General features: G+C 41.8%; 6 protein-coding genes across 12 annotated transcripts in view; 2 read left to right on the top strand and 4 right to left on the bottom strand.

The window, feature by feature from the left end:
* The first annotated feature begins 27491 nt into the window (after nucleotides 1–27491).
* si:ch211-212d10.2 (uncharacterized protein LOC557710 homolog) lies at nucleotides 27492–31359 on the top strand. Its single transcript, XM_053430702.1, has 4 exons — nucleotides 27492–27681; nucleotides 28003–28118; nucleotides 29281–29418; nucleotides 29504–31359. Exons 1-3 carry the CDS (start codon nucleotides 27492–27494, stop codon nucleotides 29377–29379), a joined length of 405 nt encoding a protein of 134 aa, XP_053286677.1. The 3' UTR covers nucleotides 29380–29418; nucleotides 29504–31359.
* Nucleotides 31360–31483: 124 nt separating this feature from the next.
* cilp2 (cartilage intermediate layer protein 2) lies at nucleotides 31484–51418 on the bottom strand. Its single transcript, XM_053431535.1, has 9 exons — nucleotides 51200–51418; nucleotides 44249–44326; nucleotides 42651–42920; nucleotides 42254–42436; nucleotides 40727–40882; nucleotides 40320–40637; nucleotides 39852–39960; nucleotides 38889–39046; nucleotides 31484–37541 (listed from the first exon to the last, which is right to left on the bottom strand). The coding sequence occupies exons 1-9, from the start codon at nucleotides 51261–51263 to the stop codon at nucleotides 35128–35130; spliced, it is 3750 nt and encodes a 1249-aa protein (XP_053287510.1). The 5' UTR covers nucleotides 51264–51418; the 3' UTR covers nucleotides 31484–35127.
* A 4150-nt stretch (nucleotides 51419–55568) lies between these two features.
* yjefn3 (YjeF N-terminal domain containing 3) lies at nucleotides 55569–96016 on the bottom strand. Its single transcript, XM_053431086.1, has 6 exons — nucleotides 95949–96016; nucleotides 68951–69059; nucleotides 61944–62054; nucleotides 58057–58170; nucleotides 56433–56583; nucleotides 55569–56189 (listed from the first exon to the last, which is right to left on the bottom strand). The coding sequence occupies exons 1-6, from the start codon at nucleotides 96014–96016 to the stop codon at nucleotides 55993–55995; spliced, it is 750 nt and encodes a 249-aa protein (XP_053287061.1). The 3' UTR covers nucleotides 55569–55992.
* Nucleotides 96017–98534: 2518 nt separating this feature from the next.
* Nucleotides 98535–126128, bottom strand: gatad2ab (GATA zinc finger domain containing 2Ab). Of its 7 annotated transcripts, none has more exons than XR_008339673.1 (12): nucleotides 125970–126128; nucleotides 107991–108299; nucleotides 104300–104423; nucleotides 103839–103970; nucleotides 103564–103635; nucleotides 103267–103383; nucleotides 102939–103139; nucleotides 102546–102795; nucleotides 102033–102430; nucleotides 101712–101937; nucleotides 101212–101383; nucleotides 100982–101122 (listed from the first exon to the last, which is right to left on the bottom strand). XR_008339673.1 is itself a non-coding variant. In XM_053430111.1 (11 exons), exons 1-11 carry the CDS (start codon nucleotides 126125–126127, stop codon nucleotides 100989–100991), a joined length of 2121 nt encoding a protein of 706 aa, XP_053286086.1. In that variant the 5' UTR covers nucleotide 126128; the 3' UTR covers nucleotides 98535–100988. The 7 variants fall into 7 exon arrangements, 5 of the variants coding, with proteins under 5 accessions (XP_053286086.1, XP_053286087.1, XP_053286091.1 ...); XR_008339674.1 differs by having other exon boundaries at nucleotides 100983–101122; nucleotides 101223–101383; XM_053430111.1 differs by lacking the exon at nucleotides 101212–101383 and having other exon boundaries at nucleotides 98535–101122.
* Nucleotides 126129–129170: 3042 nt separating this feature from the next.
* On the bottom strand, nucleotides 129171–139031 carry LOC128448384 (MAU2 chromatid cohesion factor homolog). Its single transcript, XM_053430996.1, has 18 exons — nucleotides 138781–139031; nucleotides 138407–138490; nucleotides 137112–137207; nucleotides 136775–136869; nucleotides 136011–136038; nucleotides 135651–135806; nucleotides 135339–135485; nucleotides 134705–134795; nucleotides 134507–134610; nucleotides 134256–134333; nucleotides 133752–133817; nucleotides 133568–133651; nucleotides 133122–133171; nucleotides 132929–133006; nucleotides 132732–132843; nucleotides 131444–131534; nucleotides 131119–131246; nucleotides 129171–130495 (listed from the first exon to the last, which is right to left on the bottom strand). The coding sequence occupies exons 1-18, from the start codon at nucleotides 139012–139014 to the stop codon at nucleotides 130421–130423; spliced, it is 1797 nt and encodes a 598-aa protein (XP_053286971.1). The 5' UTR covers nucleotides 139015–139031; the 3' UTR covers nucleotides 129171–130420.
* A 1032-nt stretch (nucleotides 139032–140063) lies between these two features.
* The window catches only part of LOC128448624 (mitochondrial coenzyme A transporter SLC25A42), a 7152-nt gene continuing 3036 nt past the window's right edge, over nucleotides 140064–144179 (top strand). Inside the window, exons 1-5 of the mRNA XM_053431363.1 lie at nucleotides 140064–140435; nucleotides 140808–140946; nucleotides 143202–143313; nucleotides 143547–143572; nucleotides 144116–144179. The exon at nucleotides 144116–144179 is cut by the window's right edge and continues 103 nt beyond it. Coding sequence (XP_053287338.1) covers nucleotides 140860–140946; nucleotides 143202–143313; nucleotides 143547–143572; nucleotides 144116–144179 — 289 coding nt within the window. The 5' untranslated portion in view covers nucleotides 140064–140435; nucleotides 140808–140859. The remainder of the gene's footprint in view (nucleotides 140436–140807; nucleotides 140947–143201; nucleotides 143314–143546; nucleotides 143573–144115) is intronic.

The raw sequence follows: 144179 nt of genomic DNA, 5'->3' as shown, positions 1-144179 counted from the left end.
ATTAGTTGAGTGATACAGAAAATCAACACGGAAAATGCATGATGTAGTATTTGTGTGTAGCAGTATATTTTGTTAAGATAGCCATGTCACAATTATTCAACCCCTATATAATATTGTTGTTTTTAAAGCTGTCTGACAGTTTTTTTGTCCTAAAGTTGAGTTGAAACATTTTTAAGCCTTTGGGAACTCTATATTGATCCTTCATTTGCTTCAGCTGTGATGCATATATAAACCCCACCCATGAAGGTATTCAAGGTGAGTTGCAATCATGGGAAAGACAAAGGAGCTTCTACAAAAGCTGAGAGAGGAGATTATTTCATCACACCTGAAAGGCCTTGCGTAGAAGAAGATTTCACCCAAAAATTATATTCCAAGAGACACAATTGGGAACATTATAAGGAAGTTTAAAACTGATGGAGCAGCTTCGAACCTGCCTGGCCGTGGAAGAAAGCCCAACATTTCATCAAGGACCCTCAGCAACTTAGTCAGAACAACTCAGATAAACCCCTGTGTGACTGCAAGACACCTACAGGATGACCTGATGAAGGCTGGTTCAAGTGCGTCAGTGGCAACTATAAGACGTGCACTGAATAAAAAAGGACTTCATGGCCGGCTTCAAGACACACTCAGCTCTTGACCACAAGGAACATCAAAAGTCGACTAGAATATACCAGGAGGAATTTGAATAAGACTACTGAGTTTTGGGTGACACTTCTATGGACTGATGAAACCAAACTGGAACTGTTTGGACGTATGGACCAGCGGTATGTTTGGCGTGTGAAAGGCCAGGCTTACGACCAGAAGAATACCATCCCCACAGTCCAGCATGGAGGTTGGTCAAAGATAATGTTGGGCTGTTTTTCTGTGGAAGGAACTAGCAATCTTTATTGTGTACATGGCATCATAGATTCACAGAAATACCAGGCCATTTTAAAGAGGAATGTGATGCCTTCTGTTGACAAATTAAACCTTGGTGAGACTTTCCCGCAAGACAATGATCCAAAGCAAAACCTCCAAGTCCACCAAAGCTTGGTTGAGAAAAAGATCCTGGAACGTCATGGAGTGGCATTCACAGTCACCAGATTCAAATTTGATTGAAAATCTTTGGTGGGATTTAAAGAAGGCAGTTGCAGCATGGAAGCCATCAAACATCACTGATCTGGAGGCTTTTGCACTTGAAAAATGGGCAAAGATTAATCGAGAGGTGTAAGAAGCTTGTCCGCACTTACCGAAAACATTTTTTAGAAGTTTTAAAAGCTAGAGGATGCGCCACAAAGTACTGAAGCTGGGGGGTTGAATAATACTGCACATGCACATGTGTTGAAAGAGTTACATTTTTCATTTGAACCTCAAAGTTAAGTCAACTTCTGTTGTCAAAATAATTAAAATACGCATCAATAAATATTTTTTGTTGTTTGATGAGTTTTTTTTGTCATTTATTGTCATTATCTGTCATCCACATCACTATAATGTCTATTGAGGTGAGGGGGTTGAATATTTCTGATTGCAACTGTATGTCAGTTCCATACCTCACAATCATCCCACTGCACTGATTCAAGGATTTGTGTGGCTTCCTTCCGAGGAGAAATAAACCAATTTTCTTATCGTTGCTTGTTTTTATAATACTGTCCACCCCTAAAACCATGTAATCGAATTCTCCACGCTCCTTCCCAACAGGTTTTAGTATAAATTCTTCAGTGTGCAAGAGCTGTTAATGTTTCATGAGACAGCACATTGTGACAATAGCCAAAATAAATGTTGGGGTATAATATGTGTTTTTCATAACACCAGTGATTCCCATCATTACTGTTGTGGCCCATCATAGTCTAATCTGTCCGATTGCAGTCTGACAATGAAACTAAACTAATTTAAACACCCATAAAAAAAAATTCCGATCTCTCTTTGCGTTTTGCATTGTTGCTTCATTGTAGAGCTATGTGCATCTGTTTGCCTCGCTCCCTCACTAGGTCTCCCAGGGAGAAATCTGGCCTCTTCATTCTTCTGTTAAAACATCCAGAAATAAAGAAGCTAACATGTCTCAGCAGGCAGGGAGACTGCAGTCTTATCTGTCATTCATCCTCTGTTATGCATTTGGGCGAATTGCATGCTCTATTACACTGTTTGCATTTTTTCAAAAATGGAGTGGTTTCTAATTCTCAAAATATTCAATCACTTATCTGGCATACAAGTGTGGAAATGAAAACATACCTGTTGCTATCCTGTTTATCGATTTTCATGTAAGTGACATTACATGACATTTCCCCCAACCTTTACGTTGAAACTGCGCCGATGGTTGAGACACATATAGTTATTTTGACTAGAGTTTGGCCAAATTGAGTGGACAGCCTTACACTTGCAGACTCACCAACAAGCTGAGGACAGTCTGCATCCACCATTCATGAAGTCGATAAAAGTCCTCAAGTGAACCTGTTGCAGACTTCCAGACAATGTGCTCACGTCTGGCAACCTCAGATTAAGTTTACAGGAGTATGGATTTGATTATAGAAGCAATGCTATGATAATAACAGCCACATGTAAATTAAAATACACTTCACTTTTGATGTATACATTTGTTGATGTAGGAACACTTAACAGGGCACAGAGCAAATGCATTTGCTGAATAATTTGGATTGGTCTGTTTTTAACTACATTGTTGTGACTTAAAAATGTGGTCACGTCATATGTTGGTCTTTTGCCTCAATCCAATGACTTCCCTATGTACTGTAGATGAAGGATGTTATCAATGTCGGTTGCAGAGACTTTCAATTCATGAAAGTATAAAAATTGCAGAATAAAGGGAATTGGAGGTAAGCTAATGGTGCATGCTCAGCTACATGAAGCTCAGAGCTGTAAATGGGAAACTTTTCTGTGCATAGCCACCATCTGATGAACACAGGAAATGTATGAGTGGAGTCTGTGAGGGATCAGTCTGCATAAAGTTACTTTTGATCATTTCAGAGAACCGGTCATCCTCAGTTTTAACATTAAAAGGCCAGGAGTTGCGGGTTTATTCCCCAAAGCAAAGTCAGCAACCTTGCAGACTTAATGTGTGCATGAAGTGCCTGAAAAAGGTAATGAGCGGGACAGTGCTGAACCACGGGGCTTATTGGTATTGCAGGTCTCTGAGGGCAGACATTGGGACCGGGCCCAGGAGCCAGTGGTGGCTTCAGTTTCCTGTCCACTAAACATCAAAGTTCAGTCTGGATTTGCATTTGAAGTGACATAATGACATTATGGCTTTTCATGTTCCACGGCCATAGAGGCCATCAAGTACCAAACAAATAGTGTTATCTTAATTGCTCCTCCTAAGCTTTAAATCATGCTGATATCATATTGGTAAATGCACAATAAGCAGTGGAATGACAATATCTCTAATAACAAGCAGCAAAGCAAGCAGGTAGAAGTGCTTTAAGTTTAGCTGAGACATTTGCTAAGCTAATGAAAACCACACCGGCTGGAGAGCTGATCTTCCCTCCATCCTTGGCCGATGAGTCAGGAGACTTTTTAGGGTGGCTGCTGGGTTGTAGACAAGGCGAGACTAATGATGGATGAGTTTGGGCTCCACTCTCAGTCCAATATCTCATCGGAGCCAGATATTTTTTCTCTGCATCAAACTCTACCCCATGCAAATAGCTACACTGTCCGATACTGCATTGAGAAGTCAAAAGAAATTTATGGACAGTGCAATCCTCCTGTGATCATTTTGGCACCTTCCTAACTGTCTGCAGCTTTGTTTATTAATCCCATCCAGCCTGTTGATTCAAATTTTCCACAATGCATCATTTAGATTTCTGTATTTCTCTTTTTTCCGCTAATGACTCAAATCACTTGGAGCTGATTTAATTAGTTTCACAGTGTGTGCACAGCACGTTTTCTCCCCTCTCAGCGTGCTACAGAGCACCTGAAGGTGATGACTGTCAGGTTTGTCAGTGCCACCTCGAACCCGCAGACCTTCCACCTCACTGCAAAGCTTTTTGGCTGAAGGTCTCTATGATCCATTTCATAAGCTCGGGACCGCACCATGTATAAAGTAATACTTGGCAGCGCCGTTGAAAATAAACACCATTGGTATTTTTCAAGTTAAACCCGCCTGTGTGAGAGGGGGCTGCGTGATTCATGCCTACCTGTGATATTCAGCATGCCAAGATATCCCCAGCTGTGTTTCACTAATGGTTATTTGGGTTTTAATTTGCACTGAAAAAGGGAAAAAGGTTAGCAGCTTAAAAAACTACTTGGTAACACACAAATAGACTAAGTTTTTCTTTCATCAATTGTGTTAATATAACTTGTTAATTTGAATTTGGACAAACTTTATTTATTTATGTGTTACCAATTTAAGTTGGGTTTTCTTTCAAGTTGGTTCAACAAAGTTCTTTTTTTCAGTCTGGGTATTTCCATAGAAAGGGATCCACATGAGAGTGCAGACACTCATCAATATCAACCTCCAAAGTATGTCCCTATTTCACAATGTTAATTAAATTCAAATGCGGATAAAAAAACATAATGTCCTTGCCTAAGGTAATTTATTTAATTTTCCATGTTCAATAGCTATTATTGGGCAGAGGCTAATCAGCCACACTTTAATTAAATTGTTCGTCTACCGTATTTCACTAAGAGTGACTGAAAAAAAAATACAGAAAAAAAATAATGTTCCACTATGTAAAGTAATGAGTAAGAAACAAATAAGCCACAGCACAAAAAATGACCACACTATTACACAAAATGCTTAGATTTCATCCCAAACTGTTGGTATGTTCTGCACAAGTACAACACATGCCTCGTCAGCATTCACACCTAATACATCTACATATCAAGGTTTTAAAGGTCATAAGTGGAAACTTGTGCAGAATGGGTTATATCCTCTCTGTCAGTCTGTTTAAGCTGTTAGCTTAGCGCACATCATATCTGAGATCTCCGTCACTTAGCTCATGTTTCTTTACACTGGCTTTGCCTGCTCTTCAGTGACTTCACTTCAAATTCACTTTTTATGGAATCCAAAATCTGACGAGACCCAGTAGTGCTCTCGCTTCCTGCCCATGACACATTTTCACAGCGTTTCTGATCTATGCTCACGCTGCAGCTTTACATGAGTCCGTTTCTCACAGTCAGGAATCAGAACAAATGGCCCCTGTTATGCATCACTCCAGTCTAGACAGTAACTCACATTACTTACAGGATAAACTGCCAGCAGCATCATTACTGGCACAATAAAGCCTTGGAGACAAAGTGAATAAAAGTTGAGGGAAGACAGATTATTGTGCATGTCTTTGTTTTTTTGAAATTTGCCAATTGGACAACTTTGTAGGTGGCACACAGCTCAACTTCAACAGTACTAGAAAGGAGAGTTTTATACACTGGTGATTATTCTGTGGTGTTGATCTTAGTTGAAGTTAGACAGATAGATTTATATCTATATTTACATCAATTTGATTTATTAGGGCCCGAGCACTGACAGTGGGAGGCCCTATTGAAATTCGAATGATTATTATTATTATTATTATTAATAATATTATTATTCAGGCAAATGAATTGGCTTTTTGAGGTTTTTAACAAGCTCAAATTCTTACCAAAATTTGCAGAAAGTTAGAAAGTAGTGAAAATGTACGTATTCTGGAGGAATTTTCAATGGGCATCGCAAAATGGCTCAATGGTGCCTCCCGAGACCCCCGGAACATGTTCCAGTGACCGATCTTCACAAAAATCGATACACAGGTGTATCATGACCGGACAAACAAAAAAGTCTATATGTTGTTGTGCAATAGAAGGGGGACTCGACGTTGGCTAATTATCAATAATCATGGAATATGATTATTGAAACAATAAAGATTATTTATTAAACAAAATAATTAGATTATTAATTGAAGATGATCAGTAATCAAATAACAATAAAACCATTAATGAGTAAATAAGGAAGTTCAACAATTAAGAATTATTAAATCACTAATTTGAGAATGATAAAGTTTATTGATTAAGAATAATTAAATAATTAATGTAAACTTTAAGAATAATCAATCAATGAATAACAACTACTAATGAAAAACAAGTAATTATCAATTTAGAAAGTACAAGCTATCAATTAATAATGATAAGGTTATCAACCAAGAATAATGAAATAATTAGTCACAACAATAAAATCGTCAATTTAAGAATGCTACTATCTATATTAATACTCGAGAAGGGGCACCACCCTGGTTACAGGGACCAACGAATCAGTCTATAAGTATCAGTCTCATCTGATAAAGTTAAATTAATAATCTCAATAGTTAATATTAGGGATTATATAATAAACGATGAAGGGTTTGAGTTCAAGCACTGGCTATCGTTATCCAACTGTGTTCACATAAATATGCACCAATAATCACAAGATTCGAATACTTTAAGTATAAAAGGGGTTTATTAAAAAGATATAAAAGTCAAAGTTGTTCCAAATGATTCTTCATTTAACACAATCTGCTATCTCCAATACAGTCGCAGCACATTTAGCACAATTGATCACACTGCAATCCTTCTGATAGGGCTGTGTGTGTGTTCGTGTGTGTGTGTGTGTGAGTGGGGGGAAGTGTGTGTGTGTGTGAGAGAGAGAGAGGGAAAGGGGGGTCGATGACTCACGAAGTTTAAGAGGGCCGGCTTAACCCTGGGGGTTTGACTACAAAATTGGTGACGTAATATACACCAGGACTACAACTCAAAATGGCGGAGTCGCCTAAGGAATTTAGAGTCCGAATGGAGGGCGGGCCTCGATGTGTATTGCAATCAATGGTCGAAGGACCACGTAACTTAGAGTCAAGATGGTCAAAGATGGCCGACTTAAACACACGTGGGACAAAGGTCGAGGGAGGACAAAGGGGTTCTTTGTCTTAGCTTAGCTTAGCTTTAGCGCCGAATGGCGTCGAGGTGCGTTCAGGCCCTCCTTGATATCAGAATGACTATATGTAATGCGACTATGTGTGTGTGCGTGGGCGAGGATGTGTATGTCGGCGGATGTGAGAGAATACAATAGAGAGAAAGAGAGAAACATATAGTAACACAGATCGGAGATGATCTTAAAAACGCCGTCAGAGGCGATCACACAGTGAGGCCGGCAATCCAGCTACGTAAGAGGTGTCTTTTAACAGATGCACGTCTTCTGTGAGATCGGCCTGACGGAAACACGAATCAAACAGGAAGCGCCGGCTCGTCACCGCGCGCTTTTCACAATAAGATCGACACGGCGGTCTTTCTATAAAAGCACAATCATATAAAAACACGCTAAGTATTAAACTAGACTCTGCCCAGACATATGTCTCTTACTTCGTGTTGCTTCGCGGGGTTTCGTGCACGACCGGAGTAGCGCGAATCCCGGAAGGAGGAAGTGGATGATGTCCTGGCCTCGGGCCGCTGATCGCGGAGCCGCTGGGGGCGACGGCGAGATTGCGCTGGGCCGAATCGGAGAGGATTCTTCTCGTTCTCCTTGGCAAGGTCTTTGCCCGTCTCGGAGAGAATGCTTCTCGTTCTCCTTGGCAAGGTCTTTGCCCGTCTGCAGGAAGGAACAACCGTCGCCGGATTGTCCGTGGATGGCGGGGAAAGTGTCTCTGTTCTCGGCCAGCGAGTGAGGGGGGAGCTTCTGCCGCGCGCTATTCAGATTAAAAGCTTTAAGTAAAAATAGGAAAAAAATAAGCTTACGATGTACTAAAAAAGGATAAGTTAAGCTTAAACTGGATTAGAAAAAGTAGCTTTAAACTAAAAGTGAAACTACGAAAAGATAAGTTTAAAATAAACTTATGAAAAATCAAACAGCTGTTAAGTTTGTTTCCTTTGTGTCCTGTGAATCACTGAGAACTAAACTGGAGATGCTAGCTCTAATGTGAGTGGAACTGGAAAGAAATATTTTCGGTGTGTTTGCCCTTAAATAGCACCTTAGAGGTAACTCCCGCCTTCTAGCAGGGTTAAGGGTCTTAGGCCAATAGGAAGGTCAGAGTTCAAAATCTGAGGCGCGGCTAGAGACACAGCAGGGGTCATTGACAGTTTCAACTGTAGCCTGCTCCCCCCCGTACTTTAGGCTGGAGTGGAATCTTCCACCAGTCCTCATTTTATGGTTCTCTGTGGCTGTAGGTCCCAACAATGTGCAATTGGAAAAACGCAACAGGAAGCCTGCTATTTCTGAAAAAGTTATTAAAAGATCGATTTCTCTCTCTCAGAATTGGACATTTCCTCAAACCGTGTAAACATTGAGGTACGGCGAAGGTTCATCCTTCGCCAAAGGAGACGATGTTGTCATAACTCCACTGTGCATTGTCCTATCACCACCAAACTTCTGTCCCGTGATCAGAGTCCAAGCCTGAACAGCACTATGTGTCAATATTTCCTCAGTCATTAATAATTTTTTTCAGGCAAAACGATGCAACACTTTAAAATACATGTGCTCGGGCCCACTCAGTACTGCTTTGCAGTCCTAAAAATTTTAGAAATTTTATTTATATTTTTTATTCTGATTAATTTAATATACAATTTTAATTTAGCTATAGTCTTATTTTGAAATGCAGTCCCACTTTTATTTAGTTAATGAGAGAACATTATACATATCTGCAATCATACATACATATTCAGTTCAATGTGACATGACAATAAATATTGTCAAAAAGTTTTTGAACCGTATTGAGTTCATTTGATTTGAAAGTCAGGTAATGAGTACATGCAGTTGCTGATGCAACTACTAGGCTACTCAAATATATATCACACTAAATAGTTAGACATTATGATCTTCCGGACCCTTGCTTCAAGAAATGTTTTCTATTTGGACCTCTTAAAATTTTAGTTGAATACCCCTGATCTGCATGTTAGGGACCATAATGCTTCATGTCATGTAAGCAATGGGCCCTCAGATGTCTGCCCAGAAAATGCTGATTCTGCAGTTTATTTTTAAATGTAGCTGTTTGAGCCTGACCTCAGAGGCATAACACGTGAAGCCCGCGACCGGGAGGGGGAAACATGAGGCGGAACTAATGTTTTGAAGTCGGCATCTCTTTAACAGTCGAACAGTAAACAAATCGTTTTTTTGCCGTAGCCAGGGGTCGGTCACCCACGGCTCTGCAGCGGCTTCCTGTACAGTGTTGTGCATGTCGCGCATATTTTTCGCGAACAGTGAACTCGAGTTCACATTAATTTGTTAAATCGTAGAACGGCAGCAAATGATGAGAGTGCTGGTTGATGAAATGAGAACATTTTAGGCTAGCCCCACATGCTCCCAATGTCTCCCAGTTTGTCAAAATATTGTGAGGCAATACCCCCACAGTTTTGCTGATGCTGTTACAGATGGCTCAAACCAGGCTGGTGGTTATACTTCACTCCTTAATCTAGTGAAAACTTGCATTACAAAAACTTAAACCGTGACGGCAGCTACTGTTAATTATGCGTACGTGTGCGCACGATGGCTTCCTCGATGATGGAGTGTCGGTTGTGCACGTCCTCAGAAATGAACGTTACGCTTACTCAAGATGCAATATGCACTGACTGGTAGGGGCAGTGTAACAGTGTCAATGGGCACAAAAGCAACGACAACTATGGCGTATAGTTTTAAAGACAAGCTTAATGACAAAGTCTGCATTACCTGCATCTGTACAATATGTCATTGCCGCTGTACAGTGACAAATATGCTTGTCAAAATAGCTGACGACAGATCAGTACCATTTTAGAAGTTGACGTGGAAACCTGCAAAAATAAATGGAAATAACAGACCTCTGAAATAATATAACACCACTTAACTAGATAATAACATTTTTAGTTGTTTGTTATGAAACCAATAAAATCATTCGTTTAAATGATGAATATAGCAACTAATATTAATAATGAATTCATATATTTTTGTCAGTTTTTTATTAAAGGCAATTATGGTTCTATGTTGAACCCAATATGGTCTTAAATTTCCTTTAATAAATGCATCTTATCCTTTGATGAATTTTGACTATTGATGACTTCTTGTGTTGTCTTCCTGTAGAATAATCCTCTCTATGAACAAACCTCACTACCTTCTTTTATCATGAGATGAGCAGCTGCGGAGCCGCGGAGCGAGATGCAATCACATAGCATATGAATCGGAGTGAAGCTGCTGGTGATAGCGTCTCTCGACACACCATTGGACGGAACCACAGACCCTTGAAACGAATAGTCACTTGTGATTGGCCGGTATATCTGCTGCTATTGGTCACCGTGGGACATTGCAGTACACACGTGGGTAAACCCCTCCCACACAATATTAATAATACAAATTAGTATATAGTTGTTACTAACAATGTACATATTAATATATATTATTATTTATTAGTAAGGCTTTAGCAAAAGCACTGCAGTTAATGTAGATTATACATTCATTCATGTGATGCTTGATGTTATATGTTGAACATATTTTACAGGGAGAAAACATGAACAAGATATATTTTGAGTCAAAGCTTTATTTACTTACAGCACAAATATTGTACAAACACAACTGGCCTAGCCAGGGAAAAACTCAGATGAAGCTTGAAATGTATCTTTGCAGCCTCTGGGTCATACGTTCTTTGTGGGACTCTGTCCTCCATACTTCTCCTTAATACTGGCTCATAGTGTGTCTTAGTACGTCTAACTGCATCACCATTGGTAGATCCAAAGCAAAAAACAAACAAAACAATTTCTAAACAGTTACTTACATACTTTAAAACCTGTCTCGTGTTGGCATATGATAATTGACTATGATTACAACAAGCCTGGTGACACTGCTGGATATATAATATTTCTCCTCAGATACTCAACCATTACTGACAATAATCCATCATTTCATTGACCTTCAGTTGTGCGACAAAGTGTTTATTCTAATTAATGCTGCAAATACCCTTATCTTGCTAATGTTCTCCTTTACACTTGACATCTATTACACTTCTGTCCATCCTGGGAGACAGATCCCTCACATGTGTCTCCCTCCGAGGTTTCTACGTTCTTTTTACCCTGTTGAAATTTATTTTTAGTCGTTTTTCCTTAATCTTGCTGAGGGTTAAGGGCAGAGGATGTCACACCTTGTTAAAGCCCTATGAAACAAATTGTGATTTGTGAATATGGGCTATACGAATAAAATTTGATTGATTGATTGACTTCAAATACAGTTAAACACTTGCCACCTGTTGTGTTAAGGTGGGACTGGAGTTTAAATCCTGAATTCTATGTTTCATTTTTCAGGCCCTTCACTGAGCCCAAAGAGCTTCTATGGAAATGTCTCCAATGGCGAAAAGGTGAAGACCAGATTGTGACTCTCAGGTCTGTATCCAACCAGGAATTCACAATAAGTGACTTCAAGCAGTGGAAAATGTCGATGATGGCGGCTGGTACGAAAGCTCCAACACCGCAGATGATCGCGAGTAAGGAGAAGTTGGTCAAAATAGCCCTGGATCGCCCCTTCACTCAGGTAGAGTACGACGTTATGGTCGTTGCCATGAGTAAACTCTCATTAGCGAGTGCAGCAAGAAGTCACGGAGATGCCGACATGGTGGAAAGGAAGTTCCTTTTTGGTGGTGCTGCTTCTGCAGCGTCGGGGAGATCTGCTGGCACCAAATGGAAAAGGCAGGTCGAGCACGGCAAAGGGCCTGAGGAGAAGAAAGCTCGTAGAGAGGTGACTCAGCCTGCTCACCCTCCTGCTTCTGCAGCGTCGGGGAGATCTGCTGGCACCAAATGCAAAAGGCAGGACGAGCAGGAAACATCGGAAATGATCGCAAGTAAGAGGAGGAAGTGCATCAAAGAGGCCCTGGATAACGCCTTCACTCAGGATGAGTTCGACTTTTTTGTCGCCCAGAAGAAGAAACGATTCCGAGCAGCACCTTGACCAACTGAGGACGACAGAGCGCGGCCTGGAGATCACATTCCCTCCCATTGTCAAGTCCAGGAGACCTCCCGCTCCTAAAGCACCGACTGACTATTACCACAATATGGACCCTTTCACCCGGAGAAGGACCCCGGCCCATCATGATCACAAGTCGTGTAAAGGAGACGGTCCATAAAGCTGTTTACTCTGAGCTGGACTTGAGGTACGGCTCTGGGTTCCAACCAGAGTCCACCAGCCCGTATGAGGACTGCGCTCCCCCACCATCCTGCCACCACCTCCCAAAAACAAATCCCTCATGCCCGACAGATCATATAATGTGAATGTCATTTAACTATTTCTATATTATAGTATTGGTTTTGTTTATTAATATGTTTGAATGTCACTTGATTTACACTTTAAATAAATGATGTTAATTAACATATCGTTGTGATTCATTCTGTGTGACTCATGCTGGTGATAGTTCACTCTGACAACTGAAAGTTTCCAAAAAGTAATTATTGGTCCCAAAAATCCAATACCAGATGGACTGTACTTCATATGAAGAGCAACGTTATCTTAGTTTATTCAACACTCAAGAGTCTTTATTGTCATATATAGTAAAACAGACAATCCTTCAAAGGGTGGTGCCCCGTCGTCGATAAATAATAATTACAGATTGTATTATTCCTAATTGATAATTTTATTGTTTTTATAAATTGTTTAACTATTCTAAATTGATAACCGTATCGTTTCTAATTAATTATTTTATTATTCTTAATTGATAGCTTTATCATTTTTAATCATTTTAATAAATAACTTATTATTTTAATAATCATATTTCATGATTATGAATAATTAGCCAACGTCAAGTCTACTACTATTGCACAATATTTTGGCCTATCCCACATATCTTCATCGGAAAAAATGCTGAACCTAAAGCAAAGGTCTATCTGGCATGTGGAATGTTAGTGTGCATGTTTACGTGGCATGTTGCCGGTGCTATCAGGACGTGACATCAATTGCTGCAGAAACTGATATCAAGTCTTTGTTGAGTTGTCCTCACCTCAACTCGAACTTATATATCAGCATATAAGGAAACTTTGGTTTGGTAACGTCACACTCCAGAGCACAACAGAACACGGTCACCATGGACGGCTTGCAGCCAGCATCTTTCATGGAACCTTCCTATTCTGAGGAAAGGTTTGAGAGCAGACTTTAAAGTTCATCGAATAGGCTAAGCTGTGAAGATGAAGCAAGGCTAACTCTGTTAAGTGGCACAAAAATGTTAATGTTTAATTGCAAATATATTTCAAACAGTAAAGTATAGTAAATAAAACATTTCTAGGACTGCAAAGCAGCACTGGGCGGGCCCGAGCACATGCATTTGGAAGCGTTGCATGCGTTTAGCCTGAAGAAAATAAATAATGACTGAGGAAATATTGACACATAGAGCTGTTCAGGCTTGGACTCTGATCATGAGACCGAAGTTAGGTGGTGATAGGACAATGCACAGTGGAGTTATGACAACATCGTCCTCTTTGGTGAAGGATGAACCTTCGCCGTACCTCAATGTTTACACGGTTTGAGGAAATGTCCCAATTCTCAGAGGGAGGAAGACGTAACCTTTTCAAGACATAAAGATTCCTTTGATAATAATAATAATACATTTTATTTGTAAGGCACTCTTCATCCGAGAATCTCAGAGTGCCACAGTACATAGTTAAAATCAAAGTCATAAAAAAAAAACTCACCTCAAAGTAAAAACGCCTTCTTGAATAAAAAGGTTTTTAGGCCAGTCTTAAAAGAGTCCAGGGTCTGTGTTGCCCATGGTGCGGAGCTTGGTGTTGGGAACCCGAAGGAGCGAGCTACTTGTAGATCTGAGGGTGCGGGTGGAGGTTTGGGGAGTGATGAGTTCTTGTAGGTAAGGAGGTGCATGTCCATTTATGCATTTATGGGTGAGGAGTAGGACTTTGTAATCAATCCGGGTTGAGACAGTGAGCCAGTGGAGTGACTGGAGAATTGGAGTTACAGTGCCTTGCATAAGTATTCACCCCCTTTGGACTTTTCTACATTTTGTCATGGTATAACCACAGATTAAAATTTATTTCATCGTGAGTTTATGTAATGGACCAACACAAAATAGTGCATCATTTGGAAGTGGGGGGAAATATTACATGGATTTCACAATTATTTACAAATAAAAATCTGAAAAGTGTTGAGTGCATATGTATTCACCCCCTTTCACTGTGAAACCCCTAACAAAGATCTGGTGCGACCAATTGCATTCACAAGTCACATTTGCAAGTCACATAATTAGTAAATAGGGTCCACCTGTCTGCAATTTAGTCTCAGTATAAATACACCTGTTCTGTGACGGACTCAGAGTTTGTTGGAGATCATTACTGAACAAACAGCATCATGAAGACCAAGGAGCTCACCAAACAGGTCAGGGATAAAGTTGTGGAGAAATATGAAGCAGGGTTAGGTTATAAAAAAATATCCAGAGCTTTGAACATCTCTCTGAGCACCATAAAATCCATCATAAGAAAATGGAAAGAATATGGCACAACCGCAAACCTACCAAGAGGAGGCCGTCCACCCAAACTGAAGAGTCGGACAAGGAGAAAATTAATCAGAGAAGCAACCAGGAGGCCCATGGTTACTCTGGAGGAGTTGCAGAGATCCACAGCTGAGGTGGGAGAATCTGTCCACAGGACAACTATTAGTTGTCTACTCCACAAATCTGGCCTTTATGGAAGAGTGGCAAGAAGAAAGCCATTGTTGAAAGGGATCCATAAAAAATCCCGTTTGGAGTTTGCCAGAAGCCATGTGGGAGACACAGCAAACATGTGGAAGAAGGTGCTCTGGTCAGATGAGACCAAAATTGAACTTTTTGGCCTCAATGCAAAACGCTATGTGTGGCGAAAACCCAACACTGCCCATCACCCTGAGCACACCATCCCAACAGTGAAACATGGTGGTGGTAGCATCATGCTGTGGGGATGCTTCTCTTCAGCAGGTACAGGGAAACTGGTCAGAATAGAGGGAAAGATGGATGGAGCCAAATACAGGGAAATCCTTGAAGAAAATCTGATGCAGTCTGCAAAAGACTTGAGACTGGGGCGGAGGTTCATCTTCCAGCAGGACAATGACCCTAAACATACAGCCAGAGCTACAAAGGAATGGTTTGGATTAAAGAATGTTAATGTCTTAAAATGGCCCAGTCAAAGCCCAGACCTCAATCCAATAGAGAATCTATGGCAAGACTTGAAGATTGCGGTTCACAGACGGTCTCCATCCAATCTGACTGAGCTTCATTTTTTTTGCCAAGAAGAATGGACAAACCTTTCCATCTCTAGATGTGCAAAGCTGGTAGAGACATACCCCAAAAGACTTGCAGCTGTAATTGCAGCGAAAGGGGGTTCTACCAAGTATTGACACAGGGGGGTGAATACTTATGCACCCAACAGATGTAAACTTTTTTGTTCTCATTATTGTTTGTGTCACAATAAAATTTATTTTGCACCTCCAAAGTACTATGCATGTTTTGTTGATCAAACGGGAAAAAGTTTATTTAAGTCTATTTGAATTCCAGTTAGTAACAGTACATAATTGGAAAAAGTCCAAGGGGGGTGAATACTTATGCAAGGCACTGTATGTGCTCATATTTATGAACTCTCATCAGGATCCTGGCAGCGCTGTTTTGAATGAATTGCAGTTTTTGGATGTTCTTGCCATTGATCCCAGTGAAAAGTGAATTGCAGTAGTCCAGTCTAGAGGAGATGAATGCGTGGACGAGCTTCTCTGCATCTGACAGGGTTAAAGTGGGGCGCAGTTTGGATATGTTTTTGAGATGATAAAAGGAGGTTTTGCACAGGTGTTTTATATGGTCATTAAAGGTCAGGTGAGGATCAAACCTAACTCCCAGATTAGTGACTGTGGAGGAGAGGGGTATGACCTGACCGTTGAAGGTGAGCTGAGTTATGGAGGATGACTGAACCTGGTGTGGAGTGCCAACAAGGATGGCTTCAGTTTTGCTACTGTTTAACTGGAGAAAGTTGCTGCTCATCCATGTCTTTATCTCCCCAAGACAGGCGGTGAGACATGAAATGGCTGCAGAGGGGTTTGGGGCAGTTTTGATGTAAAACCGTGTGTCGTCAGCATAACAGTGGAAGGACATCCTATGTTTGCTGATGACACGACCGAGGGGGAGCATGTAAATAATGAAGAGGATGGGGCCGAGGACCGACCCTTGCGGAACACCACAGGAGACAGGGAGCAGTCTTCCAACAGTCCAACAGCGTTGTAGAGGCGCTCTAGGAGGAGAGTGTGATCCACTGTGTCAAATGCAGCAGTCAGGTCCAGGAGGATGAGGAGTGAGGGTGATCCTGCATCGGCTGTCATCAGCAGGTCATTCGTAACCCTGAGCAAAGCCGTTTCAGTGCTGTGGGCTGAACGAAATCCTGACTGAAACTTTTCAAACAAGTTGTTATGTTGGAGGTGGTCCTGAAGTTGAGAAGCGACTACCTTCTCTAACACCTTGGATAGGAAGGCAAGGTTGGAGATAGGCCTGTAATTAGCTAGAACCTCCGGGTCCAGGGTGGGTTTCTTGAGAAGGGGACGGATGACAGCAACCTTGAGAGTAGGTGGGACACAGCCAGACTGAAGGGAAAGGTTAACAACCTTGGTGATAAAAGAACTGAGAGTGGGGATATGTAACTTGAGCAGAGCAGTGGGAATGGAGTCCAGGGTACAGGTACAGGATTTCATTTTTTTGAGGATTGCCTCAACATGGCTCTCCTGAACCTCAGCGAGATGTAGAGGAGACTGCACAGTCGTTGATAAGGCGTTGGTGTCAGAGGGAAGCAGAGATGGAGAGCTGGACATCAGAGAGGGAATGGTGTTGACCTTTGATCTAAAAAAGTCAATGAAGCTGTTGCATTGCTCCTCTGTAGCCTCAGTTGAAGAGGGTGGTTGTTGTTTCAGGAGATGGCTTATGGTGGAAAAAAGCTGTTTGGAGTTGCCAGGGTGTTTATTGATTAACCCGGAATAGAACTGTGATCGAGCATCTTTAAGGGAGTTGGAGTAGGCCCTTTGATGCTCACGATAGGCCAGTTTATGGACAGATCTGTGCTGCTTTCGGTCGGAGACCATAACCTAGCCTGCGCTGGTGCTCATTTTCGTCACTGAGAATCTTCATTACTTGACTGACAATGTCTTCATCAGTCACTTGATAGTTCGAGAGGAGTGGTCTCAACTGCTGTCTGATATCCATGTGTTCATGACGTGTCCGACTCCCTCTGCTGCCTTTTTTACAAGTTCGAGTTTAAATCGCATTGAGGTTAGTTTGTATGAAACATTTTATAATAACTTTTGATATGATGTGTTGTTTGAATTTATATATGGAAAAATATTCTAGCTTAACATGCTACAGCCATGCTGAAGCTAATGCTAATGATACTACCTGAGCTCTGGACAGATGCTGTCTGAAGGAACTCAGGCCATCAGCCCATTAGTCCTGGAGAAAACTGGTCCAGCTGCTGAGAACGTTGCTCTAGCTGCCGAGAATGCAACTCTAGCTCCTCAGAATGTTGCTCTAGCTGCTGAGAACGCTGCTATAGCACCTGAGAACATTGATCTAGCTGCTGAAATCACTGCTCTAACTGCTGAGAAAGCTGCTATAACTGCTAATGATGCTGCTTTTACTGCTGAGTGGCTTGCTCAAGCTCGTGGGAACATTGCTCTAGCTGCTGAAATCACTACTCTAACTGCTCAGAAAGTTGCTCTAACTGCTTAGAGCGCTGGTCAAGTTCCTGAGATCGCTGTTCTAATTGCTGAGACCACTGCTCTAATTGCCGAGAAGGTTGTTCTAGTTGATTATAACAGTGGACTAAATGCAAGGAATGATAAACTGAAGAGGCAGCAGAATGTTTTGTGTGCAGCTCTGGCTAAAGAAAATGGTGCAGCCAGAGCTGCTCTGGAAAAACAAAATATTACACTGACAAAGAAGATAAACCCTTCTGCCTTAAAGCTGTTACAGGACACATTCATCTTGGCCTGATCTCAAGATGACACTGAAAGTGGAACAGGAAGCCAGATTCAAACAGAGAGAGGATCTGATAAACCAGATCATAGAGACAGAGAAGTTGTTTATTGAGCAGCTAGAAGGAAAACTGACCAAGCAGAACACTGAGCTTCAGGTACGTTACATCAGATCCTTTTAGATTTGAATTATATGGATTGTATGTTTGTTTCATGTTTAGACTTTGAAGAAGAAAAATGCAGAAACTTATGTTGTCTTTGACTTTTCAGGAACTCGCATTGAAGACCGATGAGAACGAGGCAAAGGTCAAAAAGCAGAGGAAGCAGGAAAAGAAAGAGCAACTGGAGAGAGAGAAGAAGGAGAGAGAAGAACTGAAGAAGACAGATAAGGAGGAGAGAGAAGAACTGAAGAAGACAGAGAAGAAGGAGAAGAAGGAGTGGATTGAACGGAAGAAGAGAGAGAAGGAGGGAGAAAAACTGATGAAGAGAGAGAAGAAGGAGAGAGAGGAGGAGAAGGAGCGAGAAAAACTGATGAAGAGACAGAAGAAAGAAAGATCTCATGCCATCTGCCTAGAGCTCCACCGAACCCTCAGTGCTGTCCTCCTGGTGAAACCTGGATTAGCTCCAGAGATTGCTGCTCTATCTGCTAAGAGTGCTGCTCTAGCTGCTGAGATGGCCACTGTAGCTCCTGACAAGGCTACTCTAGCTGCTGATAACGCTGCTTTAAGTCCTGAAAACACTGCTCTAACTGCTGAGAATGCTGTGCTAGCTGCTAGGAATGTTGCTCTAGCTGCTGAAAACACTGTTCTAACTGCTGAGAAAGCCGCTCTAGCTGCTGAGATCGCTGATCTAACTGCCTGTAACGTTGTTGTAGCTGCTAAGACTGCTGCTCTTGCTGCTGAGAGAGTTGCTCAAGCTGCTGAGATAGCTGCTCTAGATGCTGAGACCGCTGCTCTAGCTGCTGAGATCGGTGCTCAAGCTCCCTCCATCACTTTTCTAGTTCCTGAGATTGCTGCTCTAGCTGCTGAGATCGCTGCTCTCACTGCTGAGAAGGCTGCACTAACTGAAGTAAATAGTTTTCTGGAGAGGCAGCTGGATGTTTTGTTAGCAGCTCGGTCTGAACACAATACTGCAGAAATCGTTGCTCTAACAGAACAAAATATTACACTGACGAAGGAGATGGACTCTGTTACCTTAAAGCTGCGTTGGACCACATTCGACTTGACCCTGAGGGAGAACGCCCTGGAAAAAGTTGGAGCAGGAGATTGAAGATGTGAAGATGATGATGAAAGTGGAACAGGAAGCCAGCTTAAAACAGAGAGAGGATATGATAAACCCGATCAGAGAGACAGAGGAGAAGTTGTTTATTGAGCAGAGGAGGCGCCCATCCAGAGCAGTGGCCTTGATGGGCTGGATCCAAGGTTCCTGATCAACATCCAGCTGCACGGCAAGAGTACAGTCCAGGAGATTGGTGTCGGCCCCAGAGTAAATAAAGACTGAGACTGTTTTAGTCTGTCATTTGCAGAAGCAGGCCCAAGAGCTGGGCGTGGAGAAGGGGCTGAGACTGTCATGCCCTCTGCCTCATCTGCCTCCTAGTCTCTCTCTTTCTCTCTCTCTCTTGGTGTGTGTGTAGGTGACGTCACTAATACCAGATGAGCGCCTGGTGGGCTGGAGTTGGGGCCTTGATTGACCAGCTGCCTTTAAAAGCTCCACTCCTGCTCTCAGTCTGCGCCGGACTATAGACTAAGTTCAAGTTAGTTGTAGCAGCCAAGATATTGTAGAATTCAAGATTCCGAAACGTCCTGTTCGTCCCTGTCTGACTTCCTCTGTCTCCCTGCCCAGGACCAGCAGCTGGACATTGCCCCGACTTCAGCCTCTGCCTGCCTGCCTGCCTGCCTGCCTGCCTACCTGCCTACCTGCCTACCTGCCTTACTTTACTGTGTTATTGGATTTCCAATAAACTATTTTAACGTTACTTCTGCCTCAGCCCCTGTCTCTGTCTCTGTGTCCAAAGCCTGGCCTTAACAGTATAGTCCGGCCACAATGGACTTGGCAGAGCAAGCTGAGGCCCTCAGACGGGCAATGGCTCTCCAAGGAGCACAGCTGGGCTACCACGACGAGGCTCTGCATAGCATCCGAGATAAAGTGGATCAGATCACCACCGCCCTGTCCGCTTTTATCGTCCGGCTGGACTCGGCTCCTGCCCACGCCGCTCAGGTCCCTGCTCCTGTTCAACAAGCCCCCCCAGCCACCCAACCTGCCACTGTTGCGGGCACTGCTGCCTTCGAAGCCCGGATTCCCCCACCAGCTAAGTACTCCGGTGATCCCAACACCTGTCGCCAGTTTCTCAACCAATGCCAGGTAGCCTTTAATGCACAGCCCATTAGATTTGCTAGTGATAATGCTAGAATCGCTTACTTGGTTAATTTACTCGAGGGCCGTCCACTCGGCTTTTATAATGCCCTCTTCAAGCAACACTCCCCGCTGGCGGTGTCTGCCGAGGCCTTCGCTACAGAGCTCAAGCGGATTTCCGATCACCCGATACAGGGCCAGCAAGCCAGGCAGCGGCTTTCGAAGATCCGTCAGGGACAACTGACCATCCAGGAGTTTGTGATTCACTTCCAAAGTTGATCACCGCGTTCCAAAATGGCTTAAACCAGGACATTTGAAGGGAGATTGAGGGAGGGAAGACGAGGCAATTCAACTCGCCATTAAAACCGGCGACCAACTCCTCCTGTGGCGTGCTGACTCCGCTTGTTCCCCGGATTACTGTCGCTCTGAACAGCTGACTTCCCTCGGGGCCCGCCGAGAAATGCCGGAGATTTCCTAACCAGAGCCAATGCAAATATTAGGGCTGCAACTAACAATTATTTTGGTAATCGATTAGTTTATCGACAATTTTTTTCGATTAATCGACTAATCTAACGATTATTTGCCATAGCAAATTGAAATAATGACTCAAAATGTTGGAATTTGAACTTGAAATGTATTTCAGTAACAAGTTGTGTAAACATCATAATAAATAAAAAAATTGTAATACAAATTAAAGTGCAAATGTGCTTTTAAAAGAAGAGAGAAATAAAGTTCTAAAAGTAACTTAAAATAGCAATCAAGCCTCTGCAAGTGCAAAATAACTCAAATAACTGACATTCAAATTCCAAAAGTAAAAAAGTAATTGCAAGTAAGGGTTTGAAAGTAATTCAAAATGACTTCAGGGGAACACACAATTATACGGCAGGGGTCTTATATCTGCCTCGGACCGGAAGCGAGGGATTTGGTTTGTTTACTAAACGGTCCGCTCCTTAAAACTACAGGCACTATGCGAGGGGAGTTGCTACGTTTAAAAAGACAACAAATTACTAACTTAAATAACAAAACACATACTTGAACTTAAAGAAAAAAATAAACCCAACCCAAATTATAAATGAAACAATATGCATAAACTGGCAGGTTTAGCAGACAGTTACAGGTACTCAAGTGTGTGCACATGCACACACATAAGCAAATACCCTGACACTCCCCCTTTTAAAGCACCCCAACCATTAAAATTGATTGTTTTGGCCAAAAGACACATTAGATATTGAATGAGGCAAATCATGTTTTCATCTGACAATGAGTTAAGCAGGAGTCTCTATTTAGTAAAATCACTGTACAAAAATCAAACCTGGCAACATGAATCAAACAAACCAGCCTTTTGATGAGAATCCCTTCAGAAATAGTTTCACCTCTGCTTAACATTTCCTCCTTTCCTCACCCAATGTTCTCTCTATAATAAGATTAACTTTCAAAAGATCCCATAATCCATCAATGACATTAGCTACCGAATCCCATCCTGCCAGCAAGTCAAAATACATTACCGATTAAATATGGGATAGATTAGTCTGGCCTTGAGCCTGCCATGTGGAGATTGCATGGTACACTGTCAGGGTCCCCTTCATTACACACTTCTCTTTGGTGATGAGAAATGAACACAGTGTTTGGTGGCAGCATTGTGGCTCACTGGCTGACCATTTCGGTCTCGTCTCGGGCCATCTTCCCCACACTTGCCATCTGTCTTGGTTTCATCTAGCTCTCGAAACAGCGTCACTCACTAATTGCTGTGTCAGAGATGATGCTCGACATCCCTTCCCAGCAAGGAGTGTCAGTGAGGGAGTCAAGCAACCGTGCAATTGCTAACGATCTGTCGATAATACGTTGTACACTGTCTATAAAAACATAAACTAAGTATTAGTCAGCTGGCTGTTCCCCAACAGACTTTATTGAAGTCCAAAAAACAATATTGTAAATTGTGTACTGAGCTGACCTTGACTTTTGTATGTAGGTTTGGTAATTGGTCCTGAATCATTTTTTATCTGAGAAAAAGAAATGTGCATGTACATGGTGTATTGGGGCATAGCTTCAACAAAAGGGCCAATCAGTTTAATAAATACAATAAGTATAAATTGTGATTGTGACCACATGATTATTAATTATTTTTCAATCAATGCAACATTAAGGTTATATTGTATTTATTAGTAAGTTTGGGCCAATATTGGATGTGTTAGTATTAGAGCTGTGAAAAATAACGCGTTAACGCGTTATGATTAAATTACAGGATTAATTCTTTTTTTTTTTTTGCGCATTTAACGCATGCGCAGAAGGACCTTCCAATTCCGCCGCCTCTGCACTAGTCCCAGCTCTAATGCAGTCACGCCGGGTTCACACCGGACGCGGAAGCGACGCCGAAGCGAGGCGTGAGCGCTAATCCCTAGCGCGCCGGCGCTTGGCGGTTCACACCGGGCGCGGTAGCGACGCCGAAGCGCCGCTGTTATCAGCCGGCGGTAAAAACGGCATTTAATAATTTTTTTCAAGCATATACTTACTTGTTGCTCCAAAATTAACTGCATCAGCGTCCCAACATGTGTCATTTTTAGTGCTGTCTTTATACAACATGTTCCGAGGATCATACACCTCTGTACTTCTCCACTTCAATTATTATTTTAATCCATGTTGACGAACTTCTCCGCTGTTTGCCCCGTTAAATGTCGGGTGTCGAGGGTAAATTACGTATTCTCCACTCAAGCCTATGTGGAGAATACGTAGCCCCCCCCTCCCCCCTCTCTCTCTCTCTCTCTCTTTATCTTTGACTGCTTGTGTGGCTGTAGTGGGCAGAGGGGGACATTTAATAATGTGGTCGGTAAAAGTGGTAAAATTAAAACTCCAAGACAACAGAACGTGAATACAAAGTATGGGATGCATATTTGATCATTTACATCATATAAAATATGTCATCTATATCGTTTAAAATCATTTTTCAGTGTGTTTCCTGTCGCGATATGCTCGCATCAAGCGGAAAAAATAGACTCGACGCCGAAACGATCGCTTCACGGCGCTAGGCAGCCGCGGCACAACGCTACGCTTCAGCCTCCGGTGTGTTCAGCGCTGCGGTTTAACATGGGAGTGGATGGGAGCCAGAGGATTGGCGCTGCGCCTACGCCTCGCTTCGGCGTCGCTTCCGCGTCCGGTGTGAACCCGGCGTAATGCAGTCAGACGGCAGCTGCCATTCAAACAAACAAACAACATGGATAATTCTGATGAACCTGAGGACCTTCTGGACGGGAAGATCGTGTTCCAAAAAAACAAAGATCGAACATTCAGTAAAACCAAGGTGATATGCACACTTTGCGAGAAGACGTTATCGTTTCACCGTAGCAATACCCGCCTAACCACTGCAACGCGAAGCATGTGTTGGTCGGCGAGGGGCGTTCAAGTGGAATGCGCCAAACCAGACTCACTCGCCGGACACATTGTGCAAAAGAAGCGGTCAGCTTTACTGTCAGAGAATTTGAACAAGTTAGTTTGCCTCACCAACTGGCTAAAGACCGAGTAGCTAAGAGGGCCTTTAGAGGCATTAGATTGTATCATGGTGTGGTTAATGGTTGTGTGACAAAAAATATAAAAAATGTCAACCATCCTATGGCTAAGAAGCTCAAATAATTTCTGTTTAATTTTAAAAAAAAAGTTTTATTCAACCACACAATGGCTAAGGAACCCGAATTCTGTTTAGGATGAAGATTATATTAATGTTCCATATGGAAAAGCAATGATAACTGCTGAAGAACTGCTGAGTTGCAGCACAAAAGAAAAGTTAAATGTCATAAATCTTGTTTTCACAAAAATATTCCGAAAAAATCGGTAATGTGATTAATCATGATTAATCCATAGAAACCTGTGATTAATTTGATTAAAAATTTTAATCATTTCACAGCCCTATTTAGTATAGTTTCAGAGAAGTACTGTCATCCTTTAATATTTTTTCAGTGGTGCCTGTGTCGGTTAGGACAGACAGATTTAAGATTTTCAATCCATTATTTTACTTTGGAATCATTTGGATTGGTTTCTAAGAAAAGGACAAATCAGTGATTTGAATCACTGAATATAATATCATACAATAGACCCTACATTCATCCTCCATGAAATGATCTAGCAAACAATGAAAGCCTGAATACCAACTCAAATGATGTGAAATCTACTACTAAAGTAAAAGACTTACTTACACTGTTCACTATGGGACCATCAGACAAGGAAAACTCACATTGGTCATTTACCAAGGATGAGGCCTGCACCATGCGGCCAGCCAGCTGTGTCTGTTCAGAGGGAGCCAGGTAAGCTAGCTTCCTCTGTAGCTTCTGTGGGTGGAGCCACAGGAGGAAGAAGTAGACCAGAAAAGGAAAGGAGGGGACGTAGGAGGGGATTTTCAACAGTTGGATTTTAAACTTGTTTATATATATATATATATATATATATATATATATATATATATATATATGTATTTTTTAAATTAATTTATTGATTTATTTTTATGTTTGCACTGTCTTTCTTTTTACAGTGACAATAAAGGCTTTCTGTTCTATTCTATTCATACAATGTGGAATCATTTTCTGACTAATATAAACTTTATAAATGGGCTTATTTATAGAGCACCAAAAGCCGAATATGCCCCGACATATGTGGGCCTTTTTTGGCAAGCATACGGTCCTCCAGGTGAGGTGTAATCTGGATGTGAACCTAAAGTGGCCTATGGGGTAAATGATAAATATGGCCCAAATAACACAAAACTAATTCAGGCAACCTTTGGCCTCGTTGGTTGACATGGGTATTGCTCTGGCCTACTTGTGGACTAGATGAAGCAAACAGAAGCGGACTGCCCAAGTCCCATCATTCCACACAGTATGTGGGCCGGATATGGGAAGTGGACCAAATCTGGGCCAAAACAATTTAGCTATTTGGCTTTACAAGTAAATACAAACTTGAGATTGTTTGTCTAGCCCTATGAAAAATGTTTATTTCCAATGTTTTTTAGGTTTGTTGGTTTGTTGTTGCTTTGACCAATCATCTCAAATGCAAAAAAATGTGAAGATACCTTCCCAAGGAATAATACAGACAACTTTGTTTATAGTCTGTCTATTGAGTCAGAGATGGAGAAAGACACTGGTGAAAATAAGACTCGCATGGTCAATATCTTGTTCAAGCTAAACTGACAGTTGGAGGTGCTGATCGATGATAGATCTTTTGGTGTTTGGTTTTATTTTATCAACCTTGGATTTAGTTTTTTGCAGTGAGAGACAACATCACACGGTTGACTTGCAGGCTCGACATCTTAAATGCTGGCAGAGACATAGAGTTCACAAACACTTTGTAACAATATTGAGAAACTGCACGGTGGAAAAAAACTGCAGGCTGACGACATGCAGCCAAATACCTGTCTGGAGCACAGAGTAGGACGGAGTTGCCACGAGAGAACAATAACAGGCTTTATAACTGATAATTGAGAAATGGCTTTGAACTATTCTCACAGTCCATAGAAAAGTAATCTTCCCCATTTACCACAAAGGTTGGGAACAAGTCTAGTACTCTGCATTTTTAAGTGTTTTCAATAAACGCAGCAGGCCACCCAGATGGCCTGCAGAGAGTGGGTTTGTTTGCAAAGCTGGATTGTTATAAAATAAAACCATTAGCTAATGTCGCAGGATGACTCTGATCAAAGAACAGGAAGTCTGGGCCCATTTATATTTAAATGTGTATTTATGGTGGGCAGAGTCCACACCAGAGTCAAGAACAGGACCTTTTTTGCATGGACCCATTCCCTGGAATAATCTCCACGTTATATCTAGACCCGCCCAAAACCCTTAACAAATGACCCACAACCCAACCCATTAGGCAATTTATAAACAAAAATGCTAAACACAGTAGCCGTTTTCAGAAATGAACTCTGGAGGATTACTGCAGAATTGGGTTCCGGTCTTTCTCTGGAGTTTGTCTTTCACACATGAACCAGAGAATCTCTGCTCAGATGTGTTGACAACAGCAGGGAAATCTCCGGAGTGGTGCAGCATGCACGAGACAGGACATAACGTATAAAGTCTGCTCCAGAGATCACATGTGTTTGTTTACGACAACAGCGACACCCGCATCGACCCTAATCATCACCATCATGGCAACGCAATTTCATCCTGAGACATTTGCATTCCTTTTTAAAATTATACTTGCATCTGTTGCACGTTAGGAGCATCATCAATACACCCACTTGCTCCTGGTGAATGCTCCAGAGGATGTCGTGCTGTGTTCTCACAGGAGCTAATTTGAACATTCTCCAGAGTTTTTACCTGTGGGCTGGCCAGAGACTGTTCGCAGACAGTCCCGGGGCTCTCACTCTGACATTAAGCCCCTCAGGAGAATTTCAGGAGGATCTCCTGAGTTCGGTGCATGTCTGAAAGCAGCTTATAATGGAACACAACCCAGATTCTCCACACTCAGTTCCAGATGCTCACTCTTGGGGGCATCTTTGCCTCCCCAGGTGCAGGGCATCATTCAGAGCCATTTACCAGGTGAACAAAGTCTTATGGGACAATTCTGTGCTTCATCTAGAGAAAGGCACATAGAAAACACACTCACTCTTAAATGCCTATATATCTGCCATGTGAATTGTTTATTTGGTATAACCTTTGTTATTTAACTGAACAGCTCATTTATTACATTTTATTGTTTTAGTGGATGTTTGTCAGTGCATGTCTGTATCTTGTTGTTCGGCCTTTTAATTGCCCTAAACTAAAAAGCCCTAGGGATTAGTGAATAATAATAATAAATTGTATTGTATTGTGCTGTGTGTGTAGTTCTCACTCGATGCGTGTGTTTAATAAACCTGTACATTTACAATAATATATTATTAGCTATTACTTAACCTATTTGCATTGGTCTGGTTTCCACATTAAGTGTTGGACACTGATCACAAACAGTAAGTTGCTGATTATTATTTTTTTTCATACAAGCTGAATATTTGCATGTGCAGACAATAAACCCCTGCTATCATCTGTTAAGTGAGTAGTATCTGTGCTGCTGGTTTTTGATCAGTGACAAACAAGCATCCACATGTGCAGCAGCTGGAGCAGAGCAGCCACTAGCGCGCCGCTGCCTCATTGTGACGATGCCGCGGATCGGCGAGGCTGCAGCGGCTGGGTGGAGGCGGTCAGTCCGCTCAGCTGACGGTGATACCGGGCGGCCTGCTGGTTAGTATGGAACATCTGCACCGAGCGATCTGCCACGTGTGTCTGCACCGGCGGAAAAAAAGACTAGAGAACTAGAGAAGCAGCTCGTTCCTCCTTTCCTCATGGCGTCTGGCTGCGGGGAGGAGGAGGGGACCGCGGAGGCCGTCTCATGGAGACTCATCGGCCCGGCCTCGGAGCTCTCCAAGAAGCGCTGCCGTCTCATGTACTCCCCCCTCGGCCGTGACTCTGACGTGGGCCTGTTCTGTGTGAAGGGGGAGTTCTTCGCCATGGATGCTCGCTGCTCACACTCCGGTAAAGAGACAACACACAACACTCGCCCGCATTAACCCTTTATGTGAATTACAGCCTAAATCAGCTCTGTAAATAGGAAAGATTGTTGAATGTGCCGTTTGAGAGGAAACAGCGCCAACTACATGCCTGCAGCTCTACCTACATCTAAATGTGACTTTGTTTTCTGATGCTCTTCACCAAGAATGGAAAATGAAAAACAGGTGCATCTGTTTCACACCATGTTATATGCCAGACTCATAATCACATTTTGTTCCTATAGCGGAGACAGACAGCAGAAGTCATTTATTCTGAAAAACCCTATGACTTCCTGTCTCCCACCAGGTGGTCCTCTGTGTGACGGGGACATCGAGGAGGCTGACGGGGTCCTGCAGGTTTTCTGTCCGTGGCATGACTACGACTTTGACCTCAGGACTGGCAAGTCAGGCACCTCCTTACAGGTCAGTGATGAAACAAGTCCTTCATGCTTCCTGTTGTTCATTATATATTATGCTGATGGGAAACAATACAAAAACAATATAATTATACAATAATTTCTCAAATTGGGATCAATAAAGTACATCTTTCACATACAAAATCCGAATCAGCTTTATTGGTCAAGTGTGTGTGCACATATACAGTGAATTTAATTCCAGTTTACTAATGGTCTTAATGTACTTACATAGTAAATGAACATTCAGTGAAAATTAGGTTAAAAATAGATACAAAAATAAGCAATAGACAATATGTAAAAAACAATGGATAAGATTTGTGGGGGAAAAAAGACGATATATACAAAGTTTGATGAATGAGAAATGAATACACCATGACTCTAGTATGAAATAATCCACTCCTCTGTATTTTTACACTGTAAAAGTAGTGCAACAAGTAGAGTAATACGTATTACTGTGTGATGTGCACACATGTTATTCACTTTTACTTATTTATACATGATAAAGGCTGCACTTGTGAATATGTGTATATATATATACATACATCACTGACACGGTGCTACTGATTAACTGGTGAAGTGTTCAGATAGTTCATATAGTGTACTTTTTTATATATATCAGTGAAAAACTTATGAGACTTAAATGACGGTGTTTAAATATGTGCCACACCTTTAAGATAAAAAGCAAAGTGTGAACCCACGAGGCTTCAGTTACTGACTGCAGCTGGAGTTCATGTGAACAATCAGCCGCATCATCCACTTTTATCAACTGTTGGAAGTTCTACAGATTGAACTCATTCAGAGTAAAGATTATGTTCTCCCCCTTCACTCTGTCAAACGTGTTTTTCTTCTCCTCCTCTCTTCTGATGAGTGAATCAATGAACAACCAAAACAAGAGCTTTTCTTTCCATAAACATCTCCTCCTCTTTTCAGGATAATCATTTTCAGGATCTGTTGTGATTCTTTTGCGTACATCTAAGATGAAATTTAAAAACAAATATTCGGATGTCAGAGTTTTCACTAGAGGATTTATTATTTTTCTTAAACTTAGATGCAACACAAGTTGACTTGTACTCTTACACACGAAGGTGCTGTCATGCTTCCACAGAAGCTCGAGGCGTGCATTTCTTTTCCAGCTCCCAGCTCCTCTGTCTTTGTTTTGACTGTTTCAGCAACAAGTGTATGAAGTCAAACTGGAGGACGGCAACGTGTACGTGAAACACGCCAGTCCTCTCTCCCTGCTGCCTTTCCCCGCAGATCCCAAAAGCTAAACAACCTCAGCCGCAGCTGCTTCATCCTTCAGACCATCGGTAAGACCGCTGCTATTTTTAAAGGCTTGTTCCACAAACCCAAGCCATCCGAAACATTCCTGAGCCTTATCTGTCATTTTCTCAGAACCGCTTCTGCTTTGATTGCCGTGAACTCAGGACGCTATCGGCGAGACTGTCTGAAGAGGACATGACTTCATTCAATAGTCTCAAGAGTTTTCGTTACTGGATTTTCCAGGTATAGTCTCATCACAGACACTGAGCGTGAGGGGCAGTGACCTCACCACTCACCTTGAAAACAAACAGTCACAAAAATGAAACATAAATACACAACATTTGACTTTTCTCCACAGATGTTATTGAACCACCATATTTTATAATTGGCTGAATAAAAAAACGATTTGTCTCACTTAATTATTTCCTACATTTTTTAAAGGCTTTTTGACAAGGATATTATTTCACCGATACAAATATTACAGTATGAATATATTTATATGTTATATGTCACAATTGTGCGAGCAATCACGTGTTTAGTTGAAACCCACTCATCTTGCAGAGAGATTTTGAAAGCAGTTGATCTCAGTTCTCAAACTCTCTACTTGTCCAAAATCTTTGCAAAATCATACTTGCAAAGTGATACATTTCCATGCAGCCAGAAATGAAGCATTTTCTTTTATCTGTGTTATTAGATGCAAAGGGAGTCAGTACAATACACAGTATGCATACAGTCTGTTGTTATGTAAATGCAATTGAAAAAAACAATATGAACGAAATACAAAGTAGAGCAATAAAATCTGATGAATGCGGTGTTGATGTCTTAAAAAGATGTGCAGATGCAAATGATCACTGTGTTATGTGTTACAAAGGTAGGAGCTGTAAATATTGGAATATATAAACATAATTTGCAATGGAGGAATTTGTATGTAACTCTGAAATAATATAACAACATTTTCTTTCCACTTCTACCAAACTCAACCGTCACTCGTTCATACTGGGTTTGGTCAAACCTCACAGACACAGTCCCTGGGCTGAGTTGGGGCCTTTGGATACATTTCGAAATTTATTCCACTGACGTCTTGCAACAGCAGCTCTTTCAGAATTCGAGTTGTTTAACCCAAATAGAGTTCCAGCAAGTCAAACACACATGAAGGGCACAGCAATTATGCCTGGTAGCAGCTCCGGTGTTAAGATGTCTCCATCAGCCATTTCCCTCCACGTCTGGCCCGTTCACAGACAGGTTTGTCTGTTACTGACGCAATGGGATTTAGAAGAAACGGTTAGCGAGGCGCCAGAGGAAGGTTCATGACCTGAAATGCACCATTGCCTCGAGAGAAATGTGTTTTTCTAGCTTGATGTGTGTGTCTGTGGGCACTGATGCGAGTGTGTTTTCGTTATTCCTCCGTGGTGAGAACAGTCACTCACTATGTTTTTTTGTCAGGAACACTGAGCCCAGTCGAGAAGGTGTCAGTGTGGCGCGACACTCGTTTTCCTCCCTGTCATGTTCCCTGCTGTGCATTTTTATTACAATAATAACTCAGCTGCCTGAAAATGTGCTGCAGAGGTCTTGGTGTGCATTATAACTCATCACCTGGAGGGCGAAGGGAATACACGCTGGAGATGCAACTATTTTCATTATCAGTAGAAGGACAAAGTAAGTACTGTGCAGGATTCTGCAAAAGCCAGGAGAATTACGTATATACATTTTGACATAACAATCCATACGTGTCACTGAGGAAACCAGCATTCATGTCAGACTTTTACTAAATGTTTCCATAATTATTTTCACATGTACAGATAATTTTGATATGTTTCTTCCTTGTTACTTGTGTGAACTATGTATCTTGCCAGTATGTCAAAAAAATATCTGCAGACTATATACACCAACAACTGTGGCACATTTGATCAGTGGACACAAGACTGTGTTCATTGTGTTCTGTTTTTATGTATTATTTAAAATCACAAATTAAATTATTCTGTTATCAACATTGTAATGTATTTATTATAAAAAAAGACTGATTATTTTTTCTTCAGCAAAGTGAAACTGTAAATGTTATGAGTTTTCAGTGTTTGCGGAGTACATAATACACAAAGAGAAAGAATATGAATCTAAGCTTTACACAAAATCATTTATTTACACTTTCTTGCACCATTATAGTAGATTTCATACAATACACAATGTACATTTTAAAACTGAATGCAGAGACAGAAACCAAGAGTTCAGCATCACCATGCGATAGTTAAGTGTTAACAGAGGATCGTCAAGTGTGTGTTGATGTAATTCTTTAACTGGAGCACAGTGGTAAATATACACCTCTCTTCTTATACTCTTCTTATACTTATATAATGGAAAGTGGAGGAGAAGTTCAAGGACTGACCTACAAAATAAGTTAGGATCTCCCTGAGACCTGCTGGACTGTACTGAGGAGAAAATGGGTGAACCTGTTCATGATGATGTGGATCAAGAGATTTGTGCTTTTCTGCACTTGAGAGGAAGAGTGCTGTTAACAGCATGTGCACCCACTGAGATTCTGTATTTTTAGGAAGAAATCAACTTCAGAACAAAATTCACTGAAAGTGCCAATTGTCAAGCAACACTATAGCCCTGTGTATAATATATTCATTAAAATTAAACCCTCCTTCACTTCCTTCCAAAGAATTAGTATGAGAAGATTGATAGTACTCTCGTGTCTGCACATGTCTCCAGTCCTCATGTTAGGCTAAGCCAACCATCTGTTGACTGTAGCTTCACATTTCCCGTACAAGCATGAGATCGGTCACTGATCTCATCTAACTTTCAACATTTTTGAAATATGCCTATTTGCGAGAGAGCTAAATGAAATATAACATGTTATGATTAATATTCCCACAGAGGTTTGATGAGATAAACCTTTTTCTTTCCATTAAAAAAAGGAATCTGTGCGGTGTGTTGTATTCACTGGATTCAGGATGAAACCTCTTTTATTGACATTTGAAGACTTTGGAAACTTTTTTTTTCTTAAATCATTAAACCAAACATCGCCGAGGTTCTTTAATCTTCCTTTGAAGTTCTCCAGAAGACAAAGTAACTGTTTGGAGAGTCCTGCTTACTTTCCCATCCAAAGCCTCACATAATGGTTTACACAGCCTATTATTGTTACCTTGTCCTTCAAACTCCCCTGATAACTTCACCTCATGAATAAGCCAGTTCTCCTGTCAAAGCATTCACCTCCAAAAACCTGCATTCTTCCATGTGCAACAACTTTGGAAGCCTGAGATTCTGTATGTGATGCTCGGTGAGGCCAAATAACAGCTAATATTGTTCCCTTCCTTTCTTCCTTGAATACGACACTAACCCTGAAAATGATTAAATCCATCCCAAGATAATCTCGCTCTTGATGTCTTTGGTCTTACATTTCCTTCAGTTGCTCTACAGCTGTTCGGCCTTCCCAGCTGACCTCACACACCACTGCATTTTTTATAGGACTTATCTCTTCCCACACCTGGATTTCATCATCGTCTTTATTTTGGATGAAAGGAACTGCTCAGCCTGTGGACGGCCCACGGGCCTATGATTAGAGGGTCAGTGATAATCGTCAAGGTATCACAAGCTGTCACTCAGTATTTTTCAGATTATTGTCCTGGTTGGTTTTCAATTAGATTACCTCACATTTGCAAAATGTAACACGTAAAAAAGCGGGTGCCTGCTATGCATATAAATTCATTCAAGCTTAAATGATGAGGCTGGAAACACAAACTGTACTGGGCTGGATGCCAGTTCATATGTTTGACCATAATCCTCCCAGGCCCTCCATATTGTTGATTACTTTACTTCATCCTTTGTTTCCTTGAATTCAAAATGTTTGGCTGTTTTTGGAAGTCAGGGGCGAACTGTTAAATGAGTTCCCAAGAGAATATGTAATATATTTTCTAATTAACAGTAGGCTTATATTTACTCATCAGCCTCTCTGGCTTCTCTATGGACCGTGCGCCCTCTTATTTGGCTTTGGATTAGTTCAGCTTGAAGAGCTTCTCCCATGGGTCTGCAGGAGCCCATTTAGCAGATAAACAAGTTTGGAGCCTTCCTATTATTGACTTTAATTTGAATACCCAGTTATTCTTCTAGTCAAATAACAAATATGCAAAAATGTTATGCTTTGAATTTATTGATATTGTTGGTTAAACTTTCTTTCCATGAACTTCTTTAGCACAGCACTTATTAATTATCACTTTCATGTGTGACTGTGGGTTGTGTTGATGAGACGAAGGCTCCACTGAGAGTTTTAACTCCCAATAACAAGCTTGCCCTGTGAAGTTGAAAAGATTACTGCGGCGTACAAACTGTACAAACAACTGTCTCATGCAGCAAAGCATGAAAAGGTTAATAGATTCTATGTAGCTCAGAAAATGGAAGAATGATTACATAGCAGTTAATTCTATTTGCTGAAAGAAAATCACTCAAAGTGAGTCCTGTGCAAGATCTCTTACAAACATCTTACCCACACTATATCTGCTGCATGTACTGAAGGAGCTGTTTCAGTCACCAGCAGCATTTGTCATGTACTATGCTAGTTTGTTACATGCTGATTTTTTTAAATTATACTACATAGTTATTGCACTTCATGATATAAATGCAGCTCACAGACACTTTACCCAACAACAGAAAAAGTCAAGTAAGACCCTGAATGATTCAAGATTAGACACTGGGAAATATATTGCTTTAAGAAACTAATTGTTTAGTGATGTGCTAATTTGGAATGTGCAGAGGACAAAGGGAAAATAGGTCATACCGTTGCAATTAATTATCCAGATTTTATGCTGCTACTAGTCAGATCCATGCTTGTTTTGGCCAAGGCCTTGGTCTTGCACATTCTAAGTAGGTGTGTAGGGACATTTGGCTGAATCACAGTTGGCAATGTAACATGCTAATGAAAAACATAAAGAAGCATGTCTGAAAAAATCCTCTGTTCCCAGGGTGGCAAGCCTCGCTCCACTGTCTCCCTCTAATTTGGTGGAGAGAGTGACCTAGTTTAAAGAGGAAGGAAAAAGTGTCTGGTGCAGACAACTGGACCTCATGGTTTTTACATTCTGATCTTGACAAAAAGTATGTGTTCAATGGAAAGTGCTGGCCAACTATGAAGTGTTTGGGGCCTGGCGTAGTACTTAACATTTTCTGAAGGTTTGGTTTAAACCAGAGTGTTAAGAGACATCAGCAAAAACACCCACCATGGGAAAAGTGGAAGGCCACAAATTAGGGCTAGAAAAGTTACATTCTTGACTGTCAGTTTGGTCTATTCTTTCATAGAATTAGACCAAAGCCAATTAAATAAATGTCAGTCACCGTTTTACATATACACAAATGATGTGTCTTTTAGAACAGAAGTAAGAAATGAATATATCAATCCCTTCAAGTATACGACTAAAGAATATCTTAAATCATACTTGATGATTTTGCTGAATTACTATCTCTCTTGCTATTTTGATTTTTTAATAATCAAGAGGGAGTTTCATACTCGACAACTATTACTTCTACTATTGACTTGATGCCACCATATCAGTCTCAGCTGAATACCTATAAATGAGAAGGAAGTGCAATATCCTGATTTACATATCATCAGTTGTTTGTTTGTTTCAGCATAAAAAGATGTGTTTATGCTGAAAAAATGCTGATGTTATACGAATCAGTTTACAGAGAGAACACATGATTCATTCTGATATTACTGTCACTGTAAATATCCATCAAATTATTTTATCAAACCCGACCTCTTGGCACCTCTACTGGCGCTGCTGTGTGCGCATGGGCATTCTCCTCCTGCTTGTGGAGCTAAATCTGCGTCCCTGGGTTCCCATCCGCTGCTCTGAAGGATAGGCCACCACCTGGGTGGATGATCTCTGCACCTGTAGACCCTCCGACTCCCTCATGTCCCTTGCCATTTGAGACAGTGTCTGACCCGGATTGGTCTGCAGGCGCTGGAAGAGGCTCTCCCTGTTAATTTTCCTCTCAGGGCAGCTGAAGGTCAGCGCCACTCCAGAGTCCGTCTTCATCTCCCTGGAGAAACCATCTGAGGTGCCGTCGAAGCAGCGCCCAATAGCGATCTCCTTGGCCACCCTGGGATTCTGGTCTGTGACTGTGTAGATCCCATAGTTGTGTCCCAGAGGATCAACAGGAGCGAGCATGGTGAAAGCATGGGAGTCGTTGTTTTGAGCGACTGGTGAATGTTTGATGAGATACTCTTGTATGAGGTTGTTGGTGCTAATCCTGCGACAGTTACCTTGTGGAAGGAGCTTTATGAGGGATCTGTCCACCTCAGCTTGATCAAACAACATGCCGCTGCATTTGAACTCCACACAGGCTGCAGAGGTGTTGGCCTCTCGCATGTCCCGGGTGCTGCGAATGTCTCTAATACCGTAGAGTTTGCCCTTGGTTTCTCTGTGCGTCCCTCCCAGGTTCTGTGACCTGACCATCACTTCCTTCTGTCCATGGATCTTAACCTTGATGTAGCAGGCTCTGAACTCCTGGGGATTTGGCCACCAGGAAAGGTAGTCTCCAGTCCAGGTTGTCAAATCATTCTCTTCAAAAGGAACAACGTTGTATTCGTACTTGTCCTTTTCCACTCTGAAGAATCGGAAGTGATTCGCATCCACAGGGGAATTTTCACAACCTAATAAATTCTTGTATGGATATATTGGCCCGTTGGTCTCATCAAAATTGTTTTGATTAGGCTTTGCCAAGTTGATTTTGAAGGATGTTTTCTTCAGAGCTGGATCCTCATGGTCTGAACGCTGGTAGTCTATTTTATCCAGATATGGCTGAGACACTCCGATGATGTTTGGATTCATCTTGGGGGAGGAGGGAGCTGCCTCGAGTTCTTCCCCACCCATCATCGCAGTAACATATGCTGTGTAGGCATCAGGCCTCTGGGCGTCACAGAAAGCTGGTAAACAGGCCCCGTTAGATCCAGTTATGACACTGTCAAAGCGGCCCCATGCCCTAGGATTAGATGAATATCCAGGCTTAGGCTCTAGGTTTATCAAAGTAATCACAACACCTTCCAGCTGTTCAGTCGGAAGAAACTTATCACTCATGTAGGCCCGCACTTTCACATAGCAGCGTCTGTTTTCAGGCACATCTAAGTTGAAGAGTCTACGTTCTCGGATCTCCATGTTGCCTATCAGGAACGTGCGCTCCTCTCGTTTGCTGCGCCCATGACCACCAGTAGTTTGGGTGTACGAAAAGTCGCTCTCCTCCTCCCAGACTCCCGTGTCTGGGTTTAAAGACCACAGTTTCATTTTGGAAATATGCTCCTGCATTTTGACATGCTGTGTGTCCAGGAGGACTTGAACTGCTCCAGTTCCGAGTACTTCCTTGTTGGTTTCATCTCTGAAGTCCACAGCGAACATGCCATAGGTCCTCAAAGGGAGCATGTCCCCCTCATCGTCCACAAAGTTCAGATCGCCGGGTGCCGCAGCAGCAGTAGTGATGTTTCGAGGGTCGATGAATGTGACGCTGGCTTTTACAGTCCCCTCATAGATGTCTCCATTGTCCTTATGAAAGGAATTGGGAGGAATCACCAGCTGTCCTATGGGGTCTTCCCCTTGAATTTCTCCTAGGTTTATAGAGTTGGTCTCCCCTGCATTGATATCAATCGGTATCTTCTTTCTCATTACCTTCACATTATGGTAGATTGATCCACCTTTCTTATCCAAGATAAATACCTTAGGGGTGTCAAGAAACTTCTCACTGGGGTCAACAAAATTTACCACTAATCTCTGTGTATCAGGGGTAATCTGTAGTGTGAAGCCTCCTTGATATCCAGTGGTGCCCACCCTCTCTTTGCCGATAAAGATGTGTCCAAAGCGCAGAGGCTCATCGTTGTCAGCTGTGACTACTCTGCCTCGAACTAGCACAGTTGGCTGCAAGCACTTCTGACAGCCACACTGTGTCACAGCCCGGATCGGGAGGCTGTAGCTCCCACAGTCGATGATTCGACTGTCCATATTTTGGGCCCCGCAGCAGAATCCGGCAGCATCTCTGCAGCGTGTATCAAAGTCTAGAGAGCCAGCACATTTGTTGTGGGGGCAGCGGCCAGCATTGTAGAGCCTGGAGTCAGTCCCAGGTTGAACACAGTCCCCCGGCAGTCGAATGAGGTGCATCTCGGGGGTGGAATTGCATGCTGGCGTTCCTTTTTCTGTGAGTTAAATGATACATAACATCAGGCTAGTGTTAATATGATACATACCAAATATTTTATATATAGATTGGTTATCCGATATACATGAAAAATCCACAAATGACTGTTGTGAGTGGTCACTTTGCCACAGGTTTGCTAATAAAAACAGACGAGCTGTGTTGAAGACAAAGCTTTACATTTCTTAGTAAGCCCCCCATCTTCCCAGTACATAGATAATGGCAGTCACATGGAGCAGTTTTGTGCATATGAAATATCATTACAATGCTGATGGCTTTACCGATAAAGTTTTCCATCTTTTGATGAATAAATTGTGTGAATCAAGACAAATTTCTCTTCTGTTCTCTTCTGTTTAATGTAAACTGATACACAAAGTATATGTGGTGATGAGGTGAGACATTTTGTAATCCTGAGACACAGGTGTTGTCCTGCAGTATAGTCTCTGCTGCCATAATCACCATATGTGCAGAGTTGATTACTCTAACATTCCTACACAAAAACACAATTTGTTATTTGGTGTCATAGCCAACCAGCATCTGGAGGATATATGCAACGTGCAACCTTTCCACACGGATGTGAAAGCGGTGGAAAACTTCTTTTATAATTCGAATTCTTAGAATAAACCTCAACACTGGGTATTCAAGAGAAATTGGGTGTATGGTTTCAGTGTCCAGAGCAATCCTGCACAATTTAGAATCCTTGTTTGGACAGACCATAGCTTCAGCCATTGTAAACAGCATGAAAACATTCTCCTCCATGTCCTGCCTGAAGTTTTTCTTTTCCAATTTTCTTTGCTTGTAATGTGTTTTCTTTTCCCCAATCTATTAACTGACTTTTCTCTCCGCCTCAGTTGTGGGACACTGTGGTTTTGTCTGAATCCTCTTAATGCATGGACATGGTTCACGGTTGACTTAGTTGAAGCTCAGCGCTGACATTCCTCTTAAAGACTGGTTTCAATCTCAGAGGTAGCTGCTCTTTATACGGTGAAATGAATTGCGGTTGCTAGCTATTTGTCAGCGGTTTCACTTGAATCTGTGTAGAACTTTGGCTCAATACGTCATTGTCAAATCCACGGGGATAGCAGCCATCCGAATCTATAATCCCTTTGTGCTGCTCGCTGTCATCATAGTAAATAATTTTCTCTCTTGGCTGACTATGATGAATTACATCACTGTGACATTTACTACAAGGGTGTTTTTGTATATTTTTGAACTTAGTTTAGAGCATGAGCATAAGTCGTCTCAGCTGCCGCGAAACCAGCAGATTGTTGTGGTAGATCCTTTCCTGCACTTTGCATCTTCCACTTTCTGTTAGGTCTCTAAAGAAGAAGTGCTAGATTTGACATACCAATCACAGTGAGGGAGGCTGGAGTGGACTTGATGCTGCCTGCAGCGCTGCTGGTTTTACAGTAATACTGTCCCGACTGCTGCATCCTCAGGTCTCGCAGCACAAGGTCCTCCTCGTACTTGTACACCTTCCTGTCCAGCAAAGTCCCGTTGTGGTACCTTGGAAATCATTGACATTAAAGAAAAATAATATGTTATAGAATTCGTAGATATGTACATCGATATATACAAAAAAAGAAGAAATGTATGTATTTTACACAACCTGTATTTAGAAATGTAATATATTCAAATTGTTTTAATATTGTAGTTTCATATTTATTACCAATAAACCAGATAACAAGCTTTAATGTGAAAGGGGGTTACTCTATCAACTGTTCTCCTTTACTTTACAGAGCAATCAAAGTATAAATACAGCACATCTCTTCATAAATTCAGGAATATAAATTTATTGCCATATCAAAAAAGTTAATTTGAATTTGTCATCCCTCGTAAATACATATGAAACACATAGTAAATTCTGATCCCTTAGAAACAATAAAATTATAAATCCAAAAGCCAATTATTTAATGAATAAGACCAATGATAAAATGAATTAAACTAACATAAAAAATGAATTCACCTTAAATTTATAAAATGTATTTCCAGTCACACCAGGCAGCTTTCAGGAAAAGGCTTCGATAGATCGAAATAGCCAAAGGGAGTCAGCTACTAAAGCAAAGTAGTAAGATAAAGTAAAATATTCAGAGCAGCTAGAGAGACAGCTGTTTTCCTGGACTTCCTGGACACCAAAACAGAGTTTCAAGTAACTGCTTTAATAATAAAAAAAAAAAATTATGTCTGAATGAGGGAGTTTTATTTTATATTTCTTCTCATACAAATTCCACCATATGGTGAAGCGATCTCTCTGATTCCAGCTAAGTCTGAGCTGTGATGAATAATGTGCCGACCAAGTTATTCATCTCACCAGTAGTATTTGTCAGGTAGTGGGGATCCTGTTGCCTTGCAGCAAAACATCACCCGTCCTCCCTCGTAACGCACTTTGTCCTCTGGGTGCTTCACAATGTACGGCTTCTCTGTGGAAAGCAGAAACGGAGCGAACCCTCAAGACCTCATTGTGACAGCTCCAGAGGAATGGGGCCTCATAAAACTCAGTCAAACATTACAATTTATTGTCACATGGTCTCTGCTTACCAGAAAATGATTTTAAAAGCAGCACAGGTCTATATTTATTTGGTTTCCATGCAACGTTTCATGTGATCCAGACAGGGTGAATCTTAAAATAGGCCAAAATGTTTATTTTATGGTTTTATCAATTTAGTTCTAAGATTCACCAGCTGTCTGGAATCCTAATAATAAGAATTTGAATCTGAATCAAATTAAATCAAAACCATTTTCATACAATAATAGCTCATCCAATAATAAACCAACATACCAGCTGATTTAAGGACTGCCCGGACCTGAGATAACCCTGTGGTGTTACTGATGGTGGAGATGGTGATCGGAACAAACTTCTCCTTGCTGATGGCGATCAAGGTGGAGCTGGAGGAGCAGACTCCTTCCAGCTTGAATTGACCTTTGGTGTCAGTGCGAGCGAGGACAGCCTTGGGCTGGCTGGCAAGTGCCACGTACACTCCTGCCACAGGGGCACCTGTCACAGTGTGGACTTCTCCATGTAGCACGTGGCCGGCGCACACACAGCGGCTGCAGTCTTCGCTGGGACGACCGCCGGTGCACACAAGCTGACATTTGGCTGTTGGTAGAAAAATCAGATGTGAGCATAAAGGGATAAACACACCATCAAAAGAAATGAACACATTTGTATAGTGCACTACATCCAACCTGGGCATGGACTCTTCCCGCATTTCTGTGCATCGACAGGCCGTCCAGTACACTGCACCGTCACCGAGCTCCTGTCACAGGTCCTCCTCCTGATCCTGCGACCTCCACCACAGGTAACGGAACACGACCCCCACCGACCCCAAGGACTCCACTTGGCTGATCACACAGAGAAGTGGAGCCATTTTGAAATGAAAAACGTAATACAAACTAGAAATGTGTGTTGCATTTGTGACGCTTCTTTTCATTAGTTCAATCAAACTTTACAAAGAGTTATCTAATCAGGGTTGTGTCTTGTGCATGGGCCAACCGGGTAGACAAGACAATACACGAGTTATCAAATGATGCAATTATACAGAATCAAGACCACTTGAACCAATGGATACAAAGTCTTGTTAGTGGGAAAGTTTTGCTCTGTGGAAAATGGTTCATATGCTTTTTTGTTTGAATCAAGTACAGATTTTCATGGAACAGTCCGAGATGTGACAATGACAGAAAAAAGGTTTAAAAGTTTCCAGTTTAAATTCAGCTCTGTATTTTATACAAGTAAGGACATTTAATTCAAAAAGGCCAAAGTGCAACTAGATTTCTTATATACAGCTGTATATAGTTAAGAAAATATTGGCCTCTAAAGGAATCACTCATATGGGAGGTCAGAGGTCGTGTACAGAGCAGTGACCTGTGAGGAGTTTAACGCTTGTGATGGTAAATTCAAATCACTTGTTCCTTTCGAATGTTTTGTCCAATTCAAAGATGAAATCACCATTTAACTAGACCATGGTTTTCGTGAACACATTATCACCGGTTCGGGAGTTCCTTTAGTCTCAAGCTGTTATATATTCGGTTTGATGCAACAAACTCTGGCTCAGAAAACAACTGTCTGCAGCAGAGTTGTTGGATTCAATCCTGTGGCTTGTTTCAGATTATTTTGCAGTCTTTTCATTAACTTTTAATGAAGAACTAACACACTGAATGTTCTGGCTGACTCTCATTATTTAGTGATTACTGAGAAGAGCTCCAGCTAAAAGCTAATGTTTGTTGTCAGTTCAGTTTGAAGATTTGGCGCTTTAATGTCACAAAGCTGCAAAGATACTCACAGATGTGGGAGCTTGAACCTTCATTCTTTGTAAGGCTCCCCTTACTGACCATGGCACCCAGTTGCTAGTTCTCTCCTCCAAGGAGGTTATGTTTTGTCAGTTTGTTTGAAAAACTATTGGGCAGTTTACAATGAAGCTGAAGGAAAGAGGCGGTTTAGGTCGGGAAAGACGTTTATTATTATTAAATATCTTTAACATTCTAAGTTAAGGGGTTCTTTGATATTTTCCCTGATTTCTCTGAGATTAAATCATGGATCTTGATGGAGAATAAAATGTTTCGGGGACTGATATTTATAAATGTTTTTAACTTAAAAATCTAGTGAATTTGAATGTGGTTTCATAAGGGGACTTCAGGCCAGAGCAGAGGTATGCACTGTGCATCATGTAACCTATACAAAACTTTGATGAATACGGCTCTGGTAAATCCTCTCACCTGTACATGGAGGGGTGGAGCACTCCTGCCTCTCTGAATGATACCCCTGACACGCCGGCACCAACAGGAGAGGCATGGGCTGAGCACTGATACATTTCCTCTGGCGGACCTGGATTCCTACATCATTACAAGCCGTAGTGGAACAGGGACCCCACTCACTCCAGTTGGTCCAATAGCTCTGCACTGAACACAAACATGAAAGAACAAGAGTGTGACACCCTGAGCAAACCTGACATCAGGACGAGGATATAAATAAGCAAGTCATTCAACATGACAGGGAGTAAAAAGCTTTAAACATTTATCTCTGTTGATTTCTCCCTTTCAAGCTTTAAAAGTGTGTATTAATGTGTGTAAGGTGACATGCTGTGCAGCCCTGAGCTGCTGTAATCCCAGCTACCTGGGGGGCACTGAAAGCGGACATGGTAGTTGGAGCAGATGCGGCCTTGTGGCTGTTCTTTGTTGATGCACCAGAAGCCCTTCTCCAGACTGGAGTGCACCACCTCCCCGGTGTCTGCCGCTGCCACCCAGTCCGTGGTGCGAGCCTCCATGGCCATGGGCCGTGCACAGACCCTCTCTCTGTAGTAGAAGCGAATCGCCTCCAGACGCTCGTAGTCTCCATTTCCTCCAGGATGGTCGATGTTGAACCAAGACGTCCACTCAGTCACGCCTGGAGACACATCGAAGGAAGACATGGATCCAAACCAAAAGAATAGAATGCAAACCAGAAAAAATCGGACCAAAAACAATTGAGCTCATGATCCAGGAATATTGAAGGTGTGTGTGAGGTGGGTTAACATGGAGGGGAGACATGGGTCAGAACCAAGAGAGAGGGAGCAGGAGAAAAACAGCGGGGATGGGTTATGACCTTTAAAAGGAGGTCTGGTACTGCCATTTGAATCTGACTTTAAATGCCCCCGAGAGCTTTGCATGTCCAGGTTCTTTCCGAACCTCCGGGCTTGACTGATGAGGCATATCGTCTAGTCATCTAAACTGCCTCATGTTCTGAAACCTGAGTATTTCCTCAGGAGAAATATGAGTAATTAAAAATAAAAGGAAGGCTTTTACAACGTAGAGAGGGATTATCTTTCATTCACAGGGTAATGCATTACCTCACTCTAATGATTAAAGTCCTTTGGTGAGCCGCGGGAGACGAGGAAGGGGTCATGTGCTGCAGACGGCTTTTGTTTCCATCAAGAAAAAATTGTTAAGTCATCCAAACCTTGTGCTTTTCAAGACAAGACACTTATTTTTCTTTAGTTTTTTCCTGTGGATGTAACAAAAGGCTACACAAGAGGATCACCCAGACACACAGACAAATCTCTGCAGTTAAATCTCAGAACCACAATAAATAATATACTTACTCAGACAAAACTGAGACACAGATGTCCCCCACAACACCTCTCATCTACATATTGATCTATATCATTATTTTGTTCTTAAAGCGACAAAGCTGGGTACTTCGGGGAATAGAGTTAACAGGCAGTATTGTGTTGTCATGGCGACAGCTGAGTTCTACAACTGGATCTCTGTTTGTTTGGTCGATATTTATTGACCTTTTTTTAATTTCACTGAATTCACTCTGTCTTCGATGGGCCAATGGATGTCAGACAATGATTGCGGACTGGACACGGATTCTGGAAACAACATTTTTTACGAAATCTGAATGAATATTTGCAGTGGACATCAGAGTTGTTGATTGCCACATCTGGAAATGGGAAATGTCCAACACACTGAATCTAAAAGTAGCTTGTGTGTTTTTTTTTTAGTTAGGACTCCAAAGAAAAGTACAATTCTTGATGCTAAGCATTTGGATGCTTGTTTTAAGTGTTTTAACTGCCTCCACGAGCTCTGCTGCACCACCACCACCACTACATGTTTATGTACAGGTCAAAGTATGGTGTTCTGAGAACACTGCCATAGACATCATGCAGAATCTGTGCCACTAGTCTCAATCACCCTCTTTTGTTTGTGTATCATCACAGCAGGATGCAGTACCTGCTGTCTGTGAATCAGTGAATGGGTTGAAGGCCACTCTCCGACTCCGGTCCGACTGACTCCTGCTCCTCACTGCTCCTGCAAACAGGAAAGAGCCGTTGTGTTTCCATCCATGCATTTATTCATTTCTCCCGTCATGCTCTCGGAGGCTCTACAGTGTTTCAGTACCAAAAAACACATTATTATCCACTTGGTGTTAGGTACACCAAGCTACTGCAGTCCAACACAATAGTCCTGTGATCAATCCCCCCTCCATGTCACATACTTAAGTCTAATTTAACTTTAACTGAGTGATATGCTTTACAGTGTGTGTGTGTGTGTGTGTGTGTGTGTGTGTTTGTCTGTGTGTGTGTGTGTGTGTGTGTGTGTGTGTGTGTGTGTGTGTGTGTCTTTACGTTAGAGAGAGTGAGAGAGAAACATAATTCGAAATGCTATAAAGCTTATGAATCCAGTATTTGTATTGTTCACACACATTCAGAGATGCAGTCGGAGCAGGTTTTACTTCACAGCCAGAAAAGCTCCTCTAATCATATACTTTGACTTCACTTTTTACTTTGTATTCTGTTCATTTGTCATTTTAGAAACAGGCTTTCTGTCCTCTTTGTGAGCTGAGTGCATCTTAACTTCTGGTGAAAGGCAAAAAGTAGATTGTGACTTCTTCTTTACTCTCACCCCCCCCCACCTCACTCATCCTCCTCTGTCTGCTCCTCATCTGTCTCTCGCTGTGGATTGGTCTCACGGCTCCTCCCGCCTCAGCAGTGTACCCCCCCCCCCCCCTTTTCATTAAAACTCAAGAAAATCTTCTCCATCCATTATCTCCGCCGTGCCTGTTGTCATGTGTCTTCTCATTCATCCTTCAGCTTGTTGTCGCCTCCTTGTCCTCCTCCTCCCGTCCTCCCTTCTCCTCTTGATCCATCAACAAGCAGCTGCTGCTGAGGATGCTAATCAAATGCCAGCTGAGACAAATCAGTGCATGCAGAGTCATCTGTTACGCGGCGGCCACGCCACAAACACACACACACACACACACACACACACACACACACACACACACACACACACACACTCTCTCTCTCTCTTTCTGTTTCCTTTTGAAACGTTATGGTATGATTATAATATACACATCCTGTGCACACACATACAAACACACGGTCATGTTCCCATGACTTCAGAGGACATTGCATTGACTTACATTGATTTCCCTTCCTATAATCTTAACCCCAGTTGTTACATGTCCATCCATAACCTTAACCTAAACTTAACCGTAGCCTAAACCAAAACCTAAACTTAAACCCGACCTTAAAAAGTATCTTCACCTACGATGTACGTAATGGGGATTTGATTTTTGTCCCCATAGGAAAGGCAAGTTCCAATAACAGATTTATGTGCGCACAACATGAGTAATACCTCCACCCCCCACACCCCACACCCTTACACACACATGGAGTTTTAGCAATTTTCTTTTTAATGGTATAATTATACCATATACACATTACATGCACACACACACACATATGCCTGTTTCTTACACACATGTGCTGCTCACACAACAACATAACAGGAGAGTAAGATGAAAGGAAATGTTGTCTTATTGGAAAGAGACTGATACTCAATCTGGCATTGATCATAAATTTGTCCGTGTGATTTATTGAAGACGAACCGTGACATGTTCTCCCCTCATGCTGAGGAGTCATGATTCATTTTCCAACGGTGCAAATTTTTTATGCTTTCAAAAACGTCAGTTGTTTGCTTGACATTTTAGTTTCACTTGGCCGGCAAGGGGAAAGAAATAAATGTGAAGTAGCCGATGCAGCTTCAGTGTGTGTGTGTGTGTGTGCCTTTGTGGTCATGTGCATGTGTAATAAGTGCAAACCCCAGCACTTTTGGAGAGACACTGCTGAGTTCATATGAGCGGAGGCTCCCAGCGCAGAGGGCCAGTATCAATCTCAGTCCACGCTGGTTTTATTGCTCACTTTAAGGCTTTATTGTCATGCCAGCACATTTCTTTTCAACCCCAAATGGTTTTTGATAGATTTAGAAACTAAGCACGGTAGCTCAATGGAACAAAAGCACTACTGTCCAACAATATATTACATAATGTGGACAGTCAGCTCACCCTCATGGTTGTTTTGGTTTTTATGCACCTGGCTTTAAAGAACCACTGGCCGGCTTCCATACTGAGTAGGTCTTGCTGATACCACAGATTGGCTGGATAAACAGAAGCAAAGACTTTTGCAGAGCAGATGTGGCTCCGCGTGCAGGTTTACTTTAGTAAATCAATCAACCTGATATTCCACGACTTTCCTTTAGTCTGCTGAATTCTGTCTGTGCTGATTACATGTTAAATCCAATTCAAAGAGGGATTTCTCGACAACTGGAAAAATGTTTCTGTCAATATGACATTAATTTGGGGATTTCACCACAACAGTTTATGGTCTAGATTAGTCTGAGCATAGTGTAGAGACTTATCTTATTTTAGAGCATGTGCACAGAGAAGGGAAATAGCCAAGCTTTTTGTTTCAGTTGATTAACACTGAGTTCCAAAACTGTGGTTAATCAATTACATCCTTACAAGTGCAGTCCCTTATTTTCAATGAAATCACAATGCTCTTTTTTCTGTTACGCAACATTTCCTCATCACTCACACCAAAACAAAGGGAATTCACTGCAGAGCAAATTTCGCTGGTGATTATCATTTCAAGATGTCCGATAAAGAAACCGAAATAGTAAGCGATTCTTAGGGGTTTTATGAGGTGACTAATGGTTTATAAAGTTAAAAGGAGGAAACCAAGATTAGCTGCAGCAGGAGGTGAATGCCAGGGCAGGGACCTTGTTTGTGTCAGGTTTGAACTGCACGGCCAAACTCCGGCGGCAACATCTCTCAGAGCTTATTGTGCATGTGAGCGGCATGTTAACACTTTATGAATTTTAAAAGCCAGGATTTTGTTGGGGTCAGCCGCTTCATGTGGCCGGTATGTTAGTGGAACTACCTCATCAGGTTTTTCAAGCCAGAGGGAGCAAGGATAGAACTTGTGATTTCCTCTTCAGTGTTGAAAATCCACTCTGACTTTTCTCACTGGAACAATATATCTTGTTTGTCCTTGCTCCTCCGCTCTGTGTGGGTTGGGCTGTTTGCTTTGCTCTCAGAAATCTCTTTTACGTTTTACAGCGAAAGTAATAGAAGCAAGAAACAACAAAATAAATCACGGGCCCTCACCCTGAAAAAAAAATGTGTTCCTTTCAAAACCCTTAAAGTTAGGGTTGGTAATCCTGAACCCCCCCCAATGGTTACTTTGGTCGAAGATACTGCTCAAAACACATTAGGCACACTGCCAAGTCTATCTAAAGATAACCAAATTGAAAGCACTGTCATATCATGAAACATATTTTTTTGATAGTTATGTGTAACTAATTAAAGAAGTGAAAATGAGATCATCGTGGTTTTGAAAGATTTTTGAAGATCAAAATTACAACTCTCTGAACAAGACAATCAACATGGCTGCAAAACGTTAGGGAAAGATCAATGATACATATGTAAAACCAACTGTTGGTAAAAGAAACAGTAGTCTTCTGTTAAAGTCCACATTTTTGTTGACCCTTTTCTCTTCGATCTATTCTCTCGGTTTCCTCTTTCCTCCTGTAATAACATAAGTTGCTTCAGTTCTGCTTCAGTTCACCCTTGATATGAACTCTGCCATGTGACCATTTATTATAAACCTCAGCCAGCCTCATAAACCATAGACAACCAGGCAACATAGCTGCATCCCAGTGGCACCAGGATATTAGGGAAGTCTTGCACCTGCCGGCTGGTTAACATCTAGTTCCACATATAGACACACTTTAAGCACCTACTTTCCACACCATGTAAATAACATGCCTGACACATAGCAACTGGATTACTTATCATCCTGCATTGTGTATCTCCACGCACCCTTAACCTGTGTCGTGACAACTGCAAGTCTTACTTTGGCGGACTATAGCTTTGAATTAGCGATTTACGTCACAGTGGTTGGTTCTGAAATTCATCCAGTGTACTTATAGCCAGGATACCCAAGGCCAAAACTTTCTATTAATACTCAACGGTGCCGTGGCAAAGTACAGCCTCTCCTTCACTTTCTTAGTGGGGATTTTCCATCTTTGCCAGAATCGAATGAAAAAGCTGCCCAAAGCGAGGAAGACGGAGGAAAATGCAGAACTTTATGACGTTGCACCCCGAATGGTTTCAGTTAGCCCAGAGGTATGGATGTGCCAGATTCATGTTGGCAGAGGGACCAGGCTTTGAAAAAAAAAAGGTCTGGATCCTGTTTATTATATTGCAGAATCTTAAGATGAAGGTGAATATGTAAAAACACCAACGACCCTGTTATGTACCTATTCTACAAAGTCAAGCTCAGAGGCTGCGCTATAGAAGCATCTACTTAAAACCATGATCAGTAGTGTGTGCTGATGTCACAGTCGTCTAGACCTGTTTTTTAGCTCAACTGGAGGATTCATGGATACCAGTGTATGTATTTGTGTTTAAGGGGCCTGCTGTGTATGTGATGATCTTTTTGCCATGTCACATGGAAGCTGTTTATGTGTTTGGCCACCTCCTTCTCTAAGGTGTTTGTGGTTACAGAGTCGTCTGCTCTTTCTCTCCGAATCCATCTCTGTCTTTTCCTCAACAGTTCTTATTGTCAAAAGCCCAAGTCCGAATCCCGAAACATCTGCGGCACATTAAAATCAGCAGAATTTGTCCCCGACATTAACTAATGATGCAATTCAACCCTTATGATTTAGAGATTTACAGAGATGTAACAAAGGTTTCCTGTTTTGTGGGTATTTCTGCCTAAAAACACAATTGGCCGGCATGGAGTTTCCCCATTAAATATATGTGGAGGTTAAAGTCTGCACCTGTGCAAAAGTACAGAGCCAGACGCTTGAAATAGTTCATATGAAATCAGCTGATTAGTTAAAAAAACATATGCTTGTACAAATATCAGAGAATAGTAAAGAAATGCTTGTAGGTTGTAATTGATGGGAATCTAAGGCATCACAATGGATCCAGGGATCCATTGTGATGCCTGTCTCGGTCATTAAACTTAGCTGGCCAGACCACTCTGTGTTTTGTAGCAGACAGTGGTCAACATCTGGACAAGTAGCCTCTAAGTCTTGATCACAACAGTCCACCAGCTGCTCACATACGCCACCTAGCTTTGGCTGAAATTTACGCAACGAGAGACAGTTGGAAATCGGTGTAAAGGTTCAACAGGGTTGGGTCGGGTTAAACAGTCCTGTTACAGTAACCTTAGAAAAACCGACGTGGATCCAAAGCAAAGAGGTGGTAGAGCCCCAGTGTTACAGTGGGGATTCAGCAGCAGCTGCCGCCCTCACGTAGGAAAAACAGCTCGTAAATCTGTGAGCGCTGAGGTGTGTGCAGAGAGTGACAGAAAACAAGTCGAGGAGGGAATGTTTGATGGAGTGGCGCAAAGAGAAATAGGTGGAAAGATGTGAAGGAGGGAGTTTGACGGAGCGAGGCTGAGACAGACGGGAGAAAGGTGGGGAAAGTATTTGTGGAGAACTATCAGAGGGAGATCAAGATTGGAAACAAAAGGCGAGCAGATGAGGACAAATGGACAGATGAAGATGTACAGTCATCACGTTAGTGGTGGAGGGGACGCAGTGAGAACTGGGGGGAAGCTGGTCAGGTTATATCGTTTTACCTGCGCCTTTTATCGCTCTTTTTATTCCATTTTCTCCTTCATCCAAACACAACAGGTGACGAAATGAGTCACTTGTTTTGTAGCTATTGCCTGTTGTTGCCAAGGCGACTGGGTTTATATCTGTGCCGGCCTCTGTTGCTGCGTCGAAGGGTGAAACCGGGACAAAGTGGAACACCTCACTGCAACACGTGAACGTACTGCAGCAGGGGCGACGCTTAAAGCATAACATTTTACAACCAACTCCAAGGTTGGCGTTCCCTCGTGACTGGAGCACAGTGGTGTCTTATAGCGAGAGTCATTCTGAATCACCATTTGCACATTTACCGTCACTTTCCTCGCCCAATAATATAGCGATCTGCAACTTGCACAACGAAAAACCCTCTGCAGGACATTTACGACTGAGTTCACACTCTTTGTCTTTTATGAACTGCCAGCTCCTTCTCTTTTAATGGGGAGCAGCTGCATGGCAGACAGAAGGTGACAGGTTTGGGGGAAAAGAAGTGCTGCTACCGGCGGGGTTCACCTCACGAGCTTTCGAAGGATGATAAGAGTGATTGGAGGGAGGAGTTGGAAATTGTAAAAACCAGGATGTCAGCTTCGAATCATGTGTGTACGAAGCTGAGAGTGAAAATAGGGAATTACGTTTATAAATCCTTAAATCGTCCAGGTCATAAAAATCTGGTTTTTTCTACAGCTACAAAAGCAGGCCTTCTGTTTTCTGATAACAGCAGCATCTCTACTGCAGCTTGACAGTATGGAAACAAAGTGTGAGCCACCTTCTTCTTGTTCTGTCATCAGCAGAGCAAACCCTGCTCTCTGAGAGAGAGCAGGGTTTTCATATGTGTGTGTGTGTGTGTGTGTGTGTGTGTGTGTGTGTGTTTGTTCACTCCTGTTAACCTCCTCTTCACCTCATCTTCACCACGTGCTGCTGATTAACTCGGTGGTGAAACGTGCTGGTGACTTAACATCAGATATTAGGAGCCACGGAGGCGGTCTATAACATTGCACACACAAACCTCACTTGTGAGCTCACCACCGGTCCTGCTATCACCCTGTCCCTGTGGAAATGCCGTCAACTCTGCAGGTCTGTCACTGCACACACTGACAGTCTGTGATCACCGAAAGTGACAAGAAGCATGGAAACTCTGTGCAACTCAACATACCAACATTTTTTTTACAGCGCTTTCCTGCGATTGTGCTGTTCTGACTCTCACATTTGAAAATTTATAAAAGAAACAATCAGGCTTACCTTGGCCCAGAGCCGCAGAAGCCAGGACGCACAGCAGGAGCGCCACCTTCTTCAATTCCAACATGGTGCCCCACTATCAGCTGCAGGTGCCTTCTTTTTGTTTTTCTACACCACTGACATAAACTCAAAAAAGAGAGAAAAGAAACAACTTGTTGATTCTCCAGTGAGCGTCTCAGGTGCGAGTGATGCTGCCGGTCGCCGCCGATCCTCCTCCTGTGAGTTGAGTTGCTGAGTTGGAGCTCAGGCGTTTTTAAAAAGAAGGGGCAATCGGGAGCGTGCACCAATCCAGCCCCTCTGCTCTCACCATTGGTCAGTGAAATGTAACATCTGTGTCCCCCATATCATCTTCCCAAAAAAGGTGAGGGTATGGTGGGGGTAGGGAGGGAGAGAGACACTCACACAGAGGAGGAGGGAGGGAATGTGTGAGAGAGAGTGTGTGTGTGTGTGTGTGTGTATGAGAGGGTGTGTTGTTGCTCAAAATAAGAAGGTTTTTTCCTCTTTTTCCAGCCAAGGTTTCACAAGTTCAGTCTTTTGTGTGATTATATTTTGACTTTTCTTTACTGTGTATAGTTATATTCATTCATAGGTGTGTTTGTGTGTGTGTGTGTGTGTGTGTGTGTGTGTGTGTGTGTGTGTCTGTGTGTAGCCCATTTAATTTCTATGTTTTATTACCTTACTTCTCCTGTTTTCAAACCATTCAAATTATAGGAAAATAGTTTGAAACCAGGTTTTTTTCTTGTCAGTCATGATTCCAGCTCTTGATTCTATATCAAATAAAAGAAGTCCCTTCTAATGGTCCCCTGTAAAATATTGTGTCCTTCACTGCCCCCGTCTGTCTCCCGCTCTGTATCGGACTCTCTAACAAACACAGCACAGTGCCAGATGCTGCTCTCTCCCTGGTTTCGACTTCTGGTTCAGTTTTGTAACTCTCCAACAGTCTCTGATTGCAAGCCGGTGTGCGCTGCCAAAGAGTGGAAGTGGCGTCATAGGGCATGCCATTCACTAAAAACTCCTCCGAACGCAGACACAAGACGCACTTATGAAGTGTATGGTACTCAGGTTTATTTGCAACATGTAAATTGATGCTATTTATTAAAGAGGCTCGTAAATTCCTTGGTAATTGAAAGAAGGTTATGTGCATCCAAGCCTTTTATAAATCCCTCCAGACTGGAAATAAAAAAGGTGTTAAACAGCAACTTATCAAGGAATTTATCTTTAAAATAATTAAAGTCTTGAAAAAGATTTAGTTCTTCATTACCTGACAGTATTTAAGTACCATCTTAAGGTACCTCTACTTTACTTGAGTATTCCAATTTAAAGTGACTCTTTTTCCACCTATCCATTATATATAGTAATAGTGGTAGAGTGGCACACAGTAGAGCGCCTACCTCCACCAAGGCCAAACAGTCCCCTAAAACAGTCCCCTCAAATTAAATCAAGCGGTACCAAATGTCCCACTCTTACAGCTGTCAGTTGCCTAAATGTGCCTGATATTTTTCATCAAGATCCTTGAATTATTCCCTAGAAACACTGTGAAAATGTTGGGAAAACGCCCTATCTTCAAATCTTTAAGAAAGTGAGAAATAAATCCTGGATCCTGGATCCTGGATCCTTATTGCATCCTACCTCAAGTTTCATGGAAATCCATTCAATTGTTTTTGTGTTATCTTGCTTACGAACAAACAAATCAACCAACAAACAGGGACAAAAACACAATCTCCTCGTTAAATATTCTAATTTTTACACCAATACATTTTTATGACAGCAATTGTTTCTGGTTATATTTCAGATAAAGATTTTACTTTATTAAAACTTACATAAGCTACAATACAACACATATGTTTCCGCCTCATTGACTTGTTAGCGCCTACACAACAGTAACATCTGTTCCCTTTGTTACGTTTCCCATCTCTTGATGTTGCTTACACCAAAGAGGGAACTTTACAGTGAGCCTCTCATATTATTCTGTTTAAGTACATTTAAAAAATATATTTCACTAAAGGGGCATTACAAAATTAGACTTATTTCTTAAAAGAGATTTGAGGAGCTGAACTTTTCTTTATTGTTGAGTTAATCACCTAAAAAAAGACTCTGGTCCTCACCTTAGTACTGAACCAATCTCCAACTAGCTACAATAGCAAAACGCTCCTCACACATTGATGCATCAGTATCTAATAATCTTAGAACTCATTATAGTATATATGTCAAATCATTTTTCATTTTGAAACTTTAAATACGTTTTGCGGATAATGTTTCTGTACTTTTACTTAAGTAGGATGTGGTGCTTGTACATATAAAGGAGTACTTTTGCATTATTGTAACTGAGTTCTTCTTCACATCTGTCATTATTAAAGATCACAAGCAGCTTCAACAATATGAAAGCTACTGAAGATGATACATAATCATGCAATCAGTATTTTGGATAAGAAAACTACGAGACCTGCTATTTTCTCAAAGAACCTACATAAGTCTAATTTTATTAAAATGTCTAATAATAACCAGCTGATAAGATCCTTAAATGCCCACATAACCAGGCTGCTATACGAGTAAGCTGGAAACATGGCAAGTAAATAACCAGATGTGTTTGATGAAAGATGTACAATATGAAACATGAAATGATTATTATTTTAAAATCTGTATCTGTCACGATCAAAAGCCATGGAATCTTTTGAGTCACACTGAGAGACAGTGCCCTGAAAATCACTCAAACCTGAGCTTTTGTGCGTTGCTCAATCAAAGCAGTGGATAAATCCTCCTGCCTTACTTCTGTTCACACTGAATCCTTTCACCGCATTTCTTCTCTGTGTAAGAATATCTCTCACTGGATATTAAAACAAGTGCAGCTGTCAGTTGTGATTGTTCTATTCTTCGGGCCACCGACGACTCCGGAGCTCATTTCCCAGCCGCTCTCACGAGAAGCACAAGTGACAGAGTGGTGACAAGTCGTTGTTTCCTGACGGGGGATTGGACAGGCATGAAAGACAGGGCCATTGAGCGTTCAGACATATTTCTACAACCCTCGTCAGCTCTCCTCTGGAAGATTTACTGCCGCAGAGCGAAAGAAAGGATTGACATTCCTTTTCACTGACTTTCTACGCCCACTCTCACGTGTGCACACATACACACACACACACACACACACACACACACACACACATACGCACACACTCACCAGGCATTACTGCATTAGTATCCAGAAGAAGCTCCTGTGTATCATTTAAATGACCTCATCCATAAACAGCACAGCAGCCTCTCTTAGTCATTCTCATTGGAGCCTGAAACTCTAAACTCAACAATGAGAGACCCCCCTCTACAGCCTGTCACCTGGTTATGACTTTCATTACCAAATCAAGTCCAAATGGGAAACAAACGTAACAGTGTGCACCAATCTGACAAATACAACTCTAATCGCAGATGATGTGAACACAACGCAGCCTGGTCACCTGTTGACCAGTGGCCCCATTTAAAAACAGCAGTTTTTAGGATAATCTGTACTCCAGTGTTGAAAATCCAAAACGTTATTTAAAATAAAGAATATTATTTATCGGAACATGTGCATGAGTGGTGGTCGCAGATCATAAAACATAATAAGATAAACTTGACAGATGGTTAGTCCTATTCAATTACTGTATTTTACCTGTCGTCTGAATTTAGATAATAAATGTAATATATAGACTGTATTTTTCATAGACTTCTTTCCACAAATGCAGCCAAAGTATCCACAGTACAAACTCTGCCAGCTTGTGCATTTGGAGTCCGAGTCTGCTCAGTAGCAATCAGGGGATGGAGCCACAGTGTCGAGGTCCTGCTGATATGTGCATTCAACCAATCATGTGTCAGTTTCAGCCGTCAATCAGGACGTATCACCACGTTCGTCATCAAATCATCAAATAACTGATACAAAAAAATGTATCCTTGAAGAATGAGCAGTGTGATGAGAACCACTTAAAATTATCAAAAATGATAACTATCTTTGTCAAAAATGTATTTGACGTGTACTTTTTAGTTGGGTCCATGTCCCACCTGCTAACATGGAGGAGGTGGAGTTTCTGACTATACTAGAGCCAACCACCAGGAAGTGTTTAAGATGTTTTGGCTGGACTTTGGGGGAGACATCATCTTTATTTTAAGACACTTTATGGCCATATTGGTAATGCTGTGCTAAAATACAGCAGATTGATGCAGCTTTAACTGAAAGAAAATAAAACACACACAACTTAAGTTTTCTTTAAGTTTAACTGTTTTTTTATTGGACAACGAGAACTGGACCTTTTGTACCAGCAATTGAAGTAACTGAAACAATAGTAATGTGCAGGTGGACCAATCAAAACAATAACACGTGAACAGAACATTTGGATTCTGCGACCTACGCCCACTCCGCTCAGCAGCACATTTTAGTAGAAAGTTTCACGTAGCAACAGAAAAAGCATCAGAACATGAAAAGTCAAAAAGAAAGTGCTGAAAATAAAGTTCCATTTCTTGGCGTCATAAAAAAAGTTATCTTTGCTTGCTGAGACTGTGTCTGTCTTTTGCAAAGTAATCATAAAACAGTGTAATGCTACAGCTTTTACAAGTTACCACAAAAACTCCTCGTGCCATTCCCCTAAAAAGACATGACTCAAACCACAGGTTCTCAATAGTATCCCTCTACTGCAGCTCGACAGCACATGTAGCCCGTTTCACAAAACTGAGATGGCAACATTAATCTATAAAATACAAAACAAGAGAATTGATTAACTGTACTTTTATCTCTTTTTTTTTGTTTTAGCTGTGGCCCCACTGGATCCCATGTGTTACAACTCTATGAGACAGTCTGTGCCGGGGTAGACTGGGAGGTTTAGCTCGTATTTTTTCTGGATGTCATAGGGCAGGAAGCGTCCGGCCAAGAAATGCTTCCCCGTGAAATTCATGGCACACTTCTTTGGAGCTGTAAGCGAGATGAGAACGTCCGGGTTAATCCCGTCCTGACTCGGTTCTTCTATATCCCAACCTGTGAGAGACGGGACGAAAAGAGACGTTGATGAAAAAGAGCTTAGGGATCATTTTCTGCCTGCTCAGAATCAGCAGGTAGTGTATTTACGGTATGATAAACTCACACCGAGCAGACTGTAGAATGTATCTCCCCGTGTACCTCCAAACTCAAGTCTGGGAGCCAACGCTCCTGGGCAGCTGCCTGAAGGCTCATTTATCATGTGTTTCCAGCCTGAAAGCGAACGTTTGCATGAACACCTACCTGAAGGCATATCCACACTGGCAATGGGGATCTTCACTTGCTTCAGGGTGACCAGAATACCAGAGTAGGGCTCCTTAATGTTGGCCCAGTCTGACTCCGGGCCCAGCATGGCATCGATCACTAGGTTGTAGGCATCGTTTATGAGCTGCACCTGAACACAACACACATCAGTATGAACAGTTTATTCCAGTTTGCTTTTCTCAGAGACTAAGGAAAAGCATGGCCTCACCAATATAGTCTGAGGCCATACTGAATGAAACTATCTTTATTGTTCCTGCAATTGTCACTTTTTACATTTATCATATTTTTCTGAAGGAATCTTATACAGTTCTGCTGTGAAGAAAAATTTGACCAATTTAAGAAGAATTATCAAACATAAAGTGGTGTTCAGTGCTGCTATTGTTGAGTTGGCAACAAGCAATCTCATATCAATTTAAATCAATATATGGACACTCAGAAGCACAAGTATATGTTAAACTGTAGTGGTTCAGACTTCAGCTGAACAGTGGACCCCCACCCCCCTGACTCAGGAGATCTGAGGAAACAGCTTTTTGTGATATGAACTTTGCTAGAACTGAAATGCTAACCAGGAGCATGAAGCTAAACCAGCTTCCCTGCTGTACCTGCCTGATGTTTGAGCTCCTTTAACAACCAATGAAGCACAACAGGATTCGCTGATCTAGCAAATCTGTCACGGGTCAGAGAGTTCAAATCCCAAAGTCACGTTGTACTTTACTCATAAATGAGCCACTGGATTAAAGTAGCTGCAATGAGCGTGACAAGGTGAAACCAATGGCTGGACAAGTATCATAAGATTCTGAAGATACTAATCTTGAACTCCGGGTTGTGCTTCACTTTTCTATCATATATTATGTCAATAAAGCTGACTTGTCTCCAGCTGACTTTACCAAATCTAATGGTCAAGTTCCAAAGTTAGACTTTCTCCTGTGCAAGCTTTCTTTGTGTTGCTATGTTGAGTCATAGTAACACAAAGACTAAACACACTGTAACATTGAAAAAATTCCCACTTTCTTTCACTATCACTGCAAACTACTAAATCTTTGTATTAACTGTGGCTGATGGTTTTTGCAGAGAAAGAGGATTTGGATTGTGTCCGAAATGTTTTACTGGAATCCCATTAGGATCTGTTTTCACAGCCACTTTGGAGAGGAAGACTTTTTACAGGGGCCACTAACTCTTTCATTGTTTTACTGTTATAAGCTTCTTCTTTTTTTAAGTGAAGCTAGCCTTTAACGGCACAGAAAAGAAAACACTATTTTTCCAGACTTTTCCCCAAAAGTTGGCTTTATTAAATACTGGTGAGATTATAGGCCTATAATTATTGATTCAAATTTAAATCATATGAAATATGGATGAACTGCCCAAATATCAATTTCCTATTTTTCAGGGGCCACAACCTGAAACGTTTAGGAGCAACTGGTCTGAACAAGATTCAACAATTTAGTCAAAAGCCACACAAAATCGAAACAAATTGCTCAACAACACACACTTGAAAAGTATGTTTTCAGTATCACAATAAAACTGCACTCCATGTACAGACACAACTGAGGTCCATGCTTGTAAAATATGTTGAAATCAGTTATTGTGTAAAAGTGCTGCCGACCTCTGTGGGGAGGTAGGAGAGGAACGGGATGTCCATCTTTTCACACTGAACCGTGAAATCCTGGTGTAGACTGTGAGAGGAGCGTTTGGGGTGGTAGATGGTGGGCTCATACTCCTACATGGGACGAGGCCACAGGAAATAATGGGGGGGGGGGGGGGGGGGGGGGAGAAAAGTTAGCACAACATCTACACAGCCAAAGTTTTAAGGAATCGTCGACATAATTGAGTGTGAATGATGCATCGCTGGACATTTACTACATGTGGTTCACGACAAGTGAAAAATACCGTTAACAAGTGATCAGCAGTTGTGTTTTTTTTTCTACAGTCTGTTCCCTGAATGAATACTTCCTTTATAAACCGAGTAGAGTAGAAATCCAGACACCTGCAGTCTGAAGAGTCTGTGATGCTCAGCAGGAAGCAGCTGTGACCTCACTCATAAAAACCTGGGTCCGGTGTCACTGTCAGTGTGTGTGTGTGTGTGTGTGTGTGTGTGTTTGTGTGTTTGCATGTTAAAAAATCCTTCCATCACAATACACTGAAGATGAACTGAATCATGTCTGTTGTGCTCATTTCTTTTCATACAAAGGCTTTTGCTCTAAATGATGCACAACATGTTGCTATCGACTACTAGCAGAGTAACTCCGGCTCATTATTTGTGGAAAGTTACTTTTCTGTTGAATTGCAAGTGAAGTAGATTTGCTGGAGTAGGCCTTCTGTACTTGAATTAAAAAAACACAGGTACTTTATACTTCACAACGTAGTATTAGAGCCACTTGAAGGGGAGAAACAATCGGATATTTCTTGAATAAAACAACAATATTAGAAGCATAAAGATCTCATAATACAGGAAGAATTTGTATTTTTAAGAGAATGAAGTTCATTTTAAGCTAAGTGTCATTTTAAAGAATTCTGTTTCAGTTACAATGAGGAAAGTAGAGCATCTTTAGAAGTTACACTTGAGTATATATACGTTTCATAAGTAATAAAATACACACATCAGTACATCAGCATCACATTATCAGAAGTATCAGAACTGTGAAAAGAGTGGGTGAGAAACTGACTATTCTGAAGAAAGAACCACATGAGGAGGAGGAAATGCTTGGTCATGGTCTCTCTAGTTACATCTGCGGGATATTTACAGGTCTTCATTGTTTCTCAAACAATGAAATTGGTTCAAGATTCAAAAAATGTTTTCCATCTTTATTCTCGTAATACTATGACTTTCTTTTCTAATTCAATTTTGACTTCATTCTTGAAATATCAGATTTATTTTCTTCTTTTATACGGCCCTATAAGGTATCCATCATTATACTTCAAGCATATTAAATTTCAAATTCTTCATACTCAATTATATTTATTAATCAATACATTATAGCACTGTAGCTTTAAGTGAGTGACTTGTACTTGTAATTCAACAAGTTTGATCTTGTATCTGTACTTTTCTTCAAGTAAAAGTATTCGAAAGATTACATGTTCATGAGAAGCACAACCTTTGCTGACATCTCAGGGATAATTTCTCAGAATCTGGGTAATCAAAACTAAAACACTATGTGGCTCAATACCCATTGAGATAATATGTTATATGTGGTAATATGTTTATATCTAATTCAAAAGGGATCAAATATTTTGTATTAACATCTGGTCAATGTTTGAGTCTCTAGTTGTAGCCAACTAACAAACATGGAATAATAAAAAGAGATCTGTCAGGTCAAACCGAGCACGGCCTCCTTCGGTGTCCCAAACCAATCAACCTCCACAGCGAGGATCCCCTGACATCACCGAGCTGGCAGAGCGAAAAACAATCTACTGTGTGTGTGTGTGTGTGTGCATGTGTGTGTGTATACATGCGTGTGTCCGTCCCTGGGGGTTTGCCCTTGACCTCATCAGCAGCGAAACCATCAAGCTGTGTGAAACTAAGAGCTCCCCATGCCTGTCAGTATCACTGAGCCCGAACAGAAATGAGCCTTGAGACACAAACAAGCAGAGGGCACAGACGGGGTCTTTCTCCAGTTAATGCTCACAGACAGCAAGGTCACACCTCCTCTCTCCGAGGGACGGTGGTGGTGTTTTGTCGGATCCTGATGTCGCACACAGCTCATTAGGAATGAAGGGATGAGGTCTGAAGGACAATTAAGTCTTTGACCAATGAAAAACTTTCAATTCAGCATCTTAATGTTAATGTTAATTCTGGGACTGCACCACAAACCAGCTAATGTGTAAACTGGGCACAGTGTATATATTCTGGTGACACTGTTAAACTTCTATTCTATACAGATGTTTATAATTCCTTACAAATGCATGTTTACCTATTTATTACCTTTACTGACATCTTTTTTTATTTGACTCTTTGCTGCTGCAGCACAGCACATTTCTCCGTTATAGGACTAATAAAGGATTATCTGATCTATATTAATTGAGCATCCTTTAAATTTGGTTGTTTTACTGTCTTCTGCCTCCAGTCTGTTTGAGACAGATTGTTAAGATATACAACAAGCTGAGAAGTCACATCGGGACCAATGTGCACTGGACTTAGATTTTTGTATTGATCCAACTTTAGCTCTGATCAAAGAGTATCTGAGTTGTCCGGTGAATGCACCATTTTGTTTTTCCGTATATACCGAACACTGGAACTAATCACAGAGTTATGACAGACTCCTACACGACCTGACTTTGAGAACATGAACATCTTGTAGTGACGTGAGAAGAAAGTTGGCCTGGTCGCCTGCAAAGGATCATATGCTCTGTCTGATCACATTCACAGCTCTGCATCAGGGGCTCAATGCCATGTGTGTGTATGTGTTTGCAAGTGGCTGTGTGTTTGTGTGTATGCGAATGTTTGTGTCTGACGTGTACACATGCATGTCTCCTTGCTGACAGGGATCACGTCGCGCCATGAAAAACAAACACCAGCTCCACCGTCCAAAGTGAGTGCTGGAGTTCCTTAAAGTAGGAGCAGACTCACACTTGTGAGGTCCCAGTCGGTCAATTGTAGTGTTTGGTCAAACATTATAACAAAGTAAAAAGTAATAAAATAGCAGACAAAACACATAAATGATACCTTTTAATAGAGGGAATCAGCGCCCAGCTTCTTAAAGCTGTTCAGGCCAAGTAACTGAGAAGCCCCTTATTCATTTCACAAATGGCAGATTAAAATATATCACTCTCATAGCCTGTCCGCTGACCTCATCCTCGGCCTTAAGAGGGAAACAGACCGAGTGGGGGATAGACTCCACAGAGAGCCATCAGCCTGCCTAAACAAAGTCTGTCTAACATGGTTTCAATCAGAGCTGTAAATGCTCCGTAAATCCAGCATGTCAGACATATACAGCAAAGAGTATGGATGCATTCCTCTATAAATCAAAGATCACAAAAACACATATCCATTATTTCCTTTCCAATAAAGTCGTGGACTGCGGGGGCAGGCAGACGTGCACTCGAATGAACTGCACTGTGTAAAGAAAAGACAGTCTGTGATGTGTTTGGAGAGGATGGGTCCTGCCTCCAAAAACAAATTGTCAGTGTGTGGCCTGCGAGGGAAACATCGTGGTCATGACATCATATCGTGGCTGCCGCGCGTAAGACGCAGACGGCTTTTAACGAGAGTAACAAAGGCATGATGTCATGGCTGTCTGAGTGGCCTCGCACTGAGGCTAATGGGATAACGTCTCTCAGCAGTTTACAGGAGCAGAAATGAAACTGTGTAAAACCTGTCTTGGGGATCCTGTGTTAGTCCTGTTTATTCCATTGTGATATAATCCATATAATGACTGTGGGAGCACCGGACTGTAATGGATAATTTGTTGTGTCATTAAATCCATTTAGTCTGCTGGAAATCTGGTCTTGTATGATCAGCTGCACTAACGCATGTCTGTACAGTTGTTTACTTACAAATATGCGCAGGTGTCGGGCGCACACCAGCCCAATGGAGCCATTCTGATCGGGACCACAGATCACCAGCACTGTTGGCTGCTTCTTCGCTAGAGAGCTGAGAGGGTAGGCCTGGTGGAGAGAGGACACGAGAGGCAAAGAAAGGGTTAGAGACGAGCTGATGACTGGGCGGATGGAAAGATGTTAGACAAAGAGATAGAAGAGATCTACAGAGAAGAAAAATAGAAAGGGTTAGTGAGACAAAAACAAGAGGACGATCGATGGTCATCAGTGTTCATTGTGATCCCTCGGACTCCAGGCCTCTTATTCATGGCAGGTCATCCTATCTGTGCCTCGGCCTCTGCATCGTGTTCAGAGTGCCTTCCTGCAGCATGCCGCACATGCCAGACAAGGGTGGAAATGGAACCAGCTCCATTGTCTATGAGAAAAAGCCCAATCTTATTAAAATAACCCTGGCAGCATAGGGAGAAAATACCAGTGTCCTTTGCCATGGGATGCTTCCATGTATACGCTACACTTTCCGTCTCTGCCCTGGCTGCAGCGGATTGCTGGCTCCTGCCTCGTCTGCTGGCCACACGTTTCCTTGTAAATCACCCTGGGCCTTCTGAAACAAGGCAGATATATATAGACCTGCGCAACTGTCAACCTGAGAAGACCCTGAACAGAAGTGCGTGTGTGTGTGTCTGTATGTGTTACGTTTTTTTAAAGGTCGTAGCATAATTTCCTGAACCAGAAATAGAACTTGAACCATTTAGGTTTACATTGACGTCAGGAAAACCTGTCTAATTAGAGCCCAATAAATGTTTGTCGGAACACGAGTCGCAAGAGAAAATAGCCTAATCTCAGTCGTAACAGCAGTTTACAGTAACACTTAAGATTACAGCCCACAAATTAAAGTGACACTATTTTCTAAGTATGAGAATGTAAAAAAAAAAAAGGATATTTTTTTAACAAAACAATAAGTTTAAAATTGGCATACTGTTTTATTAGGAGTTTACATATTCACTTATATAACAATGTCGTTGTGGTTGATCAAAAGAATATAATGTTGTGCACCTTTGAATATATACATAAAGTTAAAATGTTTTTTATGCATTTTAAAGGCTTATTTTAGTGATTTGTCAAGATAACATCTCTGTTATTACTTAGGCTAGTAGTCATAATAGTAATGATTATAATAATAATAATAACTTTATTTGAATAGTTTCTTTTCAAAACAGTCGTAACAAAGTGCTTCACAAAGAGGTCAACTAAAATATAAAAGGCAACAAGAAATTTACAAAATACAACATCATTTAAAATTATTGGGAAAAGAAAAGCTTAAAAGAAACATAATAGCTAACAACAAGTAAAATCCATTTAGTAAAAGTGGGTTTTGAGATATGATGGAACTAAACACAACTAAAAAAAATGTTGTATTGTATTTGAAAGGGTAATTACAAGTATTGTAACAAAGTACATGTATGAGGTCTTTGCCCTGTTATTACAAGACTTTTCGTCCCCTTCAACTAATATATTGCAATTTCTTTACATTATAAGTTGCAGGCTGTCAGGCAACTTTTACATAATTCCAATTGAGCTGCTTAATTCACTGTTGTTAATTCTTGGTCCCCTGAGCCTGAATTAGGCCGAAAATTCCTCCACTGCACATAAAGCCCATTAACATCCACTCCCACTAATGTATTCACGGCAGGAGAAAGTTCATATGGAGAAATAGGCCATTCTCCAATTCGGATAATTGGATATAACAAGACTCAAAGTGCATTAACCAGAGCGATGGATCCAGGAGGAGCGACAGCGGCTGTTATCTCCCATCATAACAGCTCAGCTGAGAAATCATCACACGGACTCAATGGGCCACGGGGCTGATGGTAATACCAGGAAAAAGGAGCGGGGAGCGATGGAGAGGGAACAAGAGACAGGAGGTATAGAAACTAAAAGTGTACAACAGTAAATCAGGACAGGCGTTACTTTTCATATCTGATGAGACAGAGGCTTTTGTGACTTTCACACTGTGTAACCTGATCTTAATGATATAACCTCTCAGTGGCACTCACTGCAAATATGTACTCTGTGTGCTAACTTGGAGGGAAATGCTAACTCATCCATATTCAGTATGGGTTTCATCGACTAAAACAAAATATCAGGAGGTTGAACAAACAGAGGTAGCAGACCTGAGCAGCACAAATCTATTTATTTATGTTAACAAGGGACCAAATAGCTGTGTAGTGTGAAAAGGTTTATTCAGACCTCTAACTATTGTCCAACATGCAGCAGCAAGAAGCTATTTTCATCTAATATCCTTCATTAAACCCACCATGAGTTAGTCAAATGGAAGTGGTTTTCCTCAGGAGGTGGAGGAAACCAAATGGGAGCTAAAAGTAGAGTAAATATTAGACTTTAAATCATCTGGTGGACACAAATACAACTCCTGATGAATTTTACCACCGCTCCAAGTCTGCTGGATCCGTTCATGTGCATCAGCATACGATAACTCACATTACCCCTAGGATTAATTATTGCATGTCTGTGGTATCTGTGTTGCTGAAGGTGCTGCTGGGTTTGTTTTGTAAAGGGAAATACTGGCAGGAGGACTGCAGGGTCAATCTTCACACAAATAAGGAATTTCACGACTTCTTTAATCACCATTTTAAAAAACAACTTTCAAGTTGACCTGATGCCTGGTGCTTTTGGATGTGTTACACCCTAATGCTGATAGCATGGCCGAAACAAAAGACAGTTGTATGGATTTATTTCTATATTTTTCTATATTTTTGGGCCATTTCACCTTTACTGATGGGACAGTAACCATGAGATGGGGAGAGAGAGTGGGGAAGATATGCAGCAAAGGGCCAGGTCAGAACCAAACCTGCAGCCACTGAGGACTCAAGCCTCCATCTGCAGGGGGCCATCTCTACCAAGTGAGCCGGTCGTCTAGATTTTCAACAGTGATGATCACTAAATCTCTTTCTTATATCAAGTAACTATCTTAACAGAAGTCAATCCATCCATTATCTAGACTGCATGGCCGTTGAGGGTCGCGCTGGGAGCTGGAGCCAGGCGGCACATCCTTGAGAGGTCGACAGCACATAACAGGACCAACATGAAGAGACAAACAACCATTCACACTACAGTCAATTCAGAGTTGCTTCTTAACCCAACCCCAATCTACATGTCTTTAGACGCTGTAGGAAGCCCAAGTACCTGGAGAAAACTCACATAGACACGGGATAAACAAGTCTATGATACACTTGAATCCAAAATTGTGTGAATTTTTTTACATCAAGTTCAAACTGCATTGACAGCAGACGTTACCACAGTATTGTTTAAGAAAAACGATTTTTCAAAACTCTGTTTGGAAATTGCTCAGATGGTTTCCAGTGTTTGAGATATTTATGATATTTCTGATGTGTCTGCGATCTCTACAAGTGCAGCCAGATGGTTTGTTGCATCTGTTGAGCAGGTTTGTGATTTGTGCTTGCTACTTTTCGTCGGCTCTCCTGCGAAACTTGGTACATCTTGGTTTAGTGTATATATAGTTATATTATAAAACATTACATAAGTGCATCAGGAACAATACTGTTAAACCTAATCCAACTAGAAGAGAGGAACCAGGAGGGTAGGGTCAAGGGCAGAGCAGTGCTGGGACTGACCACAACCACACACACACACACACACACACACGCCTGAAAAATATGCCTCGCTTGATTGCAATACGGTCTCTCAGGGATCTCCGCTTTGATGTAAATGGTAAAGACACATGTGCGTTCACTTTCAATCAACCTGAAACACATACTGATCCTGAAAAAACATTATCAGGGCCCTAAAAACACAAATATACTTCCATATGCAGACAAACAGGGCCTTTAATAGGACACTAGGAGACCAACCTGAAGTCCGGGGGCTCCTGTAAACTATTGGCTAATTTATTGCCGTGTGGTAACAAAAACTTCTTCTGTCTCCACTAAGGTGATGAAAAGCGTCAGACTGATACAGAAACACACACACAGTCTGGGCCTGATGGCTGTGGCTGCTGGAACAGTAAAGGGATTACTTACAGAAAACCTAAAACCAATCTGGCAACCCGAGGTGTAGGTGAGTGTGCGTGAGTGAGCACATGCTCGTTTGTGCGGTGTACTTGGAGGCCAGCAGCAGCAGGCCTGTCGTGAAATCAATGAAATCAGACTGTCTGCGTCTCCTTCTACTGTAATTTTCCTTAAATAGCAGTGATGTCATGTAAGTGGTAGCGTGCTGCTGGCGGCTGTGGGCAGCAGAGATCCACAGCGTCCAGGGCCGTGTTTGTCTAGTAAGGCTACGCTGCTGGGGCTGCTGGTGGAGGGCCCGGCATGGTGCCAGCATGGGGCTGATGATAATAGAGGGGAAGTGGATGTGGTGGGTTTAATCACATACTCACACACAAAGTCTCTGCTTCTGACTGCTGCTGCACACTGCCCGTCTAAGCTTCTACCTCTCTTTGTTTCTTTTTCATGTTCCTCATTTTTCATCTCACTATTGTATTTGTTTTGTTTGTCTGTCGCAGCCCAACAGTGTACTTACTTTCTTTGGTTGAAATTTATTTTTGCTTTATTAAACATTCATAAACCCAATCACCAAAGGTGAAATAATTCAAACCAAAGCAATTGAAATCAGAAAAAAATAAATCGGCTCTGTCAAGCATTAATACAATAATGAATATGTCACACTAGTGCAACAAGCTGTAACCATGACAAAGATACATTTGGTTTGATATTTACATTTAAAGCAAGAGTTACTTTTGCTGTTCTGTTTTGGTCTCCACCAACAATCTGGCTTTTTGGCCACTAAATGTTCAATTTAGCTAATCGCTAACTTTGCTGTTTGGTTGAGCAGTCGCCTGCTACAGCTGGAGTTTGGTGAGGGTTGACAAAGACCAAAACAATGAGCTAAAGTGGTTCAAATACTCAACTATTCAATGTGGGTGATACAAGCACCACCTTTCACAATAAACATTGGGTATTGAGTAATACATCTTTAAAGAGAGCAGGTCATTATTGTATATTAGATCGATATGATGCATGTGCAAAAGATCTATTTATACATATAGAGCAATAGTTTCTCCCTTCTGGCTCAGTTTTGGTCTCCACCAAACCCTGTGGGAAATATCTGTGGGAACTTTCACATTACACATACTCGACTGGTCAATTGTTAATTAAAAATATAGATTAATCTAGCTTTAAAAAGAGCCAGTCAATCAATTATGACACAAATCAATGAGAATTTCCTCAGTCTACTCTTCAGAATCGTATTGGATTTTACATTGATGTTTGCCTCTGGTGTTGGAAATATTATTATAATATCGTACATGGTAAAAAACAACTTTCTTATATTTATTTAAATAATGTCTCAATATGGCCCTTTGTCTTTCTAAAACTGTTAAAGGTGTCTCGTCTATCGGTTGTTACCACCGTCACTTATTTCAGTGGTTTCTGTAACACGTGTGTTTCTGCTTCTGTATGTTTCTCTGTGTCTTTGTCTCCTTCCCCCTCTTCCTGACAGCAACGCCAGGTTTCATGTGTCTTGCAGCTCAGACTCTTATTCATCACGGCCCGCTGAAGAGTCCACTAAGGAAACCAGTGTGGCATGAAACCAAGCCAGTGGTCTGGTCAAAGGGAGCCACATGTGTTCCTAACAGCCCTCATACAGACAGGCAGACACACACACACACACACTCGCCCTCCCTCTCTCTCTTTCTTGGCTCACCCCAGTCCAGATCGCAGCAGCAGAATATAAACTGCGTCCACACCAGAGAAGATGGAGCTGTGGTTCTGGTTCTCGGTGTGGTTCAGGACTGGGAGTGCAGACTGAGCTCAGGTGTTCTGCCCCGAGGCGAGCCGCTCAAATATTTGGAGGTAAATGTCACAGAAAATAAGAACATTTCCTCCTCATAATAATCAGACACTTTGGATGGAAGTTCATGCAAATTAGGGAAAAGTGTAAGTGGCAGCAGCTGTGACTTTTTGCCCTCCTCTAACAATCCAGCAGTCAAAACCGGATCACTGTTGTTTTTCACATTATCTCTGACACAGACTGTGCAGCGGCTTTTCTATAAAACAATAAAGAAAATCTGATGAAATTTGCGACCTCTATGAAACAGTATGCTAACACCGTTAGGGCTATTTAACTGATTTGGTTGGCTGAGGCCTCAGTTTAATTTTATGTGACTGGAGCTTGCGACAGTGCATCTGTGCTGGATTGTTTTATTTGGTAATAAATGTCACAATTAGTGAAAGGAAAATAATAAAATCTGTGTGTAGTGCTGGGCTTTGCTCTAATTTGCAAATACGAAGACAGAGCAGCACAGACGTCAGGGTAAAACTGTTCTCATGACAAACTGCTGTGGCTCGGGGGTTAGAGCGGTCGTCCTCAAACCAAAAGGTCGGCATGCTGAAGTGTCCTTGGGCAAGACACTGAACCCCACATGGCCCCTTCTCATAAGTGCTGCACATAGATGCACTTTATGAATGGTAAAAATGGCCTTTACCATTTACCAGAACATATGATCAAAAATGAAAAATAAATTGGAAATGCTGGTGTGACGGTAGTGGTCAGATAAACACACACAAAAGTACATAAAAACACACGCACATCAGTGTGAATAGCAGCCACTGTTCAGTGGTTAGTGCTGCTGGTTCAATGGACCAAAGATAATAGCTTTAAAAGCACAACAGCATATTAAAAGCATTGGTTCATTGCACATTAAAACCAAACTGCTTGGCCTGTATAAACACGAATGCTTTATCAACCTTCATTTATAGAGATGGTACGTGATTGGGTCCGCCCCTGACCACATCACTAGAGATGGATGGAAATTATGAATGACTCAAAATATCGAAGGAAAAAAAGTAGTTGGGCTTGAGCCGTCTTCTCCTTCACTTACCTCAGGGAAATGAAACGAGGGTAAAATGGAAACTGAGAAGCAAAGACAGATGGACTGACATTTTCTGGAGATGTGGAAGCTGTGTACTGACCTTGGTGATGGCGATGGCGCACGCTTGTCCCCAGATCTCGATCAGCTGCTGTTGTCCAAACCTGTAGTCCCTCACCAGCTCTGTCTCGATAGCTGCCGCCTCCTCTTTGCTGTGGGACACAGAGCAGCAGGGTGAGAAAGAGATGCAACGTGTTTGTTCATCGTTAGCATCCAAACAAACACTCTGAGCCTCGTGCATGATTCATTATCTGCAATGTCTGTGTACTTTGCTTTCATTGGATCTTTTCACTCTTTTTGGTTTACATTCATTAACTTCCATATCAACCAACACTGTTATAACAATGTCATAAAACAAACCCAGACACACTCTCTATGTGTATAAATTGTGATTGGATTATATTATGTACATTTTTATTAATTTTTTCTATTCCCTATTTTTCGTATGGTTTTGTTTGAGTATATTGTTACAATGTATCATCTGGTTTATCATGTGCCTGATAGTTTGCTGCTGTGATAGAGGAGTTTCCCTCCATCCAGCCATCCATGTAGCACTGCTGTATGCTACACCTTTCTATCTCACAACATTCACACAAAGCAATCACTTTGGGGGTGAGTGTCTTGCCCGACAACACTTTGGACAAGCGGACTGGAGGAGCCAGGGATCGAACCACCGTGGATGACCTCATGAGCCACAGCTGTCTTATTCATATTGAAAATATTCCTAATGCAATGAGCAGTGTTACATCTCTGCTGAATGCAAGATAGTCTTTTTTATTTGCTTGTTAGTTTTGTTACATTAAGGAAGTTTACCGTTAACATTTATACTTAATTTTTAACAAATTGTCAATGATGAAACTGTAGTTTTATAGTATTAATTACTTGTTTTTCCACCTCTGGTCTGTTTAATTGGTTTGCCCTGCCAATATATATTTCCCAACTGTTTGTCATTAGTAAGGTCAGTTCCGTGTTGAGGTCTAAGCTCCTCTGTTGCCGTTTATTTTTATGTATTTTCAGTTTTGTTCCATTTGTGGATTCATTTCAGGGCCTAGTTTGGTTGATAATCACTTTGTGTATTGTTTCTTCTCATTTCGGGAGTAAATGAAAAACAGTTTTTAAATCCAAAACCCTGATTCTGGTGTTTCTCTGCTACATCTATAAAGCAGCAGGCCAACACTACCACGGGCATTTACAAAGGGACTTTCTGTTTTTACATGACACATAATTTGTCTGTTTACATACGGTGTCAAACGCTCATTATAGATGATCGGCTGAAGTTACAAGTGCGGCCGGAAGGTTTTTAAGAGACACATGCATGAGTCAAGGTCTTCTCATAACAAACCTTAACAGCGTCTGGGAAATGTGGCCATGAAACTCAACAGTACAATTACACATTTGTGTGTGTGTGTGAAGTACAGTTGAAGGAAACAACCTAAAGTTTATGTACAAGTTCGGACATTATTTACAAACAGTTTATATGTGTGTTCAAATATCCTTCCAAACCGATCCCCAGAGGTGTGTGTCTGTGTGTGAATGTGTGTGATGGATGCAGTTAGCCTCACAAAGCAGTGGGCAGGAGACATTGCACAGTGCTGTCGCCTGTTAGTCAGAATGTAAAGAGCAGGAAGAGGCTGAGGGGGAAATCCACCCTGCGTACCCTCATCTTTTAACATTCTGAAATATCCCTATTACTCTACAGACACCTGGTGGTCGTCCTCTGTACTGCATGACCTGAACCCTGAAATTGCCACTTTCAAATTGTCTTCATTATTGTGCTGTGCTGCTTAATTACTCCAGAGTCATTCGAGTGAGATGGATATTTGTGTCAAACTTATTAAAAATCATTTTTTCAGAGTGCTGCTGAACAATAAGGGCAAATGGAAGGAGGATCAATGGACAAAATCAATGTTGTGCTTTTAATCAGCACCGACTCAACAGGGTCACTCCATCTCAGAGAAGTTCAAGGGCTGTGTGCGTGTGTGTGCGTGTGTGTGTGTGCACTGATCCTGATGGTAAATTGAACCTCCTTAAACAGAAGATTCATATTATTCCATAGTTAAACATGTACATAATCAGAGCACAGAATAGCTCCACAGCAGATTATTTTTTAAATGGATTTGCAGTGAGGTCAGCACTTGCAGTATACTTATGCACACAACCATCATTGTAACTGTAATAAAATAATTTCAGCTTTCATGCAGTGCAAAAATAATAACGCTGGCCAAGGCTGTTGCGTCATAACTATTGTGCAGCTTCATCCATTTTCCAGGAAGACAAATCACTGTTGCTGTTCTGTTTGTGCAGAACAATTACAGTGAAGGACTGTATCTGAATATCTATATAATGTGGCCTTGCTCTTGTGTGTGTGCGCGTGTGTGTGTGCGTGTGCAGGCAAGCCAGTGTTTCTAAGTGGGGCTCCTGGCATTTACCTGAGCCAGTGGTGCGACAGCAGCTGTCACCCACAGCTCACCTCAGGGAAGTTTCCTGAGTCGGTGTGACAAGTTGATCTTTGGAAAGTTCACCTCGGTCCACAGGGTTCGCTCTGTGTTCCGCTGCACCCATTAGCACCAGAGCTTCTTGCCGTTTTCCCTGAGCTGAATTGATTCTACAACAGGACTGGGAATTGAATTTGTCTGCCTTTAAGGGTCGGCGGAGAAAAGCCCGCCGATCGATGTGTTGTTATTTTTGGGTGGAGAACCTAGGAGCAGTGCTGCTACTTGAACAGGCCACTACTATTCATCCTTAACCTTGCTGACCGTACAAAGTGCTGTGGGTGTTCCGGCTTTAGCCAGGCGGTGCAGCCACAAGGGAGCAGCACAGTGTTCAGGATGGAAGACGGCTGACACACACTGCATGTGTGTTTTTTCTTTCACCATTTACCATGTCTGATCCTGCTGATAACAATCTTTATCAGGCATTTATTTACTTGAAGCTACTGAAGGACACTGGATACCTTAATATAACCTATTATTCCATTTAAATGTGCAAGTAGCTTCTGAGGCTAAAGGAAAGTGGGCAAGCAGCTATATGTCACCCAGACCTAGATTTAAGAAAACTAAACTAGCACACAGGCTTTATTCTCACACACGCACACGCACACACACACACACACACACACACACACACACACACACACACACTGGAGATGCTGCTGACCCCATTTTAGTTTGAAAGTAAGGTGCATAATTCTTTACTGGACAGGCAGAAACAGAGACGTTTGAAAACGATGCTGTAAATAACTGCTTGCTTTTGGGGTCTTTCTGGTCATCGGTGTAGAGCTCAACATGGATAATAAATTGCAAACGTTGACCCTGTTGTCTTTGCTAACAGCTATTTTACAATGATGTAACTGCTTACATGCGTGGGGGAAGAGTAAATACTCAGTGGCATGCCCAGTGTGCACGAGTGGTCACGTGATATGCGTTGTCAGGCATGTTAAGTGTGGACAGGGATTCAAACTGATAACAGACCCAAAACATGTGGACAGAGATGTTTTAGTTTGAAGATGCCATTTAACAGGTTCTTCTCCATATCCCTTCTTTCCACCGAGTTTCATAGTAATGCAGTAATTTTTGCATAATCTTGTTCACAAACCAACAACTGAAATGACGGGTGAAAACATAATCTCCCTGGTGGAGGTAATGAGCTCTTATGAGTAGTTGCTTCTGTTGCACCAGTCATGCAGCAGCCTGCGGCCTCTCCCCACTGGGAGAGATGATTTCCCCGAACGCTGGGGTGTGATGTGCTCCTGCAATATGTCATATTCATTGTAGCACTGCTCAACTGTGATCACAAGCTGCTTAATGAGTCTGTTTACTTTACACATGAGATAACGTAAAATGAAACTTTAATGGCCCCTGTGGGGAAATTGCCACACTGCAGCAGTACAAGACAGACGCATGTACTGCAAAAATAATAATGATTTTAGAAGTGATCGAATGGTGGAGGGGTCATAAAAACACAGAAATGAAAAATGATGTCGAGCAATCACAAAGTTATCCTTCATAATACCTTCTTATTGTTTCTGCAAAGTCTAAGCATATTAGTTGTTAAAAAAAACATAATTAAAAAAATGTAGCTATAGAGCTGTAAATGGAGAATCCGACATATTACACAATCCAGCACAACAGCACTACGACAGATCAGCACACAAACACGCCCATGTAATGCCGACCTTTATAACACGTTACTTTATATATTCTGAAGCTGTGAAGTGTCCTTGTATCATGAGAGATGAGAACTCCACCTGTTATCAGTAGTGCTGCTGTTTTCTAGCTCTGAAAGACTGAAATAGCCACATTTCACCACCCCCTCCCTCTCTGTTTGCCTAATTTCCACCTTTCCAGGAGGATCTGCTGGTGAGATATGGAGCCGAGCTGAAATAACCTAATGTCTTTTACGATCCAGATTTAAATGCAATAAAAAATCACAGAAAACTCACCTTTTTTTTTTTTTTTGCTCCCTTTCCTACAAGTTTAACGGAACAATTCTATGACACTTTTATTTCATTAGGGACGTTCTTTCAATGTTCTTTAAATATTTGAATCTGATTTATCCACGGTGCCGCCCCTGTCTTATCTACCTACTCCAGATATCCTGTTGGGTAATTAACTGAATTGTACCCACCACAGTAAAAGGCCAGGTGCAGTGGGAACTGTCGTGGTGTGTTTAAGAGCAGGTAATAATTAGTCCGACTTCTGCTGTGGAGGGGACAGAAAGAATGGAAACACTGTTATTAGGTTCCATCTTCCCTCCTCTCCTCCACTGTCTGTCCACCTCCTGCTGCATTAACGTAGCCCTCAACTACCTCTGAAGTATCCTTCAGGCCTTTTTAAACACTAATAAGCAGCGCAACAAAGGGCATCTTGATAACAGGGAAACTGTGACATTTCCATAGAATTTAACGTCGTCTTTGTTGCTGTCTATCACAGTGAATTGAAAATGGGGCCTAAATATATCTTTCCATGCACATATATATATATATAAATATATATTTATTTAAATATCTACTTGAAATGTTTTGTGTTTGTTACAGCTGCTGTTCTACTGAATAGCCACAAGCATCAGTGGAAACTCAAATCCTCAGCATGACTCAACATCTCAGGAATAGACTTAGAATAATATCTCGTTTGATGTATGTCACAGCTATATGTATACGTCTGCTCTTAATTCAGGCTAATAATATCATTTAAAAATTGTATAAGATTCTCATGATGACAAATGGGATATTGTATTGAACCCTGGTAAATATCGAAGAAGCTTCTGCACTGTGATGCTGAAATGGCTTGACTTGAATGTGCATCACATTCTGAAGACCCCGCAGTTATCTCCACGCTGATTTTCCCTTTCAGTCACACACCTTGTTCTCATTTGATCCCCAACTCGTTCTCCCTGGTTTGCCCTTATTCATTTTGGTCCTCCGTCTTCCTCTGCCTCTCTCGACCTCGTTTTTTCTCCATCCTCTGCCTCTGCTCTGCTTCACACTTCACTGAGCCAGGGTGACGGCAGATGGAGGGGTGACAGTAAAAGATGCGTGCAGAGAGAAAGAGAAAGAGAGAGAACAGAGGCCGAGAGAGAACATGGGAGATGACTCACCCTGGCTGATGTAATTTGTTTTGTGGGTTTTACATCAATACCTGAAGAATGCCTTTAGAGGAAAATTGCAGAATGCAACTATAGAGGTGAGGCTGCAGACCTGTCATCACTACCCTGCAATAATCTCATTATAAACACGCAGCCTCGTTCCAGCTAAAAGGTTTTGGTGGTAATATTGGCATCATGCTGATGGACAGTCGTGGTTATGTTCTCCGCAGCATTACAGCATGCACTATGTTGCTGGCAGAATGGATCCCCTGCTATCTAACCAGATTATCTGTGGGTTTTTCCCAGGTGTGGTTGTGCATCTAATTGTGTGTAATAGTGTCATATCAGGACACCTTTCATCATCAGGTAAGCCTCCTGGAGGGGGCCCCTAGGAAGTCCTGCAGCCTCCAGCTAGGAGACCATGTTACAGGGAATAATGGGGGGGGGGGGGGCTGGGTGGTTCGTCCTCATTCAGTAAAATGAGATTAAAATAGAAAAGGACATTTATAAAGGCTTCAGTGGGAACACCATAAGAGAGGGGTGCATCCGGGGAGCGGTTTTCTGAAACCAAATACTCGCAATAACATGAAAAAGCACTATTTCTGTCTGTGAAAGATAAAAGTACAATAACTCAAACACAACAAATAAGAAACAGATGGTTACATGAACTTAGCTCAATAACCAATGAGCCACAGAGATTTTTGTCTGAGTGTATGAGTGTGTAAGTGGGTATGTGTGTATCTGTCTAGACTTTCTAGTGTATAGTTTATATGATGGGTTTTTGATGTACCTGGCTAAATGAGACAGATTTTATTTAAAGTTATATATTTGCAAACACAAAACACAAATCATGTCTGCAGATTAAAATGTGTCCTTTAAGGCACATTCACATGATTGACCCTGGTACTTTTGTGCATTAATGTGCATTCTCTCATTGGAAATAGAATTGAGACAAGTGAGTGGGGCTCACTACAACTGCTATGGAGTCAAATAAGTATCATTAACATTATGACCTTTGGAAAATGTTCATAAATGTTTTCACAGCTTGCAGTTATATGAGATATCACCTTGAGTGAGCAAATAAACATTTGTAAAATTGTAACAGAAAACTAAATCTCATAAATTCAAGTTTTTTATTTTATTTTCTCAGTTATCTTCTGACCACAGACAAAGAGACGACTGCACCTGACCCTGGACCAACCATTGACACCGCCGCTCTACCTGATCAAGCAAATTGTCAGTTATCTATGTTTTTATTGTTATGATTCTACTTATGTTACTAAAATATAATTCTCATACACACTTTATTATATTTATAGGCTTTTCTTAATAATAATATTCATCTGGCTTTATACTGTATTACTCTTTGGTTCCATACTTTTTCTACTATACTATGTTTCATTTGTTATACTGCTTTAACATCTAAACATGCATCCTACTCTATCTTATAAATGTCTTTGTCTGTTATTATGAATTGTTTGTATTTGCCAATTTTGTTAATTTTTCTCAATGAGTGAGCAACGTGTTGATTGGTTAGTCAGAACAGTGTAAATACATTGTTAAACATATTCCTGCACAAATGTTTCTTACACATGCACAAAATATTTCTTTAGTGGCAAATATTTAAAACATGCATTCAGATATTTTTTTTACGTGCAAAAAAAGGTGGTGTAGAACTGCAGGCTGTGAAATTATCTGTGGACACACAAACTCAAAATATGAATCACTGTTACTCAAAGTCCCTTGTTTAGATTTTTAGAAGCCATAAGATACATAGTGTTTTTCAGGGAGGGGCAGGGGCTGCAGCAGTGGGAGTGTGTCATAAACAGCCTCAGCTGGCAGATAGGAGCTGCTCCTCCATATGGTCCCTTTCTAACTGCCCAGTATGAACCCCTTCATACTGCTCAATTCTTATCCAATCAGGATGCATGATTCACTTTGTTTCATGTCTCCTTTGGTAATAATTTAGCCCTGGCTATACGTAATTTGTGTGTGTGTGTGTGTGCATGTGTCTGTGTGTGTATGTGAGACACAGAGGGACACAATCACATCCATACGACGTCTTCACCGGCATCATTCGTTCAAATCCGGCTTAATCAGTTTATCTGTCTGCTCGTGTTCCTCATATCCGGTACAACGAGACGGACATTCTTTAGATGATGTGAATCAGTGGCTCCTGCGTTTTGCTCTCATAACTCATGGTGTCACAGAGCAGCCATGCACCTGTGGACATGAAAACATGGATGGATTATTTTGAGCCGAAAGCCACAGGTGCTGGCAGGCTCATGTAAGTGCTTTATTTCCTCTGTGTGAGTGTCCTCAAGATGCTAATGTCCATCCGTGAATCAGCTTTACTTCTCCCTCATATTTAGATGTCATGTGGCTGTTATCTAGATGGAGGAGCATCCATCCAGACACACACACACACACACACACACACACATACACATACACATGCATATATAGCACACGCAAATGCATGCAATCAGAAATATATACACACCCCCACTTGACCACAGGTTGCAACACCCTGTGGCCTCCTGAGTGCTCCTTAATCCTTCCACTTTATCCAGAATAGCCACCTCCGCCTCGGCTTTAAACCCTGCACCCCCGCTCTGAGGCCAGGGGCCATCAGCATCACAAATTGCATATTGTCACATCCGATTCCTTTTCACTGTCGCTGGGTCTCGTCCTCTAGGTACTGGAGATGGAGCACAGTGGCTAACACGATCACACGAACTATCAAAATCCTTTCAATCATATCTTTTGATTAGAGCTTCAATTCCATACTGTTTATTTTATTGAGTTTAGATGGGAAAAGGTTGACCTCATTTCTCTCACAAGAGTGTCCCTTATGCACATCCCTGGTGCCATAGCAACAAAGTTGCAATAATAATCATCATAAATAAATTGTTCACTAGGTCTTGTGTCAAAGGAAAAGGAGACTTGCATTCAGTAGCTCACCATAGAAATACATTTCAACATCGACCAGATCAGCAGTCACATTTTCACAGACAATTCCTACATCGATATGGACACATGCTGAGACACTACTGGATGTGGTTTGGGGATTGGATTTGCAGTGCTTTTTAAATCAATTCATAATGAGATTGTTGTCCCATGTCTGAACGAGGCTTTTGACTTCTTTTCTTCAATTATTATGGCAATTTTCCCTATCATGAAAGTATAAAGTATAATCAATATGTTGAATGACAACGTGTGAAGAGAAAGTTGTCGTTGTGATGAAACTGCAGAAAAATATTATCCAACTCTCTAGTTCCTCTCGGCGCTACAGAGTATTTCAGTGTGTTTCTTTGTGCTAACAGTTTAGCTATAGAGTCCAGACAGATAGTTAGTCATACTAATAATAGCTTGAATTTATATAATACCTGTCAAAAGACCCAAGGATGCTTTACATGTGTCAGTGGGGACAAAAAGAAGAGAAAAGAAGAGAAAGTAATTTGCACAGAAAAGGACAGAAATAAACAGCACTACTGGCAGGGTGGAGCACTAACTCAGGCCAAAGGCCTTAGTGAGCAGGTGGTGTTTGAACAGTTTTTTAAAGATGTCCAGAGATGCAGCATTGCGGATTTGGCGGGGAGAGAGTTCCAGAGGCGGGGGGGGCTGCGACACAGAGGGCTCTGTCTCCAAAGGATCTCAGCTTGGTGTTGGGGATGGAGGAGGTCAGTTAGATATGGTGGGGCTAGGGCATGGAGGGATTTATAGTTGATGCAGGCTTTGATGGGGAGCCAGTGAGATGAATGAGGGTCGTGGTGATGTGCTGCCAGAGTTAAGTGAAGGTGAGAACCCTGGCGAGGTGTTCTGCACATACTGAAGTCTGTCTCCATTACAGTTATCCAGGCGGCAGGTAATGAAGGCATGAATGAGGGTTTCTGCCACGGAGTCGGGGAGTGAAGGCCGGAGCCTGGAGATGTGTTTTAGATTTAAGAAGGCGAATCGGTGACAGGATTTGATGTGGGATTGGCAAGAAAGGGGGCGGAGTCAGGAATGACACACAGGTTGGGGACCTCGGGGGATGGAGCAGCAGTCAGTGACCAGGAGGAGATCTCCAACCACAACCATGAGCTCAGTCTTCTTACTGTTAAGTGTATGGCTAGCTGGTGAACATAGTGGAAGATTAAGTAGCCAAAGAGACAGATATTTCTCTCAGGAGCTGGTGGAGATCATAAAATAAAGGTATATGTCTTTTACATATACCTTAATAACTATTGCAGCTGATATTGCATCATATTGGCTGGACAACAAATTCACCAAATCAACTCAACAGCTGTTAATACAACATTTAAGAATGTCCTTAAGTCCCTAAGAAAAACTGTTATTACAGGTGAAACAATGTTTTCTATTGGCTACTTTCCCTACACAGCCATCAATTTCATAGCACGCCTTGAACCGGGGAGGAACTTCCTTTTCACCCAATAGTGACGACTTCATGTGTTAAAGCATTCAAGCACAAGTACAAGGACACAATCCCTCAACTAATACCCACAAATATTGCCAGATGTGTTTGTTACAGGCACCAGCTCTTGCACCATTCTCTCATTCTCCACAAGTTCCACAACGTCTGCTCAGTGGTTAAACTTTCATTTTAACCACTGAGGTAATCCCGGACACATAAATCTGGCCAAATGCAATCAGATGTTAGTATACTAAAATAGAAAAACGCACAGAGCCACGGTTGTTGTGCCAGCTGGAGCTGAGAGAGGCATGGAGGTGTCGAGGAAGCGGTCCCCACCATGCAGCGATCATCATGAGTACTGGCTGTTCGAGCCAACAATCAAATGGTATCTTCCCCATCTTCTCCGGCAGCTCGGAGCGTTCCCCTACATGATTGAATAATGGGTCTTGGATTTTTTTGCGAGGCTAAGATGCAGCGTAGACTCGGATTGAAAAAAAATATAACTCCCTTATCATTCTATAAGATTGCGATGAAAATGAAAAATTTGTAAGCAGAGGCAAAGACAGCGAGGTCTATTATGACACCCTAATGAAAGCAAGTGAAGGATAGACAGGGAAGGTGGAGAGGCAGAGGACAAGGGAGCAGCGGAGAAAGTGACAGGGCATAATTAGATCTGCTGCCACCGGCATGACTGAGACAAGGGAGGAAGACTAATACAACCCTGCCACGACCAGGGCGCTCTTCCTCCAGCCCTCTCCGCTGGATGTGGCTAAATAAATACTTTACTCCCAGTGCATAATGCTTTAATGTGGCAGCATGAGACAATGTTTAATCAGTGTCAGTGATCTTATCATTATGTGGCTAATGTTGACATCAAATTGATAGAACCACTGAAACCGACCAGTGGTGAGCAACATTCTGTTTGTGGTTATTCAGATGGGTCTATAATCTCATGAGGCCTCTGTCTATGGCATTTACACCCATTTGGCTCCAGATGTCACGGCTGGTTAGCTGCAGGAAACGGGGAGTCAGAGTGGGGGAAGCATAGAAGGAGGACAAAAATAGAGCAGGAAAGGATATAGCAAGACAGAAGAGGACACGAGTCCACATATTTACACATATGTACACACTGCTACATAGGGAGATATGAGGACTATTGTAGATTTAATAACGTTAATAACTGCTTGTTCACAAATGTAATGCGACCAATTTTTTAAGTAAAAGCAGTGAAATTCTCAATAATGATATCTTATAATGTGAAGTGCAGCTAAAATCAATTCATTGAATTCTAACATGCTGCATCCTGCCGTTCACACTATATTTATATTTTTACACCTTAATGGAAATATATCTTGGCAAAGTCTCTCCCGATTTCTTTGCACCCCAGTACGATGACAATAGAGAACTTGAATCTTGAATCAAACTCAAAACTTGTTGGTAAGGGTGTTGCATTTTGGGTAATGTAGGTACACGATTTTTCGAGAAGGAATTATTTGTGCAATAAAAAGAAGACGCATATCCCTATCAAAGGGCTGCATCTTTGGATCATATGATTGCATTAATCTGACCTTTACTTGACTAGTTTTACTGCAATGTGACTGTGACCTTTATTTTTCTTTATTGGTTCATTTGACCTCTTTCAAACAGAGGCTGAACCTTGAGTGGATGCCACTCTTGCTCCTACACTGCCAGCTCCTTCTTCGGGGGCGGGGGGGCATCAGGGCAGGTTCAGCTGAAAAATGAAGGATTCACAAAGAGGCCTACAGGTCTCACATTATTCTGTCAGTTCTGACAGTGATCACAGAGTGAGGATTTTGTTGTATTCTGTTCTATTTAATGCTCAAGACAGAAAAAACATATGATTACTGCTTAACAACTCAAACTATGGGCCCCCAAATTGAGCAATACAGCCGATGAATCCATACATTCAGAATTATTTTTATGAAATGTGTCTGTTGCGGATGGAAGTCCAGCAAAGCATGTAGCCTTGTTTCATCTTTGGATACAAAAGACAACTGATCCAACTAATCTCCTCTTCCTGCTTGCACTTTTTATGGATTGTATTATTATTTTGTAGCATCGCCAATAAAAAAGCAAGATGAGAGAATCCCCGAGCAAAGCCAGGGGAGGACAAAAGGAACACATCTTCTGCAGCTGAAAACTCTTCACTTTTCTTTGAACTCCCCACTCATAAATTGTTCAATCTCTTCCTGCCTAATCATCCAATGATGGAAACAGAAAACACTCAGATCGGAAAGAGTCGGGAGCACCTCAGTGAGCTGTCAAAGCCTCAATCCCTCAATAGTGCCATCTCTCAATTTCTCCCGCCCTCGTGTTTAGCCAAAAGCCTTCACACCATGCAAGAATTGGTTTCTGACACAGCAGCAGACCCACACAAATGCACCTGCACGTACACACACACACACAGACACGCACAATGCACAGGCTGTGTATAATTGATGAGCACAGCGGTAGCGGGAATCATGAGAGGACCAGAGAGCCATCACATTGAAATTGGCATTCGGCCGACCTTTCGCAGCCATGCCGCCATGTGTGTATGCATGCGAATGTGTGTGTGTGCGTGGGCACTTGTGTGTGGGAGTGTTTACGACCCATAGGTGGCAGGGGGGATGTTTGAGAGCTGTAAAGACACGGAGGATAGTGGCAGAGATGATGAAGAGAGTATTCTTCAGGGGTCCTTTGAGCGAAAACAACAATGATGTTGGGAGAGATGAAAATAATGCTGAGACGTGAGACAGGAGTCGCCTCTAATGAGAACGGAGCAGCAGCAATATCAACCTGAACAAAACAGGAGAGACCGGCCTCGCAGGATCGGAGGGATGTGAGTCAATCGCTCAAACATGAACCTCTCCTCCGGTGGCATTTCACATGAGCAATTAGTGGCAGGATGTTGTGTTATTCACACGTAATCACCTCACGCATGCAACAGCTTCACGACTCCACAAATGCATATTAAATTCTAGCTGCCACTCAAACTTGGTCCTGGCTCCAGACTGGCCGTTGGCGTCGTCCCTCGCTAAAAGGCGAGCGTGTCTTTTAAAGGTCTGCATGTGCGCTCACAGGCCCGGCTGTAATGTATGCACATGTGGCATTTCCCATACATTAGGAACAGAATGTCATACAAGCTGTGCAGCCCGGGGAGCCTAGCGGGGCGTGCTGGGTGAGATTTGGTGGATTTCTGTGTGCCTGTGCGCATGTGTCTGTGTGAGTCCCTAAACAAGGTGCTCAGGTTTAAACGGAAGAGAGTTGAATCAATCTTCATCACCTCCCTCTTTATTGGTTGGTAAAAGAGCAACAGCAGGGCTGGGGGGGGGGGGGGGTTCAGATGTTACATGGAGGAGGAACCTTCATGCAAAGCCAGCTTCTGTCACTGCTGCAATCAGCCTCATCAACTCACACTGCTTTGAATCACTAGAACCATCTGGCAGATATTAGTCTCTGGTTACTCATAAAAAGTGAACGTATAACATTAGCTTTATTAGTCCACTTGGACTCTATGCAGTCAGTGTAGCTGATGCATTATGATAGGAACCATTATCTCTGGTATCTAATCTCGAGCATCCCATGGAAGAAAGATAAATCAACAGGAACTTAATTCAACTGTCCCCACTTAACAAACTACACGCTGCATGTTGACTTATTCTTCGATGGGCACATGTTCAGGTTTGGACTACTCACGTCAAGGTGTTTCTCAATTGTCCTTATCCATCCTAACCCTCGAGTCCTGGGCTGTTTTGTTTCTGTTTTTGAATTTTTTACTTTGACATTGTTTATCATCATATTGGTCCCAAAAACCACACAAGTCACATCACATGATTTGATCAGGCCTGTGTGACTGCAGACTCCAGAGGGTTAAATGATCAATGCAACAACCATGAGATGCCAGATTTCAGCTTTTTGTGCAAAATGTTCATCATGATAGAGAACGATGGACCGAGAGATGAGGGATAACCGATTGTGATCTGGCAACCGTCCACTTCCACCTGCATGAAGCTTGGCTTCACAGCTGCAGCCTGGCAGCAGTAGTGGTGGAGTCTGTGATACGAGGCCATGAAATTGAACCAGAGAGTATTTATTGTTAAAAAATATGCACAAAATCAATATCAGTTTATATTAGGCATAAATTCAAGTGGGCAAGTGTAAGCTTGGTTAGTTCAGGAGAAAATGCTTCTAAAGTTAATGAAGACATCAGATCCTTTGGGAAGTAGAGACGTGTAGCTGAGCTCAGCAAAATAAGGAGAGCAATACAAAGATCTCTCCAGTGTGAAATTAGCTGAATGAGAAATATTTACTAATTAATGAATCCCTCAATTGTTTATGAGTGGATCAAGAGTAGAGTTCTTGCTGCATCTGGGTCATTAAGACATGAGCATTATTAAGTGAATTAACATAAGCTCATCCTTTTGATCTGTTTTTTAAGGCAACATTTTATTCTGAAAATCCTGAGCAATACAGACAGGTGAGCCGCCGTCTCTCGCGTTCTGTCCTCAAACTCTTGAGTTGTGTTGCACAAATGAGAGAAGGACAGATCTAAAGCATCTCCAGTGAGGAGTCACAGTGGCTCCCAGCAGATGGTTCATCAGAGGGGAGAACTGTGATAAAAGCCCAGTTTTAGTCAGTTTAGACATGTCAGCCAACACAGTCAACTGAAGTCAAGTTTCAGTTTCTGGTGCACATATATATATATTTGTGAAGGAAAGAGATGGAAAACAAGTTCACAGATTATTTTAGATATCTGACAAAAAAATGCCTCAACCATAGATACAAAATAAAATCGAAACCCTTGCATTCTTGTATTTGAGACACCAGGTGATACTCAATGAGCTTAAGTCAGAATAAACTGGAACAAGAGTGTGTTCTAGCAAAATAAGAAGATTTTATTTACAATGCGTTATATAAAAGAATTCTCTCTATTCAACTATATCGCAGTAAAGGAGGCCTAAATATAGGCCACACTGATGGAGGGATGGGGGGCAAATTGCCCAACTCAACCCCCAAAATGAAACAGTTTTCACTTTAGGGAAGGCTGGCATTGAGTAAAACAAAAAGGTGAGATGGTCACAAAATATGTTGCCACATTATCACTGAACTACCACTACCCACACAAAAATGTCAAAGAATTGGATCAGGAGAAACAGTGCTTGGCTCATCTAATAGAAGAAGCACATTAATATTCAGGAAAAACGTTTTACCAAAAAATATGTAATGTAAAAATAAATATTGCTCCTTGCAAAACTGGAAGTCATTTCGTTCCACACGTTTATTCATTGAGCTATATTACGATTGATTAATTATGTTTTTAAGGGATTACGTGAATAAACAGACACACAACAACAAATAATTCCAGTTCATTAAGTTGATTTATGAACATAACACAAAGTGTGACAACAAAGGTTTGTTGAGGTTGCGTAGAGTTTACTCACACAAACATGACAAAATTATGAAAATAAATTAAACAGAAAAATGGTTAACATTTGATAGATTGTCACAGTTTCTGTAAATTCTTTAATAAACCCCATCAGGCAAACAAACAAAGAGGAGACAAAACTGGGACCAAAGACACTCTTTGAAATAAAATGGTGAAAAAGAAAGGCAAAGTTTAATTACAATAAGTGAGCAACAAATTCCATCTACTGTGTGTAGACACAGTTTGAATTTGTCACAGTAAAGACTATGTCTGCAGACTGGTAAATCAGTGGGAGCGGGTGGAGCTATTTGCATTAATATGCTAATGTATGTTCAGGATTATGTTTGTACCGTGTGTGTGTGTGTGTGTGTGTGTGTGTGTATGTGTGTGTGTGTGTGTGTGTGTGCGTGTGTCCGTGTGCGTGCGTCCGTGTGTGTGTGTGTGTGAGGACCCTTTTTTAGCATAGCCCTGTGACGAGGACATTTTTGGAGAATGCAGACATATTTACTCTTCTTCAAGGTGTGTTTTAGGGTTAAGACTTGAATTGAGGTATGAATAAGCTTTAGGGTTAGGGTTAGGGTTAGGGTATGCAGTCAGGGGCATGGAAATGCATTATTTAAGTGAGTGTCCCTACAAAGACAGAGCAGAAGGGTTAGGGTTAGGCTTCGGGTTAGAGCAATGGGTGGTTTAGTGTGTCCTTAATTTGGCTCCAAACTTTGACAAGTGCCTGGTCTCACTGATTTGTCCAACAGCCTCCACCTCACTGCTGGTGGATGTGAGTTGCACAGTAATAGTAGTAGAGGTATGTGATTGCTGGTCATTGAGAACTTGACCCATTACCTAATATACCCATCCATCCTCACAGTGTGTTTGAGAGATGGACACAGGGCCTGCTTGTGGTACTGTGCGTGGTCCAAGTGATTTGAACAGTTTGGGCATTTCCCAAGAGTGCCGCATCTTACCAAGAGTCCCAGCCTGGTGTTGTGCTGGGTTAACAGCACTGTGGCTCCACTGGTTTTGCTCTATTGAAGCCACTAGAAGCTGTAACGCTCTCAGCGTGGTCCATGCTACAACCCACACAACCTCCTCTGCTGGGGAATGCAAACCACAGCAGTGGATGAGTGCCCACTCGTGTAAGCCCAGGTGTCGTCCTTGCAGGAGTTTTCGTTGCCTTGTGGACAAACCGACATCGATGCACAGGAAGGACGACCAACCAATCTGGGCCGTGACTCTTTCAATGTAAACCGTTTACAGTCTGACGAGTTTCTTTTATGGCACTTGTCAAATGTTTATCCTCAGATAACACAAACAGGGATACTCTTTGTAGAGGTTTTAGGTCCAGACGGCATTTTGGTTAATCTCCTTTAACTGCTATTAGCATATATGTGTTTCGCGTCATGTGCTCTTCACATGGGCGGTTTTCCTGCAGGGAGCCAAATCCTGCTCAAACTAGAAAGAGGAACCAGAAAGCTTCCAGCCCCAGAGTCTTGTCCACAGACCATCGTTCAATGTCAGAAAGATGTGTGTTCTATTTAACAAGCACTTGTGATTAGACCTGGGGCAGATGGTTACACATGGAAACCCTAGTTCTATGAGTGCAAGCACAATCCTCCAAACTTCACCGTACCGTGAAGTCGAACTGAGAAGTTGAATTACCGAGGCTCGGTATGACAACCATATACAGGCAGTACTCCGGGAACCTGTTGTGAAGTGAAAACTAACTGTACGTCTGTAGGGGAGAGCAGGGTAATGTGGGACATCGGGTGATGTGAAACACCCCCTGTATCTAGGCAACGGAACACATTTGTGGTCATGTGAGTATTATGTTTTCAAGCCCCTCCCATTCCCCCCTTGCCATGAAGGTGAAGTTGGTGCTGGTGCTGTGGAAAGTATGTTTTTTCACAAAAATGTGTTTTTTGCATGTAAAAGTAAATGTTCTTGCTTTGAACTGTTGTGTCAAAACAAATTGAATCAGGTAGAAAAACTTATGGCATACATGTTGATGAACTTCCAACATATAAAACCATGTGATTGATGCTAGCTGAAGATTAGCCTGAATTGATAAGAGATGTTGTTTTTCTAAAATTGTGGCTTCGGGGTAAAGTGGGACAGTGTCTCACTTTACCCCACCATGAAGCACAAGTTAAGTTTAGTCTTAAACATATTTTAGTGTTATATTAGATTATATATGTTTTATTTTTAATGTTATAAACATTGTAGAAAAGCCATCATGCCAAGAAACTAAACCAGGAAGACAACCTGGGGCCAAACACCCCTCACAGAGATGGAGAGTGCAGCCGCTGAGGTCATGCAAGGGATAGAAATATTGATAAGACAACCCTCAAAAGATTCATAAAGAAAAAAGAGAAAGGGGAAGTAAAATCAGTAGCCTGGGGTGCAGTAGCTGAGGCAAAGAGAATATTCACAGATGAGATGGAGGAGGAGCTTGCCAAACACTTGAAACAACTAGCTGACCAGTTCCATGGCCTTGCTCCAGTTAAGTGCCGTGAACTGGCATTTGAATACGCAGAGAAAAACAATATCCCTGTCCCTGTGCAGGTAAGCTAGGGTGTGCAAGAGATCACAATGAATCATAATAATCATAAATGTGCTTAATTGACCAATCCCCATGATTCTGTTACTAGTCCGATATTAGTGGTTGTCAATCTAGCTGTCATCTAGCTACCCCGTAGCCGGGGTAAAGTGGGACACAAGACCACTTTTTTAAAACAATCATATTTTCCCTGCCCTTTGTCCTGAAGACATCCTGATCATTTCCATTGCTAGAAAACATCCTGAATTAATGGGAAATGTGTAAATTTTACTGATATATCAGTTTAGCTCGCCTAGAGGGGGGCAAATGTAAAAAATGTCCCACATTACCCCGCTCTCCCCTACTTCCTGCTCGTGGAGAAATGTTTTCCTTTTTTTGTCAGGTTCTCTTCCTCCTCAGTCATTTTCTAAAGCCCAACAATACTTATGTCTCGGTTGTGTTGCATGAAAAGCCTCCTGAGACGCATGTGGACAAATATAGTTCCACCCACTCTGTGTCTTATAATTATTGCCAACATTTACTAATGACAGTGGAGCCGACATGAATCCAGAAAAACTGCAGAAGCTTATTATCATAAATAATGATCAAATAGTGGGAGCATAGAAATCCCATTTTCTGTTGTCGGAGGAACACAAAGTGAACATAAATTGATTTTACCTCACAGAGCAGGAGAGTTCTATAAAAACAAAAGCCGAGCTCATGTCAGTCTTTCAGTGTCTCTGCATCTCTCAATCTCTCTCCGGCCCATATTCCTCTTCTCCCCGGGGTCTTGATCTGCTCTCTCCACGTAAACATTTAGTTGATTGCCTGTTGATTCATCTGTCTGGCTCTCCAGGTTGCTGTCTTTCTCACCACATGCCTCTCTCAGCATCACCATTAACCCGCTGGCTCGCAGGCCACCGGGGAGTCTAGCCTCAGCAGCCCTCCATCACAGCATCCAGGAGAAAAGAATTGCCCAGCATTTCGACTGGATGTCTCATTACAGGTGCCAGAAAGAGGACTGGAACACAGACCTGGGCTGAGAGGCGTTGCTAGGCAAGGATAAACCAAAAGTGTCTCAACGAATCCTTTTGTCGTTAGAAAACTAAATAATTGCAGTGTGTAATTATGGGGTGTTCTTCTGTCCTGAGTCATAATCAGCCTTTGCGAAGGAAAACAAATAATGGTTTCCTGTGAGCACGTTATTTAATCAATACATAACACTGGCATGAAGCTAATTCATTTTGCACATCATTGTTCGCCCAGTGTTTTCTTGAGTTTCAGAAAGGCATCTTTAATTAACTTTATATAATCCACCAGAAAGCAGGGTGGACACTGTAAACAACAACAACAACAACAACGCAGCTATATGAACAAGAAAAGATGAGGCATTTGCATAATCAGAATTCTGCTACGGTGTTCCTCCGAGGAGACACAAAACAGAACCACAATCAGGACTCAACAGAGCAAGACACGTGAACCCAATTACTGAAAAGTGGGAGAGCATCGCTGCCTGCAAGCACACAGCGACACAACTGACACACACACACACACACACACAGGAAGACATATTCAAGCGGAGACACAAAGACACAGGGGGGAAAAGGGACATCAGCGCATTAAAATTTATATTATAAGTGTCCAATCCTTGCTGTTTCTTGTGTCTCTCCCTGTCTTTCTGCCAATTCAATTTCATTTTCAATCATGTTCTACTGGGGCCGAGGCAATTTTAACACTAACACACTCCCTCGCAAAAAAAAAGATATTGTGATGAAAACCTATGCAGTGAACCCAGATTCAACCTGCGTCCCCATCACCTGTGAGCCTGTCTCGGTCACGCAGGCAGCATCTCTCGCTGGGTTATGGCCGAGGTTGGTTTCTATGGCAGCTGCCGCAAAAGTAATGGGAGGGACAAGTGGCGGCGGCTGACAGAAGAGTGAACTAGTTCTAAGACACACCCTCCCTCCCTCCCCCCCTGGATCTTATAATCAGGTTACTGGTCCTCACCCACGGACAGTTTTTTCAACCTCCTCTCATCGCTCTATTTTGGTCTCTCAGCATCTTCCTCTCCCTCTCTCTGAATGGATTTTTTCCAGCAGGGACCACATGCGGCCAGATGCTATCCGGCATCGCTCCCACTCTGTCGCCATGAGAACATTTCTCCTTATATTCACAATCCTTGGAACAGCCCTGACCCCTGTACGTTTAAAGGGGAGGAAATTAAAGGTGGAGAGCTTTGGTGTAAAAAGGAGACGCAAGGTCCATCATGTGAGAAAGATGATGTCTACTGTGTCATACTACACTGGGAATGTTTGTGTCACTGAAGAATCCATGTGAAGAGTGAAAATCCGACACCACTGGAAATACTGAGATTTGAAGTAGACACTGTTCAAGAGTCTCCTCTTTCCACCTTGCTCTAGCGATGTCGTCATGATCGAGTGGGAGGAGACCCCACGGGCAACTTCAGCTTCTGAAACATCAGAGCACATACTAACAAGAGGTCAAAGCTGTTTTCAGACATGAGGTAAAAGTGAAGAACGTAGCAGGAGATTGAATTATGAGACTATAGCCAAGTGTTTCCCTTAATTGTATGTTATTGTGTTTACTTTTACCATTTGGAACAATGTGTTGAAAAAGAACAGGGGTTAGACTAACACTAAACCATTCAGTGTGTTTGGAGTGACACCTTTTAAGCCGTGCTTCCACTGAGGAGCTAATGAGCACTTCCTGCTAATAGCAGGTTGTTGATAACAATAAACTGCAAAAATATTTAAATGAACCAGTATCTAGTAGAGCAGACTATCTGTCTGTCAAATTTTGGAAGAACATTGACTCGTTCCAAGTTAAATGTTTTCCTCACAGTTTGTTCAAACTAAGTGGTGAAGAAGAAATGGGAAAGGTTTTATTTCTCTGTTTCCCAGACAGCTTTCCACAAGTTGTGCAACATGTTTCTGATTTTGTTACTTCTTTACGCTCCACTATATTCCAGACAAAATAGAGAGGCAACCAAAAACCTATAGAACTGCGGTGGTTATAAAACCTGCACACAATATCAGTTCATCATATTACCAGCGAGATATACCGGAAGGGTTATGGGGAATGGAAAAAATGAAAGGCAATATGAAATGGTATAACTGCAAATCATTCTGAAAGTATGTGGTGATGGATTGGTTTGATGGAGATTAAATTCCTGGATATGTCTTAATACAAAGTCTACTCATGCTCCGTTTGAAAGATTGAAGGCCTGCCTGTCACTTTATTCTCAGAATAAATGAATTTTAAAGCCGCCATCACCGTTGAATTTTCTGTCACTGTGCTCGAGGACTTGATGAATCAATCCTGTCACTGTTCAAGCCACTGAGACGTAAATGCTTGTGCACGTGTAAAGTGCACAGTCACGGTTTGGGAACGAAGCCAGTAGCCAATCAACGGAATCAATTCCTCAAATCCGGCAGCAGTTTCAATCAATAATGCAAAACAAGGCCAGAGCTCATAGGGAAACTAATTTAACTCAGAGGTGTGACATCATTTTCTAATATATACATATTACTGTGTACACCAGATTTTGTATGATTGTGTACGTCTTCAGCGTCTGGTTTAAATCATAATACACACACACACATCCACACACTCTCTTATCCTGGAGGAGCCTGTGTTTTACACTGCTAAGGTTTAAAGAAATATCCATGGAGCCACCTCAAGTGTTCTTCTTCAATTCTCCCCCTGGTTATTGTTATGGAAAGAGACGCACAAATGCAATTCACAACACCAATTTTTTTAAAACCCTCTACTAGCAACCAGCCCCATCATCTACACCTGTGATCTACACACACACTAACACACACACACACACACAAACATTCATACACACACACACAACCTCTTATAATCCCTCTCTCTCTTCTTTCCTTTGGTCTCTGATTCCTGTCAGCTGTCCAAGCGCAGCACGGTAAACAAAATACTTCAACAAAAGCCCTCACACAATGACAATGTGTCCTGTCCGCGCGCATTCGGTCGCACATATTTTATCATCTCAGAATGTAAACAAACACACACACGCTCGTCCCACACATGCACAGACGCTCACACATTTACACATGCTACGATTTAGTGAATCCGATTTATTATGTCTCAATAAATAAAAGTTCGACTTCCAGAAGGCTGCTTCGAGAAAAAAGGCTTTTGCACGCGGCCTTATGTTCCTCACTAAGTTCATTGCCGATATTTTATAAACAAATACCATTATGAGCACACACAACAATTAACAGAGCAGAAAGAGACAGAAAGTATCTCTGGAACATTATTAGAATATGAAAAGATCCCATTTAAATAGCATGAGCTTGATCCGCAGGAGTTAATTAAAGCACAGTTGGGACCTGCCAAATGGAATAATGGTGTGTTCCTAATAATAACGCCGTGCTCTGTTTCACTCAGACAAATTAAAGTCCCCCTGTCAGCACTGAGCGTTTTGAGGACTTTCATAGCTTTGGAAAGAGACTGAAGGAAAACAACGGCTCAGGCACACCACGACACATTTAAGAGTGTCGGCAAACAGAAAGGCAGGGCAGAGCTGGGGAGTTTATGTCTTTTTTATGTGTGTGTATGCTGAAGAATGAAATAGTTGTTGTGCAGTACAACATGTTAAATGGCTGAAGTGAGCAGTAGAAACATCCAATAATCTGCTGCAGCTCCCACATTGAAGGACGTACACAGGCTCTTTGGAGCCACACTATGGGAACGTTGTCGGTGAGTCAATCCCCCGATTTGACAGAAACATGTCATTCACGGTTCCCTGAGGAAGACTCCTCTAATTTGGCGATCCACTTTTCCTTCAGAGCCTCCAGGAAGCTGAACAATCCTACAGCCTCCACAAGGATGGTTGGATTTTGTTATAGTTGCTTACTTGACTCTGTGTCATACAACATGGAAATGACACCATTGCCGATGTGTGTCATCCTACCTCAACTACCATCTTCTCAATTTTAAGAATATCTGGTGGTCCCTCCTCTTCCTCTACGTAGCCAGTATAGTGACTCTCCATAGTTTTATGTTCAACTGTTGACAATTTTGAGTGCACCATCCGGGTGCACTGCATATTATCATCATTCTTGTCACTGTGAATGCACCTATGCACTAAAACAACAAGTAGCAAGTGGGAGTATGGAAGTTTGCAAATAGAGAAACAGAAGCTGTATGTCTTGGTTTGTGTTTGTGTGAATTTCTATAGTTTCTATTTCTTTAATCCTGCAACAATCATAAACACGACATACATCAAATGTTTACATCCTTACAGGCGCAGAGAAAATGACTCAAACACTTTTTTTTGGGGCCGATGAGCTCATCATATCGTCGTCCACATTAAGGTCCCTGTAGTTAAGTAGGGGTTGGTGAATGAGTGGGTGTTTTCGGACACAGCCTCAGCCTCACTGAAGACTCTTAGCTCCTATTACCATCTTCTACTATCTCACAATCTAACCCCCCATACCTTAAGTTAGGTACTCACAGCAATCAAATCATTTTGTGTGAATGCACTTAGGTTGTTTGGTTACATCTGTGATCATGTTATCTCACACTTTACCTTCTCACAGGGCTGCTTAAGAGGCAAAGGCTAGAAATGGCAGACAAATGGAAGATGCTATAATTCCCCTGGTAGCAGGCATCAGTCGTCGTCCTGCCTCCCTTTCACCCTCCCTCTCCTCCTCACGCTCCCCTCTCAAACGCTGTAATGGAGAATTCTTAACAGCTAATCGGATTTACATGAAGGAGGGAAATTATGTACACACAGTGCACTGGCAGCACATCATCGCTCGCCTCTTTTCTCCCTCTTTGCATCCATCCCGGTCATTACATTTAGACCCATAAATGCCTGAGCTGTCACACAAGCAAATGGAACTGCCAACATGGGAATAGGTTAAGGGGAATCCGAGACGAGGGACGCAGGCCAAAGGAATAACAATAATCCCAATATGCAACGGTGGGGGAGACGTGGAGGCAAATCAGATCGAGTCAGAGGAAAATATCTCAGACCCCCAGGAGTGGTGGACTAAAGGGGGGAAAGGTGGACCAAAGAGCCGGAACAGAGGAGAGGCAGAAGAGCATCCTACCACCCAGTTTATGCTCAGGTTTGAACAAATGCGGCGTACTGTGCCGGCAGATGTGACACCATTTGTTGAGTCACTCCGAAAGGAAAAGATGCCCCTGAGTTTCTACACCCAGAGCGGCTCAGAAAACATTCAGGCTTTCGTGGTCAGACGTTTGCAGGTGTTTCCCCCGCGGCAGTAAAGGACAGCAGTATTTTCTGTTATTCTAAAGGAGGAGGAAGAAAACGCAGATACAACCAAACAAACTTGCAGTGGTGCGATGTAGACAAGGGGGGGGGGGGGGGTACCCTTTTGGAAACAGAGGTAGAAGGACTTTATTCACCTGAATAATTCATACAGTTTCCCCTTCTGCATTTTGCTCCTCCTAACTTTCAGACAGTGCACAGGCAAAGACCGTTCCAAGTCCGAGGCCAAGTCATCACCAGCTCAGAACAAGTGGTGCCTCGTCTCAGCTGCATTTGAACCCAGGGTGAGAAGCCTCGGTGCAGTGTGGGGAAATTCATTTTTCGTTCCAGGAGTGAATTCAATTTATTTTTCTCTTTATTTGAGTGATATCGGGCGTGTGCGTGTTCAATCTATAACTCCACAGCGGTGCGCAAGCTGAGTGGTGCTCTGCATGAATTTGAATCTTTAAAAGCCACTTTAAAACAGCAGGAGCGTCACACATTGACATTTGCGTGCATTAACCTGATGGGTTTCTGTCGCTCACATTGTCTATATAATTATAACAGATCAATAAAAAGCTCTATCTGGCCTCACATTGACCTTTGTTTTACATAAGTAATAAAGCATCAACTCCCAGACGCTAATTACATCCTTTTTTCCCATTGTTCTTAAACGCCTCACCAAGTGTTTGCCTCAACAGGTTGCTATGACATCAGATTGTACAGGCTACTGTACCTATACAACATTTTGTAATAATAGAACACAGGATAAATTGTGTGAAGTACATACACATAAATTCATCCATTTGCATACGTATATCCTGATGCTGACACACATGGAGGGGGATGTAAGTGCAGGCAACACAAAGGGTGTTATTACTGATTGATTGAGATTATTGACTATAGATGTAATGCACAGGTACACACATTGACTGACATGGCAATAACACGGTAGAAGTGGAATAGAAAGATGTCTGGAGCCGAGAGCCGCAAAATCAGTGAGTGTGATGAGCCACGTCACACACATGAGTCACTGGGGAGGTTCTGTGTTTTCTGTATGAAGACGTCTTTAGGCAGCGCGCACACACACACATACTGTAAAATAAACCTGGTGCTCACACAGGGATTTTCTATCTCGTGATCAACAGAATAGGAAGATAACTATCCTCCGATTTGGAGTTGAGTTTTTTCCTCCTGACTGACAACACACCCAATTACCAGCGGAGTCAGCAGAGACAAAAACACCACGGCCACAAAGCATCCAGGCCTCCACACTCTAATCCTGTCACCACACTGCAGAGTAACACTATTAACTGGGTTGGTATTGCACCGCTGTCATGTGGCGATCACACCATTAACCATCTGGGAGATAGCCAAAATGTCACCATGGTTACAGATTCCTTTATACATATGATCTATGTTTACATTCCCCTCTCTCGTTGTCAAAACCTGGTACCTATATATATACATTACTGACAATGTGTTCACCGAGTAGAGGGAGTGATGCTACTGACGGATAATTTGTCTTTGAGCTTTAAGATGCAGAGCGATCCACTGAGGTCACGTAGACTCACACCTTCATCACAGGCAGATTATTATTTTTAGATTTTTCAAACTTACAGTCTTTAGATCTGTCACTGCAACCATTGACATTACTTGAGGCTGTTTTTTTTCTTTTCTTGTGTAAAATCAGTCAAACTATAGAGTGGTAGGCAAATTCACATTTAGTTTTGAGCTATATATTTATATATCAATTAGATTTGTTTGGTTATACAGCAAATGCATCAGCAAATTCCGACTGTGGTAAAAACTTTAAAAAAAACGTACCGACTGTTAATTTTACTTTGTATTTGAGCTTTAATGCTGTCCAATTGTTTCCCTATTTAATTTCTTTCTATTGTTGGGCCACACATGTAAATCTGTTACTGTTAATAAAGTTTGTTATTATAATCCATACAAAAATGACCAAAACCTTTTTTGAGCATCTTTCTTGAATGACTGTAGAACACCTTGTTACTCGAGCTGTATCTTTTTGTGTCAAAAGTTTGATGGTGACGACTGTTTAGTGAGTATGTGGCTGTGCGGTTTGTGTGTTCGTATCAGAGGAATACAATAAAACTATTTCCCTGTGTTTGGGTTCAATGAATGTTCAGCAGCACACGGACACGTTATAAATACATCCCTCTGTTTCTTTCTCGTATCTAAAGATTTCACTGTGAGGCTAAACCTGGCCCTACAGACGCAGCCAGGGGGCACAAACACAATAACCTTCAGTGGCATAACAAACCTGATCATTCATCCACAAAGATACTGAATCTCTCGGCTGGTCCTATGTGGCCTGATATTGCTAAATGAAACACGAACTCCAAACTCAATAACAGCTCATGAGTGTAATGCAATTTGAGGCTTCAGTGGAGTGGAAGGGGAATAATTAAGAAGATCGAAGACCGGCAAAGCAAATGAGATGTTCCTGGTGTGGACCGACATATTTCTGCAGGCATCATTACAATCATCTTCATTATCATCACATGTATTAGTGAAGTCTCTCGTTATTCCCTCTGACCTCGTCATCAGTTAAAGTTTGCTCGGACTCCAGCAGTCTGCTCGGATTCAGAGTTCTGTCCGCTGCTGCACAACTGGACCTGGATGTCCCTCCTCTCTAACTCTGCCCGCCACTCTTTCACTCTTTCTGCACAAGTGCATCGATTTGGAAGCAATCTGCTCAAACTGCGCGGAGCACAAACAGCATGGAGCTGGAGAGAGAGGCAGCGGTGAGAGGATGGCAGAGATGCAGCGGACGTGGGCAGGTGCCTACCTGAGGTAACGCAGGGGTTCTATGGTCTCAGCCTCTGCCTCGGCCGAGCTGTGGTTCATCTTGTCCATCTTGTCTGAGCAAACGTGAGAAAGGATGAGCTGTGGGTCGCTTCGGAGAAAACACTTCCGTTGCTTCTCTCTGCCTCTGCCTCTCTATTTCTCTCTCTTCCTGGGAATACACTGAGAATGTAAATGGGCTGTGGCTTCTGATTGGTCCAGACACGGGGAGATAATTACTGGCTGCTCCACACTGAATCTTGCCTCTGTCTCACTGTATCTCTGTCTCACTGTATATCTGCCTCTCTGCCTCTCTTCTCCCCTGTGGCCCCAGCTCTGTCTCTGATAAAACCAGCTGGCTCTCTGGATCAGCTGAGCTCGCCGGGGAAAAGACAGCCAATTAAGAATCAGGAGGCACCGTGCACGCCGGCCGATTGGCTCAGGCAGCCGCGAATCTCAGCCGTTCAGTCATCCAGGGCTGCAACCCCCCCCCCCCCCCCCCCCCCCCCCCCCCCCCCCCCCCCCCCCCCTATACCACCCACCTGCCTTCCCTCCGATTCACACAGACACACACACTCACACACATCCCTCGGTATGAGAAGGATCCCCTTGATGTAGAAAGTAGAGCAGGCATCCGAGTGAGGAAACACTTGACTCCTCAGTGAAATCCCCATCGATGTGTGTGTGGAGCCCGTTACCGGCAACCCTATAAAGCTGCAGCACAAATGATGGATGATGTGAAAGGGTCCACACAAAGGAAACGGGATCACCGTGATTTGACTGGATCGGTTTTAATTATTGCATCATGCACATAAGCTTCAACGAGAGAGAGAGAGAGAGAGAGAGAGAGAGAGAGAGAGAGAGAGAGAGAGAGAGAGAGAGAGAGAGAGAGAGAGAGAGAGAGACTGTTACATATAGAAAATGAAAGAGAAATAAACCATGACAACTCGTAACAGCTCCGCCAACAGACGTAGTTTTTGTATCACACGTTGGAGGGTCAGTTATTGTCTTTCTACCAGGTTACAGAATTTAACCTGTTGGGAGGATGGAATTCCTGTGAGGACAACAGCAGAAAAACACAGCTGCAATGTAATGCTGGTGTACTCTGCCACCTAGGAATTAGATAGTGCCATTACAGTGTACAGCCAGTCATTGCTGAGAGGCTGTGAAAAAGCCATTAACAAAATGAGATAATCAGGAAAATTAGTTTTAGGACAGAGGCCTGACGAAGATGTTGACTCCAATACAAAACCAATAATTATACAATTTGGAAGAATTATAAATTCAAAGAATCCCTGAGAGAATCCCTGAGAGCAAATGGCAGAGATATGGGATGGAACTGACTGTGAGGGTTGTGTGTTGTTTTAAGACCGACTTGAAAACAACCCATGAGTTTTGTACAGAATCTCTAGAGGCTCTGAGGGTTTGGATCGACTGAAGAGCAAGGAATCTCTCGATCCAGGAGATTTAAAGATTAACTATTAGAGAAACATTGATAGTATTGGTCCTGATAGTTATTTCACTTGCTTTTTGTTTTAACACACTCTTAATGTAACCTGCAGAAAGGAACATCACCTTTTATTGTCACATCAAACAATAAAAGGTGAGCAGACATCTCCTCCTACTGTATAACACTGTTTATTGTCATCACTCAGTAAAACTGCACTAATGGTTGTTGCAAGTTACTGTGAATATCTTTCAGTCATGATTACATTGTAGATACAACTGCTTTTTTAATGTACATCTTATTTTTTAATTGGTCCCATTAGCTGTTCTCGCGTGGCTTTTGGTGTGTTTTCTTGTTGGGTGGTAAGCAACAAACAAACTACTGAAAGGATTTCCACTAAACTTGGGGAAACGATGGAACATTGGTCTGGGAAGAACCCATTAAATGTTGGTGCAGATCCGTTCAAAGGGGCAGGATCCTGGAATATACCTTGTCACCTTTGTTGACATTGCGATACAGAGCAGTTTTTCAGCATTTTCTTAAATTTCTCAGTGAATAATTTGGGGATTTTGATGAGAAAAATCAGGCATAGTTCAGAGACAGGTTTCTATGACTGTGTAAGGCAGTTCAGAAGAATAATCCAGATTTTAAACAATGTTTTCATACAAGTGTAGTCTGTTCTCAGCCACTATACGGCACTAAATTAATTTCCGTGAGAGGCGGAGATGATGCTGATAGATATGCAGATTTAGTTAATCTTCAAAAGTTTAACAACTTTATTTGTATAGCTCTTATCCAAACAAGGTAACAAAGTGCTTCAGAAACTACATGGCAAAAAAACTGATGAAGTATTTAAATTTCCATAAAATGTTTAGCGCAGGAGCAGCTGTGTAACCATCTTGTTAAAGCTCTGTCAGACTGATTGTTATAATGAAAATATTAAGAGGTAAAGACTCAGAATAAATCGCCATCTGCAATATCCGGCACTCACTGTCATTCTACATCCTTTTTTGAATTGATGCTTCTTATTTTTTCTGCTTTACCACATTGAACATCCACATTGCGGGACAAAGGGATATCCTGTAACAGGTCAGATACCAATGAAATGTCACGACACAATAAACAGGCGAACCAGTTCCGAAAGAGGGGTTAAAATTAGTTTTATTATTATTTGATAGAGCAGGGGGGAAAAAATTAAAAAACATATTCTCATACATAGTTTTCATTTCCATTTGGGCTACACTGGCTTTTAGCAGTAGTTCGACCCAAAACATACGGAATGGTGATATTGTCGTCAAACAGCAGCAGCAGCAGGCAGTAGTCAGGACAGCACAGGGTTACACTTAGCAGGGCACAAAATGACGGGCTCATACCACTTTGCATCCAGAGGACGCTGGCTGCTACCTTCTGCCTGTCAGGAATGTACAGACAACCTGGAAGATTTCAAATGCTACGTTGTTTTTTTGAAGCAATTTCATCTTTGTTTGCTAGTTTCCATCATATTTATTGTGAGATGCGCCGTCCTAAATGAAACCCATGTGTGCAGTGATGATAAACTCCCAATGATGCTCGTTTACCTAATGACACATACTCTTACAATGTCACATTAGACGGTCACAGAACGGATCAGTTAGGAAATCAAGAGTGAGACAAACAGGGCAGCAGGACTCCAGCTCTGTAATTACACAGTGATGAGATAACAATGAGCACTCTGTCAATGTGAAGAGGATACAAGACAGATACAGGGTGTTGAAGGGTGGTCAGCTGATGTCAGTTTATTTGTTTGTCGTTTTAAACATAGCGCTTACCAAACATCCAGATTTGTATTCGACCCTTTTTTCACTGCTTAAATTAAATATATCAATATTTTACTTTACTATTTTTAATTTAGTGACACTTTGCAATAGGGGACACATGAACACATCTCCATGGATTAAAGAGACTGGACCACCCTGACCCCCGCTCAATGCAATTAAAGATGACAGCACATGGTTAGGAAAGAACTTAACTCCATGAGCGATGTGGGGACATATTGTATATCACTAGCTTATCCTGTGCTGCTGCAACCTGATACAAACGCACTATAGCTCATGTGAAAGGCATAGTTAGCTCAATTCAACCTTAGGACCGGACATAAATCATACACACCTTAATGTTAAAGACTAAAGAGACGTTCATGTCATGTGTTGCTATAGGGGTTGTTGCATACTACATTCTGAAAGCTGTCCAGCTTCTCATAAACCATTCGTAGGCTGAGTGGGAGCCACTGGACACAGAAAACAAATGGTTTTATGTGGAGATCCATTCAAACTTAGGGCATATATCTTTACTAACATGACCCTATAAATAAACCCAGAGACAGTTTGTCTATAGAAGAAAAAAATAATGCACCACAACCTATGACTAAAAGCAAAAACAATGTCAAAAATACGACATTCCTTACACCCCCCCTCCAGATTAGCATGATTTCATGTTTATATCTAGAGAGGGTTCAGATAAACTAGAGACCTTCTAGCAGAAGGGATTCCATTTGGGCTCCACTAGTTCTTTGGAAGGTTTTTTTTTTTTTTTCTGTTTAACAATATTCAAGAAGAGTCCTCCTAACATATGCTCCCCGTTTTTACATGAGTGAGTGAAACCTTAAACATTATTCTTCCTCGTCTTAGAAAAAACAAAGTATTTAAAAGTAGGCCACAACATGGAACCCAGCAGATGTAAAACCACCTCTACAGTAACATTAGCCTGTAAATTCAGACCTCGACAAGAGGCCCCTTTCCAAAGTATCAGGGAGCACAATATTCAATATTCCAAACACAGTATATGACTCACAGAAGAACGACAAAATCCTAATATTCAGCCATACAAAATAATCCAACACGCATCAACTTCTCTACTATACATGGCGTAGGTTAGAGAGAAGAGGCAGTCTGTGTGCAGATAGATTCTTTTTTTACAGTCCTTTTTTGTTTTATTCGTTTTTGCAAAGCTGAAGCATTTATTCTGTGAATGATCCTTGAAGCTCAACCACAATCCCTGTGATGAGGACTTCGGTGAAGTTCTGTTTGACCACCACATGGGCCTGAGTCTGACGGGCTCAGACTGGAGGGGCAGGACCTAAGGCGAGTTTTTTTATTGAGTATGAGAGGGATTGTTATTCTTTCCCTGCCTAATCCGGAGGCAGGGCAGCTCAGGGATTGTGTGGCAACTTCCACTTGGTACAACCGTGAGGGTCAACCGATATACAAGGAGGGTGAGGCGACATCACCCGAGAAGTTTGGAAAATTGTACACGCCAGTGTTTCATCCAGCCTTCAGGAAGGTATGCAAAATTCAGTTTGACAATCTCCTTGTATCCCAGAATCCTGAGCTGCTGCAGCACAACTCCTATTTGGGAAGCAGGACTAGGGTATGAAAGATGGCGGCAGAAGGATCTGAGGAGATTGAGGAAACACCTCCATCCCATAGAAAAGAGGCTGTTTATCCGCTGCACCATTTGGCCAGAGGCATAGAAGTCCATAGAAAGGATTAGAATGATAATGAGAATGGCTGTTATTGATATTAAAAAGATAATAGTTATGAGAAAAAGAGTAAGATTGCATTATTTCCATGTGTTGTTTGCTTGGGAGATAGAACGGGAGGGAATCATGTCCAGCAGGTACTCTCGCTGACGCTCCACAGCAGAGGTGGTCTTATGAGCAGACAAGCTGGGGTTCACATAGGCCATGGACATACCTGTAAGGAAACAAACACATCAGTTGTTAATGTACAGGATATACATATATATATATATATACAATATATATTAGACAGCAAGATATTACCAGCTGCTTACAGACATGCACTGAACTCCAGACTTTCTCCTGAAACTATAAGGAGGGGCTGTATGGGAGAACGCAAATGTCCTAATCAGCTGATGTTCCTCTGCCAAGTACCCAGTAAAAACTCTGGATGATGTCCGAGTGAGCCCACATGAGTAACCGCTTTACATGGATACTATAAGGAAATATGACAATATGTTTACCCAGGTAAGAAGAAGGCAGAGAGAAAGAAAAAAGCGGCATTATGTGAGATGAGTGAAAAAGGAAAAGTATTATACCCACTACCAGTAAAACTGCATCTTTTGGGATGGAATTACTTAGTACACAAAAAAGTGAAAAACTCTAAAGGAATACTAAACAAAAGGCTTATCCTGGGAACATGGAAAGACAGAAGGAAGAGTAAGAGCATCAGAGAGACATTCACCCCAGAAGAGAGTTATTACCCCAAAGAGGAGCAGAAAAAGAGATCCAACCGGTCTGACCTCATCTCATCGTTTATATACCTGTGTTGCCCATGTTCTGCTTCCTCCAGGCAGCCACGTTGGCCTGGTGACTGCTGCTGCTGCCGGCGCTGACCTTTGCCCCCTGCTGCAGCAGACGTGCTGCAGCATGCTTACCTGGCCTGCTTCCCAGTGCTGCTGACACAGAGTTGTGCAGCTGAGAGGAGTTGAATGAGTGGACCACGCCACGAGACCTCACCGCAGCCTGGATGCTGTGTGACAGCTGATTCTGTACAAGAGACAAAGAGAAGCACTGTGATTGAATGTGGAAAAAAATTACTTAAACCACAGTGTTGGTTCACGAGAGTGAAAGTCCATGCTAACCTGCTTAATGGTGGAGTGGTGGGCAGACACTGGTCTGTGCTGCATGGCAGCCCTGACCTGCTTGTATTGCTGGGAAACCAGCACCTCACTCTTGGACATCGAAGAGGAGGATGAGGTGTTTTTAGAGTGAGAGGAGGAAGAAGAAGAGGCTGCCTGCTGCAGGATACGCTGTTCAATCTCCTGCTCCTGTTGGAGTGCTTTAACAAAGGCTGCCTTCAGACGAGTGGTGTGCTCAGCCTTTAAGGCCTTCTTCTGATTAGATGACATGCATTGGTCACACAGGATGGTTCCAGCCTTCTCTTTTCTCCAGCGGGAGGTAAAGTCCGTCTTACACTGGGCACAGGTGTATGGCTCTTTGGGAATGGAGATGGCCATTGCAGCAGCAGGGCCCAGATTGCCTGTGTAATAAAGAGCTTTTTTAGACTTTATGTACACAATGACACTCAAATACAAATACACCCACCCCTGTACTACAACATTCCTAAAGTAGCCAGAGTGTGAAGATCTACTCACCCCTGCCGTGCATCTCCAGAAGTTTTTGCACCACCTCTTCTAACCCCAATAAGTAGATGAACTCATTATTCGCTGCTGAAGGCAGGAAGTTAAACTCTGGGGCAGGAGGTTTGGGTGGAGGAATTTCCAGAAGAGTCTTCTCCAGCTGTTTACGCAGAGCGAGCTTGGCAGCCGCCTGTCGGCTGGCTGGTGAGTCATTGATGTTCGAGTTAGGGGACATTGAAGAGTTCTTGAGGCTGGTTGGAGAGGCCTGGATACAAACAATAAAGTCAAAGTCAGGAATGACACACTGGGATGTTCTTCTTATGGCTGACCAAAAGAAAGTAGTAGTATGAAAAAAGGGTCCAGCATGTGTATAATCGCTTTACATATAATAATTATTAGTGTCCTAACCTGAGGGATGTTTACCATGATATTGCTGTTGGCCACATTAGCCACCCGTATGAGTCCCTGCTGAATGATCCTCTGGCCCTGGACCTGGACATTGGGCACAGAAGCCCTCGGTGCCAGCAAGAGTGGAGGGGGGCCTGAGCCGCTGTGCTGATGCTGATGCTGACGTAGATTGGCTATCTGTTGCGGAGTAACTGCAATAGGCTGAGAACAGCAGACAAACAGAAGAAGTCATTAGACATGAGACCCAACAGCTGAGAGGAACATGAAAAGTGACTGAACTTAATGAGGTTTGTTTCTGAAAGGTGAGAATATGGTGTGAGACACTAACCTGGGCTCCTCTGACCAGAGGTGGCATGACAATCTGAGAGTTGTGTTTGGACGGGACATGTTGCCCACCCCTCACTAATGGAGGAGGGATCACCGTGCCAGAGCTGCGACCTGTCATCTGATAATACAAGTAGAAAATAACAAACATTTAATTTAACATTCTTTAAAACTGAATTTAAATTAATTTATAAATAGTTGGCTGCGCTCCGCTGTATAATGTACAACATGGCCATGTGAATTCACAACATGCTTCTCTAAAACACTAGTGGTGGTAGGGGGCTCTAAGTGTTATAACTACCTGGAGGGGTCCTTTGCTTGATGTGATGCTTCCTCTAACCAAAGGAGGAGGAGTGGCTACTGAGCCAGTCGCCTAGAAGTAACAGGGTATAGAGTTTGTGTTTTAAGCCGTTTGTGTTTAAAGATACAAATAAGCTGAAATGTTTGATGGAGTATAAGAGGTGCGTGGTCTAATCTAACCTAAAAAGCAAACTAACAAATGCATCAGGGTAGAATCTATTGACTCTAGCTAGATAAAATAAAAAAACAAAAAATAAAACAGAACACATTCTTTACCTTCTGCACATTGCTCTCCTTCTGGATCTGGCTCTGTCGCAGTTTCTTAAGCAGCACTAGTTTGGCCTCTTGGAGTCTCAGTTCTTCCTGCAGTGTTTTGATGATGCGCTCCCTCTCTTCTGGAGAACTCTTCTGCATAGACCATTACAGAAATAAAATACTTAGGGGACGAACAGGGCAATTTTATTGTAGTTATTTTCATGTTTTAAATAACTATTTCTCAGATAGGGATAACAAGGATGACTAAGGTGGTTTATAACAGATTAAGTCAGTATATTTACCAGAATCAATTAAAAACTAAGTTGGTATAAGTAGTAATAATACAACTAATAAAAAAATTTGCTTTCAAGTTTACTATTGAAATAGATGCTCCTTTCTTTTGATAATGAAGTGATAAAGATTTTTTAAGCCTGTGGACAAAACAAGTTTTCTACGAAGAAGATACAATTCTGTTTCCCCACCATCAGTTTATCTGTGTCAGTCTTTGTGAAGCAGTGTCCGTTCATGAGAGGACTGGATGGCTCGTTGTCCGATAACACAATCACATCATCAGGTGACGGTGGCTGCCGCTCTTTCTTTATGTCACTGAGGGGAGACGACACAAGATAATATTGATTAATTGTGGATGAATGATCCAATTATATTTCAGCAAAGAATGTTGAGGGTTAAAGGCAGAGCTATGAGCCAAATTGGGATTTGTGCATATAGGCAATTACAAATCAAATTGATTGCTTGAAAATATGAAGATTCTATTACATTTCAGTCTAGAACACTGTGTTCACTATCAGCTGCAACCAACTGTAGTTGTGTCTAGCGTCCAATAGATGGCGATATACAATAATGATTTTATCTTGTGTCCTAGAGCACATTTGGGACACAAGACAAGAACCAAGAGATCAATAAGGGTGTAATGGCGACTGAGGGAGATCACAACAAGCCATTATCTATAGAGAAAGGTAACATCGACAGATCTCCTGCTTGCTCATAAAAAACACACATAGCAGAATCAGCCACAAACAACATGCAAACAAATGTCATTTTAAATGCATAGTCTTTTTCTTTACAGTAGGATCTGGTTTAGGGCGTTTGATAAAACGATCCGCTGCTTTTTCTGAGGACTAGCGAGAACAAAGACCACTAGCCATGTACTAAATATGAATCAACCTGGAAAGGGGTGGAGATAAGAAGTCTGGGTTGGGGGCAAAGTTGCAGCGTGGGAACAATGTCGTAAAATAAAATCTGCCTCTATCACAGCAGGAATCCTGTCCGGTCTTGAGAGTTGGTCCATTTGAATATAATAGCAAGAACTGGTAGAGGCTGATGTAAGGCAGTGGTCGTGTAAGGGGTTTGCATCATAACCTGGGGTTATGCATGGGAAGTTATATAATTGTTCAGGCTTTGTCGTGTGAGCGGCTAAACATCTTGGAGATCAGGCCCAGTTTACCACACAGAGAGGGCCTCACCCCTCCCCTACCTCTGTGGTGAGGCCTGTGGCCTAGCAGGATCGGCACAGCCTGGGCCTCGGCTCTCTCCTCCCTCCCAGCTGCCGACACCAGAGTCACAAGCTGAGAGAAGCGGAGGTCCGCTGGAGACACTCGAGCGGGTGACAGTGAGGGGGGAGGGGAATACATGGCCAGGAGCCAACCTATTGTGTACACTCTCTCTCACTCAGTCACTCACTCAGTAACTACTTCACACACCCCACCCCCATCCTTACTTGTTCATCTTTTATATTCCAACTCAACCTGACTCAGTTCTTTACACTCTTCCTCTTGCACGCTCCAGTCTTCAGACACTTTTCCCTGCTATCGACTTTCACACAACAGCTGTCTAACAGACACTGCTCGCTCAGTTCAACAAGGTCATCTATGTAACAATAACCATGTCATTATACTTGCATTTATAAGACAAGATTTTCAGCAGCCTAAACGTTCTCAACACGAAGCACAACAAACAGTGCGTCCTAACATAACTTTGTCCAGTTATCAAGAAATCAACAAACCACGTATACACATTATACTGCTGCATCCTGGAATGTAAGATTCTGGAAAATTTACATCCAAATCCCCCCAAAAAAAATGACATCCTGATACTTTCAGAACACTGCTATTCTGAGAACACTCCAGCAGTCTTCCTCCACAGCACTGTTTACATTCACCATATCATAAACCACGTCAGACACCACGATCATTCGAGGGGAATTGAGAGCTTCATTATCTGTCACAAAAGTGCAATGGGGAACCCGTGCTTTGACCTGGCCTCTGATAGCATGACATGGACTACCTTGTGGTGGTTGCTACTAGTCTATTGAGAACAGCTTACACAAGCATCGCATCACACACCAGCTTGGTTATGTAAGGTCCAGTGTTTCTGCATGCCTTGGCTTCCCCCGATCATGGCTTCACACTGACCCCACAATGGGACTTACTGAATCAGATGTTGTTAGGTGCAGTGGGTGACTGTTAAAAATGCAACACATGAAGGGGCCACTTTAAACTATTGAAGGGTCTTAAAACTAAGGAAATACATAGACTATAAATAGACCTGGCAAAGATCGGTTTCAATGTTTACATTCTGCTGAAAATATGAACATAGCAAGGCTGGGCGTTGTGGCCAAAAATATTCATAGATTATTATCACAATCAAGTTCTGAACTTAATTTCTTTCAAGTTTAAATATTTAATTTTAGTCTTTAAGTTTTTTTTTATTATCACAAATCTGAGGGAGAACATTCTAAACAATTATGTGTTTTGTTCCTGTCGGTGGTTGCACAGGCATATTGATATAGCTTTTTAATACAATTATATTGTGATAGTTAGTCATCATTGCCTCAACTAGCCCTACCACACAGCATGTGAAAACTATTGAAGGATGAAAGGGAATACCACTTATTTTATACATGCTCCCATTGAAGACGTTCCGTCTGCTCAGTCTTATCAATAAGTTTGTCACCTTGCACTGAGTAAGCACACCAAAACATGCTGAGGGTTAAACAGGGGCCAAAGGTGAAACTTCAGTGAACGTCTTATATACCGAACCAAAGGCAGAGCCAACACATCCCAGCTTCAGCTGAATCACCTCTCTTGTCCACTTTAACTGCCATCACATCACTGTGTGTTTATCGCTCTACCAAACACGTCACATGACATGAGGCATTTCTCTGTGTGGTCATGTGACACACCCACAACCCCTCCTGGCCCCTCCTTCCTCCAACAACTCCTTCCAATGTGGAAACCATGGCAACGGCCAGTTGGAACCAGTTTGTGACACATAGCCTTCATTTTGTGTGAAGTGAGAGGCAGAGTTCAGGTGCTGCTGTGGGAGAAAATGGAGCCCAGGCCTCCGGAGCCTCAAACTTTTTTAAATGAGGGCAGGCTGCTGAAAACCACACAAGCTACTTCCTGTCAGACCATTTGCTGGTGCAAACTTTGTGAGAAACCAGAAACTCCCATAGACAGATCTCTGTGCACAACCGCAAACTGTGCAAGCCTTTACTAAATCCAAGGCCAGCAGTACATAAAACAATCCTCGACAAGTTCTCAAACTGACTCACATACTAGATCACACATCACGTCCCTTAAACTCAGATGATTAACATCAATGAGGCACAACCATTCCAGAAGCACAGCAGTAAACCTCTATATCTTCTTGTCTCACAGTCACAAACATGTTTGTAAAGAACTTATAGTGCATTTTGTTCAGCTGGAAATATTGTGCAATATAGAGGCCCGTTCAGGGCTCTAGACTGACTTTATAAATTGGTCACACTGGTGCACCTAAAGAATTTCCCTGTGCCTTTTGGCAGCACAATAATGCATCTATAATACTTTTTCTGGACAGTTCACATATATACTGGTGATTTATCGACTGAGGCTGGTATCACCACTGACTTCCAAAATTTCATATATTTTTGGATGCACTCTGGAGCCTTGCCAGTATACAGGAATAGATGGTTTAAGGCAGAAATGTTTATAGTATTCCTTTCAATGTTTCTCATAGACCAATAGGTTTGACATTATCATGTAAACTGAACAATATATTCCTTATGAATCTCGCAGCCCCGGTCCATGAACGCCATAAAGCACCGCTCATATTACATCACACACAAAAACATTCAGCAGCCAAACCACACTAAACTTTTCTTTCTCTAACCTTTTGGATGTACTCATGTCGACGGGCTCGTCTCTGGTCTGCACTTCCACCTTGATGGTGGCCTTCACTTCTCCAGCCTTCAGGATACTGGTTGCTACCTTTGCAGCCTGATCACTCTTTAGCTTGACACCTTCGGCTCCAGATCCCACCAGGTCCGGGGAAGACCCATCTGAGTCTTCCCCGTCCAGCTTCACTCTTTTGCCGTCCATGTCCCCGAGGGGCCCAGTAGGGCTTCCATGGTCCTTCTCCAGAGCCCGCTTCTGGCTGCGTGTTAGACGCACAGCCTCCTCTGACATGGCTTCTCTCACCCTGAGGAGACAGAGGACAAACGGTTACAAACTGCCTACATTCAGTAACAAGACATATCACGTAGGTGCAAAAGGTCTCCAGGGCAACATAGAATTATTATCAATGGGAAATTTTCTACATCTGTGAGCATATACAAAGAAACGTTCAAACTGAAATATATTTTGTATCGTTTCATCAGAGTGTACCCCACATCTCTGCTCTACACTACTGTACAGATGTTGCATTGTTCCAAAATGTCTGGAGAGCAGCACATGTAGTTTGTTTTTAACATAAAGTGGCTGAATCATGTTAATTAAGAAACATATGCCATCATTTTCCATTACCAGTACCTAACTAACGGAGGATTTCCTGAAATATGATGTGGAAATAGATATGATTAGCACACGTCTAATGAGAGAGTAGAAGTCCTTGAACACCGGTGTGAAATAAAATATTCCATTAAGTTGCCTTGGCTGAGGTTTGATCAGGTGGAGCAGAGAATACAAAAACCTGCGACACTCCCAATGCAATTCAAAATTGATATGATAGAAGTTGACAACAGCAGGTGTAAGCCCTACAGTGATAACTGAGTTGAGAAGCTGCCCTTGTCGTAAGTTGCTTTCAGCCGCGCACTCCGTTGGTGTGAACGTGTGATAGGCTCCTCAGTTTCAGCCTCTTTTCTCTACCTGTCCTTCTAGTATAAAGTCCATTTAAATTTAGGACAATTCGATGTGTGAACCCAGCAGTGGATTCACCTTAGCAATTGGGGGGCTGATGCCGCTTCTAACAGGCGATGGACACATGTATTTACATGACAAATTTAGTAGTGATGGTCTTCAGATTAAAAATGCAGAACCCCCAACATGTTTGATAAATATTATAAACAGTTCATTTTTGTATTGAAGCATTAATTGATACAATTATGAAAATGTCTATCAATCCAAAGCAATAAAAAGTGCTTGTTTTGTCTGCTCAACAGTCCAAAACAAAAAAGACATTTAAGTTATGGTCTCCTATGACAAAGGAAAGCACTAAAACCTCATTACCGTATCCTAAGATTCAGTAAGTAAAAGTAGAGGTTTAAACCCTGGAGGGACAGTGGCAGAAGGGAGGGAGAGAAGGACAGTGAAGGCCACAGAACATTCAAAAACATGTCTACCAGGCAACAGGGGGGCAGACATATCAATGACATGTTGACTACTGTGGTTCTCAAGTCACTGACAAACATAACTAGTCTGTCATCCAGAGCCCACCTATAGTTTGACACTTTTTACAATTATGTGTAAAATGTAGATAAGACACAAGCATCCTTGACATTCTACAAGATGTTAAGCTGAGATGCTTGCATTAACTCAATCAATCACATCCAAAACAACTACAACAACACAGTACAAAACACTGAATTCTGTGCTAGTTGAGGAAAGGATTCACCCTGCTCTAGTACACAAGGCCAAATGTGCCCTGCTGTACCATCCCTGGAAACAAAGGCTATCTATCTGCCAGAAATGAAAGTCTGTGTGTGGGTGACTGTGTGCATGCCCATACACCACACACAGTGCTTGAGAAACCATACTTTACCCTGTGAAACTGTACAAATGGTGGCTGCATATTGCTTAACTGCAACAGCGTGGTGGCGAACCGTGTCATGAATAAAATGACTAATCCCTTTGAGACAACGCAGTGCCAGATGTGCGCGTCACTAGGACGGCTGTGGTTGCCAGTTCCAGGTCTAGAGATGTAACTACCTTTGCGCCGGAGGAGATGGATGTCATCTTCAATCCAATGTTTAATACCTTAGATTGGCTGCTGCTAAGAAATACAGGGGGAAACCCAAATAAAATTGTTGTCTCTGCATATGTTGTGGTGTTAATTATTTTAGATTCACTTGAGACCTCACTGGCCCTGCAGCCACAAAATGAAAACAACTTTTCCCCACGATTTAGTAATATAGCAACCCTATATAATATGGCACGTACATTTTGGGGATGCTGTGATTCTCTTTATAAATGATATCGTTGCTGAAATTACCCATTATTGCACAAACCAAACAGCATCTTAAATAGTGTGGCAGTCAACAAAGATGGCAAGGAGGGGATCAGTAAATCAAATGCAATTTTCTAAGCACTGTGGAATCATTTGATGGCAGCCATGGCCCAGGGAGGTCACTTCGCTTGTATAGACTGCTTTCTATATATTTTGAATGACTCACTGAACGATTTGTGCAAGACTAGTAGCTGACTGTAATGTTGAGTGCTGTAGCAGGCAAACTTAGTAAGCTCAGTAGAGTAATTAGCTTTAAACAGCTGAAACAGAGAAGCCAATGGCTGACACAGACCTGCAATACGTGATTTAAGCAGCCTATACTACAGTGGATAATAGAGTTGATCATTTCAGTATTTTCAGATTTTAGCATTATTATTACCCAATAAAATATAAACAGCCCAGCAGGTCACTTTAGGTGCTAAGCTCAACAGGCTACATATCTAGGTAGCCACGGCACATCAATGTAGAGTTTCATAGCGCTAACGTTAGACCTCTACATGAGATTACAAAGCACAATAGACTACTTTGGGTTAGGGTTGAGCAGATGACAGCAGTTCTTAATTTTGATACATCTTTGACACATTTACATACATCTCTCATATGGAAATCTATGTCGTTCTTTGTGAAGGTCAACCATTCACTAACGTAATGTATTGGGATTTTTAATACACGACAAACAATTATCTTCTGGTTCATACAATTCAACCTAGCTGCGGCTAGGGGCCAGAGCACTCTTGTCACTTTCAGACTTTGAGTCAATGGCTCTGAACAATGAAATCACATTAGCTATATAGTAAATAAGCCCCTCCTTTCACAGAGGTAGAATGTTTATCCAATCAGCTCTCTGCGTGTTGTCTTCAGGCTTAGATTTGGTCACCTTCAAATCTGAATGAGGACCCCTTCGAAGTCTCACTACACATTTACATCAGGCCTCTGCTGAGTGACCTATGGTCACTCTGTTGCAGACAGTAAGATAGCCCCTGCTGTGAAAACCCTTTTGTTTCAGCAGCAGGCTCAGGAGTCTCCAACCAATACACATCAGAACAGAGGATTTCACCAGTCTAACTGCAGAAAACATCTTAGGATATAACATTCTATATATGTACACTTGTCATTCTTTCATTAAACTTATCTAAATACAAAATGTCCCAGCACAGTGGACAGACCTGTGATTGGTCAATCCCTTTGCCATGCATAAACTTCTTCTTGAAACGTCATCACCATTAGTGAAGCCGCACCACTCACACAAGAGGGCACCTTCATTATATGAGAGTCTATCTGTACATAGCCATCAAACACAGGAATCTATGCTATTAAGTGTGACACCTGAGAAGGGTACAGGGCAGAAGACGCTAAGCATTAATACTTCAAGCCACCAGAAGCTGAGGTAGTATTGCACTCAGATACTGTTGTTGAGATGATTGGTGATGACAGGAGGAGGCATGGGAACAAGCAAGTAAAACAAACCTAAAAGCATCAAGGGAAATTCACGATGAGGAAAAAGCTAATCTCTCTCTCCATCTTAGTTGAGTCAGTCAAATTTAAGTCATATCCGATATGTGGATCTCTGGTTTTGACAACTAGGATGCCTTATCTGTCATCTTTTCCTAAAAACCAATTGGATTGCCAGACAATCAACTGCCAAATGATCCTGAATAAATCAGTGTCAGTTGCCTTCCTGGCATTTTCATTGTGCCCCTGGCTCCATCCAATGTGTAAACCCAAGTGAAACTGACACTAGTATCTTGCTAACAAGTTGGACTTGTCCATCATCAAGTGCAGCAAGAGATTCCTAGAGGGAAGTGGTACCCCACATTGCTCAGCCTGGGTCGCTGCGTCTTAGAGTGGCATTCAGTTCAAGGATCGGTTTTGCCCATTGTCCGCGATCCTTGATCAGTACACCTCTCAAGTATCCATTACCGACCATCAACCCTGCCGTGCCTGCTCACATTACAGCCGCTTGACTTCCACTACACAAAAAGCCCTCTCACTATGAAGGACAGGCTCCGATTACAGGAACCTATAAAATGATGACTTATCTTGAAATCAGGTTTTAAAATTATCTGCTCCCAGATCAGTAACTACAAGTTCATGCCTGCTGAGAATCTACTCGGAATCTGCAACAACTCAAGCCCACCAGAGCACAGAACGGGGTGAATTTTTACATTACACACATCTGTAGTGATTTGGGGAAATCAAGCAATAAGCACCTGTGTGAGAGACAGGGCAACACAAAATCGGTGCCGCTTCAGTAACTGCAACAGGCTCGGACAAGAACAAGAGAAATACTAGTCAGGGTTTCTCCTGGTGAAAGATCGTGTAGTGTGTGACCCTATGTAGCCATTCTCGTGTAGCTTTAACTCACAAAAACTGCACAACTCAAAACGACTCCCAATCACAAGAATCATTTAGTGTGAACTATGCTGTGACCTGCCGACTTTGAGGTTGTGTAGTGTGAAGTCGTCTTTAAGGCCGAATTATAGTCGGGTTGCACGCACGCACGCAAGACACGCAACACGCCCCTTTCGTGCCCTCTGCGGGCTTGCGTGCGTCCGCCAATTTTTCTAACTACACGACAAAGCGACGCGAGCCTCACGCAGCCCGCAAGGCTTGTGATTGGTCTGCTTACTACATCCCGTCCGGAGTCTAGTTTCCGGTTTCATGCCCCACAATACGCGGATATCACGGAAGATTTAGAAGAACGAATATGGACCAAATAGAAGAGCACTTGGCAGAAGAGATCCGAAAGTATGACCACTTGTATAACCCGTCACTGACTGGCCGATTTGTCCGCCAGAAATAGGCTATGAGGAGCCGGAGTGGCGATGTAAATAAACAGTCGACGAAGAAGAAGACGTTTCTTCTTTGAAAAAAAACGTTACTCCGCCTAGGGTTCTGGCGGTGAATTGCGTTGCAACACGCGCAGCATGTTGGAGAAGTATAAACCAAAACGAGTCCGTCGATGCAGCTGCGTGGCCTTCCGCGGTTGCAGTCGCAGGACTATAATTCAGCCTTTAGGCATTCGTTAACAGCACAGGTGATTGTCTGGCACCACACACACCAAATGCCCCCATCGTTAACAACACCACTTAAGCTACTTTCAGACATCTGCGTGCAAATTAAGGAAGAATGGCTACGGAGTTTACCAACAGTTTGCCTTTCACACATGAACAATGCAGCGGGAGACTCTCTGCATAGACTTGTTCACAACAGCAACGAATTTCATTATTCAAGCGAGTGGTGGGGCAGGCGGATGCAGCAGGCAGAGTCAGGAAGTAACGCATTAGCCTCGTTGAAGAAATCCTGTGATTTCTTAACACACAGACACCGTCATCAGTTCTTATCACCACAAACTTTCTTGACATCTTCAATGGTGTTGTCTATGTGTATGGCTACACTGAGATATATTTGATGTCCATCTTTCCATCTATCTGGTAAAAGCGCTCGCGGTGAATCCAGCGGGGGATCCCCTACCGTGTTCACACATCAGATTCTCATGAATTTCTACAAACTTTATACTAGGAGGCCAGGTGGATGAAGCCAACAGAAACTGCTGAGACCCCCACTCGGACATTTGTGTTGACACATGCACCTCCTCCGGGGAAAAGACGGAGGATCTGTGGAGTTCAGTGCATGTCTGAAAGCAGCCTTTGTTATCAGGTTAGGAGTCATTACTGTGCCCCTCTCTTTACTAAAAATAATAAAACCGACTACCACCATTAGACTGGGAGGGCAGACCGGTTATGCCTACGCACAATTTATATCTTCAAGATGTCCATTGTGATGCTGGCAAAATACATCATCATGCAAGCAGCTGATGATCACATTAATGCCATATAAAAGCTCACAACCATATGAATGTGATATATAAGCCAATAGACAATGTATATCACTGTACCTGAGCTTGAAAGTAGAGACCCATTAACACTGATTTTCGCAGTCAATACTGATAACGACATACTGTGTTCAAACTTTTGAACTACACATTATTCGTTTTCTTGACTACAAATTAGGGATGGGCATAATTAATCGACGATCGATTATTGATCATTAAAAATTTCGTCGACGACATTATTTTTTCATCGACAAAAAAACTGGATTTCGTTATGTGGCAGGAGGTCGGAATATCCGAGTTGCCTTGAACGCAGCACAGTGAGGATGTTAGCAGCTGGAGGAAGTAGCCCGGAGCTAGCTCCACTGCTCGGCTTGATGTCCGCACACGGACCAGGAAGGGGACCAGGACAGACCCGGGTCTTGGTGAGGGGTTCAGGGAGTGAGGACGTGACAACAACCGGATTGAGAGGTCGAGAACCGTCAAATCCAGCTAGCTCTCAGCAGCTAGCTGCTGCTCTCTCCTGCGGCTAGCTGCTCTTTCAGCGGGGCTTAAGAGTACAGCAGCGCATATTTTCAAGTGTAACCAGTGAACGGAACACGTTTAACTGCCACAAGAGTTGTTCATCTTGTAATAAAGGTCTCAATGAGGAAACGCGATGTGTTTTTTCTATTTTCACTGCATTTTAATATAGCTTATAAATAGTGAATTTTTATATAAAAATATTAATCATTAATCGAAAATCGCTCGTTAATTTTCCCGACAATCGATTAAGAAAATTTAATCGAATGCCCATCCCTACTACAAATTAATTAAAACATTGTTACCATTACAATTATGGGGAATAGCCACAGTTTGCTGTGGCCTTGAACCAAATACAGAGATACTTTTTCATCACGACACAAAAAACCAAAGTCATAACCAAAGTCCATGGATGTGGTTCATTCCAAACCATGAATTTAGCAGAATCTGCCACAGCCTTTACAAGAAATTTTTTTATTTTCAGTTTTTGCATAATACTCACATTTTAAAGCATATTGTATGTCAGTGGAATGGTCAAACTTGTGATACTGTACATCCCTTTGACATAAAAATCTAGGAAAACAACCAGAGGATTTGAAAGAGAGTAGAGTGCCGCAGCCAGTGATTAGTGATCTGAGCCTGCTCCTCTCAGGAGATTATGGAGGAGGAGTCCCCCTTGTTTCCCTCAGAATAATAAGACCTGAGGGCAGAGCAGATCTTAAGATAGGGAAATAACAAAGGATGAGGTAGGTGAGAGACGCAATTGAAACGATACATCGCCACTGCCCATTGAAATAAATCTAAGAACACACGTGTATGAAAAGAGACAAAGCAGCCTCTTTGATTTACTACAAAGGCTTGGTCAAATCCAAAACATTAAATGAAATTGTTATTCATCTGAGAAGACTATGTACAACAACATCGCTCGTCTGGTCAATAAACTAAGGTGTATTAAGTAAATCAAGCATCACTGGGTATAGAGCAGAAGGATAAGAGGGAGTTGTCAGAAAGATAAATACATTTTGTGACCTGGACTGATACTACAGGTTTTATTCTCAATAATTCTCCTATTGTGTCCATTAGTTCATAGAGAGTTGATCAATGGCAAATGCTCATCGCCTAAGGTAGTGTGCTAGCCTCTCATCTCCAGCACTGGGACTGGACGCACGCAGCCTGCCAACACATTAACAGCCTTTTTTTTTTAAACTGAAGTTTTTCAACTGTGTCCTTGACTTTCAATATAAAAGGAGAATAAAGAATTACACTGTTCAATAAAAGCAACACAAGTATGAATTATAACTGCTGAATAAAAGCAAAACAGAATGGCAACTCTCTATTGTGTGGCTATGGGGCTAATGATATCGAATGATTCAATAAAACTGGAGATTATCTCACAGTCAGTTATGACCAGGAGATGATCATCTTGAATTCAGGGTGATGACTTACAGCGTGACCATAAAGGTTAGTTCTGAAGTGACATCAATGTCACTTCATGCTTTTTTCAATAAGGAAGCCCATTTCAGTCAAAGAGTAGAGTCATTTCCCTTCAGAATATAATCTAAATAGAAAACCTGCATACCAAGGCTAATATGTGCTCACCAGGCTAAGAGTGGGGGCAGGGACCAGCTGAGGTGGTGCCATGGTTGGGGGAGGGAGAAGGGTGCAGAGCGCATGTGGCTAACTGAGCCATGATCTAACTGTACCCATGTGAAAAATACTCTTCCTTGTCTTCTCTCTTTCTCTCACTCTACGTCCTTTCCTCCACCTCTCCCCTCCTCGGTTGTTCTGTTGTAGGCTTGGACAGCCCAGAAGTGTGTGTGTGTGCCCCTACTGGTTGGGTCCCGAACACCAAGGGTTAAGCCCCTGCCATTTTAACGCCACTGACAGATCAGACCATTAGGGTGTTACCTAACAAAATGGAAGCCTTTAACCCTGAATCTGCCAGACTGCGTCTACGTGTGTCAGTGTGTGTGTGTGTGAGAGTGAGTGAGCCAGAGCCACACAGAGTATATGTATGTGTGCGCATGTCTCCACCTGGATTCTCCCTGAGCAACGCGACAACCACAACAGCAGTTAGTCCAGGCACTGCAAACCTGACTTTTGCACATGATCATACAATACATAAACATATAGCCACATCAGCAAACAATCGTTTGTTTTAAAAAACAATGATACACTGATGTACTTGAATGTATCCTTATTAAATAAAAAACTAACAAATAAAGAAAATCCTTCTCGCAGCCAACATCTATCTCGATTCTGGCAAGCGTGCACGTGTAATACATAAAAGCCTTCGCTAGCATTTTTGAGTAACTGATTTATAACCTTATAAGAACATAACTTATTGACTGACAGAGGGATCGTCTCAGTTACGAAGCTCTATAACACCTCAGCTCTCTTGAGCCTGTAATTACAAAATCACTGGATACATTACAAGCTATAATAAAAAGGAAAAAATAAATATTTTCAACAATCCCAGACAGGCAAAATCTCCAATTTCAGCCAAATTGCTTCCAAATGGTTACTCCGTAATCCTGTAAAACCAGAAGCCCATACCCACATAAAGAGCCAAGGGCCAGGACACACGCAGACTGCTATCAGATTACTCTTCTCAGAAATGGACGGCAGCAGGAAGTGACCAGAGTAAAAAGGGAAAACAGAGCCTAACCGGTGAAAAAGAACAGTATACCAGACAACACATCTATGAGCTAAGCACGCCATCAGTACACAATGTTAAAACACAGAACTGGGTAAAGTAGGTCAGCTTTTGAGTTTGAGTCAAGTCAGGGTTTCACAAGATCTTCAGTAGCGCTTAATCCACGTTAGCCAACCAAACAAAAGTGCTCACATTCAGACAATACTTAGAACATACAAACCAACTAGCTGTGTATTGACACTTTAATCTAATTATCTGATTACATTTAAGCATTATATTTAAAGAAGAACTCCTGCCTGTGTTAATACCAATAAAATGTAGATGTACACAAGCACAAAGACAAAGTGAAGTCAGTTTTCATGATGATCGTGGCACAGAAGATAATTTTCCAAATTGTGCACGTTCTCAGACTGGCCTAAATCTTTTAGAGGAAGGCCACATTCTTATAAGAAACTAAAGTGCTGTATTAAAAAAAAAAAACTGAATGTCCGACAAGAGATATTTTTTTTCAAATGAACACACCCAACATCACCTCCGGGTGTGGCTGTAAGTTGTTTTTCTGTCACAATTGTTCCCAGATCCAACAGTGAGGTTATGTCTAGAAGCTGAACCTTAACGTTTTTGAAGTACCCATAATTATGCCTAAAATATTTAAAGGTTGTATAGCCAAATGTTTGTTCAGAATTGTAGTCCTGTTAACCTATTCTTCTCTCTTCAGCCTCTGCACCGTTTACAGGTGAAAAGGTAGATAATGCTGAAAGCAGCGTTTCCCATTAATTGCCTCAAAGGTAGCAGCCTGTAATAGTCCAAATTATTTCTCCACACTGTCATAACGATCTCAACATTTGAAATTCGCTTAAAAACCATTGTGAAATAAAATGTTTTTTGAAATTGCTTCATTTTAGAAAAGTTTGCAGCTGTTGTGCTATGGCCCAGCTTGCTCCCGGTCTCATGTTTACGTACATCCATAAAGTTTTTAATCATCCTGACTTAAGAATCACATCTATTGTTTCTAGGGATGTCCCGATCCGATATTGATATCGGAAATCAGTCCGATATCAGCCAAAAAAGTGAATATCGGATTTTATCGGACTGAATCTAAAAACTCCGATATAAGCGCTCCGATATAAGCTGTCCATTTACCGCTCCAGGACTTCTATAATAGGTGACTCTGGTTTGATCACACTCCAACACAGTAGGTGGTAATGCCCCTTAATCAACGTTGGTGCCGGCCGCGGAAGAAGAGCGTCTCTGATCCAGCATGCACAGCCCACGTGATCACAACAACGACAACGTGTGTGCCTGCAGCAAGGTGTAGTGATGTCGGCTGTGTGGAAGTATTTTACCGTAAACTCGGACAAAGACGTTGCAGCTAAATGCAACATTTGTCAGGCGCAAGTGTCCCGTGGAGGGACAGAACCGGGAAGGTTCAATACAAGCAACCTCATCGCACATTTGAAAAAACACCACAAAAAAGAACATGAGGATTTTCGCGAGAGCAGCAAGGCGAAGCAACAAGCCTCTGGCTCGCTTCAGCAACCCACGCTGGCCGAAAGCTTTGCAAGACGTGACAAACTACCACGGGACAGCAAAAAGGCAATGGCCATAACAGAAAAGATAGCCCAGTTTATTGTGCTTGATGACCAGCCCCTGTCGGTGGTGAGTAATGTCGGGTTTAAACGCTTAATGGAGCACCTCGAACCTCGCTACATTATTCCTAGCCGCCACTACATTGTAGACAAAACTATACCCCGGATGCACGAAGAGGTTAAAAAGTGTATTGCCGCACACGTGGAGAAGGCAAATGCTATAAGCTTCACCACCGACATCTGGAGCTCAGACCATCGTCCGCTGTCTCTGTTGAGCCTGACTGCGCACTGGGTGGACACTGACTTCACACTGCAGAGAGCAGTGTTTCCAACATATGCTGACAGTAGAAAAATAACTGAAGTGAACTTGAATTGTTTGCACTTTAAAATTTAATTTATTCTATTCAATTGTATAATGATGTTGGTAACCAGTGGTTATTTTGCACTTTAAATATAACATTTTGTTTTTATTGGATTTGTTGAGGTAATACTCTTATGTTGAAGGTTAAAATTTATGTAACCAATTGGTTAATAATAAATGGGTCAGTTTTTCCTATACCTACTGTTGCTGACTATTGTTTTCTGTTATATCACTACAACATCAGTAACAGTAACATCACTTTATCAAGCCTTTTCTAACATTCCACACAACAAAATAAGGAATAAATATATGTATGATTTGTGCCTATATCGTATCGTATTGATATCGGTATCGGCCAATACTCAAGGCTACAATATCGGTATCGTATCGGAAGTGAAAAAGTTGTATCGGGACATCCCTAATTGTTTCCACTGAAAAAGAAAACCACGCTGTGCATCAGGGGAGCATGACATCGTACTGTATGCGTTTTCCCCATGAATCAATTTACCGTCATAGATCTTATTCTATGGGAAACTCTGGAGGATGCTGGTGGATTTCTTTATGACAGTGTTCACATGCAGATTTAGTTATACTTTTATTCAATAGCCAGTTAATACAGCAGCACTTATAAGCTTAACCTCAGACAGTATCACATTCATATTGCTAAAATGTTCCATCCCACATGCACAAGTTGCAAACCAAATGTGTCATTTTTAACAATCCTCAGTCAAAGTCACAGTCACCTTTTTGACGCATCAAACACAAGCTTCTGTATACTTTAAAGGATGTTAATCGTTTACTCTTAAGTGAAGAGCAGCAGTCATTTACATAAAATTGGTGCTACAACGTATTTTGTACTTTTGACCTACTCGCACAGTTGATGTTGCAAGAGTGGTCTGAGAATTTATTTAAACTGCAATTCACCATCAATGAGGAAACAAAACTTGTGCAACTCTACAAAGTGATATTCTAAACATAGATTGGGTCACTGTATGACTTAAATTCCCTTAATTTGACATTAAACCAGTATGAAAATAATAATGTGCCTAAAATGTGAGAACTAAGATTGTTTTTGGGACTTAAGTGATGTTGAAATTTTACTATGGACTGCTCCAACAGATATGAATGGGGCAGTGGAAATTACAGAGAGCTTCAGGAATGATAATCCGGAATATCATTAGTTGTGTGATGTGGTGCAAGAGGTTTGTCACCTCTCAGCACTCATGAACAAACACTACAATGTCAGAACTATTTTCTACCGCTGTTAATCTAGCATTACACTATAAATTGAACCTGTGTCATCCTTCTGTCTTCTCCCAGTCCCCCATCCACAGCTTTGATTTCAAGAAATTATTCTGCCAACTTCTGTATAGATCATATATTGGGTAAATGAACAGTGGGCTCAAACTTCCAAAGTTTGGGTAACCCTTGTTTTTTTAGGCCAAACATGACAGTGCACTTATGAAATCGGCCATGTGGCAGGGAGTCGGACTGGACAGTGTTTCCCCTTTTGGATATATACCTTGATACTTCATGTATCCAAGTTGTTGGTCTGCCTGTTTGAGAGTTGCCATGACAGCACTGACCACACAGTGGAAGCAATTGTTGGGGGCAGACTGATAAAAGCAGGAGAAATGTGTATCTCATAAGGTATGTTTTTAACCCTCAAAGGGCTGAGATGATTATAAATTGAAAATGTGAGGATTTCTATGGCAGCAGGTCTGAATGTGACTAGCTCCACTTCCTCCTTATATTCAAAGATGCTTAGTTCCAGAACTGCCCAGTAAAACAGGCAATAAGGCAGATGCTTAACCTGCATTAAAAGCCTGATGAATGTGTATTACTGTATATACTAAATTAATTTGATATTTAAAAGTTATGTTTCTGTGCCATACAACTAAACAATGAAGAAAACACCAGAAATTGACCCTCCATTTCAATACAGCATTGTTTTCATGCACTTGAGTGTTATTTATTTATATTTCAAGAACAGATAGGGAAACCTGGGACAGCTGGCCCAGGTGTCATTTCTTTGTACCTGCTGACTTACATTACATTACATGTCATTTGGCTGAAGCTTTTGTCCAAAGCGACTTACAATTAGTACACTCATCATTCATGAGGGGCCACTTACCTTTTTGTCTTGTCTGAATTTTACTTTAAAAAAAATAACCATAGTGAAATTAGCTCAGTTTGCGTTTCAGCTTAGTTTGTCTCACTTTGTTATCTTCTTTTACTTCCAATCTATCAATTTCTTAGTTGCACAGCCAAACATTATGCATTTTTGTAGTACAAATCAATATCAAACAGGACAAAATCTATACTATAGTACTCAATGTTAAGAAAACACTTGATCAGCAAGAACTAATGTGATATCTTTCCAATTCTTTACCTTTATGAGCTTTATAACCTGGTCAACAGGGGGCAATTTATTGAAGGATTGCCAGAAGTTTTTGCAATACACGTTAAATTAAAACCAACGAAAAAACATTTTTTGCTTTCAAGGTCAAAGTGTATTCTGGAGTGAAGCTGTAAAAATGCCCCAACTCAAAATGTTTTCTTTTAAGTTGAACTAAAATAAAAAAATAAAAATTAGTGTCAATAAATCTAATAGTCAACTCATAACTGCACATATGTACCCGTAACTGTTTGAGACAGGGAGTTCACACTGTTCACACAAATGCTTGAGTCAATATGAAGTCTAACGGGGTAAACAAGAAATAGTTCAGTCAGTCAAACATTGGAGGGCTCCTCCTGCTCTAAGAATTGCCTAAGGCCTTTGGGTGGGTCCCCGTGGCCAGTAGGACTACTCCTGTTCCCTGGCATGCAAGACAACCAATAACAAAGACAGACAGTTCTTAAGGGACATAAAACATATGTGTTATTACTATGTAAATCTGTAAAAATACACTTTGATCCAGTTTGTCAAAGCATTGAGTCACTTTCAAACCTTCAGGGAAAGTTAGTGATTTAACAATGACATCTTGTGTAAAGTACTTAACATGTAATGAAGCAATGCCAAAGTCAAAAACTCTTACTGAATAAGAGTTCAGTAGCTGGCCAGCTCTGATGAGGGTGTCTAGTGATTAAAGGCCGAAACACCCACTGACTCGAAGGCACACTACTGAGGATGTGTCCCAAAATTGATATCTTAACCCAGTCTAAGAACCTCCCATGCCACTCTGTCAACATCGCGGCAAATCTCATACCATCTATTGGCACAATGGACAGTTTTAACATCTCGTCCCGTGTTTTATGATTCTCAATTTTCACTGAAAAGATGCATAACTTGTGCATCCAATACAATAAACAAGTGACTGACATGGTGTAAATGAGTCCAAGACTCCTACAGTCAACACTATTGAGGCCTACGGCCCTACGCCGAAAAAAATCATTGTAAAAGAGAACAACATCTCAATCCATACTTTGGTGAGACAGTTTCAGAAGCACTTCCTGTTAACCTTTTCATAATGACAGAGCTCAGACTTCATCAGGCTACTGTGATGAACTATGCACCACAGTGAGTTCACAGATACTGTTATGATAAATGCCTCAACCAAAAAGCTGTTTTTTCAAAGTTCATGGGAGATTTAGACACTATTGTGAAAATATACATTTAACAATTTTATCATTATGGACGATTATCATCACAACATTTTAAAAACACACGCAAAAAGTGCTATGTTCACACACGATCTGTCTCACCTCTCACCTTTCTCTGACAATAAACATTTTCCACAATTAAGCTGAGAGCAACCAGACAACCGTCTGTCAAAAGCTGCAGGACCACTGACATTCTGTGTCTAAACAGACTTTCTATAGTATCTAGAACTAAGAGGAACGACATTTTAGAGGCGATCATAATTTTCATACTCTGCAGTGCAGCATTTTGAGTCTGAGAAAACTAGTGTGACAGTGCTATATTAGTTGGCTGCAGTGGTCAGAGCCTGAGTTCAGACACTGAAGACGGAAAGATAAACAAGTTCACTTAGCTCAACCCCCAAAAATCATTACACAAAGAGTGTCGGAAACATTCAGCTGCAGCCTCTCATGTTTATCTGGTTCTGAGCTTCACTGTCATCAGTTAAATTAAGAAAACTTTGTTGGTGGTTCATCATATCAGTTGTCACTAATTAAACTTAGCTGCTGTTGAGACTGCATGTAGCTGTCAGTACCTATCAAAGATAGTTTACGTGACAAGATACGCTCTATAAAAGCAGTGTACCACTATAAGGGAATCGTTATTTCAGTTCCAACAAACCTATATACCAATATTATATTCCTGGAGTCACATGCCATAGCACTCTCAGAAGCTGCATCTCCCCACTCAACTTTTAGTCATATCATGAGTAACTTGCTCTTTTAATGTTGCTATTTTTTAACCACGACCTTCAGGATTTGCGCCCAGGAGCAAATAAAAACAAAAGAATTGGACTCAGCGTCAGCAATATGTGGTACCCTCATTCCAGAGAGTTACAGACCTCTCAACACTTTCCCCCGTTCATTTGGTTTAGGTAATGTGCTAAAAAGCGTTGGGCCTAAAACTTGTAGTGGATGGGAATACACTGAGATGTGGATGGATGGCAACAATAAAAGCTATACCATAATACCTTGATTAGAGTTATCACCAGTGCTAGGGATACTTGTTGTTGTTGTTAACCATTAAAACAGATCAGAAGTAAAGGCAGAATTCGGGGGTGTCACATTTCCCTGAGAATTAACATCAAAATTCACTGTGTTTGGTCATGGTTGTGTGAAACAGGTGTGATCTCATTTTAATATCACTCACACCCATTGCGTCTATCATAATAAGGAACAACAGCAGATACAACTAGTTTTACCACCTTAAAGTGTGCAGGGCGACTTTCAAACTCTGACCCTTAAGAGTTCACGACGCAAACTCAGCATTCAGGTTTACAAAATATGTTGAAACTCAACACTGAAAAACTCCTGCAGCAAGATTAAATTCCATAAGATTGGACCTGAAAATATAAACATTTATACAACCGTAATAAGCTGAACAACTACCACAGCAAGATGATACCTTTGAACCTCATTATTAGTAAAGCAAAAAAATCTGGTGGGTGATGAAGAACACTGTTTTATCTATATAAAAAAAGCCTGAGTCCTGTTCCGGAGTGGATCTTGAATCATGCCTGTCCGCTCACATTACTTTATTTTTTTTTTTTTAAGTAAGCGCCTCCCCTCCTCAGGCAGATCCGAGGGCCCATCATAAAATGCAAAGTGACATGTGTCCCCATCACTAGCCAAGGGTGCCAACTGTCTATTCACTCTGAAAGGGGGCACTTGTTCAGCAGAGGAAAAGATATAAACACTGCTGTTCAGCTTACGCACACCTCAAAGCCAAGAGAATACAATACTGAATTTAAGTGTCCGTTCAGGAAATCATGAACCATGGTTTATAGTTGGCTGTAGATCGAGGTGATTAATTGCACATCCCAGATCGCAGAGAAACAAAATATAAATAATACATCCCACAACATCTACTGACTAATAACAGAGTTGTATAGGGTTGATCGGTAATTTGGTTACAGAGAAAACATTCAGACTTGACCGATCATTACATACATTAAGTGCCCTCTGTTAAGAAGCACTGATAATCGGGAACAAACACAAAGCAGGCATTTGGTTGTCTGTGGTGTGACGTGGGTGATAGCTGCTAATCCTTGGTGGACAGACAGACAGACACTCCGACGGAGGCGCAACCGTCCACCATTACGCCTCCATAAAACAGGCTTTTCACGGTTGAGCTAATCTGACAAAGTTGTGAGATCAGTGCCTCATAAAGCCGTAATCATACCCATCCGCGGCTAAAAAGAGCAGGCAGCTCGGCAATAACCGGTGGCAATAGTGTTTATGGTGTCGATAAACTTGAGTGACCCCACGATGCCTTAAAAATAACAGCTACCTATTTCCAACTAACCCATCAACAACAACAGGCTATCTCATGCTAGCGTTAACTTGGCTTGCCAACAACAACCTGCCCATCTGTCCGGCTACACGACCAGCGGCTAACTACCGCGAGCTCGCAGTCGAACGTGCGGCTCCCGGGGTTTCACGGATTCATTTAGAGTCGCCAGACACCGGAGAACGTGCTGCTTTAAATAAAGATGCGGACTGTGATATTTAGCCTGGATGACGGTAGTCGTGCAAATAGCGATACACGGCAGACAATGAAACCGACCCCGTCACCGCCTCAACGAGCCGCTAGTGGCTTTGAGCTAGCTAGCGAGCTAAGTTAGCCTGCTAACGCTACCTCCCTGGACACCCTGCCCAGACAGACACTCGCCGAGTGCATTCACAGATAATCGAGCGTTGATTACGCACAGAAATGTTTTATCATGGATTCGTGTTGCATCACTACAAGTAAACAAAAACAACTTACATTTCACTTTGTATTGCGAGCATCCCTGCGCAAAGTTTGTCGGCGAAGTTAGTTGTATTATTGCTGGACTTTTTGGGTTCCTGTGTGTCAGGAAGGTGTGTGTGCTGCTCCGCGACACGCAAACTGTTACCTTGCACGTTAGCTCAGACGAGGCTATGCTAGCTAGCTTAACTTACGTTAGCCGAGCTAACGACGAGAGAGAAACTTCATTCGTCGTCACAATTTTAATTGGAAACCGAAACATTGGACTAGTTGGACCGGTGGTGTAACATACGGACTTACGGAGTCCTAGGAGGAGCTAAGCCGAGTTTCCCCCCGCGGTTTTCGGGTGTTTGAGGTCGGTGTTTCGCTGGCTTCGGTGTAAAAATCCCGGGGATCCCCTCTCGTCTGTCCGCTGCCACTCCGGCTGCCAGATAATGAGCCACCACAGGCGGCGTCATGCTGCGTTCAGACACACCTCGGAAATGTTAACTTTGCAACTGATGACATAGAGATAAAATGATGCGTTTGGAACCACTGGATGGAAGTACTCCAGGGAACATAGGGAGTCAAAACAAGGGCAGAACAGCCAGACTCCTGCACGAATCAAATTCAAATTGTCAATCGCACACTTATATCGCATGACAGTCTGTTTGAATGAGTCTGAGTATCCTGCATTGGATAATGATGTGTGTGTTCGTCACAGGATCGTCAGGGTTTCTCTGTTCATGCATCACCTCAGCGTTGTAGGTATTTCAATATGTGTTGTGTTGTTTTTTATCTTTAGTCTGAATAATCATCATCATCGTCATCATCACCATCATGCACTTCCATCAGTCTTTACATACATCAAACATTAAAGGTCACGTATCCACTTGACCCTTTCATTTGAGATGTTTTACTTTATATTTCAGCTGTATTGGTCCCTACATTGTCTGCTTCGCTGTCCATATGATCCTCATTGGCTGTTTTAATGACAAAACTTACATTTAGCATGTTTTATTTACAGTATGTCACAGCCTGTGTCACACCAGCATCACATACAATATGTTATATATCTTGAAGCTTCTTTATGTGCATTGGTCTTTGTGCGCATGTACACGTGCATAATGTGCATCAGCACAGTCAGCTACTTTCACAATTGTCATTCTCATCCACTGCATCCATTGACAAACAAGAGTAGTTTTTGACCAGGCCTCAGACCTTACATCAGAACAAGTGACGGCTCCATATATGGGTATTTTCCTGAATCACTGGCAGCGTAGACAAAACAGGGGATCTGACCCAATGCCATTCCCACAGAGTCTCCCGGACACCACAGCAGATTGTTTTCAAAATTGGTAGGAGCAGGTGTTCCTAACTTTTTGTTTATGATTCCAATGCACCAGAGCTCCATGACAAACTAAACCCTGGCTGCCACCTTCCTGAGAGCCTTTGTCCATTTCTGAGGATCATTGTTGTCCCCAGGAAGTACTTAGTCCTGCACAAACACATCATGTGACATAACTGGACTACATGACTTGGTAAACAATGCTGGTCACAACTCATGATCTTGGGTTGCTGCTCCTTTGGTTATCCTGCCTGAAAACCTTTATATTGCCTGTTTAATTGTAGAGATGTCCAGATAATAATATTAATAAAATAATAACGTTAATTGTATAGAACTTTCAGTAACAAAGTGCTTCACAACAAACAATATAGGATTCAGAGTAAAACTAATAAAAACAAAGATACCGATGATAAAAGTCAAAGACATCTTGTGATACAAGTTTTTTTTATAGAGATGTGTCTTCAAAAGGGAGATAAAAAAGTAACCGATTCTGCTAGTCTAATCTCTTTTGGCAGATTGTTCCAAATTGTAGGGGCCCTCGCGGCAAAGGCTCATCTCCTTTGGTTTTCAGCCTAGATTTAGGATGGCTAGCTACGTCTGGCTCATATTGAGATAAAAGGTCTGAAATATAAGGAGATGCAGGGCCATTACTGGTTTTCATTAGTAATTTAATTTTTTTTTAAATCAACCCCCAAATAAACAGGTAGCCAGTTCAAGGATGCTAAAACAGGTGAGATATCAGACAATTTTTGTTTTGTGTTAAAAGACAAGCGGCCGCATTCTGGACTAACTGCAGACGGTGGATTGATTTCTGAGTAAGACAACTACAAAGGGAGTTACAGTAATCCAGGCAAGAAGAAAAAGGGGCATGTGATCTAGCTAAGGACTTAGTAAATAGTGCTAGTTCACCAAGGATTGCCATGATATCATCCGTGCATGCTGGAGGTGGGACCAAAGACAATAACATTGGATTTGGAGAGGTTTAGTTATAGAAAGTTGTTTGCCATCCAGTGCTTTATTTCAGCGAGGCACTTGTGGAGAGTTGCAATGTTTGATTTGTCATAACTCTAAAGTCTGAACCTCCAGGAGTCAGTCAGCCTTGACGAGGTTCAAACCAGGGAGATAACAATGCAGATGACTCAGGCATCCTTCACTTTAACATGGAGGAAAGGTTCTCAGTTCATGTTGCTCTGCAGGGCCGATACGATACATGTGGTAAAGTAGGAATGGAAGCTGCAGCCCCCTCCTAAATTGTCTACTCTAATGTATTCAACAAGTACAGAAATGAAAGTGAAGTAAAGTAAAAGTCTTTGCTATCAGCTCCAAACTGGATCACTAGTCCCACACAGGATTTGTATTTGTCTAGCGTTGACCCCAGAGGATACATAAAAGGCAGAGTGTGGAGAACGGCTTAGTTTACTGTTCCTTAAATAGCTTGTTTAATGCCCTTCAGGTGCAGGTGAATGCTTTCCCAGTGAGAATGGAGCACCACTCGTCATCCGTTACGATATGACAAGAAAAAAAAGAGGACAGTGAGGAGAAGAGGGGCTCTTGACAAAATGGTTCAGTGTTTTTTTTTTTTAAAGAAACAAACTAATACTCTCCATTCCACGTGAAACATGAGATCAGTAGGTCGAACAATACATCACTCAAAACACAACACTGCTGTTAATATTTGATGCTTATTTTGACACATTTGTTACCTTTAGAAATCGCGTTTGGGAAGAACAAGTTGATTATTTCTAATTTACCACTCAAACATTGGTATACTCTAGTTAGAAATCTGTGTAGCCTTCAAACGTTAAACATTTTTTTCTTGAAATTTATTACACAAGAGGCATGAAAAAGGATTAGACCAAATAGAATTAAAGTGTGGATGCCTTTGGAAATTCAACCTAAAGGTTACCATTTTCTTAGATACCAGAGTAGTAAGCAACCTTTTGAATTGTGAAAAGGGGAGAGCGGGAAAGCAAGCAGCAAAGGGAAGGTTTATCTAGCATTGTTCTGCCATTTTACCCAGTTTGAATTACCTCCTAGTATTTGCAGGTTCATATAGGTACAATCACGTTAATTGACTGAGCATCACTCTAATGCAAACAGACCCGAAAATAAAACAAACCTGATTCAATACACTCACAATCCTGTCTACAAATGAAAGGGAATCAGTAAATAACAAATTTTCAATCATATTTTATTGGAAAATTATTGAAAACAACATAAGCATTAAAAACGTAGGCATTGGATAGAATATGGCTAGTACTCAAGTTTAAACTGTGTCCTTACAGAGTGCCTTAAATACCAAGCGTTGAGATTTCTACATAGGATAGCTAAAAATACATACACACTTTACTAAATTGACTTTATAAAAAGTCACTGTACAATAAAGGTTCAACAAGTGGTGAGTCTATACAAACATACTGTAAAGAAACAAGTTAGTAGATCTATCCAGACAAAGTAATATATAACAAAATAATTTCAATTTTTGAATATCTGAAGATTATTGTAAGCTCCAAAAGTCTAAATGTGATTTGTAAAAATTACATCAATGGGGATTCATATATTATGGAACTCGAAAAATACATAGGTTGAATGTGTTTTTGTTGTTGTTAAAAAGTATGAGGGAGCCCTCACTGCAACCAAATGATATAAAATCCAGAAGTAATGATTCTCATCTCACAGCTCATTAACAGACTCAACAGAGGCATCTTCTGGTTCAAAGATGAACTGCACACAATGAACTGTGCGCTGTCCCAAAACAATGTACACTGCCAACTCACCAACTGATTAATCTGTGAAAATATATTACAAGAGGTCTCTATTTTTTTTTCTAATATGGATTTTGTACAAAAATTATCTACCAAGAATTTCTTATTCGCAACCCAGGTCAGAAAATATTGTACAAAGGGTCCACATCAGTAACTTCCATGCATGAAAAAAAAGAAAAAAGAAACTGCATCCATACAAAAAAAAGGCAAGATGTAAAATATTTACCAACATTATAAAAATATCAACATGAATAAATTAATTTCTTCTACATTTCTTTACTGCCCCGCCCATCTACCGCCTCTTTTTCCATGGAAGAGAAACCTGTCAGAGACGCGAAGAAGCCCTTTGACAAGTCGCTGTGTGTCCTCCACTGCTCTAATCAGGAGTCCAACCCTGCCCCTATGTCCTGTCAGCCATCACAGACGATGGAGATACATTTAACAGTGGCTGTAATTGTTTAACAACGTTTTAAAAATGGAATGGCGGGCAATCAGGAAGCAATCTTGAGAGGCTAATAAAGTGAAGGCTTAAAACTTTTGTCACCTGTTCCAATCCGCTCTAAGCTCGGCTACAGTGGTCTGATAGCAGGTTGTTATGAATCAGTCTGTTGCTTGTGATCGTGTACAAGCTACTGTGACATGAATGAACGAGGGGCTCCTCATAGCAGGCTCGCAAGGCTGGTGGTGGGGCCGTTCTGGGCTTGGATCTGGACAGGAGGGGGGCCATCAGTCCACTGGAAAACAGAGAGAAACACTGTGATTACAGCACTGCAGCACGCACACTGAAAACAGAGCAGACACAGGGTAGTGCATAGCTGCTTTCAGACATGAACTGAACTCCAGATAATCTCTTGAAATGAATCAGTGTGTGAGAACAGAAATGTCCGTGTCAGTTGGTGCGGACATTCTCCAGAGTTTCTCCTGCCCGACCGCTAGTAAAAACTCTAGATAATGTCCGAGTGAGCCAGCAGGCGGTTGTCCAGAGGATTCACCACAAGGAAGAGGCGTTTCTTAAAACACAATGGGTGCAAAACTAAAAAAAAAAAAATATAGAATATGCAGGCAAATCAATTTGGAAAGACAACAAGAATCAGGCGCTTCTGGTGTCAAACAAACAAGCGATTTCGGGGGCAGGATTTATGAATCACATCCTGCCTCCTGCGGCACCACTCCCCTGAACGGTCTGGAGATGTCTGTGTTTTTTTTAGCGAGTCTGAACTCGCCTGCTGTGTTCCTCATATGTGACCCCCCCCATTGTGTGACATTTTCTGGACTTCATGTATGAAAAGAGCTTAACACAGACAGTTAAGACAAATGATATGTAATAAATCAAAAGACTATATTCTCCTCTACATACACTGATGAGGTTATGCTCTGGGAGGCTGCAGGCAGCGATGTGGTCCTGCAGCAGCTGCTGGGAGAAGTTCTGGTGCATCTGAGCTGCTTCATGGGCATCGATGGTGTTCCCGAGAGCCTTGTTCAAGTCTGCAAGCACAACACGCAAACAAGATTTATCCTCGCCCACAGCTTGTATCTCGAGGACAGAGATTTTTTTATTGGTTAAGTATTCTTACAGACTTACAAAAGGTCTACAAAGACTGTGCTTTTATTTAAAAGTGTAAGCGACAAGCCAGAGAGTATAAATAATAGTTCAGAAGATAAAGGGGGCGGCGATTTCGTACCTTTCAACAAAGCTGAAGACCACAGTTGGACAGACATGTCAGGGATCTTGCTGGCCAGCTGCATGGCAGGTACAACCATGTTGTTGCTTTCCTTTAGAGGGACACAACAATTTGTTAAAAAAGCAAAAAGACAAACACACAAGTGAAGCTGCTCATTTTATAAACAGTGTAAGAATTAAAAAGTGTTGATCCTCTTACGGCTCTTTTCTGTGTTCCCCCCAGGACGACCACTAACACACTGTTACTTAATAGAATCATTGACCTCTCTTCTACTTTGAAACCTTATACTTATTTTCTCTAAGCATAGCAGACGGATCCCAGATGCGTGACACTCGATCAAGTTAGAGATAAGTTTTACCCTAAAAGCTCAATGAGAATCTGAAAAGCTGTGGTTGACCTCTCTGGACCACGTAATGGCTCCTACACTAAACCCAGATGAAGGGATAACAGATCATGTTCCCCATACACATGCACGTACACGTGTTATTCTTTATCGCCATTATTTCATTTTTCATATTGTTTGTTTGGTATTTATTAGTCTCAGCCTTATTGTTGTTGGTGCTTTTATTGTCCTATCTCAGTGCTCTTGTTGTATTATGGCTCAATGTCATAAGAACCTGCCTCAGATCCTCTTTAATTATTCCAGCTTTGGCCTGACGATAGTAAATTCTATTTGAACTGATCGCAGCAAAGATCCTTGTGTTAAAGATCATTGTTAGTCTCTCTCTGCGTGTTATTATGGCTTTGGGCCGTTATTGTGGTGGTTCTTTTTATACCTCTGCTGCTGGGACGGGAGAGAGGTTGGGTGGGGATGGTTACACATTATTATGTTGTTTATTACAAAAAATCTGTTGTGACATGCTGCCAATCAACTTCCATTTATTGTTTTTCATTAAATTAAGTCATTTCTGTTTTCACCAACAAATGTAAATTAAACGTTGGAGCTAATTACTGGGATATGAAGCCGATGTTAAGCAGATCTGTTCAAATTCACAGTGATATATAATCAAAAGTGATGATTTGGGCGGTTTTTTACAAAAGAGGATAATTAAATGCTGCTATTTTGGGGCAGAATGTATAACAGATATATAAATAAACAAAGAACAGATTGATGGCGTAGAAAATGTTGTCTTTCCTAGTCCCCAATCAAGTAAAGACTAAATCAAAAATAATCTTCTGCTCTGGTGACATGGTTGTTATAACCGCTTGTAAAACACAGAATTCATTGACTAAACAGTGTAAGGTGAAAATCCGACATTAGACCCATTTGTGGTAAGTGTCGTCTTACTCTGTGGTTTCCCAGAACGTAGAAGATGTGGCCGAGCAGAACCAGAGAGCAGGCGGTCAGTCTGTTCAGATCCTCAGCGTTAGACATCTTCAGGGTTTCCCTCAGGAAACGTCTGCAACAACAAACACACACATGAGCGTCAGTGCATGGAGGACCCGTGAGTTTGTTCACTGTAGTCCACTTGAATGCTGCCTTACTTGGCCTCGTTGTAGCGTCCTTGAAAGAAGGACAGGAGTCCCCTGATGTAGAAGGCTGCCGCGCGGAGGCAGTGGGAGCTGAATCACAAAACAAAGACAAGTTAATATCCTGAACAAGTTTGAACAAAAACCATCATTTTAATCTAATATCTTGTGCCATTCATACACACTGAATAACTCCTGTGCATCTTACCCTACTGGGAAGTTGTGGTCTGGGTTTATTCTCTCTAGGAGGCTGTACAGCTGGAAAACAAATCCAATGGAAAAATTTTAAAAACAGATTTTATTCGCTAAGTTTACAAGGTTGTCTCCACTCATCATGTTGCCTTTAATTTCAAGGTATAACCAAGTTCACCTGGATAACCCAACCTGATATAAGGATTCACTTGAATTTAGTTATCAAAGCTTGTTTGGGTAAGAGACGTTTTATTGAAAATTTACAGAAGTGCTCTCTGGTGGACAAACTGTGTAATTGCAACACTGACTGTACAAGGACATAAAATAAACTTGCTCCTTATGTTAATCAGGTGTTCCTTTGTTATTTGTCTAAGCAGAGCACTTCCTCAAGAAGTGAAGTACTTCACTGATGACTACACTGTTTAAGTAGTCAAAGACACAACCAATTATTACTCAACTGACCTCCTGGTGTCTGTTTCCTTCCCTTATGTAGACACTGGCCAAATTAGTTACAATGTATGTCCACAGTTCCTGGTGTGTGGTGAGCTGAAAGAAAAACAAAACCGAGGTGTTTCAGACAAAAGGAGACCCAGCCTCAGCAGCGAAAATAAGAAGAGGAGTATAAATGAATATATTAGTAACTCACCCGCAAAGCTGTAGTGAACTGTGCCTCAGCATTATCCATACAGTTCACTGATATACAGTACAGACCCTGGGATAAGAGAGGAGCAGGAAGAAACACACCTTTTAGACTGACCAATAGAAACGTCGGGTTCTGTGTTTCAAGTATTTAAAAGACGTATTTTAAAATATTTAGTTCTAGTTTGGTTTCATTGAGTGTCCAATATTTAATTTGTATAAAGTGGAACAGTTACATCATATGTTATGTCTAATTCTTACTTTTGTTAACATGCTAGCTTTTGGTTTTTATCATTTGGTTGTCGACCGAATAATGTTCCTTTAAAATATCAGTTTGTTTAAGGTGTGAGTATTTAGAATTACTATTAAGTTTTTATAACACCAATTGCTTTGATTCTCAATTTATTGAAAAGAAACCCGTAAAAGAGAGTGGTAACCACTTTATACACACAGTTTTTTAATCATATTAGATTTTAGTCGATAAAGAAGGTATAAGGTTTGAAATACTCACAAGGAGCGTGTGGAGCTGAGCAGCGTGGTTGGTGAATAACCGGGGGGACTGTTGACACAGCTGACACACCTGTGAGATCTGGACGGACACAACAGCCAGTGTTCACTTTCACATGATGGCTCAAGCATGCAAAATTGTTTTCGTGAGAAGCCATAAAATTGAGCTCCTGACGCCTTTTCCTGGACGGTATTTTATGGCACGTTGCAGCAAATTAAACGCAACTAAACTCCCTAGAAAAAGTAACAATATACCTCTTGTAGCGCAGTGGCCTTGTGGCCCGTGACGAGTCGACACATGATGATGTGCTCCAGTAGAATGACTTGAAAGGTAGAGAGGATGGGGCTGCAGTCCAACACTGAGTCGCACACAGAGACAAAAGAAGCAGTTTGTTAATATTTAGTTATTCAAACTGACATTTTGTTTTGAAGAACACATGACATAAAACTCACTTTTTAGTTTCTCTAGTTGCATGAGAGCCTTGTCGGTGTACTTCTGGGCTTTCTCCAGGTAACCTGCTTGCATGGAGTGCATGACTGTCACCTGTAAAATGTCAAGAGGGAGTAAGTGTTAGACCCTGAACAAACTATTCCTGATCAAAAAACGTCAAGCCACACGACACAACTGGCACTTTGCAAGCTTTTATCCAAGTGCCACTAGAGAACCTAACCTAATACAATATCCAACTGGGCAATATAATAATGTATACTTGTACTATGTGCAATATAACTGAGTTCATATACTCAATACATCTGTATCAATACCTTACATTTGATGCATCTATTGCTCGTGTTTCTACATATATTTATTGGATTGGCATGTGTCTACTTCTGTGTTTTGTACAGTGTGAAATTAGAATATAGGCATTGAATTGATAATACACAGTATATTTCACTGAGGTGCGAAGCTGCCCAGGAGAATAAAGAAAAACTGCTTCAAATATTAACACTTAATTATAAGTTGTATATTAATTACAAATAACAGTGCAGGTTGACGTGTTAAGTTGGAGAAAAGTCTCAGCCACACCAGCTTTGACGCTTATTTTGGGAGATGATGATTTCTGGTGTGGTGATGTTCTGTCATTACCAAATAGACGAGGACACACATGTGCTCCTTGGGCAGCCAGTGGAAGAGGTCGGCTGGGTTGCTTGGAAGAATCTCGTCGTCGTGGAGTGTAGAGATGGTCTGGATACACTGCTGCAGCTGCTTCAGACACGGCTTCACACTCTTCACCTGGAGAGACGAGGTTTTTGATTTTAAAACCCAGACATCCCCCCTATGTTCATAAATACCAATAAAGACATGCATGCTGATCTGAAAGGATTTATACATATTGTGATGTTTCAACCATTACAGCTCTATCCTACTTTTTTATTTTTTTTAACCTAGGCTTCCTACCTGTCCAGCATCCAGGTAGTGTGTGACCTGTAGGACCAGGAAGAAGACCCTGAGGGACTCCTTCTGGATCGGGTTTCCCTGCCAGTTTTCTACTATAGTTCCGCACAGTGTGAGCAGAGGATGCACCTCGCCGAGCTTCCTCTCCATTAGCAGCAACTAAAAGAGGAGAAGAGTTTTGTGGTTTATTATTTATATGATGACACTATTACTGTTAAAGGTTGGTGTTATTATGCTGTTGTTATACATGACAAGAAACATTCACATTCAAAACTTAAGTAAATATAATAATCCTGTGTTGAAACACATCAGAGCTTTAATGCTGCTATGTAGTATCAGCACATATAAAATAACAGGACTCACCATTCCTTTACTGAGGAGAAACAATGCCCTGTAAAAGAACAAACATCAAGTCAGTGTGTGTCCCTCATGCCTTCTAACATTTACTGCACAGTATTTAACATGGTTGGTAGAAAGAACTGATTATTTTCTATACAAGGGGAACTTTGTGACGTCTGAAGGTGATTCGTCTGAAACCCTGATAAAAGAAATTGGTGCAGAAAATTCAATTATTTTTTACCATAAAGGTCAATTTCTATTTGCTGTGCAGCTTATCAGCGTGTTGACTTACAATATGTGATTTAGAAAAAGGCATATGACGTTCGCTGTATTCTGGGAATCTTCTGTGAACGAAACTTGCTTTCTACCAGTTTCATTTTCTACTTCCCGTTATCTGATTTGCAATAACATTTAAAACCGCAAATACTCTACATGGCCGTAGAAACTGAGGCAAAATGGAAACAGCAAAGTTAGGAATTATTTTTGTGTGCCTCAGACCAATAACTAGGTTTGATGAAATTGGAGGCATCATACACAATAATAAACCTGCGATGTGCTCACATATCTGAGCCTTAAAAAAAAGGTAGGTACAGGAACGAAACAAGCAAATGAAGGGATGGAATCACCAGCTCACACAATGCAAGACTCCAATTTTCACTTATTTATTGCACTGAAATCCCAACACCAAACTGCTGCAATAAATAAGTGATCATTGGAGCCCTGCAGTGTGTGAGTCGTTTGATTTATTTAGGTGGTCTGTAATAACCACAAAAGGCTTTGAACTTTACCTGGTGTATTCTGAGCCCACCACTCGGGCGTACTCCGCTCCAACCCCCAGGAGGTCACATGCTGACACCAGGTCTTTCTCCAGTGTATGAAGTTGCTGGAAGAGACAACACAAACACTGATGTCATCACTTGGAGCTCAATGTTTGCTATTTGGACACAAGGTCAAAAGACTAAAATGCAGATTTTAACAAAAATTACAAAGTGCATGTGTCAGCAAACTGGAGGGAGATTAGATACCACATCTGAATTAAAGCTGTCGTGACCCTGCTCGCATTTCAACTGTGTGACCTCGATGGGAAAAATGTGCTGAGTGGGAACATCGATGTCTCATACATACCGCCAACTGGAACAACAATCTGCAGTGCCAGTATGGTGTCTGCTGGGAAATCTGGATGGCCTTGCGCAGAAGGGGCTTCGCAGAGTCCACCAAATTCTGAAAATTGATAAAAAAGGATCAATAGTCAATAATAAATACTAATGTCCCTCCCACTTTTCTTTAGGAAGGAAATGGTGACTGGATCCATAGTATACGGTGGTAAGCTTCCTGGCTGATATTTTATCCTCACTCTCAGAAATTTGGGGTCAAGATACAAGATACATTTATTGTCCCACACACATGACATGCAAGGGGGGGAATTTGTTTTCTGTTATGACCCATTTTGGGGTACATCTGCATTTAACAATTTAACAGCTTTCTCCCCTGTGGCTCTGTCTGCAGTGTTGTTACTTTATTTGTCAATGGTTTTATACATGCACGTGCCTTGTTCATAATGGCTGTGTAATAATATGCACATTTGAGTGACTTATTTAAGGTTTAATTTGAAAGACACTGCCATGTAAAAAGCATACGCTTGAGAAAAGCAATAATCAAGTGAAGACATGTGGAGTATTCCGAACTTCGTCACATTATGTAAACATGTACACACGTCTTAATCACATTATAACATCCTATTGGAGTTTCACTGCATTTGGCGACATTGAATCACAACGGCTGCCTGACCACACATGTAAACAAGATGGAAAGATAATAGGATAAAAAAAAAGAGCTGTAGCTTTCTGCAGGATTGGAACGACCACAGCCAAAATAGCACAATGTAGCGTCATGCATTAAATTGTTCAGGATTTAAGGATGGGGCTTAAAAGTTGTGTAAAAACTTTGTCACGATCGGACTAAACTGTGTCATGTGAACAGGAACATGAATGGAACATTCCATGAGCAACTCATGTAAACACCATAATCAAAATAAGGTCTTATTCTAAATGAGTTAGAATATTGGTGTCACTGATAGTGTTGCACATATGACAAAGTGTAATATGGTGCTACTTAATATGTATTATTGAGATCTTTCTTAAACACAAAAGTTGGTGATGCTACGTTGGTGCGTTTCAGTGCTTGTTTGGGACACTTTGATCCCTTTTGAAACCGTATCGCGAATAGCACGGATCATTTAGTTCACTGTACTCCTGGAACAGGACTCTCATCTCTTCTCTGCTCGTAGCACCAAGAAGTTCTGAACAAATCCTCCCGATCCTGAAGTGTCACTGGATGCGAGGAGGTGCTGGATGTGCGAAGCTAAGCTAACACGTCTCCTTCCCCCCCTCTCTGAATGAATCCCCCTGAATGAGAGTTACCTGTTGGCAGAAGAGCTCTGACAGAATGCTGGCTGCTTCGAACTTAACATCTTCAAACTGCGGGACCTGCTGCGAGATGAACCACTGCGGAGCACAAGAGAAGACATGTCAGCCATGGAGCAGTGGGAATCCCACACAGGAGCAACAGTCGAGAGAGAGGGAGAGAGACCCGAGAGGGGCCGAGTCTGGACGAACACTCCGCATTTCAGCAGGCCGAATGAAAAAGGCTCGAAATGGGTGATTTTTCACGTTTGCCAAAGATGCGACCGAGCGGTTTAAAGGCTTCGGCCGCCAGTTGCCCCCGCTGCCTGCGGCCTACAGCCGGCCGCTCCTCCGCCGCATCCCCGCTCTTTCCTACGGCGAGCGCCCCTCACCGCTTTCTCCAGGTGGCTACGGGCCAGCTCGCTGTTCTTCGTGTGGTGGTAGAGCACCGAGCCCAGCTGCAGATGTGTCCGGGCCTCGATCCTCTGCGGGGGCTTGAACTGGAACACGGCCTGGAGACAGTGCACGCAGAGCCGGATTTTGGGCGGACTGGAGGTTCGGAAATGCTCCGCGAAGCCGAGCAGGGCGAGGTACCAGCGCTCCGGGGCCTCGACGTTTGACGCCATTTTACCCGACAACAACAAGTTTTTCAGCGGTATAGCCAGATCCCCGGGTTGCCAGGTTGGCTCCGGTACATACCCCCCCACACCCCAGTCAAAGCGTCGAGAGACCCAAGTCCGTACCTTTGGCTGGATTGTTTTCTTTTTGTAAACAAACTAATCACTAATTACAAATAACCACAGCTTTCTCATGTAAAACCAGTACACACAGCACAAGATCCAGTAACTGCTTCACTTTAGACACGTTTGCACCAGTATCTTGTCAGAACTGGATTCACTTATTAAAATTTACAAACTTCCCTCAAACTACAGTCTTGTATTCCTCTTAGAGATTTTAAATCACTACTATCTGATGTTTTTTATGAATCGTATGACTGTTTTTAGTCATGAAATAAAGATTTAAAAACAAAATGTTTTTTAACACGGTTGTAACAAACTGCTTTTTAGTATTTGTGTTCTTTCATTGACAGAAATCACCTCTGGAAATATGTCAGATAAATGGTTAATTTTCTTCCATAGTCACTGAGCACAAAAGATGAATCATTCTCCTGTTATTATTATTTTCAAAAGTTTGTCTAGTTATTATCATTCTTAATTTTAAAGTCAAGTACATGTAAACCTATTCCTTTAAAGGCTTCCACTATGGTGACACGAGACAGTAGTACTGTGAGTGATTTATATTTGTTCAAATAGAAATGTTAACAAAGGAAAGGAAAGTTGGACTAAATTCCAATTCCATGACTCACGGACATATTCTATCGTTGACCAGCACTATTTTGTAAGTAGACAGTGTTCCTTTTGAGAGATTCAATACAATACAATAACCTACTATGTGCTGAGTTGTAGGAGACCTGTAGGTTTTTAGGGGTGGGGGTTAATAATTTTGTTTATTTTTATTTTATTTGTTGTGGGAAACTGCAGTAAGATTCCAAAAGTTCTGCAACAAATGAATGGAAAGTTGGTATGCTGATGATACGCAAACCTGGCATCCCAATGTTCCGTTTAAACTCGCGAGATCTCACGCCGTGGACGGGATTAGCGTGTGGGAGTTGTAGTCCAAAACACAGAGTACTCTGCCCTAATTCCTTCAAGACCTTGAGCAGCACAAACAGAGCTGTGCGCAGAGAGAGAGAGAGAGAGACACAGAGAGAGAGAAGCAGGAGCGACGAGCTGCAGAGTTTGCTCGGAGGCCTTCGTCTATAAATACACAACACAGCGATCCGCGGCGCGACACCTGTCTCCTCACAAACACAACAAGACGACACATCGGAGCCTGCGGCCAGTTCACAACAGCGAGTGCAGACAAGCAATGTGTGCAAGGATCCGCAGGACACAACAACAGCAGCAGCAGGAGGAGCAGCAGACTGGTGACAACACAACACAGCCAAGCTCTGTCAAAACGACAGCCTTTTTCCACACTACCCAAGGTAACACAAAGAACCAGTGCACCACTGGATTTAACTGCACTCACCATGCACGGGCCTGTCTGTTCATTCTGTGTAGTTTATTTATTTGAGGTGTGGTCACCAAGTTATTTAACTGCGCCCATTCAGGAGATCGACAGTTGATCAAGTGGGGTTGATTCTTATTACAAACACTGTGTCTGTCTCTTTGTTTAATGGACGTGTTGTTGTTGTTTTCCTGAAATGTAACCCCTTGTTTACAAGTCGGGCTGTCGGGTGCGCGCAGCCACGCACTGTGATGGGGATGCGCGGGCAGTGCGTGGCGGCCCGTGGCAGCGGGCTGTCACTCCGCACAGTGTATTTTTAACAGCCCTCCTCATGTTCTCTGACCTGCAGTGTGTGGCCCTGAATGAGTGGCTGGCGGTCCGATAAGCCCTGAGCCGCACACATGGCCCAGCGTGTGCACGAGCACCAGAGCCGCCTGCCCGTGCCCCAGGCCACGGTGCTGGCTCTGCCACCTTCCAGCCAGGCAAAGGTGGGTGCTGCTCCTACTCAGTGACTCACTCACACGTTAATGCTGCTGGAGCTCATGTGGCATCTGTCCATGTAAGAGCAGTGTGGGCATGGGCTGCGTTGTGAGGGTTTTATTAATTAAAGCTCAAGTGGTATATTTGGGGAAACTATAGTCATGGGCCAAAGAGATGGAAAGCAGGCCTTCAGCCAATTATCATTCTTATGTGTAATACTTTAAAGCACCATTCATTTTAGATGCTACCATCCCAGTTGCAGTGTTTAGAGTTTAGCTGAATAGCCCTCACCTCCTCCTCCCCTTCCAAACATGTGAGATAACCTGTGGCAGTCTTCAGTTTTCATAAAAAACTCAATGGGTGTTTAGTTTGTAAATAAAACAACAATTTATAACACACTCGTGAAAACATCACAAGGATTTGTTTTATATAAAATGACTGTCAATAGATCCCTTTCACCTAAATCTTACACACTGGACCTTTTTAATTGTAGGATTTGTTTTCATAAGACGAACCTTACCCTCCTTGCTGGACTCCAAAGCTTGGCTCAGAGCCATGTGGCTGTTGTTGTGTCAGGCAGTAAAGCCTTCCGGGTACTGTACATACTTCTGAAGGACAGGCCTCTCCCGGTGTATAGCTTTAAATAGCAGGAAGGACCGGCTAATCTCAAAATGCACTTAGTTCACAAAGCAACGCAGCAGGTAGCATGGTAGCAATGAATGAAACACATCCTTACAGAGGATATTCTAATTTTTATGAGTAAAGCTTGATTTAATAATAGTAATAATTATTATACAAGACTTCAAAATAAAGATACAAAGTGCTTCAAACATAAAAATAACTGAATTAAAAAACAAAAAAAGGACAATAAATAAACAAATAAAAGCACAGTCATAAAAGAACTACAACAATGAACTAGTGACAGCGTTTTTTTAAAAGTAGAAATCATAAAAGCATAAACTAGCCAGAATAACCTGAATCAAAGGAACCCACTGACTCAGCCTGCTGTATTTCCTCAGGCAGGGTGTTCCTGGGGCCTCAGGCTCTTATTACAAAAGCTCTGTAACCCTCAGTCTTCAGCTGACAATCTGGAAAAGTTAAAAGGCCCCTGCCAGAGGGTGTGAGTTAGGTGATATAGTGATAAAAGATCCACAATATACTGAGGAGTCAGACCATGGAGTGACTTGTAAGTGTTTAAAGAGCCTTAAATGGAAGCCAGAGTAAAGGGGCTGAATCCAGGGTGATGTGTTCCAGCCTGTTTGTTGTGGTCTAAAAACCTGGAAGCTGAGTTTTGCACTGTTGATGAAAAAAACTCTATTTGGGAACACATTTACTAATAAACATATAAGATACGAGCAGGGAAGTAAATAAGAGCAGATTTTACAATGAAGTTGCAGCTTCTCGTGACCTCAGACAGCTACTGTACGTAGGTAGATCAACAGGTTTCATGCAGAGCTGTAGTAGTTATATGACGCATTGAACTGGTTATGGATGTGAATGAATGAAATCCATGACTGTGTCCTCCCTCCTCTGTTTTAAGTTGTGACACATGTTCGTGTCAGATGTTTGTCAGATGCTTCTCTTATCAGTCAGTGGTATTGTTAACAGGTTCAACTTTCCCACTCAGCCGCACGAAGGCTCACGAGCATGAACACACACACACACACACACACACACACACACACACAGAGACACACACACACAGAGACACACATACACAGAGACACACATACACACACACATACACACACACAGAGTCGTGTCTCCGTGACTTCTGAGCACATTACATTGACTTATATGGATTCCCTGAAGACTAATTACAACATAAACCATAGCGACTACTTCCCTTAACCTTTAACCTTAATTATGTCTTCACCTTGAAATGTAATGATTAACATTTTGGAGACTTGCTTTTCGTCCCCATAGGTCAAGTCCCCGCAATGTGACGTTGTAAACCTGCACCATACACACGCACATACACACACACACACACACACACACACACACACACACTTCTACATCAGTTGTGTTATCTCCTGTGGTTTCATCACAAACAGTTGAGTCACTCCTCTGTTAACCTACATGCAGATTTTGCTGATCGGTTGTTAATTTTGCTGAGTGATGGACACAGGAGCGATTCTGCTGATGTCTGTTTTCTTTGGATTGAACTCAGTTTCTTTGTCCACACTTGAATATGGTAACCACTTGAAGGTCAGGTCCAGTTGTCCTGTGTGTTGTAAAGTGTGTCTGTGTGTTCAAACAGGACCTGAGGCCCACATTCACAGCTCTGGACTCCCTGCTGTGTGGTGCCTTCGCTGGAGCGGTGGCCAAAACCGCCATTGCACCGCTGGATCGGACTAAGATCATCTTCCAAGGCAAGAACGGCCCTCTACAAAACTAGCTTTCCAAATATATAGTGTATTAATAAATAGGCTACATGTCAGTGACCTATGTACAGTTCTTTCCTGTTTGTACCAGAAAAAGACTGTTGTAACTGCTCTTAACTAATTGTTAATCCTCTTAGTAGATGTTTAGCCTACCTGAAGCAGTGTGTGTTTGTGGATGTTGTTCAACCATGAGAGTCACTCTGTTTCTTGTTGTTTTACAGTGTCCTCCAACAGATTCTCTATTAAGGTGAGTTCAGTTGTCTGTCCATCAGAAAATCACTCACTGATTATGAAGCTGTAATGGTAGAATTTATTCATTATAAAAGATTTTACCAATGAAAGAGAAACAATTGATTGGATAAGAGTCTGAGCTGCAAGACACATGAAACCTGGCGTTGCTGTCATTTAACAAATATGAATATCAAACAGTTGATTATTACTGCTTCACACATTTGTGTATTGACTTACTTTCCTTATATATCCTTATAACCCCAATATTTTGACCAACAAAGCAAGACAAATAAATACACTGCTAATTATTAGCTATTTTCAACACATTTAACACATTTTCTCATTATTTTGGACATTTGGGGCCAAGTAAATCATTTTAGTTTTCAACCCGAGGAAGTACACTATATCTGTAGTATTATTTCCCAGACAAACAAACTTCATATGCAGGTCTACACTTGATGTTATGATTATTAGAATTTTACAGCATCTACTGCTCCTAACAATACTGTATATATATATATATATATATATTTATATATTTTTTTCACTGTGTACCCAGGAGGCCTTCAGGCTCATTTACTGTTCATACATGAAGGATGGGCTGCTCAGTCTGTGGAGGGGAA

Source organism: Pleuronectes platessa, chromosome 9 (assembly GCF_947347685.1).
Source record: "Pleuronectes platessa chromosome 9, fPlePla1.1, whole genome shotgun sequence".
Classification (NCBI taxonomy): domain Eukaryota; kingdom Metazoa; phylum Chordata; class Actinopteri; order Pleuronectiformes; family Pleuronectidae; genus Pleuronectes; species Pleuronectes platessa.
Note: the sequence above shows the minus strand (reverse complement) of the source record. Positions and strands in the feature narration are given on the sequence as shown.

Excerpts from the sequence above, each read along its gene's own strand:
- LOC128448384 (XM_053430996.1), bottom strand. The coding sequence starts at position 139,014 with ATGGCGTCAAACGTCGAGGCCCCGGAGCGCTGGTACCTCGCCCTGCTC. Across the intron at positions 134,796-135,338 it reads TGTGTGTCCTCGTCTATTTG|GTGACAGTCATGCACTCCAT; the intron begins GTAATGACAGAA and ends GACATTTTACAG. Across the intron at positions 133,172-133,567 it reads AAGGAAACAGACACCAGGAG|CTGTACAGCCTCCTAGAGAG; the intron begins GTCAGTTGAGTA and ends TTTGTTTTCCAG.
- si:ch211-212d10.2 (XM_053430702.1), top strand. The coding sequence starts at position 27,492 with ATGGCGTCTGGCTGCGGGGAGGAGGAGGGGACCGCGGAGGCCGTCTCA. Across the intron at positions 27,682-28,002 it reads TGCTCGCTGCTCACACTCCG|GTGGTCCTCTGTGTGACGGG; the intron begins GTAAAGAGACAA and ends GTCTCCCACCAG. Across the intron at positions 28,119-29,280 it reads AGTCAGGCACCTCCTTACAG|CAACAAGTGTATGAAGTCAA; the intron begins GTCAGTGATGAA and ends TGACTGTTTCAG.
- cilp2 (XM_053431535.1), bottom strand. The coding sequence starts at position 51,263 with ATGTTGGAATTGAAGAAGGTGGCGCTCCTGCTGTGCGTCCTGGCTTCT. Across the intron at positions 44,327-51,199 it reads TTCTGCGGCTCTGGGCCAAG|GAGCAGTGAGGAGCAGGAGT; the intron begins GTAAGCCTGATT and ends TCCTGTTTGCAG. Across the intron at positions 42,921-44,248 it reads CACTGATTCACAGACAGCAG|GCGTGACTGAGTGGACGTCT; the intron begins GTACTGCATCCT and ends ATGTGTCTCCAG.
- gatad2ab (XM_053430111.1), bottom strand. The coding sequence starts at position 126,127 with ATGACGCCGCCTGTGGTGGCTCATTATCTGGCAGCCGGAGTGGCAGCG. Across the intron at positions 108,300-125,969 it reads TTAGCTCCTCCTAGGACTCC|GGTGAGAGAAGCCATGTCAG; the intron begins GTAAGTCCGTAT and ends CTGTCTCCTCAG. Across the intron at positions 103,971-104,299 it reads CTGACACAGATAAACTGATG|AAGAGTTCTCCAGAAGAGAG; the intron begins GTGGGGAAACAG and ends TGGTCTATGCAG.
- yjefn3 (XM_053431086.1), bottom strand. The coding sequence starts at position 96,016 with ATGGACAAGATGAACCACAGCTCGGCCGAGGCAGAGGCTGAGACCATA. Across the intron at positions 62,055-68,950 it reads GCGCCATCGCCATCACCAAG|GCCTACCCTCTCAGCTCTCT; the intron begins GTCAGTACACAG and ends TCTCTCCACCAG. Across the intron at positions 56,190-56,432 it reads CAGTGTGGATATGCCTTCAG|GTTGGGATATAGAAGAACCG; the intron begins GTAGGTGTTCAT and ends CGTCTCTCACAG.